This window comes from Lynx canadensis, chromosome A3 (assembly GCF_007474595.2).
Source record: "Lynx canadensis isolate LIC74 chromosome A3, mLynCan4.pri.v2, whole genome shotgun sequence".
NCBI classification, from domain to species: domain Eukaryota; kingdom Metazoa; phylum Chordata; class Mammalia; order Carnivora; family Felidae; genus Lynx; species Lynx canadensis.
In genome coordinates, this window is record NC_044305.1 from 14715283 (window position 1) to 14851418 (window position 136136).

Sequence of the window (136136 nt, forward strand, 5' to 3'; positions counted from 1 at the left end):
CTTGAGCTAGTTATGTAACCTGTCTGGGTCTCAGTTTCCTCATCTGTAAAATGGGATGATGATACCTGTCTTACAGGATGTTATGAATTTTCAAGTGAGTTGATATTTGTTTAAAAGAATTTTTTTAATGTTTTATTTATTATTGAGAGAGAGAGAGTATGAGCTGGGGAGGGGCAGAGAGAGGGAGACACAGAATCCGAAGCAGGCTCCAGGCTCTGAGCTGTCAGCACAGCCCAACGCGGGGCTCGAACTCATGAACTGCGAGATCATGACCTGAGCCGAAGTCGGACGCTTACCCTACTGAGCCACCCGGGTGCCTCAGTGAGTTAATATTTTGTAAAGCACTTCTCGTTTGTTAAACAACTAGCTAATGCTAATGACCAGAGACATTTATTGAACCTTTAGCATGCCAAGTACTAGGCTCATCACTTTATATACTTTATTACTTTAAAATCTCACTGCCACCCAGAGAGGTGGGCAGGCACTAGATTGTCTCCATTTGACAGATGTGGAAACTGAGGCTCTTAAAGAGATTTACTTTTTCATTTACTCTTGAACGGGGTTGGCCAACTGTGGCCCACGGGCCACATCCAGGGAGCCTTGTTTATAGCTGCCTCCAGGCTGCAGTGGCAGAGTTTGAACAGCTGTGACAGAGACCACAGGGCCAGCAGAGCCTGAAATATGTACTACCTGACCTTTCACAGGAACACCTCTCTGACCTCTGCTCTAGAAAATGACAGACGCAAGGTTCGAACCAAGTCTGTCTGATTCCAAAGCTCTTAACTGCTTGGCCCCTCTCGTGTTTTACAATATCACTGTCCCGGGTGCGTAGCAGGGGCTAGAAAAGCATTGCTTTCCTGTCCCTTCAAGTGCTGGGAAGTCCCTCCTTCCCTCTTCAAAGCCGGGAGTGAAAGTGCAAAGGGATTTGGGTATTCTGATCTCTTCATCCCTCAAGCCAAGTGTTGAGGAGCTTGGCAAAGTCCCTCCTGGGCTTCACATCTGCCAGTATCACTGAAATGTGAGGGTTGGGGGCACAAGCTTTGGGAGAAAGGGGAAACCAGTGTGAGGGAGAGGGCTGGGCTGACCGGGCAAGTCCCTGGAATCAAGGCCATTGGGTACATCTTTTCATCCCCCAGCCCAGGGCTGTATTTAGGGTCAGCTGGGCTGAGACAGTGAGGTGCAGAAGTTGCGGAAGAATCCAGAGTGGTATAGGTATCACCTGCTCCCCGGGCACATTTGAGGGCTCCGAACCTGTCCAGTCACTCAGCAAATGGGCACTGCCTACACTTAGTGCCAGGCACCGTTCTAGGTACTGGGAATGAGTGGTGGGCCCGAGCCCAGCTCTCATGGAGACAGGCCATGTCTCCGACAACTTGGTAAACCATTAAATAGTCACAAGATCAATGAAAGCAAACAAACCAGGCTGATGTGATTGAGAGTAACTGCTGCGTAGGCAGGAAAGTCCTCTCTGAGCAAGTGCCATCGAAGCTGAGACCAAAATGACAAGGAGCTAGCTGTGGGAAGATCAGGTGGAAAGGCATTTTGAGCAGAGGGAACAGCAAGTGCCAAGGTCAGTGTGGCCAGAGCAGGACGTGAGTTCGACTCAGATGGTGAACTCACGGTTCGTGGGTTTGAGCCCAGCTTCGGATCCTCTGTCCCCCTCTCTCTCTGCCCTGCTCTCCTCTCTCTCTGGCTCTTTCTCTCTCTCTCTCTTAGAATAAAGACATAAACATTAAAAAAGAAATGCCAGGTGCTTATCAAGACCTTTAAATGCATTAACTCTTTTAATCCTCAAGAGAGCAATCCAGATGAGGAAACACAGGCTCAGAAGGTTAAACCACTGGCCCAAGATCACGTAGCTATGTCTAAAGCTCACTGGGGCTGCTGTTATCTCCCAGGAGATAACAGTGATACAAAGACGAAGCTTGCATTTCAGTGAGGAAAATGAGAGGAAAGAAAACTAACATCCACCAGGTTTTCTGCTTGAGCCAGGCTCTGGGAAGAGCGGGGTTACTAGAGTTCAAAGGCATTAAGGCACTTCCTCCTCTGGATATCCTTAGCACTCTCTTTGTTCCTGTCCTACATGCTTTCTGTCTCGTGTGCTTGTGGTTTGTGCCCCCAGTCTTAACAGCCAGCCTTTATTTGGCACCAAATGGTGTACCATGTACCATGTCTAAAACATGCACTATGCCCACTTTTAAATTTTTTAAGTCTATTTATTTTGAGAGAGAGAGAGAGCACGAGGGAAGGTCAAAAAGAGAATCCCAAGTAGGCTGTGCACTGTCACTGCAGAACCTGATGGGGGGCTTGAACCCACGAACCATGAAATCATGACTTGAGCCGAATTCAAGAGTCGGACGCTTAACCACCTGAGCCACCCAGGCGCCCCCATTTAATTTATTCTTGCAATAACTTTATTGTTTCTGTTCTAGGAAGAGGAAACTAAGGCTCGGAGCTGCCTCAGCAAGGGGTCCAACATTTGGACCTGAGAACTGACAGCCTAGGATTTGAATCCTGGCTGTGCGATAACTACTAGGCTGTAAACACCACGTCCCACCCTTTCACAAACAGTTCATGGCTTCTCTGATAGTAACGGCATGATGGTCTGTTTTCCTGCTAAAGCCGGTCCATATTAGCACCAGCCTCATAGGTTAAGAAGATTAAATAAGTTAATCTAGATCTAGTATGACTAACCATCCTGGTTTGCCTGGGGACCCTGGAACCATCCTGGAAGGGAGACATTCAGTTTCAAAGCCGGGAAAGTCCTAGGCAAATCAGGACACGTTGGTATTCCTACCTGGATGAGTGCTTGGTGCTAAATACACGTTCAATGGACACTAATCTTTATTGCTTCTCCTTTCCTCTTTCATCCATTTGATAACAAAAAGGTAGCAAGCACTTACTGTGTGCCTGTCCCAAGAGCTGGGAACACCGTAGGCAGCATATGGAGATACTGTGCAGAGAACCTAGCTTCAGAGGTTCACCAAAAAACCCCACAGAAAACAAACAAGGTTCACAATCCCTGAGAAACACCAAACCTCCCTCTGGGGTGATTCCAGCAGCCTGTGCACTGTCCTCCTGAGTGGGCAGCACTTGCTTGGATCCCAGTGGGAGACGTCTCTGGGCCTCTTAGGACCCTAGTCAGTGACCCAGAGACATTTAAGGGGGTCCCATAGTGAAGCCTGGCAAGGAGAGGTCTTCAGATGATTGTGGGTGGAAGGGAAGGAAAAAAAAATGTGCCTCCGGCATTGATTTTGTGGGTGGTTCCAATTACCATGCACATTTTGCTGGATGAGGAAACTGAGGCTCAGTGACCCAAGTGAAGTGACTTGTCCAGGATCATGCAGAAAGACATGGGCGTTTGGCATCTGAACCAAGGTCCCAGAGAAGCAAGGACTGTTGGGACTGGGCGGGTCAACTCCTGCACTTCCCTCCCTCCTTCCCGGCTTGGGTCCCCCACTTGTCTTGACAGCGGCCGGGCCTGTCACGGGGCTCCGTACAGCCCTCTCCACCCTCCCGGCTGCCAGCGTTCCGCCCCATCCCCTCCCAACCCCCGAGGGAGGAGGGGAGAGCGGGAGAGAGGAGGGGGGTCGGAGAGGCCCGGCATTATAAAGGCTGCTGGAACAGCACAGCCCGCCAGACCCCGCCGCCCGGATCCCCTGCGCAGCCCGCCGCACCACGTGACCCCGCCGACCACCCAGCTCCGCCGCAGTGAGTCGGGGCGCGTCCCCATCCACCCCCAGACCCTCGCCGAGCCGCCTGGTCTACTGAGCCCGGGGAGGGGAAGAGATCCCATGAAGGAGGGTGCTGATATGGGGGGTACCAGGCCGAATCTCGATGGCAGGAATTTAGGACCCAGCAGAGCCGGGAGACCCGGGAGCCCGAGTTTGGGCAGGCAGCCCCCTTTTCTCCCCCGGCGCGGGGCCTGGGAGACCGCAAGCCACCCCCCAGGAATGCGCGTGCAACCGTTCCCATGGTAACATGCAAGCCGCGCCCGCCCTCTGCTAAAGGAAAGGGGAGGTGGGGGGGGGGGCGCTGGTCACTGGGAGGTCCAAACTCGTCACGCGGCGGGTGCACGGGGGGACTGAGGATGTCCCCTCCCCTTCCCCCCCGTGCCCCAAATCCTCTGGGAGCCAGAGCGCGAGTCGCATCGCCCTTCTGAGCCTCAGTTTCTGCATCTGCCAAATGGAGGCAATATAATTGGTTCCGAGTTCCCCGAAGAGCTATTTCGAGGGTAACCACCTCGCCAGCCCCTCTTCTGGCTGGACAACCGGGGAGTGGGTTTTAGCGGCCCTGATGACTCCAGCGACCCCACCCCACCCCAGGCCCGCTCGCCATGGCCCTCTTCGGGGCCCTCTTCCTAGCGCTTCTGGCAGGCGCTCAGGCCGAGCTCCCCGGCTGCAAGATCCGCATCACCTCCAAGGCGTTGGAGCTGGGTAAGGCGCGGGGCCGGATGAGGGCGGGTGAGGGAGGGGTCGCTCCAGCAGTGGGCGCAAGACCTAAGGGCCTCGCTGCTACTTCAGTGAAGCAGGAGGGCCTGCGCTTTTTGGAACAAGAGCTGGAGACCATCACCATTCCGGACCTGCGGGGCAAGGAGGGCTACTTCTACTACAACATCTCGGAGTAAGTAGGAGACCCGGAGGGCGGGGTCTCGGACTCCGGGGTGGAGCCTCTGCGTTGGGGGCGGGACCTAGGGGCGGGGAAATTGGCTGGGTCTGTGGGGCGGGTGGGGGCGTGGCCAAACCGGGGAGGCGGGGCTCAAGAAACTGGACGGGGCATTGAAAATAAAGGTCAAGCCCTCCGACGTAGGCCGGACTAAGCACCGCGAAGCAGAAGGCTTGGGATTGAGGTGTAGCCAAAGAGCACCGAAGAGGCGGAGTCACGAAACTTGCCCAGGGATGAGAGTGGGGTCTAGGGTACCCGGGAGAGGTGGGACAGGTCAGGGGAACAAGAGATAAGAGCCTTGCTTGGGATGGTGGGGATAGGAGAATTGGGATATGGAGCGGAGCTCAGCCGATGGAGACAAAATCAAAGGACTCTGTTAAAAGACCAGGTCTAGCGACCATGGGGTGTGAGAGGGAAGGGAATGGAAGCAATAGGCTTCTAAGAGAAGGGGGGAAGCTCCTCTCTGAGCTGTCCAAGTCCAGGCTGGGCACTCGAGGGGCAACGGAAGAATTCGTTCCACCCGCCCCGGTTTCCCCAGGCCTGGACTGGAAGAGAAGGGAAGGAATTTCCTGTAGTTGGGCGGGGCCCCCTCTTCGCGGTCCTGAATATGACCCCGAGGCCTCTTGCAGGGTGAAGGTCACAGAGCTGCAGCTGACATCCTCTGAGCTCCATTTTCAGCCAGAGCAGGAGCTGATGCTACAAATCAGCAACGCCTCCTTGGGGCTGCGCTTCCGGAGACAGCTTCTCTACTGGTTCTTGTGAGGATCTGGCACCCCTAGGGGAGTGGAGGGGGGATCTGGAGGGCTGAGATGCTGTGGGGCTGTGGGCAGCCCTTTTGCCTGAGTCACAGTTTCTTCATCTGTACAATAGGGAAAAGCATACCCACTACATAAGGGTTGATAGGGCTTGGTAAAATGGTAAACTGCCGAAGTGAAGCCTTATTAAGAGGTATCATGATATATATGGGGTGGGTAGCGGGGTAGAGAAGCCGCGGTTAAGCTCCAAACTGGACATTAAATGCCCCGCACCCCCTTGGCAGCTATGATGGCGGCTACATCAATGCCTCTGCCGAAGGCGTGTCCATCCGCACAGCTCTGCAGCTCTCCAGGGACCCCACTGGCCGTATCAAAGTGTCCAACGTCTCCTGCCAGGCCTTGGTCTCCAGAATGCACGCGGCCTTTGGGGGAACCTTCAAGTAAGCCCTGTCTCCAACCCCAGTTGCACCCAGGGCGCCCCCTTTGAGCCTTACTGGCCATCTGCCTAGTGCAATGCAAAGTGCACAGGCTTGGGAATCAAGCCAACTGGGTCCAAATCTCAGTACTCTCATTTCCTGGCTGTGTGACCTTGGGTAAGTCATCGAAGCTCTGTGCCTCAGTTTCCCCGTTGGTAAGATGGGGATGATAATAGAAGCTATTTTATATGATGTTAGGAGGACTCTTTGTTAATATATGTAAAAATATTTCGAACGGCACCTGGCATATTAGTGGCTAGCTTCCTAGATAGAAGTCATTGTGAGGATCAGTAGGCAGTTGGGCGTGAACTTGGTTCTCAATAATTGGTAGCTCTTGGGGCGCCTGGGTGGCTCAGTCAGTTAAGCGTCCCAGTTCAGCTCAGGTTTGAGTCCTGTGTCAGGCTCTGTGCTGACAGCTCAGAGCCTGGAGCCTGCTTTGGATTCTGTGTCTCTCTCCCTCTCTGTCCCTCCCCTGCTCACTCTCTGTTTCTCTCAAATGTAAAATAAAACAACAACAAACATAACTGACAGTTCTTACTACTACTTAACAAAAAAAAAAAATAGCACACTTCCAGGTTGGGGGCTGAGAAATGGACTTTGTGATAGTTCTCAAAGAGAGTGGGAGAGAAAATATGGTGGATTTATCATCTGGTGTTGGTACAGTGCAAATTTGTTGTTGTTGTTGTTGTTGTTGTTTTTTGGAGAGAGAGGGTGCGCACAAGTGGGGGAGGGGCAGAAAGAGAGAGAGAATCCCTAGCAGGCTTCACACTGTCAGTGCAGAGCCCGATGCAGGGTTCAAACTCATGAACTGTGAGATTATGACCTGAGCCGAAATCAAGGGTCAGATGCTAAACCGACTGAGCCACCCAGGTCCCCCTCAAGTTTTTATTTATTTAACAAATAAAGTGTATGCCAGTCCCTGAGGATGCATAAAGGAGCTCAGAGCCTAGTTGAAGGGACAAAACATTTGCCATCAGGGCTTTAAGGGAGGAACGAAGAGAGTACCCCAGGGGTTCAGAAGAGGGTAGTCTGGGAAGACTGCCTGGAAGAGGAAGCATCTGGGCCCGGACTGGGGGAAAATATAGGACAGGAACATTGAGGGTGGAAGGGAGGGCATGAGTAAGCCTCTGGAGGTGGGGATGCTCGCAGCGGGGCTGAGGAACTGGGGGTAAATTCAGTTTGGCTGGTGGGAGCAGGGGTCAGGAGAGGTCTTTCGAATCAGGCTGGAGAGGGGATTTGGAAAACCTTCATTAAAGAGCTGGTGCTTCGGGTCAAAGTTGAGCCACCTCCTCCCCATGTCTCTGGCCACTGATTTCTCCTGGACCTGGGTTGGGGTAGGGCAGTGTCTGGGCTCACACGGTCTCTCCCCTCCTTGCAGGAAGGTGTATGAGTTCCTCTCCACATTCATCACCTCGGGGATGCGCTTCCTCCTCAACCAGCAGGTCCGCGGTGGTGGTGGCGGTGGTGGCGGGTGGGGTGCCCTCCATTTTGAAGGCCCTGACTCTGGACCCCGCCCTGCAGATCTGCCCCGTGCTCTACCATGCAGGGATGGTGCTGCTCAATTCCCTCCTGGACACCGTGCCCGGTGAGTTGGCGCTGGCTGGGTGGGGAGCTCTGGGCCACGCCTGGGGCTGGACCGGGGGGTAGGGAGGAGGCTGGGTATACAGCTGCCAGGCCATGGCTCAGAGCAGGCAAGGCCCCTGCCACACCCTGGGTTCCCATATGGCCTCTGCTGCGGACTTGCCCTGTGTGACCCCAGGTCAGTACTCACTTCTCTCTGGGCCTTGCCATCTTCGCCTGGCTGGGGTGCCTCCCCGTGGGGTTGCTGTGAGCATTAGCTGCGTGACGATTGTCAAGGTCCTCTGTCTTTATGTGCTCGCTGATCATTGGGACCCCGTGTGTGTTCATCCCCTGCACTTAATAGGTGCTCAACTAACATGGGTTCCCTTTTCCTAAGCTTTGACCTCTGTCTGCTGTGGGGTAGAGATCACCGTGCCCCCTACACGGGGCACAGGGAGGGAGGGAGGAGGCAGGGAAAACTCATGAGGGCAGGGAATCCCTTGCCATGTTGTTTCGTGATCTGATAATAGCCCTGTAGTAGCGGTGGTGGTAGGAGGAGTAGTAATAGCAGCTTCTTCCCACATAAAGCTAATTTGATCCCTGCAACAACCCTATGAGGGAAGATTGATGACCATCATTTATGGGTGAGAAACAGGCCCCAAAGGGTGAACACCTCGCCCAGCGTGACACAGCGTGAGTGACTGAGCTCCTTCCCACAGTACGCAGCAATGTGGATGAGCTTGTTGGCATCGACTACTCCCTCCTGAAGGATCCTGCAGCTTCTGCCAGCAATCTGGACATGGACTTCCGGGTGAGCTGCCTGGCTGGTGTGGCATCTCTGACCTGTCCCCTGCGTCGCCGCCTTTGTCTTCCTGAACCACAGCTCTGATGAGGCCGCTCCGTTGCTGAGCCTGCCATGGCTCCCCATTGCCTACAGAATCAGGGTCAACTCCTGGGGCCGGCCCCACCTTTCTAACTTCACCCTGTTTCTCTGCAGTCATTCTTTCCCAAATATGCACCCTCGTTTCCTACCTCAGGGCCTTTGCTCATGCACTGCCCTTCCCCATCTTCCCTGAAGGAGCTGGACATACGGCTCTATGCACATAATCTCATTTCACTCTCACGACTGTGTGAGTCAGGCACTTCTGTTTTATTTATTTTGGGGATGTGGACATTGCTCGAAGAGGTGATGTCACTTGCCCAAGGCCACACAGCTACTACGTGGCCATTTCCTTTGCTCCCCACAGTGGATGGAGTGTAGCAGTTTCAGAGCAAGGATTAGAGCTGGCATGTCTGAAGTTCAGGTCCTGGCTCTGCCACCTCACGTCGGGCTCTGTGCTCCCCTCACATGGGGGAGGGGCAGAGAGAGAGGGAGACGCAGAATCCGAAGCAGGTTCCAGGCTCCGAGCTGTCAGCACAGAGCCCGATGTGGGGCTCGAACTCACAAACTGTGCGATTGTGACCTGAGCTGAAGTTGGACACTTAACCGACTGAGCTACCCAAGCACGCCCCCCCCAAATTTTTTTTTTTTCAACGTTTATTTATTTTTGGGACAGAGAGAGACAGAGCATGAACGGGGGAGGGGCAGAGAGAGGGAGACACAGAATCGGAAACAGGCTCCAGGCTCTGAGCCATCAGCCCAGAGCCTGACGCGGGGCTCGAACTCACGGACCGCGAGATCGTGACCTGGCTGAAGTCGGACGCTTAACCGACTGCGCCACCCAGGCGCCCCATCCCCCAAAATTTTTTTAAGCAAGTGGCTTAACCCTTCTGTGCCTATTTCCTACTAATATGTAAATGGCTATAATACAGTAAGAAAACATCTCTCACGGAGGATTATGTGGATTAAAGGAGTTGGTGTATGTCAAGGGCATGGAAGAATTACTACGTAAGATGTAAGCAGCAGCTATCATTGCTGCCATATATCGTTCAAGGCCCACTGAAATGCCACCTCCTCCTGAACCCTTTCCTGAGCTTCCGATCTCCAGGCTGACGGGAGTGCTCCCTTGAAGCTGCGCTCCTCCGCATGCCTTTTTAAGAATTGTGCTAATGAGGGTGCCTGGCTGGCCCAGGTGGGAGGAACATGCGACTCTTGATCTTGGGGTCGTGAGCCCAAGCCCCACGTTGGGTGTGGAGATTAAATCAATAAAACTTAAAAATTGTGCTGAGGAGTCCCCTAAGGACAGCAGCTGGGTCTGACCCCCACCATCCCTCACAGTGCCTGCCACAGGGTGTGGGAACATCTGGGTGCTGGGCCAGTCTGCCTTGGCCTTGACCCTGATCCCCCAACTGCAGGGGGCCTTCTTTCCCCTGGCGGAGGGCAACTGGAGCTTGCCCAACCGGGCGGTTGAGCCCCAGCTGTGGGAGGAGGAGCGGATGGTGTACGTGGCCTTCTCCGAGTTCTTCTTTGACTCCGCCATGGAAAGCTACTTCCGAGCGGGTGCCCTGAAGCTGTCACTGGTGGGGGACAAGGTATGCCAGGGCCTGTTTGTGGGATGGGCAAGAGGGGCCCTGTCACGGAGCTCCTGATGACCCTGCTTCACCCCCAATTTCCCTACCCAGGTGCCCCACGATCTGGACATGCTGCTGAGGGCCACCTACTTTGGGAGCATTGTCCTGCTGGTGAGTGCGGGCAGGAGGTAGGCACCTGGCCAGGGTGGGAGGGCATAGCACCTGCATACCAGTGAGGGAACGGTGGAGGTGTGCGGGTGGAGTCCCCCCGAGGCCACTGTGGAATAGACAGAAGGCCTGGCCTTCTGCCTGTGACCCGGTCCTCTTATTTGTCAAACTCATTTCCAAGTCCTTGAAGGGCCCTTGCTACTTCCTGCTCTTCACGAAGCTATGAGGACAGGCTGAGACCCAAGCTCTGTAAGTGTAGGGGCGCTTTAACAATGACTGATGTAGTCTTTTTTCTTTTTAAGTTAGTTAATTAGATTGTTAAATAATCTCTATGCCCTTTGTGGGGCTTCAACGCACGACCCCAAGATTAAGAGTCGTGCGTTCTACCGACTGAGCTAGCCAGGTGCCCCTGATGTGGTTTTCTTTTTTGCCTTATTTTCCCTTGTTTAATGGAGGAGTTCCCACCTACTCTTTCAAAATGTAAAAAGCATCTTAGTGACCATTAAAGGACTTGCCCTTAATTTCCTTTATACTATACAACCTCACAGAACTGTCACGAGTATTAGCTGAATCAATTCATGCAAAGGGACTGGAACAGCACCGGGTGCAGAGTAAGTGCTCAGGAAACACTCACTGGCTGCTGTCTCCATCAACCTGATGGCCAAGCGTCAGTAAGAGTGTGGACTCTCTTGCCAGACTGCCTGGGTCTGAATCCCAGGTTCTGCAACTGGAGGACCACATAACTTTGGACAAGTACTTAACCTCTCTGTGCCTCAATTTTCCCATCTCAAAAATGAGTAGAATACCTGCCTCACATGGTCATTGAGAGGTTTCAATGAGCTAACACAAGTGAAGTAGGAGTGCCTATAGGACAAAGGACACGGCAGGTTAGAGAGAGGAAATATGGCAGAGACAGGGGATATTTGATGCAAACACAGTCTCAGGAGTCTGGTTGAAGATGGATCCCCACGACCAAGAGCTCAGGAAGGCAGGAAAAGAGGAGACATTTCTAGAATGAGACATTCCCTTGTGTGAGCAAAGGCACAGTGGCTGGACACAATTTTGAAGGGTCTGGGAAGCCACACCAGCCTTCATATTTGTGTGCCTGGGCTCCCAGCGGGCAGAACCTGAGCCAGCCCTCCTCCCCTCCTGGCGCCCATCAGGGAACAGATCTGGGTTTTGATCGACCCTCGCTCCTCTGTCCCCAGAGCCCGGCGGTGATTGACTCCCCGCTGAAGTTGGAGCTAAGGGTCCTGGCCCCACCTCGCTGCACCATCAAGCCCTCGGGTACCACCGTCTCTGTCACCGCGAGTGTCACCATCGCCCTGGTCCCGTCCGACCAGCCTGAGGTCCAACTGTCCAGCATGATTATGGTGCGGGCACCAGATTAGGAGCTACTGAGGGTCAGGGAGATGCGGGCTGTTGATCCTTTGGGTCAGTAACACCCCCCTCCCAACTCCTTGCCTGCAGGACACCCGTCTCAGCGCCAAGGTGGCACTCCGGGGAAAGGCGCTGCGCGTCCAGCTGGACCTGCGCCGGTAAGCAGATGGCCAAGATCTCGGGCAAGCCCTTAACCTCCCTGAGCCTCCGTGTCTTCAGGTTAATTGCACCTGCCCAACAAGTGGGGAGCTGAAATTCACTCAGATCTACAGCCACTGGAGAGCTAAGGTCTTTGTTAATGCATAACAAATGCATCTTATTCAAGGGTAACTTCTCTGCCTTGTCTTACACCCGAGAGAGAGAGGCAGAACAGATATCATGAGATGTCCAAATTGGCCCAGCAAGGTTAAAGGACGTGCCCTCAGTCACACAGCAAAGAGCCAAACAACATGGGTTGGGGCAGAAACCTCAGCACAAATTTTGTGATCTTGAGAAGAGTCACTTTATCTTTCTAAGCTTCATTTTCTTCATGGGCTAAATGTAGGGAAAAGTAGCATCCATTTTGTAAGGTTGTGCTGTTTGTGATGCTAGCCACAGGTGCTAGGGGTTAAATGAGATACTGCAGGGCAGTAGTTAAGAGCCTAGATTCTAGAGGCAGATTCTGCCATTTACCAGCTGTTGAGACCTCAGACAAATTACTTAACCTCTCTAGGCTTGATCTGCCCCATCTAAAAAGCACGAGTTGTTTAACAGTGCCTACTTCTTAGGGTTGTTATGAGGATTAAGTCAGTTGGCATTTTAAAATATCTTAATGATAGTTAACTTTTTGTAACACGCTTAGTATCTGGTAGGGAGGAAGCTCTGTACGTTCTGTTAAATAAACACAAACAACACAGGCAAAGCTGCCAGCACGAGTCTGGCGTAGAGGAAGCGCTCAACAAATTAAAAGTAGTAGCCTTGGAAAAAAGGAACCCAAAGAGGGAGAAATGACTCACCCAGGGATGCACACCTGGAAAGCGGCAGAACCCCTGGACAGGTGTGTAGGTGGGAGCATTGCAGGCTGAAAGTCAGGGGCTTCTGGCGGGTAGGCCTGGGTGGCCTGAGGAAGGGGAACTTCCAGGGTTCGTGCCCACCAGACACTTGTCTCCCATAGGTTCCGAATCTACTCGAACCAGTCTGCACTGGAGTCGCTGGCAGTGAGTTGGGAGTGGCGAGGGGGCCAGGGCTGGGTTGGGGCCGGGCAGCTAAGGCAAGTCCGCTTCCTGCTGGCTGCCCTGACTTCCTGCCTCCTCCCTCCCAGCTGATCCCACTGCAGACCCCTCTGAAGACCATGCTGCAGATTGGGGTGATGCCCATGCTCAATGGTAGGGCTGGGGACGGGAGGGAGGAGAGGGAAAGGAGAGGGGAGCTGGGTGGACCCAGGTTGAGCCCGCTGCTCCCACCCACAGAGCGGATGTGGCGGGGGGTGCAGATCCCACTACCCGAGGGCATCAACTTCGTGCGCGAGGTGGTGACCAACCATGCGGTGAGTGGGGGTGGGGAGTGAGTGATGGAGAAAGAGGGCAGAGCCTTCCCCCCACTTCACGACCCTGACCTCCCTCTGCTGTCAGATCCCAGCCCCTCCCTTATCAAGTGTCGCTCCCATTTTAATCTTCCATCAGACCTCAGCCCTCTGCACAGGCTGTGCCCTTACCTTGCAACACTCTTCCTGGATCCCACTTTAACACCTGAGCTAAGAGGCCATCTCAGAAGCCCTCCTTGACCCCCACAGGCCATGTTCCTGCAGCGTCTTTCACACCATTCACAGGAGTTAGAACTTCTTTGAGGCTCCTCTCCCACTAGATTGAGAGCCCTTCAAGGCCAAGGGCCTGTCTCGATCTTTAGATTTTGGTCTCTGTAATGGAATGAAGAGGCTCCCCTCTCTGCCCCACTGCACAGGGCTTCCTCACCATCGGGGCCGACCTCCACTTTGCTAAAGGGCTGCGAGAGGTGATTGAGAAGAACCGGCCTGCCAGCACCAGTGACACCTCGGCATCCAGTGCCCCACCACCTGCCACGACGGCTGCCTGAGCCCTCAACCCCACGCTGGCAGGGGCATCCAGGACTTCGACCCTCTCGGCCCCTCCCAGCCTATAGCATCCTGTGTAACCCCCAGTGCCACAGAGAAGACAGGGTTTTAAGCTGTACCCAATTTAATTCCATAATCACACTCAATCCATCAATTAGTCCGTCCACCCTCCCCGTGGGCTGTCCTGAGCTCTGCTGTGTTCCAGTGCATTAAGGGAGGGGGCCAGGCCGCACCCCAGTCAGGAATAAAGTGCTAACTCCCCCAGGCTGTCTACGTGAGGCACTGGGGCCCGGTCTGGGAGGCAGAGGGCTGTGGGGGAGGCAGGGGCGGGGGAGCAGTTCTGGAGGCAGGGACCTGCCCCACAGGGGCATTTTGCATAAAGGTGGACCTCCCTTCTAGCAGGAGGGGCCAGGAAGAGGGGCTGGATCAGGCAGAAGGGGACCAGTCTCCGTGGTCATCAGTATGGCTGCTTATTCAGGAAGCGAGAGAACATGGTGAGGGCAGCCTGGGGCTTGTCGGTGGGGACCATGTGTCCAGCGCCCTAGGAGCAAAGCTCTGTGAGATTCCCCTTCTTGTGTAACCCCTGCCCCTGGGCGCCCCTCCATCCTACTGGATCCCCTCAGCCATCGACCTTCCTCTTCTCCCAAGCCCTGCATTCTCCCCACCCTGCCCAGAACGCTTGCCCTTACGGGGCCAGATGGTAAATGGGTGTAAAAGGGAGTCGGAAGGAGAGGACGGGTGGGTTCTGCCTCATCCCCTCCAGCCAGGTAGCCCTTGCCAGGCCCAAGCCCTACCTTGATGGTGAGAAAGGCGATGTGGGAGAACTCCTTCACGAAGCCTGCGATCTGCTCCCCGCTGTCCCCGTAGTCCACTAACCAGGGCCGGCGCTGGACCTCCATCTGCCCCACCAGGGAAGCCTTAGCAGCCTGTGGCTGTCCTCAAATCTCTCTCACATCTGCCAGCAGGACCTCAGGGGCCTGAACTCCCCCCAGGTTTGTCCTCTCTGTCTGCCAGAGCCAAGCTGCCAGGCACAGCTGCCCTATCCCTGCACCCAGCCTCACCCCAGAGCCGGGATCCTTGCCTTACCTTCTGGTTCAGGGAATCCACAAACCACTCGTCCCCCATGAAATTGCAGGCCATGTCCACATCTCCGTTGTAGAGCAGGATCCGGTATTTCTGGAGCAGAGCAGGGGGGGAAGTGGGAGGGTCTGGAATGAGCCCAGGCCCCAGCCCTTCCCGGGTTCAAGCCTTACCCCCTCAGGGAATTCGAGGGGCCTTGCTAAATAGCACAAGGCAGGAAACACTCAGGTTTTCTGACTGTTTCCTACATGACTGGTGTTTTACTAAATGCTTTACCTACGCAAGTAGATACCATTAACCCCATTTTATAGGTGGAGAAACCAAGTCTCAAGATGGGAAAAACTTGCCCAGGGGCGCATGGCTAATGAAGGGACGTACACACAGACGATCTGACCCCTAGAGGTTATGCTCTAACCACTGGTCCTAGCCTGGCTCTGTCAGGATTTCCTAGATGACCTTGGACAAGGCCCTCTCCCACCCTGAACCTCCCCATTTGCTCGTTTGTAACACATTCTCGCCAGCTCTTCTCAACCCAAAAGCTCCTTGGCTGATGCAGCCTCCTACGACAGAGCAGCATGGGGTGGGGACAAAGCAAGGTTCAAATCATGACCCTGCCAGTCACTGGACTTCATTTCTTGGAGTTTCAGCTCCCCGTGTCCGGAGTGGCACGCTAAAGGGGGCCCCACCTTGTCATGCCGCTCCAGGGTCCTGAGGCTGCTGGTGGACCCAGCTGTGCCCCTCCCACTCACCTGTGTGGTGAGCAGCTTAAGGTACTGGGACTGCATGCTTTGGTAGAGACGGCGGTACTGTATATTCACCAGGAAGCTGCGGGGAGCACGTGGGCGGGTCCCAGGAAGACCAGGTAGAGGGAGAAAAAGAGATCAGATCTCCTCTCCCGTCCCCTCCTACCTCCAAGCTCCAGCCTGGGAGGCAGAGTTGGGATTCAGTCCCCTCCTCAGGCATATCTCTCTAGGACTTACGTGGATGGGGGGCTGGGATTCAGCCCACCCCCGTGCAGAAACGCTTATGGGAACATTTAGTGATTGGTTTGCAACTGGCATTTAGTGTGCAGGAGCCCACCGGTGGGAGAACCACAGCCTGTAACAGCAGTAGGGCAGGGGCACTGGCCAATCAGCACGGACCCGAGTGGCCCCTGCTCTGCCAGGCGGCATCCTTTTACTCATACAGGTCATAGGAGATCTCTGCAGCTGGGGACTATATTGGGGTGGGGGTGGGGGACAGTGTCTATTTACTAAATGCCAGGGGAGTAAATCGCTATTTTACCAGCCCAGGTGGCCATTTAAGAACGAACTGGCTAAATATCAGTCAATTTAGGGGCTAAACACCTGCACGGGACCCTGTGTCACACCCTGGGTGCCTGAAGCGCCCCCACAAGAAACCCTAGCCAAGGGATCCTGGGAAACCTTTCTGATACCCAGGAGCCCCAAGTGCCTGCCACCCCTGGGGCCACGGCTGGCCGCAAAGCCTCACTTGCACATGTCCCAGTGGGGCAGCTGCTCGGGGATGTGGAGGGCCTTCCGCACATAGGGGTTGTTGAGGTATGTGGAGGCGGCTGTGGTGTTGGTGCAGGGGGGGTCCATGCGCAGCCTATCCCCAGAACGTAGCAGTGCCTGGGGGCACAGACGGCAGGTCAGGGTGTTCGTTTCCTTGCCTCCCCCACCCCCCCCCCCCCCCCCCCCGCCACCAGGAGAAAGTCCATGCTCTTCCTGCACACCTGATGCCATGTCCGCTTCAGCGGCAGGCGAGTGAAGATGTTGCCCAAGTCATGGAGCACAATGGCGTCCTTCTCGTACCTACAAGTGAAGTGGGGGACGTGTGCCTCAGCCTCCAGATGGGGGCTGGGACTGGCCCCCAGGGCACACGGCAGGGCCTACCTTAAACGGCCAGGCACACCCCCAGCACATGGGGCATAGAGGTTGTAAATGTTGAGGCCGGAGTTGCCCACGATGCGGGACACTTCCTGCAGCTGCAATGATACATGGGAGCCACCGTGCTTCACAGAACCCTGGCCTCCCCATGATCTCACCAACTCGTCCCAAGATTGACGGCTCTCCTACTCCACTTCTTGTCATTACCCTTCCCCCACTTTTTTCCCACAGGCAGGGAAACTGAGGCTCAGTGGAAGGAATCTGCCAGACCTGGGTCCAGAGCCTACTGCCGCTACATCCTAGCACTGTGACTTCAGGCGAGTGACTTTAATGTTCTTGGCCTCGGTTTCCTCTTCTGGAAAACGTGGATAATACGATCTCCCTTAAAGGAATCTTGAAGATTAAATAATCTATGTTGATATAGTTTGGCCCAGTGCCTGGCACAGAGTAGATGCTCGACAAGAGGGAGATCCTTTCCCTCACAGGGGTTATGGGATTTGCCTAGAAAGTCCCAGGAAGTACTGGTGGGAACACATCCCTAGGTAGTGGTGGGAACACATCCCTAGACGTGTCCCAGAGGACATCAAATTGCTGGAGGAGGCAGGATAGGAAAGCAATAGGGGATGGGGTCAGGGAGGCCCGAAGGAGGAGATGTCGTATTCTCAGGGCCGGGGGTGTCAGGGGTGACACAGGTTGGGTGGCAGAACCTCACATTGGTCACGCATTCTGGGTCTGTGTTGTCATAGAAGTTACACTTGTTCTGAGAGCAGCAGTGGGTCTGGAGAGAAGACCAGAGCCTGTAGGAGATGCATGAAAGTGTTCAGGCCCAGGGTGGGCCTCCCACCTTCCACATCCAACCTCCCGCCACCACCTGACCCCAGCCAATGAGGAAACAGATCACAGGGGATGGTATGCAAGTTCCAAACCTAGCTGCTCTGGGGCCACACAGCCAGCCCTCCTGAGTCCATTTAAGTTCTGGTCTCCATTCTTTGGCCTTTCAGCACCAAACATGTCTAGCAATCCCAGCCCCCACCCCCTGCTCAGAAACTAGGGTAGGGCCTGGGGTATCATGTGCCTGGAGGGCAGACCTGAGACCTCAAGACCTGCCCCACCCTAGAGATTGCCCAACTGCCCCCTCCCATACCTGTTCCCAAGGAGGCCGTGGTAGTAGGCGAAATAGACCAGGGAGTTGTCATTCTGCTCGTAGGAGGAGAGTCCGTTGCCCACAGCCAGCCCCTGTGAAACACCCAGGGCATTCAGGTCATCTGGAGGGAGAGGGGGAGCCTCCCCTGACTACACCCAGACCTTCAGCAATCTGGAAGCTGAAATCCAAGGTGGTTTGTGGGGAGGCCACTTGAAGTTAAGAACAGAGCTGGCTGGCTGACAGGTGAGCTTCCTGTTGTGGGAGGCACGTGAGCAGAGACAGGCCACCCAGTGGCAAGCATGTTATAAAGGGGACTAGGTTGGACAGAGAAAATGGCCTCTTTCACGCTGCTAACCACAAGGCCAGGACAAGTTGCCTCTCTTCCCTCCTGCAGCGGCCCTGTACCTGAAGGTTCATGCTGGGATCCTGCATGACCAACACTGCCAGGGTGGGGATGTAAATGCCGGCATAGCTCTCTCCTGTCAGGAAGAGCTCGTTGTCCTTGTACTCCGGGAAGAGGCGGAAAAAATCCTTAAGGGCCTCAAAATTACTCTGGGCGACCTAGGGAAAAGAGGAGGAGAGGATCAAAACGCTTTGGTATTTGAGCTGGAAAGAATCTGAGATAACGACAGCCACCCGCTCTGAGCAAGAGGAAGTGGCTTGGCCAAGACCACACATAGCATGTGACAGAGCCAAAATCCAGACTCCAAGGCCACGTTCTTTCCCTCCTGGGTCTCGCTGCCTTTAGAGAACCAGGGAGGCTGGGGCACAAGGGCAGGCACTGGACTCACCTCCGTGTCATTGGTTACATAAGACTTGTCATCAGAGTAGGAGAAGCCCACCCCAGCTGGGGACTCAAGATACAATACGTTGGCAATCTGGAGGGGAGGAGGAAATGCACTGAAGAGGAACCCCCAACCCATCCAAGTGCTCAGACACCCCCACAGGACCCCCCGGCTCCGGCTATACCAGGTTCCAGGAATAGGGGTTGTACTCCAGGGTGGCACCATCTGGCTGCACCTGAAGAGGAAAGAGATGGCTAAGTCCCAAGGACTAACTGGATGGAAGGAAAGGGCTACCGTGCTGGGCAGTTCACATTTGGGCAAAACCCTTGAAAGGTACAGACAGTGAAACGAACGGTACAGACGAGGAAACCCAGGCTCAGGAGAAGGGCGCGCTTGGGAAAAACCTCCGAGTCCTGTTCTCCCTCCTCCCGGGCCCTTTCCTTCAGGAATGCTTCCCTTGCTGGTCAGGGGGCAGATGGTGGCTTTCGACTCACCAGGAAGGGGCCGTGCTCCGTGAGGAAGCCGTCTAAGGAGCTGCAGCCCGGCCCTCCGTTGAGCCAAAGCACCACAGGGCTGCTCTTGGGATCCTTCTGGGACTCCACAAACCTGGGAGGGGAGGCAGAGCAGGGTGGGTGCAGGCGGAGGGGCCCCTTCCAGCGCTCCCTGCTCTCAGGCTCCCTCAGGGGTCTTCAGACCCTCCCCCACCCCGCGCCCCGTCACCTCCCCGCCCGGGACGGGCGCAGGTGGCGCAGACCAGTAGTGGAGGTGCTTGGAGCCGGAGCCGCGGAGGTAGCCTGAGTACTGGCGGAAAGCTGGCTGCTTGGCCAGCCCGGGCAGGCACTGGATCTCATCCAGGTCCGGCGCTGCCCGGCCCGGGGGCGCCCAGGCCAGGAGCAGCAGCAGCAGCAGTAGCAACCACCGCGGCGACAGCGCGGCTCCGACCATCTGCGGGAGGAAGTGGGGCCGACTGTTTCCGCGCTCCCTTGCTCCTCCAACGCTTCGGTGCGATCGCCCCGCGGAGGAGCTGACGGCGCGGCGGCTATAGGAACCCCCCGGCCCGGCCCGGCCCCAGCGTCCGCCCGCCCGCCGCGCCGCCCAGGACCGCGGGTCCCCTCCAGCCTCCAGAGCGACCTCACCTCGGCTCCCCAGCGTCGTTGCTCTCCCGGAGGGGCTCGGCCACGGGAAGTCATGTGGAGTCCGAGTCACGTGGGCGCCGGCGCCACGTGACAGTCTTCCTCCGGCGCCTCTCAGGTCTCTGGGGACCCGGGGGACGCAGGCGGCGGCGGCCGGCGCTGGGTCAGAGTCCGCGGGCTTCTCAGGTTATCTCGCGGGCGCCAGCCATCGGATGACCCAGATGTGGGCGGCCAGGATCCCCCGGCCTCCCGGGGGCCCCGGTCCAGGCAGGATGGCTGAGCGAGCGGCGCTAGGACCCCCGGGCAGAGCCTCGGGGAAGGGGGTGGGGGGGTGGAGTGGGAGGGATACCTTACATGGTGCCCCCGCGGTCACCCTCAGAGCACGCCGCCCAAAATAGCCCCCGGCGCCCGCTGGCCTATCTCACGGCTGGGAGATGGCTGCTGTCTCCGAGCCCGTGGACTTGGGTGCGCCTTGGAGAGCCGCGCGCCCCGAGCCCCCTCCCACCCGCTTCCACAGGGTGCATGGTGCCAACATCCGCGTGGACCCCTCCGGGACGCGGGCCACACGCGTGGAGAGTTTCGCTCACGGCCTGTGCTTCAGTCGCGAGCCGCTGGCCCCGGGCCAGGTATTCTTGGTCGAGATCGAGGAGAAAGAGCTGGGCTGGTGCGGGCACCTGCGCCTCGGCCTGACTGCGCTAGACCCTGCCACTCTGGCCGCGGTGCCCGAGTTTTCGCTGCCCGACCTGGTCAGCCTCGGCCACACCTGGGTCTTTGCCATCACGCGCCATCACAACCGCGTGCCCCGGGAGGACGGCCCGGAGGCAGAGGCAGCGGTCCCCAGCCGCCCCCCAGCCCTCCTGGTGGAACCCTATCTGTGCATTGAGCAGTTTCGCATTCCCCGAGACCGCCTGGTGGGCCGCAGCCGGCCCGGGCTCTACAGCCACCTCCTGGATCAGCTGTATGAGCTGAACGTGCTGCCTCCGACCGCGCGCCGCAGCCGCCTGGGCGTTCTTTTCTGCCCGCGCCCTGACGGCACGGCGGACATGCACATCGTCATCAACGGCGAGGACATGGGTCCCAGCGCCCGGGGGCTGCCAGCCGCCCAGCCCCTCTACGCAGTGGTGGACGTCTTTGCCTCCACCAAGAGTGTGCGCCTTGTCCAGCTCGAGTATGGCTGTAGGTATTCCACCCCCTGGGCAGCGACCCCTCCTGGCCCAGTGTGGGACAGGAACTTGCGAGGCCTCCCAAGCCAGCTAGCAAGGCCTTGGTCTGTCCAGCATTTGTTTAGAAGTTGGGGAATCGAATTTCCAATTATGCCTCTGCTTGTGATCTTGGACAAGTGGCTCTCTGGCTCTGGGTCTCAGTTTAGCCATCTCAGCTGTGATGGATTAGGATGCTGGCTTTGCCAGTATTTTCTGTATTAACCTAGAATCCCTAGGGCAGGGATTCTAGACTGATTTTACATCCAGGCTGCTTTGAAAATCGTGTGCCCTTTTATTCGACAAATGCTCCTAGATTTAGGCACACCAGTTCAAAGGCACTGTAGGCCCCGGATTGAGAGCGTCTTATTCCTGAGGTCTGGTTCTTTATAGCTCTGCTAAGCTCTTTATTTATTCCTGTGATCATTTTATGGATTCACTGAACTAGAACCCACTCTGTCAGGCCTGTGCCGGAAGCTGGGTGAGCATAGGTGAATCAAGCACTACCTATATCCCCGGAAGCTGCTAAGGAGGGGTTAAAATAGAAATAGGGCTGCAGCAATGTCAAAGTTTGGAAAAGAGGTGCTTATCTTGACCACATGAACAGCCCCATGACTCAGGCTGGGCCTGGAGAGCAGAAGGAACTTGCCCAAGTTAATGACAAAGGGAGAACCGAGACCTAGATCTTTTGGGTCTCAGCCTCAAGTTCAGTTTGCCTTTGACAGCCTTCTTTCCACAGTGCCGTCCCTGCAGACTCTGTGCCGCCTAGTCATCCAGAGGAGTGTGGTGCACCGGTTGGCCATCGATGGGCTCCACCTGCCGAAAGGACTTAAGGATTTCTGCAAGTATGAGTAAGGGCTTGCGGCCACCCTGGAACAGGACCACAGGAGCGCGTCCTGGCCCTGGAGCTGTGGCTGGTCCGAAGCTGGCCATACTGGTGCCGGCCAGGCCTGGAAATAAACACAGCGATGCTGACACTGATCACTGGAGGGTCTCCTTGCCCTGGAAGCCTGTGAGGGGCACTTTTTAGAATTGTTGTGGGTCAGCAGATCAGAGCAAGAGACAGCATTTTATTTTTTTAAGTTTATTTATTTTTGAGAGAGACAGAGAGAGAGAATGAGTGGGGAAGGGGCAGAGAGAGAGGGAGAGAATCCCGAGCAGGCTCCACACTGTCAGCACGGAGCCCGATGCTGGGCTTGAACTCACGAACCATGAGATCATGACCTGAGCTGAAACCAAGAGTCGGGAGCTTAACAGACTGAGCCACCCAGGCACCCCAAGAGAGAACATTTTAGACATTACCTAGACCAGTGGTACCCAGCCTGTCTACTCATTAGGGTTATCTGGGATACCTAGAAAGCTGATGCCCAAACCCCATCTCCAGAGATTCTCATTCCATTTGTCAAAGGATTAGGCCTAGACATCGTTGCTTTGTAAAAACAGCCTGGAGGTTCTAACATAGAGTCAGGATTGAGAAGCGCTCCTTTAGAATAGAGGTCTTGACTTTGGCATATATTATAACCACTTAAAGACCTTTGAAAAATACTGACAACTGGGTCTGACCCTGGGATTCTGATTTAATTGGTCTGGGATGAGACTAGACCTCAGTATTTCTAAAAGCTCCTAAGAGAACTTAATGTGCACCCCAGTGTGCGACCCAGTGTCCCAGACCAACGATTTCATTTTGCAGTCGGGAAACTGAAGCCTAGAGATGGGAACGTATTCCAGAGGCACACAGCAAACTCCCTCTCTCATACTGCAGAGCACAAAGCACTCGCCTCCTTTATTTCTATCTCTGATCATTTGCTTCCATACAAATAATCGCATTTAATCCTCACAACGCTGGTGAGGTGGTGGGAGGCCATTACTCCCACTTTAGAGAAGACTGTCCAGGAACAAAACTGTCAAAGTGACTCGCCCAAGGTAGAGGTAAGAACCTAGAATGTCCGGCCCCTTTTAACCCCATCCCATTGTCATATGCGGGTTTTAGAATGAACAGGTCAGTGCTGTGAGGTGGGTTCCAGGTGTACAAGGGAGGGACTATGAAGTGACGTTCTAGAATGGTGGAAAGGGTAGGAGAGGAGGCAGGTGACTGTTCCCTCACAAACGGGGGCTTTGGGGCAGACATGTCCTATTTCATGTCTCCACAAGCTCATCAAGGTCTTCTGCCTTCCAGCCAAGGTGAGAGAGGGTCTTCTGGAACTGGAGGGGGCACCACAACTTCCCCTGAGAACTTGTTTCCTGCCTCCTGGGAGGTGGAGGTTCTGCGGGGGATTTGGGGGCTGGCCCTGGAGTCAATTCTCTGAAGAACGCCATTCCAAAAGTCCTTGCCGGTAGCTACCTGCCTGCTCACTCATTCATTCAACAAACACTTCTCCGTTACTTATTCGATGTTGGGGCCTGGGGATGTGGGTATGAGTAAAACACCTAGTTCCTGACCACTAGACAGCCCTGCTGGGGCTCCTGTTTCCAGTGCTCTGCTCCTATGCCCTGCCCCTCAGGGCCTCCTCAAAGAGACCAAGAATAACATTCCATCTCCTTCCTGTCTCTACAGGTGGGGCTGCTTCTCCGGGCTCATCCCTTGGCCTCTATAGTGCTGTAGAGCCAGTAGTGGTGGCCCCTGGTGGACTAGGCCCACTGAGCCAGAAACCTGAGCAGGTGGCGCCTGCTGCCCAGGCCCGGGGCCCGGCCCTGGCAGTGCCAGAAGCCAGGGGCTGCCCTGGGGGGGCTAGCTGGGAGACCCTGCGGCGGAAGGAGTACAGCCGATACCACCACAAGTCCCCCCACGCGAGGCAGCCGGAGAGCTTGGGCTGGGAGGACGGCTGCTCCAGAAACAGAGCTCCCCACCTGGGTGGCCCCAGCAGGCCTGGGCCCCTGCTGCTGTGTGGGCTGTCACCAGGGATTTTACCCATGCCCTCTGAGGCAGGGGGGAAGGAGGCCGGCTCCCAGCCTGACATCTGCATCCTTACCCTGGCCATGATGATCGCTGGCATCCCCACCGTGCCTGTCCCCGGCCTGCGGGAAGAGGACCTGATCCGGGCAGCTCAAGCTTTCATGATGGCCCATCCGGAGCCAGAGGGGGCTGTGGAGGGGGCGCGGTGGGAGCAGGCACGCGCCCACGCAGCCTCTGGGCAAATGCCCCTAACGAGATCCAGGAGAGGCCAGCCTCCTGGCTCCTGCTTGTAGCTGGATGAAATAGCACCAGACACACAGGGTGGCTTCTCCGTATGGTTTTTGGGCAGACAGGATTGGGGGTGCCTGTGGCAAGGATGGGGACAGGGCAGTCGTTGGAGCTGCTCTGACGAACGCAAGTCTTTCATCAGGGTCCAGACCCCAGGAAGTTTCTCCAGATAGCACTAAGTCAGGAAATAGATCTTATCAGAGTAGTTATGATGAAAATTACCTGGGGTAGGGGGCCCGGCTTGGAGTGGAGGTCGCTTTTGTATTGTTTTGGGATCCGATCAAGATTTCTTGGACAACGTCCTAGGCAATGTGAATTTTCCTCTTGCCTTACATTTCCCGGCCAGCTGAGGGCAGGTGATGGGAGCAGAGGCAAGGAAGGAAAATGAACAGTTATTTGAGCACCCACTGGGCACTGGGCCCATTACATGCAGGCTCTCCTTTAGTCTTGCCAATGCTGTGCGATCTCCATTTTTACAGATGAACAGATTGAACCTTTTTAAGGGTGGCTTGCCTGAAGTCTCAGAGCTAGTAACAGGCACAACTAGGCCTCAGAAATCAGGCAAGGAACCAGGATTTGCGTGTAGTGTCAGACTCCAAAATCTTTCTGCGATATTTGCTCTGCTGCCTTCTAGAAGACAAAAAACTAGACAAGTGCTGGAATAGGCAACATTTGACTTTAATGACCTCTGGGTGGGGGATAGGGGACAAAGGCTGGGATCCACCTTCTCTGTGGGTCAGGTGAATCATCTAATGACTGGGGAAGCTGTTACCAGGCCCCTGCCCTTGATCTCCACTCAGTGTCTTATCCTAGAGCAGGGGGTCACCTGTCTTTGCAAGGCCCTTGAGCTAAGAATGGTTTTTAACCTTCTGAAAAGGCTGTCAACGCAAAACCAAGCCAAGAATATACAACAGAGACTGTGCCCAGCAAAGTCTAGAGTATTTACTGCTAGGCCCTTTACAGAAAAAGTTTGCTGACTCCTGTCTTAGGGAACTAGACACATTTTAGGTAGCAGTCTGCAGTAGAATAGAAGAGCCTTGTCCTTTCCTGGAGGGAGGGCCCATGGAAGTGCAACAGTGTGAGTGCATGTTGGTGTGTGTGTGTCGGGGTGGATGTGAGTGTGTATGTGTGTGTGAGCATCTCTGGGCACAGGGTAATCAGAGCTGGACCTGCTCATAAGGGCCGATCCAGCTGTCGGCCAGTTCCCGCAAGGTGCTGTACCTCCGTTCAAACTCCTCCTGGCTGCAGTGCTGCAAGAGCTGACTCACCTCCTCAGTGAGGAGCGCCACGGCCAAGTGCTTGTCCAGTGTCTCACTCCACTTGCTGCCCAGGATGTTGTCTAGACTGGCAGCACAGCCTGCTGTCCACTGGGCTGGCAGCATGTCGGGCTGGAGCACCTGGTGGCGGGCACTGAGCAGGGCTAGGATGTGGCGGCAGGGCAGGTGGAAGGCCTGGTTAAAGTAGCAGCTGCAGCTGGCAGGGGGCTGAGGCTGCACCCTATGGGTGTCCTCCAGGATCTGTATGTTCACCTTTTCTGAGCCGGAGCCAATGAGGTGCACCGATTTCTGGACCACAGCAAGCTCACCCAGGCAGAGCTGGGCCGCTGGCCCCGTGCAGATGGCATTGAGGGAGTGCTGGATGCGGGCTTCTACTAACTGCTCCACTCTGGGGCTTTCGGGGCTGACGTCTAAGGGGGCGTGATTGTTCTGGGGACTCAGGCCCAGGCTGGAGCTTGCCTTGTCTCCAGAGTTCTGCTGCATGTATCGGAGCAGCAAGGTCACGCCTTGTTCCACACACGGGGTGGTGCCAAAGAACTGGCTGAGGACGCGGGTGGTGACCTCCAGGCCCTGGAAGTAGCGGCTGCTCTCGGCCCGGCTTCTCCAGCGGTGGGCCAGCCAGATGCGGTCATTGAGCAGCCAGTGTGAGTGGAGCTCGGGCAGCTGGGCCGGAGGGATGCAGCTGCTCAGGAGCATATACAACTTCCTCAGGTTGCCAGCTGTGGCCGAGCACATCGTGCTCTGCAGGGAAGTGAGGAGCACCCTCTCCACAGGCTGTTCAAGGGACAGCTGATAGAACTTGCCCTGGAGGAACTTACAGATGTGGAAGGCTGAGAGCAGGACCTCGGCTGCGGGGAACTCCATAGTGAGGGTGGGCAGGGGGAGGAAGTGGGGATCCACCAGGATGGTACAGACTCTCTCCCATGCTGGGTTAAACTTCTTAAACACCTGGAACATCTGGGCCAGGCCTTCAGCATCCTCCTTGGCGGGAATGGCGAAGTAGACCGCCCGGGCAAGATGACCCTCCAGCTGCACCCGAGGTCCATCTACCAGGAAGGTATACAGCACCTTGCCCACTGGGTTATAGGTCCGGTGGATAAATAAGATCTCAGGGAAATGGGCAAAGACACCTTGCATAAAGCAGCTCTGGTAGTTGAGGGTATCTAACTCAGCAGTCTTGCTAATCTGATACAGCAGCATAGGTGGGTTTGGGTCCTCAATCAGGAGCTCATTCAGCATTGTCAGGGCCATGGGGAGACGGGAGATGTCTGGATGCCAAGGTCAAAGTACTTTCTCTGCAAGGCTGCCGTCCAGGAGACTCTCAGGATCTCAAGCTCCAACTAAGTTGAAGCCTGAGGCTGGACTGTAGTTCCCAGATCTTGTTCCGAAGATGGGCCTAGGGAGAGGAACACAAGTTTAAGGCAATAGTAGGGGCTCAGCTCTTCAATTGTGTATCCAGACAATATTGCTTACTATGTAAGTATTGCTTATTACTGTGACAGTATTGCTTACTGTTCTGGGGGAGATATACAATAAACGTGTAAACAGATAAAGATATAACAAATAAGGAAGGTTACAAAGACCACAAAACTGGGTAAGAGGTAGAGAGTAAGGTGGGGGAGGAAGGGATACTTTAGCTAAGGTGGCCAGGGAAGCTCTCTCTGGGTGGGGAGAGAGGATGACATTGGAGCTGAGACCAATTGGTAAGGTGGCCATAGGAAAATTCAGTTCCAAGAGATTGAAATGGGCGTGAAGGCTGGAGGTGCATGTGGCCTTTTTTTTTTTTTTTCTTAAATAGCATTTTAAATATCTGTTTAGTGCTTTATATTTGCAAATTACTGCTGGCATCCATTCTTCCATTTGGTCCTGGTATATACAAGCGAACTGATTGCCCCCAAAATTGTATGATTCTGGGCAAGTCAGTGACACTCCCTCTGAGCCTCAACCCCTTGAACCACGAACAGGGGCTATCAAATGTGCTTGACTTCTCCTGCCTCTCCATTAATCCCTCTATTAACTGCAATACTCTGTTCAAATGTTTCCTCTATTTGGCCCCAAATCGGGTTACTGTCCCCATTCTACAGATAAGAAACTGAGGTTCAAAGAGGTTAAGTGACTTGCCCACCATTACTCTGTAGGTAGCCGGAAGCTGAGTCTTTGACTTCGGATCCTGACTGCTTTCCACACAGTACCTGAGGTCCAAACACCAGAGAGGGGCCGCAGCCTCTGACCTCTCACCTCTAACCCGGGTGGGAGGATGTAGATGTCAGACGTTCCCATTCGGAGTCCGGCCGGAGCCGGAAGAGAAGTCAACCTCCCACCCCTTTGGGGGCTGTGTCACGGCTGACCGCGGTCATCAACTGCCTCACACCTCCACGCCTTCAGAAATCACTCACCCACTGCCTGGCTCCGTCGCCATGTCTCCCTATTTGACCCTGCCTGACTCTGACTGACCTCTAGGCTCACCAACCGCGGCGCCAGCTTCGCCGTGACTCAGACCAATGGCCTGAAGAGTTCGCGGTCGATCTTTGGGGCATAGACCAATCGTAGCCTGGCGATTTGTGGGCGGGTGCTGTTCCTAGGGTTACGAGGGGCTCGGCTGGCGGTGACCAATGAAAGCCCGAAGATACTAGCATCCTGGCAAGCCTAAGCTCTGAGGCTGGAACTCCGGAGCCCCGCGTCTGGGGAGAAGACTCTGGAAGAGCCTGTTACTATGGAAACTCCTCAGAGGCCGAAAATGAAAAGGAAAATAAATTGCAGTGCTTTATGGATTTTTTTTTTTCTTTTCTGGCCAAATTCCAAAGCCCCGGGGGATAGGAAAAGGTGCCTATGCAGTTGTACTGTATCTTCTGCCTAACGGGGAGATGGAGGCCCAGGTCTCAAATTCTGCCCTCTCCACCAGGGGTCAGGGGCCCAACCCTTAGAGTAGAGGAAATCCAGATCTCCTTGAGAGAGCTGAACCTTGGTGTTGCGCAGCCCCACCCCTTCCAGTGGTTTACAGAAGAAAGAGATCCAGAAAGGCGCTGTGACTTAAGATCCCGGTGCAAGCAAGAGGCAAGACCGACTGCTAACTTTGACCTCGGTTCCCCTGAAGGTGGTATCTTGGACAGCTGGGTAGCTCCCCAGCTTTAGGTGGTTAAGATTACCAACCAGCAACAACAACAAAAGTCCATGCTGGTGCTTAAAACTGAAACGGGGGCGTCCGGGTGGCTCAGTCAGTTAAGCCTCTGACTTTTTTTTTAATTTAAAAAAAAAAAAATTTTTTTTTTTCAACGTTTATTTATTTTTGGGACAGAGAGAGACAGAGCATGAACGGGGGAGGGGCAGAGAGAGAGGGAGACACAGAATCGGAAGCAGGCTCCAGGCTCTGAGCCATCAGCCCAGAGCCCGATGCGGGGCTCGAACTCACGGACCGCGAGATCGTGACCTGGCTGAAGTCAGACGCTTAACCGACTGCGCCACCCAGGCGCCCCAAGCCTCTGACTTTTGATTTCGGCTGCGGTCATAATCTCACGGTTTGTAAAATCAAGCCCTGCCTGGGACTCTGCGCTGACAGCGGGAAGACTGCTTAGGATTCTCTCTCTCCCCCCTCTCTCTGCCCATCCCCTGCTCTCTCTCAAAATAAGTAACTACACTTAAAAAAAAAAAAAAATGGAAGGAAATGTTCTGTTTGTATACATCTAGAGGGTAAATTGGGATTCGAACAGGGCAACATTTATTTTTACAGGTGAGAAACCTGGGGTCAAAGAAATTAGAAACTTGCCCACAGTCTGCCAGCAAGTTCAGCCCCCACCCCCCTCGTCTATTTGGCCTCCTCCTGCTAGAATTCTAGGCAGCCTGAAATCAGTGTTGATGGCTTGGTTGGTAGCAAGAGGATGAAGTCAGTGGTGGACTCCTAAGTCTTTGAATTTAAGGCATCAGATTCTGTTTGGCTCCACAACCCCCATTAGGTTCCTTCCCTGTTCAAGCAGCACACATTTTCCCTGCTTATTTGATTTTATTAAAAAAAAAAAAAAACAACCAAAACTTTATTTAATATGAATAAAAATAAGTACAAATAACAGATTCTTTGTAAAGAGCAGCAACAGCTAAGGATCACCCTCCATCCCTTTGTCCCTGGAAACAGGTCCTTTTACCAGGTATATTTCGTCTCACCCTATCCCGGGGCAGGAATTCATCCCTCTGACAGGAGTAAGATCTCATCTCAGGAGTCAGGGCAGAAAGAGGGGTGGGTGACCTTTCAGCATGGAGATAACTTTGGCCTTGACAATGAACGAGGTTCCCGAGGAATGACAAAGGTAGGGCAGAAATGGGGTGGATTCAGAGGACTGTCACATAGTGGGGTTCCTCTTCTCCCTGTTGTAACAATCTTCCTAGCCCTACCTAGGAAGACATTGGTTAAAATGCTGACCCCTGGCATGGCCTGCCCACTTTGAGTTCTCAGACTTCCAAGGAGAGGGGCCTGTGGTCCAATGCGCCAGTGCAAGTGCCTTAATCATGAATCGTGGCTCCAGCAAGAGGGAGTCCCTCCCCTTCCTCTTGCTTTCCCCAGAGGAAAGGGAGGCGGCCCACATCCTTGAAGTCCTCCGGCTGCTGACTGGGCTCAGGCGGCTGGCAGGGGTCAGCCCAGATGTCCACAATCTTGCGCAGGGTGGAACAGCGCTCCTCTAGCTCTGGCCCCTCACTCTGCATTAGCAGGTTTGCCAGCTCCCTGCTGAGGTCCTGAATCACGTCACTCCGTCCTTGCTTCCCAGGCTGGCCTATGTTTGGGACCACAACAGGGTCCCGGAGCTCCCCATTGGGCCCGAGGAGGTGCTGGTACCTCTTCTGCCACCGGCGGCACACCATGGCTTCACCCACAGGCTTCTGGCTGGTGTGCAGCAGGGCCAAAATGTGCCGGCAGGGCAGGTGGTACCACTGTTGAAAGGAACAGCTGCAGCTACAGCCATCCTTGCTCACCTGGTGAGAATCCTCTAGCAGCTGAATGTCCACAGAGGAGCCAGCAACGTCCACCAGGTGGGTGGAGTTCTGCACCACCTCCCACTCATTGTGGCACAGCTTATAGGCCAGTTCAGAGCCACTCCCGTGCAGGGTGGCTAGCATGCCCTCCTGGGAGGGCTGCACCTGTGGCTGCTGCCGCAACGGCGCCCGCTGTGGCTCTGGCTTTGTCTTTTCCACAGGGAGCCTGGTGAGGCTCCCCCCACAGACTCCAAATGCCTTCTTGGACTTTGGTGGCATGCTGGCTGGTCGGGCTCTTTTTAACTTGGGAGGAGCTGTGGGCAAGTTTTTCAAGCCTTTGGTATTAAAGAAGTCTATATAATCCACAAAGCGGAGGATGCAGTCCAGCAGAGACTGCTGTTCCCGAAAGAGGCCGGACACCTTGCTGGTGACAACGTCTAGGCTGTCCATGTACGTGTTGCACGCGTGCAGGCCTTTCCTCACGTGCATGTACCACAGCAGCTCACAGGAGAACCAGTGGGCCTGCAGGAAGCTGAAGAGCTCCTCATCCAGTAGGGCTTGGGACATCTGACAGAGATTTTGCAGGCTGGCATCAGAAGTGACAAACACAGCCTCCCGCAGGGCTTCCTTCATGAGCCTTTTAAAGGATGGATTTGCCGAACTGCGATGCAACTTCTTCTCCAAGAGCCGGGTGGTGTGGTAGATGGACAGGAGGATGCGGGCGGCAGGGAAGATCTCCTGCAGGATGGCTCGATGGGGGAAGGACGGGTCCACAAAGACCACCTTGACCTTGGGCCAGTCTGTGTTGAACTCTGTGAAGATACTCAGCATCTTGGCCACGGAGGTAGCTGTCTCAGCCTTGAGCACGGCGAAGTGTACCACTCGGCCCTCTCGCTCCTTGTTCTCCACCAAGAAAGCGTAGAGGATGTGGCCCTGGGTGTTCTCCACGCGGTGCAGCAGGAGATTCTCTGGGAAGCGGATAAACAGATCGGTCATCTTGCTGCTCTGGAAGCTGAGCCGGTCCAGGTCTTGGCTGTTGCCCACGCTGAGAGAGGCCATGGAACCCTCATCCACCTTAAGAAAGTTTTTCATCACTTTTGCTATCTTGGCCAGGTCAGAAGGAGTGATGCCCTCCTGCTCTGGCTGGGAGGGTGCTTGGACCTTGTCTAAGCAAAATGATGGTTCAACGGGGGGCTTCTTGGCTAGGTCAAGGTCTTTCTTGGTTGCAGGCTGCTCAGGCTGGGGTTTCTGCAGGTACATGGTCTTTTGAGGTTTGCCAGTGGTGTCTCCTCTGGGTCCTGCAGTTTTGGAATCAACATGGACATGCTGGGTGTTGAGTTCACTAATAAATAGTCGATCCAGTTTCTCATTGTACCGCAGGAGCAAGTATGCTGGGCACACGTCTGCCTCTGATGTTCTCTTCCTGTTTGACTGGGTCCGAATACAGACAAATTTCACCTGCATGTATCTAGGGAAGGTAGATGTGACAGTGAGAAAGGTACTGCCCACCCCTCTCCCTTATAAGACAAGACCCTGGAGGGATTTACAGTGACTGATGGGTTTTCCAGAGACCGCGAGGCAGTGTAGGACGTAGGGAAGGAAGACTGACATTCATACTCCAATCCCAATTCGGTGTCTTTTGTCAGGACCCTGTCCAACTAACACTGCATCCATTCTCATGTATAGTAGTTTAAAGCCCCACTCCTTCCATTCACTCTCTGTGGCCCAGCTGAAGCTCCCAGGGATTCACTGTGAGACCAGACGGGAGAGAAAACAGACAAGAGGCAGCAGCAGCAGGCCAGCTGATTATGCACTGTTTAAAATGTTGCCTCTGGGGCCCCTGGGTGGCTCAGTCAGTTAAGCATCTGACTCTTGATTTTGGCTCAGGTCATGATCTTGTAGGTTCGTGAGTTTGAGCACAGCGTCGGGCTCTGTGTTGACAGTGAGGAGCCTGCTTGGGATTCTCTCTCTCTCTCCCTCTCTCTCTGCCCCTCCCCTGCTCTCACTCTCGCCCACCCCTCTCGCTCACTCTCTCAAAATAAATAAACTTAAAAAATATATATCCCCTTCACTCCTGCCTTTTGGGAACTATTACCTTTGCCTCCTACTCCTCCAGACAGCAAAGATACGAGTGGCCCTCTCTCAGAGGAAAGATCTCTATTCATCTTTCATCTAAAGAAAAATGTCCAAATCCTAGAAGAGTTTGAGAACCCCTGGGCTAGATGATCTTCAGGTCCCTACCAGCTTTGCCATTCTAGGCTGAGAGTGAGGATTCAAAGGAGAAGGGTAAATAAATCGAATCTCTGCTCTTTTCCTCTTCCTATCCCCATTCAACCCAAGCTTCAAGGCCAAATCAGCTCCCACCTTCTCCAGGAAGCCTTTGTGGATGTTTTCAACCCATAGTAACTGCTCCTTTCTCTGAATTCGTAGCATTTACTTAACATAAAAGGCTCAAAATCTTCTCTGGGGGGCAGTATACCTAGTGGTTACATAGTGGAGATGCTGGAGGCTGACTGCCTGGATAGTAATCAGGGCTCTAGCACTCAGAAGCTCCTTGACCTTGGGCAAATCACTTTAAAATGAGACTGTTTTATTAAGAAAATCACACATAAAATGAGACTTTTATTAAGATTGTTATGAAGGTTAAATAAGCCACAGACACAATATTTAGCCCAGAGCCTGGCTACTGTTATTATAGTTCCTATGCCTTGTGACACTCTATTGGGTGTTTATAAAGTACCTTTACAATTGGATAGGGCTAGGGGGTGCCTGGGTGGTTCAGTCGGTTAAGCGTCCAACTTTGGCTCAGGTCATGATCTCAAGATTCATGGGTTTGAGTCCCATGTCGGGCTCTGCACTGACAGCTCAGAGCCTGGAGCCTGCTTTGGATTCTTTGTCTCCCTCTCTCCCTGCCCCTCCCCCCTTGCGCGCTCTCTCTCTCTCACTCTCTCTCTCTTTCAAAAATAAACAAACTAAAAAAAGAAAACAAAAAACAATTGGATGGGGCTGTCACGAAGCGGCAGGACTGAGTTACTTCTCAGTGTATTCCAAGCACCTAACAATGTTATTCCTTCAGCAGATGCTTACCAAAGATGTACTAGATGAATGACGCATAGATCATGGGTGGGACAGGTTACAACCCTGCCTCTTCAGGGAGTGTCCCGGCCCAAAGACCAGGAGAGAGGGGGAAAAACTCTCAGCCCCTGGCATGCAATGACACAGCCTGGGCACCTCACTAACTCTTTTCCAAACACTCTAATCCGGCTGGTCCTGTCTGCCCACCCTGTGGGGTAAGCTTAGAAAAACAGGATACGCCAGGCCTGCAATAATAGGGCGGAGTGGGCTGAAAATGCCTGCACCTGTTGTGTGCACAGTGCTGGGGCTACAACACCATCCCCAGCTCAGGGCTGGGAAGGGGCTGGAGCAGTCCAATAGTATGGCAAGGCCAGTCAGCGGTGGCCGCAGTGTGGCTTCTGCCTACATTTCCAGTCTCCTTTTCCACCCCCTCACCATCTGATTTTTTTGTGCCCTAGAAAGACAAAGTGTCTACAGCTTCCTGCATTCGTTATGCTAGGTCTCACTTCTCTGCCTTTGCTCGTGTTTGTCTCTCTCTGGAACACCCTTCCCACCTGCCTTCACCTCAAAGCTTACTCACCCTTCAGGACTACGTGGAACGGTCATCTCTTCTAGAAAGCCTTCCCCAAGCCTGTAGATTGGGCCCTGCCCTTTCGCTGGCTCCATAGCTTAGCATGGCCCTAGTTCATCAAATTAGATGGACTTTGCATGCTCTTAGTGCATGTTAGGCTTGTCCAAAAAAAAAAAAAAAAAAAAAAAAAAAGAAAGATAGATACTGGAGAACGTTAGCCATAAAGCTTTTTCAAACCTTTCCTGGTTCCATTAATGACTGACTATGCCTCCAGGGGAGGAAACCTTGGCCTTGTTCTTAATTCCTCCTTCTCTGTGTCTATATCCAATATGTTAACAAGTGTTTTACATTTTTTCCTACCAGTACTACATGTACTAAGGTATTCTATGCCAGGCTATATTAAGCCCCTAACACGCATCACTTTATCCTAGGAAAAGGGTTCTATTATCCTCATTTTACAGATGGGGAAACAGGCTTTAAAATGTTCTCAAGGATGGGGATCTGGGATTTGAACTAAGCCTGCTTGGCTACAGTCTGTGTAGTTAACCCTTATGCTGCCTGTCCACTTTCAAAATATTTCTCCTTTTTCAGGATACTCGACCCTCAACACACTGTTCAGGTTCAATAACTTGCTTAAAGATCTGTAAACATAACGTCTTTGTTGGCATCGTATGTTTCAAACATAATGGGCACTAGGCTGAAGTCTGTTATTTTTCCCCCCACTTCGTTCAATCTTTTTTATTGAGATAGCACTTACATACAGTGAGATATACAAATCTTTTGTTAAGAATTCGTTGAGCACTGCGGTTATTTTCATCTGTACTTAGTTGTCTAAGTTAAAGCATTGACTCCCTTCAAGACAGGAACATGGTTTCACACCTTTCTGAATCCCCCTGACTGCTTATACCTAAGGGTGCCCAGCCAGGATCTGGAGGGAGGGAGTCAGCCAGCCTTGCTTCCCATCTGCTTTGCAGGTGTCTGTATTCCCTACTGGACAGCGCCACCAGTGTGCTCCCAGTGCCTGCTCCCGCACGTGGAGCGCACCCGGTGCTCTAAGCACGCGTACCGAATGAGAAATGATTGACTATGGCACGGAAGGTTCTCCTTATAAAACATGAAAAGTATACTAGGAAGACCACTGAGAGGGTTCTGTCCAACAACTTGGCTTCTAGTCCCAGCACAACTACTTTTACTAACTATGGACAAGTCCTTTGTTTAATTTCAAACATTTACCAAGTCCTGCTATGTACCGAACACTATACTAATTGCTACACAGACTAGTTAGCCAGTCTCTACTCTCTAAGTCTAGAGAGCAGAGAGAGAATTACATAGGTAGCCAGTAAAGTCAAAATTAAGTGAATGGTTAAAGAGAGGTACAAGCAGTATATTTATAACTGACTGCACAGTGATTCACTCTATAGGGATTGGTACAGATTAACTAAGCCTTTTAATTTTACATAAGATTTGTGTCCTTGTGTGTAGATCGCACCTTGAGCAATACTAGGATCTTTATAGGTGCGGTAAAGCCATTTTAGAAAATAGAACTTGAGTTAGGAACAAGACTCAGAGTCAGAAGATCTGAGTTTAAATTCTAGCTCTACCACTTATTAGCTGTGTGAACTTGGACAAGTCATTTCACTTCCTCTGAGTCTTCAACTCCTAATCTGTAAATTAGAAATAACAAGAAGTTAGAAATAGCAAGAGTACTGACTGGTCTGTAAAAGTCGGTACCTGATCCAAAACCAATCAGAACCACTACAAAGTGAATTCATTCAAAAGGTTGTGACTGGATCTGTGGGTTGCCCTTAGCCCCCTTCTTCCTTCCCAACAGAAAGCCAACTTAATTTGGGTTGCCATTACTCCCCCACAAAGCTAAGTACTTCAGGGCCAGTCTAAGCCAATTGAGCTCATCTCATTGGGAATGGGCATGGATACTGGCCCAATTCTGGAGAAAGAAACAGGATAGGAAATCTGCAGGAAACTGAGGAAGGCTTTTCCATTTGGATGTGACCCCTGCATCTGTACCAAGCTGAGACCTGAGGGTGGCCGAGCAGTACGAAACAAAAAGCCAGGGCCATGGAAACAATCACCTTCACAGACCCACCTCTAGGCTTCTAACAAATAAGCCATTTTGAGTCAGAGTTTTCAGTTAATTGCAGCCAAAACTATCCCTCAGAAACAACATACGATAGTAAATAGAGGGGGAAAAAGATTTGAGAAGAACTTTATCTTGAAATAGGAGCCTAAAATTATGAAGTTAATATTATATTTAACAAAACATAGGTTATAATGGCAGCTACATACCAATTCTTAAAATAATCCAAGAATGACTTACAGTGTCAACTGTTTTTTTTTTTTTTTTTTTTTTTTTTTTTTCCTGGTGCATTTCCCCTCAAACACTAAGATATTTCATTTCCTGTCTCACTTTTACAACACGGAAAGGTCAGTTTTACTGAAACATTCCTGGGCTTTATCAGGTTTCCCAAAGGCCTAATTTTATTCTTTGCTATGCAAATCCTTCGTTTGTCAAATTACTATCACATCATCATCTTTGCTCATTTTTCTTCTCCTCCTGTTCACTGGTGTCAGGCTGAGGGTGATGTAAGTAAGGAGTTCTCATTACTTTCAGAGATTTCACGAAGTCTTGCTCTTGGGAGAGGTGTAATTCTTGTTTGCAGCTAGTTTCATTTCCATTGTATTATCCTGATGTTTACCACACTTATTGATTAGCCAGAAACTGACTGCCAAAGATATTAATGGGACTGGTAGGGATAAGCAGGAAATTATTAAGTAGTGACTAATTTTATAAGTGGCTGGCTTATTAGCAAGACTTTTGTAGGACATTGCTTTCCTACTCGGCCTTGTGACTATGGATACATAGAAAATGAAAAATCGGGTAACAAGGGCCTAGTTCACAGGGTGTAATGAGGATTAAATAAAACAATGCCTGTAAAGTTCTTAGCACAATCTCTGGAATGCGGCCCCCAAAAATGTTCCAAAAAAGGTAGCTATTAAACCGAACAGCAATGGAGAGAGACATGAGAATACTTCCTGGACTGTTTGAAGAATTATCAATCCCCCCCCCCAAAGACATAACAAAAGCAAAAACACAACAGCCATATATAAAAATATGAGAGGGAAAACCGGGCATAAAAGCATAGAATCTCCCAGTGGAGTGGGACTTTTGGTGGTCTAGTGATAATTCCCGCAGCACATGTGATTCTCAAAGTACTGAGTCAAAGTACCGCTTTCTACCATGTACTGATTGCAACTGAGCACTGAGAAACTGAGCACTACGCTTCCGCTCCTACACGCGTTCGGTTATTTAATCTTTACCACATCCACTTCAGTTTAGAGGATTAAACCGTCACAGAAATTAAGTCTTGCCCAAACTCAAGCGTAAAGCCTGTCTTTCTGACTCCAGAGCTCTCTTTTAACTCCTTGATGGGGTTTAGGGCAGGCTGCCCCAGAATTTGCTACTTGGACGTGTGGATTATTTTGAGCTGAAAACAATCAAGGTCCAACAGACTCAAGATGAGCTCTTCACCTCTCCCTTAACTGCCTAGAATAATTTAGATAGAGACACTCTGCCCATACAGCTTTGGCTTGGCCCACGTGGACTGTGTTCGAATTGGACCCGATTTTCAATTTTTAAAAAGTGGAGAAACTGACCTAAAGCCTGGATTTCTGACTTCCCTTGCCCCAAAGCCTGGCCACAGGGGATCTTCATTTTCACACGGCGGCCATTAGCTAATGGCAGTTGATTAGATAGGGCCTGCTCTCCATTTTGCCCAAGTCCCACTTCTGTGGTCCCTGCTGCAGAGACCTGGTGTCTGTGGTTATTTCATCATTCTTTCTCTTATGGTGAAATTAAAAGTTAAACTTTCTTACCCGGGGCTGTTTCACCTGAACCCTGAAGACAACTGAGTTGTCAACCCTTTTGTTAGCCTCTCGGCCTGTTTTCTCCGCTGCCAGATGGGAAAAAATAGCTTTTGTCTATAATTCTCAATTCAGCCCTGCGGGGTAAATAAAGCACGCACACTACGGAGAAGGATGCCTGGGGCATGGGGAACGTTTGGAAAACGGCTGTGAATCTCAGAAGCTCAGGGACCATTTACAAAACGAATGAATGAATGAACAAACTAATCCACAACTGACCGCGTTAATTGCCTGGTAAAGAGAACACTGATGAAGGGAATCACCGCGAAGGCGGTTTTTTTTGTTTGTTTGTTTGTTTTTTTGTTTTTTTAATCCATTTGTGAAAACAGTGTACTTTGAACTAGGGATACCGCAGGTGCTCAAAAAATGGGACAAATTACAGTTATTCCGGGAAAGCTGTAATGGAGTGAATGAGTGGAGGGGAAGTGGGTGGTCAAAAAGCGATGCCTGTGAAGCTTTGGCTCTTTTCACCAGGCACAGGGCAGGTGCTCAGCGCCCTGTTGAATGCTAAGACACCAGGGCCCAACTGCACTCCCTCCACGTCCAGGCCTCCCACCAGGGGACAGTCCGGCCTCCTCCCCACCCCCCTGCCCCGCCCCCGCCCCGCCCCGCCCTTACAGGATGTCCTCGCGGATTGACGTGCCGTGGTTGAGGTTGTGGAAGCGGACGGAGACGCAGTCCCTGAGAATGAAGGAGCACCTGTTCTCCTTTTTGTAGGCGCTGAAGCACTCCTTGAAGTCCTCGTAGGTTTTGAAGCAGCTGCCCAGCTCCATGGCCGCCCCGCAGCCCGCACCAGGGGCTGGTCCCAAGACCAACACCAGGGGTCAGAGGTCACACTAGGAGGGCCTGTAGGCTGGCGTGTGTCCGGGACGCCTTAAGGGTGGGCCCCAGCGGAATGGCCTGTTATGGAGCTCAGGAGGATCCCTAGGACTGAGAGGGCTAACAGGGGCCGGGGGCGTCTTTGCTATCTGACAGAGGGGAAATGACACTCAGCCCTTATTATCCAGTCCCGGGTTCCGCCCCCTCACGGCCACGCCCAATCACACACGGGATTCCCGGACTGGCACTCCTTTTCTCCAGTCGCTAGAGGAAAAATCGACGCCCTCCCACGAAGACTGACAGGAACATTGGCCAATCATAACTTGGATCCCGCTTTCTCAGGGTCCGCAGGGGGCTTCCGGTTGCTGGAACAAGCTGCCGGAAGAAGCTGCTCGTTCAATGCGGATCTCCGCGTGTCTGCCCAGCGCTACGTCCTGGCCGGCAGCGAGTGAACCCCATGTCGTCCTCGCAGGCTCCAGAGGACCAGCAGGGCGGCGGCGATCCCCCCGGGGACCTCCGCAGCGTCCTGGTTACCAGCGTGCTCAACCTCGAGCCGCTAGACGAGGATCTGTTCAGGTAGCCGGCCGCATCTGGCCTGCACTCCCCCCCATTGGGACAGAGGCTTCTGATCTCGACTGCCGCCACCACGTTGCCCCCTCCTCATAGTCTCCCGGACGAGGATGGGCTCTGCGCGGGATGCAGGCTCTGCATCCTGCGGTTGGGAGAGAACTTATCCCTGAGAGATCTGGCTTCGCTGCCCTAGCTTCCTCCTTCTCCGCACCAGGTCTGCGCAGCCCCATCCCTAGGAGGTCCTAGCAATCTGGGCAAATAAAGTGGTGGCCCGAGATAGCCTTCTCAGCAGCCTCCCTTGAGGAGTCATGTCCCTGGGGGAACCAGCCCCCAAAGGGCGGGGACTTGTCCAAGTGCACGCAGCTGATCAGGTTTAAAACTTAGAAGCAGCTGCTTGCGTATTCGTTGTCCTTTTCCTCTTACACACCTTATCCCCTCCACCACTAGGTGGAGTCTAGTAGCTCATTACTCATTCTGAGGCCTGAGCCAGTTTCCTTCCCAATGCTATTTAAATTCTCTCTGTAGCTAGGGATTTAATAATTTTGGTCTTCAAGGCTTTTCAGAAGCCATCTTCGGGTGTTAGCTTCCCTTCCCGTTACTGAAGAATTGCAAAAAACTTCCTGGAGAGCTACTTAGAATGCGTGATAGTAAAAAAAGTCTAACCTTGGGCTGGGTGATGGGAAACTGGAATTTCACCTCTGGGGCCTCAGTTTCCTCCCCTGTGCATTGAAGGGCTTCGATTTGAAGTCTGAGGGCCGTTTGAGCTCTAAATCTAGTTCTTGGAAGAACTGGGCTGTCCCAAGTTGAGAGATGTAAGTGGCAGGTCTCAGTGCAGTTTGCCCCCAGCTCTTGGGGTTCATTTTCGCCCTCACACGACCTTGAGGGGGCTTCTGCCTTACCCTGGAATCAGCAGTGGAAGAAACACTGGACTTGGGGGGAAAAGACACAGATAGTGCACAGGAATGGTAATGTTTAAGTTGTGTGACCTTGCTCAAGTCACTTTCCCTCTCTGATCCCTGTTCTCTGTGTAAAATAAGGGCATTGGTTCCTTGTCCTTAACCGAAGCCCGGAAGGGTTGAGCAGTCTTGAAGACCCTGAAGTTGTACGCTGTGTGCAGAGTAAGGGAATTTGCTTGGGAGAAGGGTCCATGGCTCTCACTAGATTCTCAAAAGGATCCCAGACCCCAATAAGGCCGAGAGATCCTGCCCTATAGGCTCAGTGATGGTCACAGGATTTGGTCTGGTCCCCAAGTATTTCCTGCTTTCCCCTCTCCCCACAGAGGAAGGCATTACTGGGTACCCACAACCCAGCGGCTGTTTGGGGGTCAGATCGTGGGCCAGGCCTTGGTGGCTGCAGCCAAGTCTGTGAGTGAAGACGTCCACGTGCACTCTTTGCATTGCTACTTTGTACGGACAGGTAAACTACCCCCCCTCCTTATCCCCAAGCCAACCCTGATGGTCCATTAGCCACTTCTTCCTGGACTTGGGGGGCTGACCTAGGAGAAAGAGGGAAGGAGGGGGAGGGGGAGAGAGAGACTGTTAGTTGATTCCTCTCAGGGGAGCCTAGAGAGGAGCAAAGCAGGGGGCCAAGAAGAATGTTGGACCTCACATCTGCTGAGATCACGGTGTACCTGTTTTCTGGGGCAGAATGACTTTGTTGCTTAACTGCTCCCTACAGGTCTTTTGTTCTTCGCTCTTTACACACCTTCTGGTGCCAGGTACTGTCCTGGATCCCCAGAGGGGTGCTGTCACCTCTGCTAGTTCAGCAGTAGGCAGCTTGGCTTGGAGAAGAGAGCACCAGCCTGCAAATCAGGAGACCTTGGGTCTGGTTTCAGATTTGCCACTAACGTGCTCATCCATCTTGAGTGAGGTTACCACCGCCACCCTCACACCCCCACTCCCACCCCTCCTCTCTGCCAGGCTTGGTTCTTCCCACCTGAAAAATGGAGAAGGGGAGGGGCCTAGTATGAGATCCCTACAGCCGCTTACCGCTCTGGAATCAAAGGAAGGAGGGAGGGAGTAATCCTTTAAAACCCACGCTTTCTTTTGGGAAGCATAAACATCTCACCTTCCCTCCCTTTCCCTCACTCCTAAGGCAGATGCCTGAAATTTTGAGTCCCTGTCTTCTGCACAGTCTCATCAGCTGTGACGAATTTATGGAACTTCATAATATATGATTTATGTTAAAACAGTAGTGAGGTTTTCCCCATCATGTTACAGATATAGTTATAACTTTTTTCAAGTTTATTTATTTTTGAGAAAGAGAGTGCGCAAGTGGGGTAGGGGCAGAGAGAGAGAGGGGGGAGAGAGAGAATCCCAAGCAGGCTCCACGCGGTCAGCGCAGAGCCCCATATGGGGCTCGAACTCAAGAACTGTGAGATCATGACCTGAGTCAAAATCAAGAGTCGGACGCTTAACTGCCTGAGCCACCCAAGCACCCCTGCAGATATAGTTATAATAGTAAGTATCCCTTTTTGTCATACTGCGTTCCCCTGCTGCCGCTCACTCCTTATCCTTGTGCTGCCTGTCCCTCCCTGACAGTCATTGCTGTAGAGTATTTGAATACTTACTGTGGGGTCAGCCCTGTTCTCACCTTCATGCTAGCTGGGAGCAGATGTGCTCTTACTTCTTCAGTGTAATCGTAAGCTCCAGAAGTGCTACGCTTACGCTTTCGATATTGTAACCCTTCTAGCCCAGTGCGACAGTTTTATTTTGTTTTGTGGCAGTGGGAGCATTACCTGATCCCTCTGAATGGGCCTCTTTCTCTTGTTTCTAAAGAATTTTTGGTCTTTGTGAGTAAGTAAAGTATCCAGTGCAGGGCCTGGACTGTTGCTGGTTCTTTTTTGATGAGGAACTTATGGGAATAACTAAAATTTGCATGATACAGTGCATAGCTATGTCCATTACCTTGTTTAGTCCTTAAAAGTAAACACGAGGGGTGGGCATTCCTGCCACCATTCCACCTGTAAGGAAACGGGGACCAGAAGAGGTTATGTAACCAGCTCCCACAGTGCTCAGGGAGGCAGAGCTGGGATTTAAATCCAAGCTCCACACTCTTTCCTCCTCCTTTGCTTTTCTCTTTCACTCTTGGGAGATCATTCCAAACCATGAGAGAGCTACCAGGTTCTGGGGAAAGGATCCTTTTCCTTGGAAAGTCTCCATCCAGGGAAAGCATGAAATGAGACATGCCCATGCCACTGTTTTAAAATAATCATCAATTATTTGTGTCCCTACCTGCTTCTTGAGAGGCTGCAAAACAGCTTAAAATAATTGGTAGTGGGGTGCCTGGGTGGCTCAGTCACTTAAGTGACCATCAGTGCACAGCCTGCTTGGGATTCTCTTTCTCTCCCTCTCTCTCTGCTCCTACCCTGCTCTCTGTCTCTCTCTCTCTCTCTGTCTCTGTCTCTCTCAACTAAATAAATAAACATTTTAAAAGAAAAAAAATGGGGGCGCCTGGGTGGCTCAGTCGGTCAAGTGTCTGACTTCGGCGCAGGTCATGATCTCGCGGTCTGTGAGTTCGAGCCCCACTCGGGCTCTGTGCTGACAACTCGGAGCCAGGAGCCTGCTTCAGATTCTGTGTCTCCCTCTCTCTGCCTCTCCCCCACTCGCACTCTGTCTCTCTCTCAAAAAAAAATAAACATTAAAAAAAAATAAAAAAAAAAAAAGAAATAATCGGCAGCTATTACAGGACTATTGAAATAGAAGTCAAGGGACAGGAGGCTAGTAACAGGATTTGGAAGAAATGATTGTGTTAAAAAAAAAACTAAGCGGGGCGCCTGGGTGGCGCAGTCGGTTAAGCGTCCGACTTCAGCCAGGTCACGATCTCGCGGTCCGTGAGTTCGAGCCCCGCGTCAGGCTCTGGGCTGATGGCTCGGAGCCTGGAGCCTGTTTCCGATTCTGTGTCTCCCTCTCTCTCTGCCCCTCCCCCATTCATGCTCTGTCTCTCTCTGTCCCAAAAATAAATAAACGTTGAAAAAAAAAAATTTAAAAAAAAAACAAAACAAAACAAAACAAAAAACTAAGCTAAGGCATATTGTGGTTCGTTCTGAGCTTCCTGGCAGCAAGGAAAAATGGGAAGCTCTCTTACTAGTTTGTGATGTGACCTCTTACTGGTTCCAGTAATGATGGTTCCATATTTTTAACTTCTTTCTTTTTTTTTTTTTTTTTAAGTGAGCTTCACGCCCAGCACAGAGCTCAGTGGGGGGCTTGAACTCATGATCCTGAGATCAAGGACTGAGCTGAGATCAAGAGTCAGACACTTAAAACGACTGAGCCACCCAGGTGCCCCTCAATATTTTTAAATAAAAGATGCTGGGGTGGGGGTATTGTCCTTGGCTATTTATCATATCAATTCTTTGTCTGAAAAACCAGGAAAGGGGCACCTGGGTGGCTCTGTTAAGCGGCTGACTCAGGTCACGATCTCACGGCTTCAAGCCTCACATCGGGCTCTGTGCTTGACAACTCAGAACCTGGAGCCTGCCTCAGATTCTGTGTCGTCCCCCCCACCCCCTCCCTGCCCCTCCCCCTCTCGCTCGCTCTCTCAAAAGTAAACATTAAACATATTTTTTTAAAAACCCAGGAAAGAATGACAGTTTAATTTTTTGTTTGATTTGTTTGATTTATTTTTTTAAGGATGCTCTAGAGAGGTATAAGAATGTAGTGTAGGAGTCATCTGACTTGGTATAGGTTTAGAGCTTGGTGAATCTAGAGTCCTCACACATTAATCTGTAAAGGACCAGATAAAAAATATTTTAGGTTTTGGGGCCCCTGGCTGGCTCAGTCTGCAGAGCATAGAACTCTGGATCTCAGGGTCTGGAGTTCAACAACCCATGTTGGGCGTGGAGCCTACTTGAAAAAAACATTTTAGGTTTTGTGGGCAAAAGCAACAACAGACAATATGTAAACAAATGGGCTTGTCTGTATTCAAACAAATGTTAATGGCATCAGTTTCCTCATCTATTCAGTGGGGAAAGAACTTTGCATAGTTATTGTGAGACCCACCGGACAAACCCCGCCTTAATTACTAATGTCACCTGGCACCCCCCAGTCACTCCTGCAGCCAACAACCTGTTGACTCCCTTCCTTCAACACATTCCAGGGCCTACCTGCTCTGTTCCAGTAAAAATGTCCAAGAACTCATTGACACTGAAAGGTAAATCACTAGTAACTGAAAGTAGTACCTTTTAGCTGCAGCCTAAGGATAGGGTTAGGGTTTTTTTTTTTTTTTTTTCTTTTTTTAAGTTTGTTGGTAGGGAAAAGGGAAAGGAGGGTTCCTTTCCAGCACCTGAAATCAGACTGCACATGTAGCTGTTTCCAGGATCTGGACTCTTGGGAAGCCCTTCCTAAAGGCCTTTGACCTTGAGGAACCCCCACCCTTTGGCAATGCCCGACAGCATCCTGCTGAGCAGACCGGCCAGCTTCAGACGGTGATGTGTACTGCTGTTGGTTGAATGAGCCTGCGGTGCCCCGTTGGCTCCCCTATTTGGATGACGGTGGAGGAAGCGACACTTCCTGAGACCTGCTCCTTTCATCTGAAAATTGAAAATCATCCCCAGGACCTCTCACTGCCAAGGTGTCAGAGCTCTCCAACATCGGCCTGACTCAGGCACTGAAGAACTTCAGGGACACCAAGGAGATGCTCCTAAAAATCCTCCAGACTAGCTTGTGGAGGGCTAATAGGCCTCGGGGCAGGGCCAGTGGCTTCCGCCCTACACTGGGGATGCAGACATCCAGAAGAGAAGGGCCAAGGGACTGCTATTTCCATCTAAGATGAAGTGATTGGCCGACAGTAGGCTTCTGAGGGACGAATAGTCAAACAGACAATGGCCAGACCATCTATAAAAATAGGATTCTGATCCCCAGTTGGCAGCAAGCAGCACAGGAAGCCAACCTACTGTCTACACATCAGACCTGTAGGAAGTCAGACCACCATCTCTAGCAACCGGCACAGGAAGCCAGACCATAGCCCCTAGAATGATCAGCCCCAAACAGCCAAGACTTTATTAACAGAGACAACTTCCCTAATTTTTGTCCCCACTTCCAACTTAGGACCAACCAGAGAAAGCCAAATATGCCCTGTTTCTAGTTAGCTCCCTACGGACTTCCTGTGCCGACAGCTTCCGATCGTGGCTTATGGTGTATCTTTTTTCACTATAATGCTTTCCCATTTCTCTGCCTGCCTTTCAGTTTCTGCCACACACAAGTGATGGTGGCTGACTCCCTTGCTATACTAAACTCTGAATAAATAGCTTCAGCTTGTTCTTAGAAAACAAAAAAGGCAGCAGGCCAGAGTTACTGACCTCTGATCTAGAAGAATAGTATTGGACTCGTGACAAGATCCCAGTCACAGATGAAGCAAGACAAAAGCGGAGATGATTTAGTTTCTTTAACAAACACTTCTAGAGCACTTACTCTGTGCTGGATGTTCTAAACACTTTACAACTGTGGCTAATCTAATTATCATTAAAATACTGAGAGGGATAAGCACTGATGATCCCTATGTAGAGAAGGGTAAAATGCTCAGAGAGGTTGAATGATTTTCTCAAGGCCACACAGTGAGTGGCAGGGCCAGGATTTGAATGCAGGGAATCTGGCCATGCCCCTCTGTTCTGTGCTGTTGAGAGAGGGGAGCTCCACTTGTCCCAGAGCATCTGGATGACAGGGTCTGGTATTGTCCCTGTATCCCCAGTACCTAGGCCGTAGCGGACCTCAGTCAGTTGCTGCAGAACAGAAAAGGAATAAAGAACGAGTAGCAGAGGTGCCTGTCCAGCCATTGTGATGATGACTTGTCCCGTGGGGCTTACTTGGGCTCAACTGTATCCCTTGTGCCCACTGCAGGGGACCCAAAGGTGCCGGTACTGTACCAGGTGGAGCGAACTCGAACAGGGACGAGCTTCTCTGTGCGCTCTGTGAAGGCCGTGCAGCATGGCAAGCCCATCTTTATCTGCCAGGCCTCCTTCCAGCAGGCACAGCCCAGCCCCCTGCAGCACCAGTTCTCCATGCCCGTTGTGCCCCCACCGGAAGAACTGCTTGACCATGAGTTCCTCGTTGACCAGTATTTAAGGTGAGAGACCTGGAGGCTCCAGGGCAACTGCTGCTGTCGCCTGTTAGTGGGTCGTAGAGTCCATTTTAAAACTCTAGGGGAAAAAAACCCATATATGTGTATGTATGTGTGTATACGTATACATACATACATATATATATATATGTATGTATGTATACGTATATGTACAACGTGTGTATACATACATAGAGAGACGGAGGGAGAGAGAAGGACCAGGAAAGGAGATATTGGAGCATATCGCATAGGGAGGGTAAGAACCCTTTTGTGAAGCTTTAGTTTCAGTTGTGTGTGTTGTGGAGTGTGCGAGTAGGTGTGCATGGGCAAGTGTGTTGGGTCACGATGTAAACACAGAGCTTAGTGATTCAGCCAGTTCAGGTACTGTTGCAGCTTTACTGGTTGCGCAAATACTGAAATATTTCTGTAATTACTTGGTGCGTCCCTTCCCGGTCTCTGAGTGATCCCTCTCCTCCTCTGGGGTCACTCGTGATCCAGCAGCCCAGGAGTTCATGCCGGGCAGGGGTGACGGTCCCTGCTGCCTTTGCCTTCGTGGGTGCTAAATATTTTGAGTATCGCCTGGTAAAATATATTTCTTACTTGGATCGTAGCTAATAAAGTTGGAAAAGTGCTGGGGCAGGGGAGAGAGCTCTGGGTCCCGACACAGGACAGACACAACGGATTCTGGCCGGGTCTGTGCCTCTGATAGCGCTCGCCTGCTGTGCGACTTTGCCTGACTCCCCAGCCTCTCAGAGCCCTGCTTCTTCATGTGGAAAATGGGAATGGTCGTGTTTGTCCTGCCTACTTCACAGCTGTCTCATAAGGAGAGCTCCCGTGTCTTGTGCTGCACGCTGGGGACATAGCATGGTATTGATGGGATGGATGTGGGTTTTATCTTTTGGTAAAGGCCTGGGTTCAAATTTAGACTCTTTCTGCTAGCTCTGTGAGTTTGCGCAAGTTGCTTTCCCACGCTGAGCCGGTGCCCACAGTTAGGAAATGTGCTAATCATAATTCCTCCCTCATAAAGCTGCTGTGAGGATTAAGTGAGGTAAGAGACAATAAGGTACTCAGTGAATGCTCCATAAATTGTAGTCACACCACTACCGACAGAGAGGAATAAGCAGAGAGCCTGGTCTGCCGTCAGAGCTCAAAAATGTTTGCTGAAATAAAAGGAGGACATTGTTCTTAAGGGTCCATAAATCTAGAGCTGTGCAGTCCAACAAGGAAGCCACTAGCCACATGTGGCTGGCGGCTTCTGTGGTGGAGAGTGCAGGTACAGAACATGCCATCGTCACAGGAGATCTGTGGGAGGGTGCCCTCGAGGGTGGGGTGAAAGTGGAAATACTGGTGAAGAGCACCAGGGCTGGTTGTTACTGTCACTAGAAATGGGCTCCTCCCCTGTGGGGACACAGTGTTCCCACTTGCTTAGGGTAACTCAGTCCAAGTTGTACAGCCTGTTTCTGAAAGTTGAGAATAGTGAAGTAGTTAAGAGCATGCGCCACACTGCCTGGGTCCGGACCCTGCCTCCTCCACTTGCTGAGCAAGCTACTTGGACTGTCGGGGGCTTAATGCATTTATCGGATCGGGGTGATAATAGCATTGTCTCACAGGGTCGTTGTGAAAAGTGAGCGTACGCAAAATGCTCACAACAGTGCCTGTTATGGGGTACACCTTGGTACTCCGGTAGCTACTGTCATTATCTACATTTTGCAGATGGGAAGATAGGCCCAGAGAGGTTACTAACTTGCCAAGGTCACGTGGCTCATAAGTGGCAAAGAAAGGATTCACACACTCTCCTTTTCTGCCTGCCAGAGAGGAGGTGAGCTGTGGGGGAAAAGTCAGGAGTCCCTGTGGAGGACCGAGGGGGGTCACAGAGGCAGCTCAGAGAGGCTCTCCCCTCCCCCTTTACTTTCAGGGACCCCAACCTCCAAGAGATGTACCGGGTGGGACTGAACCGAATTGCTGCCAAGGAGGTGCCCATTGAGATCAAGCTGGTAAACCCACCGATCCTGAGCCAGCTGCAGAGCAAGGAGCCCAAACAGATGTTCTGGGTGCGAGCCCGGGGCCATATTGGTAAGAGGACCCCAAGGAGTGGAAGAAAACACTCTCCAGGGGTCTCGGCCTGTACCTCATATGCCCTGTGTGGTGCTGGGCATGTTACTTCCCCTCTCTGGACCTGTTTCCTTGTCTGCATGGTGGGGAGTTGGCTTAGCTTCTCACTGGGTCCCTCTCGGCCGCTTGTATGGGGAAAAAGGGGAGGGGACTATAATCATCCTGATGTCGGCCCTTTCTGGGGAAGGCAAGGTACCTTGCTGGTTCTTCTCCAGGACCTCTGCTAACCATACGGTGCCTCTGTGCAGGCTGGAAGAAGATACCCCTTAAAGGACCCAGTGAGGGAGACCTACGGAGTGAAGACTGGATTTCAGTCTTCACTCACCCCTGTCCTCTGCCCATCCCTGCTGCCTTTGTCACCTGCCACACACACACACACACCCTGTAGGCCAGGTGCCCTGATACAGTGAGTAGTCTACACATCTGTGTGTGGCAGCCCCTCTCTGCCCCCTGCCTCCCTGCAGGTCCTGAGCTGTAAAGCCCAGGAGCCCAGGGCTGATGGGGCTGGAACGTGTTGCAGGGGAGGGCGACGTGAAGATGCATTGCTGTGTGGCTGCCTACATCTCGGACTATGCCTTCCTGGGCACAGCACTGCTGCCCCACCACTGGCAGTGTAACGTGCACTTCATGGTCTCTTTGGACCACTCCATGTGGTTCCACAACCCCTTCCGAGCTGACCACTGGATGCTCTATGAATGCGAGAGCCCCTGGGCTGGTGAGTATGGGGCCACCAGGACAAGGGTGCTGACGTTGGGGGGCAGGAAGCCTGCTTTCTGGGGTGATGCTGCCCTCCGCCCCCAGCCTGTGGGGCACTGCACATGTCACTTCCTCTCCTGCCTCCTCTAGGCTCTGGCATTCTTCTCTTCAAAAGGACAGGGTGAGGCTTGAAACGGGACACCTGCTCAGCTTAATATCTGTAACAGGCAGAAGGTACTAGAGACCCGGTTCTAGTCCAGAACCACTTCAGATTCTCTGTGTGATCCTGGGCAAGTCCCAGCGCCTCTATGAGCCTCAGTTTCCCCATCTGAACAAATAGGGTCCCACAAGCAGTGGTATCTGAACCTGGTGGCCCATCAGACTGCCACTTGGGGGAGCTTTTTCAAAATAGGTTCTCAGATTTTACCCTCAAGATTCTGACTCAGCACGTCTTGGATAAAATCCAGGAAACTATTTTTGAGAGGCTCCCTGAGCAATAGTGCTGATTAGCCAACCTGGTTGGGGTCAGGGCCTTCGGTCGTCTCTGAGGGCTCCACAACTTGGACACTGTTAGTGCGCAGAGAAGCCCAGACTCGTTCATCAGTGCCTTGTCTCAGAGCCCTGGGCTCCTTTCTAGGGAACTACTTTTCAAAGGAAGAAAAGCCTCGCTTTGTAAAACAGGGACAAAACTTAAGGGATTCTATATTCAGGGAAGGGGGTACTCTCCAGTACCAACAGTATCACAATACAGGATCAACAGCCTTGCAGTTAGGACGCTTCGGTTCGGGTTTGGCCGGCTCCTTATGGCCGAGTTCCTGAGCCTCCTGGGACTTTGCTGTCTTCATCTGGAAAATGGGTGAGGCTTGTTTCACTTGGCTACTATGAGAACTCAGTGAGCTCTACTCTGTGTAGGGGAGACCAGCAGCTCCCTTCAGAACCTTCCAACTCAGGCCCAGGGTTAGCAGGGGAATCTCTAAGCAGGGAAGGAGGGCTGGCCAGCCCTGATGGCCCCAGGCCCTCCCAACACCCCCTTCTTCCTGCTAGTGGGGTGGGGGCAGTGTGGGAGTCTTTTTCATGAACCACCCTGGAGGACCGGTTTCATTTATTACAAAGGGAAGTGACAGGTTTGCTACCACAAGTGGCCAGGGTGGGTGGCTCGACCCGGCCAAGCTACTGACCAAGACTGTCCTCAGAACTCCTCCCCTGTGATCTTTTTGAGGAAGCCAGTGAATATGTGAAAGTGCTTCAAACTGTCAAGTGGGGTTCCCACAGGAGTTACCCCCAGGGACCATCCATAATAGGCTCATAAAGGGGCACCTAGAGATTGGAAGAGGCCACAACACTCAGTGTGCCCTTGTATGGGGCTGTCAGACCAGTTGCACCCTTTTCGAGCAGCACATTATGCTGGGCTGTGAAGGAGCGAGAAGGTCATTCTCACCCTTCTCCTCACCCGCAGGTGGCTCCCGGGGGCTGGTCCAAGGGCGGCTGTGGCGTCGGGACGGCATCCTGGCTGTGTCCTGTGCTCAAGAGGGCGTGATCCGAGTGCAGTCCCGGGTCTCAGAGAGCAAGCTGTAGCCAGAGGTACCAGCTTGGCCTGGGGCTTCTCCCCCAATTCCTGAGGCAGGAATTACAGTCAAGGTCTGGGCCTTCTGTCCCCAAACCCAATAAAGAGACTAATACCACTGGAGCTGCTGCCTTTAATTCCCCTGGGCCAGGCTGCAGCTCTGCTCCAGCCCTCAGCTCCAGGACTCCAGAGGCAGAGTCCCTGGCCCTCTGGCCAAGGAAGAGGTGACACTGACCTACCCTGGGGCATCGTCCCCAGACATTCATGAGCTGGAGAGGCTGCATCCGGCTTCCTCCCTGCACCATCCCAGGGCAAGCCCAGCCGAAGCTTGTCCTGAGCCCAGCTCAACAGAAAGAACGTATTTCCTTGGTTTGCTACCAATTCTTTGTAGGACTTACAGGGGTTCCCAGCACCCCCTACCACTTCCCAACTGCTGTGTCCTTACTGCCCATCCGCATCCCCCATCCCGGGGCAGTGCCTCTCCCCACAGCGGCAGTAAGTCTAGTCCAGTACCTCCTTGATGAGCAATTCTTTGAGACTGGGGGGTGGCGTGGGGGTCAGACCTGCTTCCTGCAGGGCCTGGAGGCGGGCCTCTGATTGGCGTTTGTCCAGGCCCAGGCGCCAGGAGAGCCGCACGTGGGCCTCCAGAAAGGGTGCCAGCAGAGGGTGGGGGTTCTTATCCCCCAGCAGTCGCAAGGCTCTCTCACAGCACGCCCGGGCCTCCCCAGGGTCCTCCAGCTCCTGGTGGCACACAGCCAGCCCGGCCAGGGTCAGCAGGGGGCGGTCTGGGCCCGAGGGGGTGCCTAGCTGGGTCTGCAGCTGCCAGGCATTGGCCCAGAGTGCCAGAGCCTCACGATAGAGGCCAGTGCAGGTGAGGCTCTGTGCCCGTCGCAGCTCAGGCAGCACGAAGAAGTCCTGCAGGTCCGGGGCATGGCGCAGCTCGGGCACTGCCTGCAGGTGGCTCAAAAACTGCTCGAAGGCCCGGCTGCGGCGGGCGATGGTCTCCGCGGTAAAATTCCGGCGCAGGCGCTTCCGGGGGAAGGAGATGGCGGCCATGGGGCCCCGGAACTGTCGCTGCAGGTTTCGGTGCAACCGCTCAAAGTCCGAGTAGCGGCGAGAGATCTGGGCTGGCTGGCGATCAGGTGGCCCTGGACCCATCACGGCGAGGGTGTAGAGCTGTGGGGAGGGTGGGGTCAGGGCAGGTGTGAATTGTCCATGTGCCCCTCCCCTCCCCACACCCGCACTTCAAGCTCTGTTCCCCCACCTGTCCCCTTAGTCCCTGAGACTGGGCCCAGGAGGGTGGGAGCTGCTGGGGCAGCAGCTAGGGAGCCCAGTCCCATCTTACCTGAGGCTCGTCTGAAATGACCCAGGCCCAAGGCAGCACGGGGAGAGAAAGACAGAGATGAGCTTCAGTGCCTAGAGCTGCCACCCCTTTTGTCCCTTCCAGGGAGCACTCCCTTCCCATAGGGTAGTTAGCTCTTCTGATAGCCTCTCTGGAAAACCAGCGGTGAGCCGAAACCCAGGCGACTTTCTTGGGCCTCTGAACCAGCCTTCAGGACCAGCCTGGGGCTTTGCTCCACTCTGGACACAGAGCCCCCACCTCCTTAGCTAGGTTATTCCAAACGGGCGGAGAGGTCTTCAGACAGCCCTGGTAGCGGTCATTGTGGAAAGGACATTGGGCATTGCACGAACTCCTGGGCAGCTACTCCCCTGGAGGCGTGTATCCTCAGGCAAGGCAGTGCTCCCCCTTGGGTCCGCCCTCCTCTCTAGTGAACGAAGCACTGGCCTAGGTCATGTCTACTCAAGTGGAATGTGTATAAATACATGTTGGTCCTGAGATTTTAGGTGCTATGTGCTGGAGTAAATAACACTGAATCAGAGACAAGAGGTGACTCCCCCTAATTTGAATCCTGACTACAGATTAAGAGGCTCTCAGTCTGATTTTTAAAATGCACTTCTCCAACACTTCTCATCTCCACCTTGAGAAAAGTGCTAGAAAGCAAATCTCCGGGCAGAGCCTTCGGGCAATAGCATTCACACAGGGTTTAATGACACGGTGTCATTTTTCACGGATTTTATTGTATTAATTTTTATGGTTCTCTTTATGGCAAACTAGGCTTTCCCCATACAGTAGAACTTTAAAATCATTTGAACTTGTTTAAGACTAAAAATGTTAAGCAAGGAGTGGTACAAGTAGCATTTAGCCAGGACAAGAATTGTGAAGGTGGTACTGGAAGGACCAGTGTCTGAGAAACACGGGGCAGGATGACCGTGAAGCTGAGAACCTGAACACGGATTAATCTAGCATAATGCTGAGCCACCAGACTTAAAAGGGGGGATTAGTGAGCATCAGGTGTTGAAGGCACACCAACACCAAACCCAGACTTTTCTCGAATTTGCTCTGCGAAACTGCCAACATTACAGCCACCTCTGGTCAATTAGGCTTGCTTATTCTATACTTCTCTGGAAGATTCAGTGTACGGTAATATTTTAAAGGATTAAGAAGTTTAACCTTGGGGTGCCTGGGTGGCTCAGTCCGTTGAGCATCTGACTTTGGCTCAGGTCATAATCTCACAGTTCGTGGGTTCGAGCCCCATGTCAGGCTCTGTGCTGGCAGCTCAGAGCCTGGAGCCTGCCTCGGATTCTGTGTCTCCTCTCTCTATCTGCCCCCCAACCCCCGCCCCGCTTGTGCTGTCTCTCACTCTAAAAAATAAATGAACATTACAAAATAAATTAAAAAAAAAAAAGAAGTTTAACCTTAAAGAAATTTATTTTATTCTTCAATTCTGCTTTCCCAAAACATTTCCCAAAACGACTGCAAATCTTTTTTTTTTTTTTTTTAATTTCTTTTCTTTTTTAAAGGAACGATTGTTAACATTCCCGGAAAACAATTTCCTGCAGAATACACTTCAAGAAGCATTGGTCTAAAATGACCCCTTATATTTATCTAGCTTTTACTTTTAGTTTTTTGGCAAAAAGAAAACATTTTAGATCCATTATCTCATCTGACTCATCAAACACGTCCCCCCAAGTCTCACAGCTGGCAAATGGCCCCACTGGGATTGAAACCCAGGCCAACCTAATTCCACAGCCTGTGCTCTTAACCCCCAGAAGTTAAGTCAGGATGTAGGGTCCCCACTGGACAGAGAAGGGGATTTGTCTCCCCAGACACGGGTCAGGACCTATCTGGCCATCCTGCTCTGTCTTATCATTCTCTTCCCAGAGTCCCACCCCCACCATGCTGCCCAGCTGCTCCTCGGGGTCCCTCTCCTGTGCATGACGCCTGGCTGGGACTTTTGCCACTTAAGACTAGATCGTCAGAGGCATCCCTGCTCAAATTGGAGCAGGCACCCCATGGGCGTGGCCCCTGTTTACTAACAGCAGCGGAGAGGAATGGAGAGAGGCCCAGATGTGGGACAGTGCTACAGGCCCCTTTCCTGCTGAGTCAGAAATGGAGGAGGGTGGCGAAGATGAGGGATGTCTGAGGCAGGGAGCTGCCACTGCCCAGACTGGCCAGGTCGGGCTGGGGCTCAGGACCTGGCAACGTCATTCTCCATGTCAGTTTCTCCTTTCCACAGCAAGGAAAACAGACTCCAAGGCCTTCCCCCACACTGCTTTTCATCCTAACCCCACCAACCCCCTAAATCCAGCCCTCAGAACAACATCATGGGGTACAGTGTGGGTGCCTGGGAACTGGGTTGTAAGGGTGCCACAACAGGCCCTACCTGGATGCCAGACATTTTCAAGCCAAGGTTAAGTCATAACAATAGAGGTGCCATTTTATCAAGCACTTCATAATGCCAGGCACAATGCTAAGGGCTTTCTTTCTGTGCACTGTCTCATTTAACTTCTGCAACTGCTCAGATGAGAAAATAGCATTATCAAGGTTACACAACGCACCGAAGGTCAAACAGCTGGTAATAAGTGGGATCTGAATCAAGATCTGGATCCAAAAACCTTTTTTTTTTTTTTAACCACTAACCAATGCAACTTGGGTTTCAGGTCTGACCCAGATAATATTTTTTCCTATATATCTTGTATTTTGCTACAGTCTGCAAAACCTAGGGTTGGGGGGCACACACACCAGTTCCCTTTAGTCTCAAAACCAGGATGGGGGGCAGGTCCATAATCCCTCAGAGAAGCTAAATCATTTGCCTGAGGACTTGCTCAAGTTATATCTCCTTTCTGGCCTCAGTTTCCCCATCCCTAAAAAATGAAGTGATCCTTTAGAACTACACAGCCAGACTGCCCCCCTCAGGAAGTTGGAGTCTCCCCTACTTAGCCAGAGTTCTAAACTCACAGCCCAGGGGTTCCTGGACCCTCACTCACCACGTACTTGGAGGGCGGGTCCTTGACCACGTTGGCGCTGGTCACCTCGAAGAGCAAACGCTGGGGAACCAGGGTGTTCCGGGACTTCTTCCAGAAATCCTGCAACTGCCTTGTGAGGGGCTGACTGCCCCGCTGCCCATCAGGTGGGGGGCTTCGTTCTGCATGAGCACATGACCAGTTACATCAATGGGCCTGGGGCTAAGGTCGACATAAACCACATGCAGTGACCTCACTCATCCTCCCAACAGGTGAGACAGGCTTTATCTCCATTTGACATAAATGTAAACCGAAAGCCAGGGAGAGGTCTGGGGCCAAACACCGCGCCTAGCAGAGCAGACGGCCGACTCTAAATAAATATTTCCACCCCCCCAAACATCGCGAGCACATTGTTCGGTTTGTACATCCCGGATCCTGTACATTTAATGCCCGCAGCAACCTCGAGATGGGAGTGATTTCGCCCATTTGACAAGAGGGAAAACTTGGCTCAGAGAGGTGTTGTGATTCTCTCAAGGTCACACAGCCAAGAGGTGGCTGGGGTGGAGGCCTAATGGAGCCCCAGGTCCCGCCTCTGTCCTCGGGAACTCGCCTGCATCTTCCCCCGACGCCCCGTCCCCGGCGGGCAGCGGGTCGGGGCCAATCTCTCCGTCGTCCTCGTCGTCCTCCTCCTCTTCGTCCTCGGCGCTGGTGAAGCTGAGGGTGCCGCTGAGGCGGGAGGACAGGCCCTCGGCGTCGTCGTCCTCTAGCTCCGAGCTCTCCGGGAACTGCTCGGCCTCCGGGCCGGCCGCCGCCTCCCCCGGGCTGTCGCCGGCCAGGGCGTGCCGCAGCCGGTGCAGGAGCCGTGAGGCCATGGCACCCTGGGGGGAGCGCGCGACGCTGGGGCTGGGGCCTGGGAGGGAGGGAGACCGCCCCCCCCAACGGCGCGAGAAGGGGCGGGCCCAGTCAGGGGAGGGAGGGAGGGGCGCCGCGGAGGCCCCGCCCCTGCCCGTTGGGGGTCCTGCGAGCCCCGGGCGTCGCCTGGCGTCGTTTCCCTCCCACCCGCGCAGCCTAGGGCCGAGCTCTGCACGGGAGCGGCTGGGACCCTCCCCTTGTCTCTTTCGCCCCTTGGCGCGTCTCTCCCTCCGGCGCCCGCGGTGCACTCAGCGGCGCGCGGTCCCCCGGGGTCCGAGTGCAGTCCCGGCAGCTTACCGAGGCCGGCCGGGCTTCCCCGGGCTCAGGCCGCTCCGAGCGCCGCTCCGGCCGCTTCCTGCCGCCGCCCCGCCCCCGGCCCCGCCCGCTCCCCGGAGCCTCCCGGGAATCCCGGGCCTTTCGCTCCGGGAGGGACTTGGGAATCCTGGGTAGGCCTGGGCGAACCCGAGCCTCCTGCGGGATCCTACCCAATCTAAGGGGGCTCACGCCCTCAGTGAAACCTCCCGCTCGTCCCGAAGATCCTGTCAGTCCCGGTTGGCCCCAATCTGTCCCACAATCTCCACCCAGCACTCTTAACTTTCCAAAGTCATTATGCCACCGTTGGAAGCCCATCTCTGGTGAAAAATTTGAGGCCAGGAGAAGACACGTGATCTGAGTTGGAATCTGGCCTCGATGAGCCTAGGTTTTCTCCTATGTAAAACAGGAATAATTAAAACTAGTACTAATTTTTCAGCCTTTGAAAGGGCACTGACTGGTTCAGTGCCTGGCACAGAGCAGAGGCTGACAGATTGATCAGTTACATAGTGATTATTGTTTCCATAGTGTTCTCAGGTTCTTACAACTTCATAATTTCATTTGAGCCTCACACATAGGAAGTAGCAAACGGGGAAGTGAGATCCAGAAAGGCAGAGTTCCTTGCCCAGAGTCACACAGCTTGCCAGAGGTCTCTGAGTGTGGGGCCTTGCAGCCTAGGTCTCCTGAGTTTCTAATTCTGGTTTTGTTTTGTTTTTTCCCCCCACACACGGGAGGCGTGGTAATCTCAGCATCTCTTCTAAAGGGCTGGCTGTGTTTCATCTTTTACCAGGAGGTCAGCAGGAGGAAGAATTTATTGTCACTTCTTGTCAAAAGCCCAAACTATCAGTCCCTAGCAGGGCAGATATTGTTGGTTATACAATTAAACAAATAAAATCTCTCTGACAATCGTTCCTACCCTTTTTGAATGGCACAAGAGAGAGGTGGAGGGAAATCGCTTTGAATGGAAAACATACTCCCTGCCCCCCTATGTGCAGAAAAGGCAGGGCTTTCATTTGAGGCTCCACTGTGTCCTACATCCTGTTCTAGGCACTTTATATGGGGTCACATGTTACACTCAACCTCTTGGGGGAGGGGCTGTTATTGGACAATAATGGTCCATTTTCAGGATGAAGAGGCAAATTGACTTCCCCCAAATCCAGAGCTAGGAAATAGGGGAGCTGGGATTTAGGGCCAAGTCTGTGTAATTTCAAGGCTCTAACTACTCTTCATTCAGCTTAGCAGTAGGGTGTTGGGGCAAAAAAGGCCCCCTTCATTCATTGATTGATTCAACACTCACTTATTCACCAAACACCAAACAAGAATATTAAGTTGTATTTTGGCATGTTTCACAAGTCTGGGTACAAGGCAGGTGTTCAAAAAAACCATGGGTTGTCAGAAATCTGGTTTGGCACTTCTATTTTACAGATGGGAGGTCTGAAGTTCAGTGAGGGGAAGGGACCTACCTTGGGTCATACAAACAGGACCAGAACTAGATCTCCTGATGTCTTGTATCCTCCACTATCCTTGGATTCTGTGTAATATCTCCCTATAGCCTCCCTGAGAGATGGTCATTGAATTCCTGATTGCATACATTCAGTAACAGGAAGCTCATTATCTCCTGAGGCTTCCCGTTCCTGTTATTATTCAACCACGACAGTTAGGAAGTTCCTTCTCATAACCAGATGTCACCCAGTTCAGTTAGTCTTATAAAGAACAAGATATTTATTGAGCACTTGCTAAGTGCCACGTGCTGAGGTGCTGGGGAATGCAGTGATGAACAGGTAAGTGTCTCTGGTCCACGGAACTCAGAACAGGTCATGTCATGTGGCATGCTCAGGGATATGATTGAAGAAACTACCAGGAAACCACCCTGGACTGCTTTGGCCCGGGTAGGGGAGGAGGGATCCTGAAGGAAGTGATGTTATTTTTGATTTGTATTTTTTTTGCAACTAATCTCTACACCGAACATGGGGCTCGAACTCAAGATCCCAAGATCAAGAGTCGCATGCTCCACCGATTGAGCCAGCCAAACACCACAAGGAAATGATGTTAAAGCTGAGAAAGACGGGGATGTCTGGGTGGCTCAGTTGGTTAAGTGTCCGACTTCGGCTTAGGTCATGGTCTCATGGTTTGTGAGCTCGAGCCCCGCATCAGGTTCTCTGTCAGCACAGATCCTCTATCCGCCCCCACCCCCCGCCCCTCCTCTGCTTGTTCTCTCTCTCTCTGTCTCTCAAAATAAATAAATAAACTTAAAAAAATTTGAGAAAGATGACAGGGAAGTAGGCAGGTGTAGAGAAAGAAGACAGAATTACTGGCAAGAAAAAAACCCAGCATGTACAAAGACCTGAAGGCTACAAAAGGTGGTGTTTGGAGCCGCATTTTAGTCTGACCAGAGCAGCAGGCAGGATGTGGAGGAAAGGGGATTGGGATTGGAAGGGTCAAGGGGAATAGATAAATTCGGACCTTCTGTATTTCCCTGAATAAATGAAAGAACAAATCAGGGAACAAATGATTGCTGAGGGTTCCACACGCTATTCCAAAGGAATCCTGCAGTTCCAGGGCTCATATCCAAATTGGAATCCCCTGGTGTCGCTGCCCCTTGGCCCTCTGCCTGGACAGGGGAGGCCTTCTGTAGCCTGGCCTAGCTCCACTGAGCTTTTCTTGGGAATGTCTATAAATAGAGGAAGATGGGCTGGGCTGCCACTGTCCGTCTGCCTTCCTTGGAATCCAGCCTCCTTTCACTGGCCCCAGGCTCTGTGCTTAGTTGTCTTAGTGCTCTTTCTGTTAACTTAGCCACTGTCCACAGCATCACCTACCCCTCCAACATCCACCCTAGGCTCTGTGGATTCTCGGGGTGGACCCCCTCTGGACTGGACTCGCTCTGCACATCCCTTCGCTCTCCGGACGGTCAGCTGAGCTGCTCCAGACTTCCTCACCGAGCTCTAGGAACGGGCCAGCTGCCCCTTTACCCACGTAGAGAACCTGCCCCTGGTCCTCTAGTCTCCCTCTCCCTCAAAAAAGTGAATCCCAAACATCCTTTCCCTGGAGAAGGTGTATTTGAGAGATGGATCTGCTTTATTTCTTTTCTTTTCTTTTTTCTCTTTTTAAAATTTTTAGGTTTATTTATTTTGAGAGAGAGAAACAGAGCACGTGAGTGAGGGAGGGGCAGAGAGAGAGGCAGAGAGAGAGAATCTCAGGCAGGCTCCTTGCTATCAGCACAGAGCCCGATGTGGGGCTCGAACTCACAAACTCTGAGATCATGACCTGAGCTGAAGTCAAGAGCCCCATACTTAACCAGCTGAGTCATCTAGGAGCCCCTTGGGAACTGCTTTCAAAGTTTATTTCTCCTCCAACTGCATACCCATTTCCCGGACCCCTCCATAGATTTCTTATTTGGATAGGACTTCCCTTGAGGATTAATAAGAATCACCCAACATGACTATAGACCTTTACGATTTACAAAGGTCCCCCGGGAAAAGGGAATAATAATAGCTTCTACCTCAGAGGATGAGCACCAGATGAGATCACGTGGTTAAAATGCTTAGCACAGAGTGTGGCACGTTGTAGAGGTTCACAAACCGTGGCTGTCACTTCCTCCTCGCCCCCTCCCCTGCCTTCTACCATGGTTCAAAGACAGGACATTCCACTTGCCAAGCATCAACCCTCTGGAGCTGGCACAAGCTAGGTGACTTGTACCTGGGCCCCCGTTTACCGTGGTCTCTCTGTGAGGGAAGTTATGACCGTCCCCGTCTCCGTCTCGCAGAGAAGGAAACTGAAGCTCAGAGTGGCATCGTCACCTGCCTAAGAGTGCATAGCTTGCAGAGACAGGATTTGGATCTTGGGTTTTAGACTTCAAGTTTTGTTATCTTCCCAGTCTACCTTGCTGCCTCACTTGTCTGTCTTCTGATTGTCCTTACCCATCTTGGAGCAAACATGATTCTTGAGCAGGAGCTTGCTAAGGGGGTGAGCGGGGCGGGTTCTCCTCCCAAGAATCTAGGACATCAAGGCCTGCCACCTGCTCAGAGGCTTAAATTTCTCTGCAAGGGCCCTTGGCTAAATTAGGTAATGGGCTAGGACTCTGGGATGGGGCGGGGGTTGGGGGGGAGGCACTCACTGACCCCAGGATCTGATTGGCTGGGGCAGCCAGTCCTGGGGAGCAGGGAGGTGGGAGGGGAGGGAGCCCCTACAAATCCTAGGGGCTGGAGCAGGCCAGGGCAACTTTGGGTGGTGGAGTGTCTGAGGCGGTGACCTACAGCAGAGGAGGCCCTGTGACTAGCAACCATGGTAAGGACAAGAAAGGACTTCAGCCCTTTGCTTGCTGGAGCACCTCTGGACCTCTTCCAGGCCAGATCTGGGTGCTCTGTAGTCCAGTAATTGGATGTTTGAAGATGGACCGTGAAGGTTCCTGGAGCCTGGGTGTCTAGAAGGAAGCTTGGGGAAGAAGCCCTTGGACTTCTCTAGAAAGGGGAGGGCTGGGATGTTCCGGGTATTGCCAACTCCCTGCAGACCTGAGGCTTTGGCAGTGTTGGTCATGGAAGTGTGAGGGGGTCCTAGCTTGTCTCTCTCATGGTAGAGGTGGGGACTCCGAGGGCCAGAGTGAGTCACCCAATGAGCCAGTGGCAGGGGTGGGCTAGAAGCCTTGCCAAACCTTCCTACTGGCAGTGAGAGAAGACTCTTCTGGAAGAGGGGAGGTTTGCAGGGTCTCAAGTCCAAGAGCTTCAAGGGTGAGGAGAAGGGGCAGAAGAGGACAGACCCCAGCCTCTCAGAGAGCGGTTCTAATCTGGGCCTGTTATGTCTGCTGAGGTCCCCCACCCCACTTCACTTCAAGGGGTAACTAGACCCTGGAGGACAGCTGCTGTGGCCCACGCCAGACTAAAAATAGCCGACTCTCCTGCATGGACAAGGAGGAGGGAGGAGGGGAGGGGGGGGCAAGGAGGAAGGCATCAGCCAGCCCGCCAAAGAACACCTTGGCCACCTCAGCCCCTCCTCCTCACCAGCCTCAGTACAAAGCCCCATAGCCAGTTGGCTTGGCTTGCATGTGGCCAGATCCCCTCTCTCGAAATCTTACTTTCACCTCCACAAGGCCCCCATTATATTCGGCCCAGCATGAGTGGTATTTACTCCGATGACTGAATGATAAGAAGGAAGCTTAAAATCTCCGTCTCCGCAAGTTCTTGGAGGGGAGGGATGCTGTGTCTGAATCTTCTTGGTTTCAGTGCCTAGTCTTTGGCCTGATGGGCACTTAGTAGGTGCTCAGCGACTTTGCGTTGCATTATTGTTTATTTGAGAACATACGTTTATTGAGCACCTATTACAGTGCCAGGCTCTGGCAGGAGCTAGGGAAAAGTGGGAAATCATGCTGGAATAGTGCTGGCACTTTACAAAACCCTTTCACACCCCCAATGCTATCTCATCTCTGAGAAGCTGCTGAGAAGATATAAAGTTACAATAAGTGACTTGCCCAAGGTTAGTGGGTTAGGGATTCCTGACTTGGCATCTGACTGGCAAGTTTGGAGACCTTGGGCGTAATCCATTTTCTCCCTAGTCCTTCATAACTGGGGCCAGGTGCTGTGAGAACATGCAGAAGGTGTTGCTAGTTTGGCATTGTTCTTCTGGAAGACCAAAGGGCATTGACAGAAGGGGGTTAAAGAGAATGGGGTTGAGACAAGAATGAGCTCGGGGGTCTGCCCCTTCTTCTCTCTGACTCTGCGTCTTCTGCAGACGGACCAGCAGGCAGAGGCCCGGTCCTACCTCAGCGAGGAGATGATCGCTGGTGAGTGCAGGTGGGCGGGCGGGCTGTTGGGGGGATGTGTGCTGGGCAACGGTGTTTGAACAGGGTGGGAGGCAAGGTGTGAGGCTGACAGTCCAGGCAGCCCCACTTTGGTCTTCTGCCTCCTTCCTCCGACAGAGTTCAAGGCCGCCTTCGACATGTTTGACGCTGACGGTGGCGGGGACATCAGCGTCAAGGAGTTGGGCACGGTGATGAGGATGCTGGGCCAGACACCCACCAAAGAGGAGCTGGATGCCATCATCGAGGAGGTGGACGAGGACGGTGAGCTGGTGGCCCTCCAAGGCAGGGCTGGGACGGTGGCGGGAGAGGTGGGCATCCAGGGCTCAGGCTCACTCACCACCTGCTCCCCACAGGCAGCGGCACCATCGACTTCGAGGAGTTCTTGGTCATGATGGTGCGCCAGATGAAAGAGGATGCGAAGGGGAAGAGCGAGGAGGAGCTGGCCGAGTGTTTCCGCATCTTCGACAGGTGCACTGGGGGCCTGGGAGCCGAGAAGGCGCTGGGCTGGGCGAGTCTGGCCGGCAGGGCACTTACATTCTCGGAGTGGGGGTGGCGGTGAGGGAGGGGAGGCGTCGACGTGGCCAGGGCAGCTCGCCCCTGCCTGCCCTGAGCCCTACGCGGTCCCTTCGCTTCAAAGGAACGCAGACGGCTACATCGATGCGGAAGAGCTGGCTGAGATTTTCAGGGCCTCCGGGGAGCACGTGACGGACGACGAGATCGAATCCCTGATGAAAGACGGTGACAAGAACAACGACGGCCGCATTGACTTCGACGGTGAGGGCCGCGACAGCTTGGTGGCGGTGGGCCGGGGGCGGGGGGCGCGCCACGCGGGAACGTCCGGGGCGTGGCACCCACATGAACGTCCTTGGCTTTGTGGGCAGGGTGGGGAGCTCTCGGCGGTTTTGTGCAAGATTTCCTCCCCCTCTCCTTCCCCGCAGAGTTCCTGAAGATGATGGAAGGCGTGCAGTAAGAAGTGGGCTTCTCCTCTGCCCCGACCGCGCGTCCCTCGGGCCAGGGCGGTGCCACCCCGCCCCGTCCCACTCTCCGCCCCGGGAGGGAGGCGCGGCCCCTGCTGGCTCTGTGTCCAGAAAGAATAAAAACAGACGCTGAGAAGCACGTAGCCTGAGTGAGGGGAGGAGCAGGGGAGTGGGTGTCATGACCCGCCGGGCTGGGCCGTGGTCCAGGGCGCCACCCGAGCGCACTTGGGATCCGAGGAGGGGCGACCCGAGTTGCCTGACGCGCCGACGCGCTGGTCAGGTTCCCGGCCGGCTCCTGGTAGCTGGCGCTGGGCGTGGGCAGCTCGGCCGACGGGCTGCGGTGGCGCCTGGCGCTGGAGGAGGGTGGCCGGGGCCTTGGGGCTGTCGGGGTGAGTGAGGGTGCCTGGGATGGGGGTAGGGTGAGGTCGCCGCAGGCGACCGAGGCCCCTTTCCTTCCCTACCGTCCCTCCTTTCTGGAGCCTTTTTGGGTCTTCGGTGCAGACTGCCGGGCTGGGGAGGGAAAGGGGAGTATCCGTCCGTTCCAGGCAGCATTCGTTCCTGCTTGACTTTTTCTACTTCGTCTGTTCTGACGTCTTCGTCTCTACCCTGGACCCCTGCCTCCAGCCCCGGCCAACGCGCTCAACACACGGCCGTCAGCACGATGGAGCCAAAAGAAATCTGACCTTGCTCCTCCCCCGTTGAAAGACCTTCAAGGCTCCCCATTGCTTCTAGAATCCAATCCAAATTCCTTTCCCCTCCTTCCCTCCCCTCTGGGCTCCAGTCACGCTGGGCGATTTGTCAGTCCTGCCCTGGACAGTGGGGGTGCGCTTTCAAGCCTTCTGGCTTCTGCTCCTGCCTTCTCCCTCCTTGGAATGCCCTTCCTCCTCTAAAAAGCCTGGCAAGTTTCTCAGCCCAGCTCAGATACCACGTCAAAGATACCAGGACCCAGCTCAGACACCACCTTCTCCCTTGATCCCTTCTCCCACTGGCTGTGCTCTGGCTTCTGTAACTCTCTGTGCACGACTCAATCACAGCAGGCAGCAGGGCAAAGCTAATGCCGTGCAGTGGTGCCTTAGCTTTAGAGGCAGGGTGCCTCTGAATGAGTTCGAACCCTCACTGCCATGACAGACCACTCTGTAATTCAGTTTCCTACTCTGTAAAATGGGGATAATGAGAATTCTCACAACCTTGCAGGGTTGTGAGAACAAGTTAGTTTGTTAGTGCAGAGCGCTTAGAACAGAGTGTGACGCGTACTAATGCTATTATTATTTTTAAATGTTTATTTTAACAAATAAGTACATTCGAGCCAACGTGGGGCTCGAACTCTCGAACGGTGAGATCCTGACCTGAGCCGGAGTCAGATGCTTAACCCGACCGAGCCACCCAGGAGCCCCACTAATGCCGTTATTATCACTACTACCACGTTGAAACCCTGACTTGTGCGGTTATTCATCGCTACAGTCCTCCCTTTCCAGTTCCTTCGTGTTCTTGGCTCCCCTTTCTGAGGCATTCATGTTTCCCAGTTTCTATTTCCAGCCGGGGTCAGCACTCATCACCAGGACCGCTTGCTGTGTGCCGTGCCTTGCGGGCCTGTCTGATTGATGCACACAACCCTAGAGGCAGGCAGAGGCTGCTCTCTCCGTTTTACAGCGGAGGAAGGCGGTGACGTACCCGGGCACACACATGTGGAAACAGGAGCAAGGCTCTTAAGTGTGGCACCACCTACCTGTGGACAGTTCTCCCTAGCTGCCCTTAGAACTTCACACCCGTCCTGCTCTAATCTCATAAATTCCCCATCTCAGAGATGGCACCCTGGAGTTCTGGAGCCGCCTTCCCACCCGCAGTTTGCTCTGGCCTGCTGCTTTCCTTCTGTCTCCTTACTCTTTTATCCGTCCTCTCCGAGCCCGCTCAGTGTTGTGACTCAGAACAGTAGTTAACCTCCTGGCCGTTCCCTCCCCTCAAGGCTGCCAGAAGCAGCTTTCTGACACCAAATCCTACTCAAGGCTTTATTAGATGCCTCAAGGTAAAGCCCCTGTATTTTATTATTTTTACTTTTTTAAAGTTTATTTATTTTGAGAGAGAGAGAGTGAGAGGACTGAGAGCAGGAGGGGCAGAGAGAGAATCCCAAGCAGGCTCCATGCTATCAGCAGAGTCTGGCGTGGGGCTCGAACTCATAAACCATAAGATAATGACCTGAGCTGAAACCAAGAGTCAGTCGCTTAACTGACTGAGCCGCCCGGGTGCCCCAGAACCTTCTCGGTAAAGGCCTTTAATTTAAAGGCCTTACAAGCCCTTTGCGACCTGACGTCCGTGCTACTATGCCACTATTCCATACTGCTGAACTTCTTGCTATCCAAGGAGTGTGCTCCCTTCCTTATCCCTCCCTCATGGCCCAGTCCATTCTCCAGAAAGCCCTCCTTGACTCTCCTGGTCTTTGTTAGGTGCCCCACCTCTGAGCTTTCATAGTACCCAACATCTAAGGAGGGCTTACCACATGCCAGGCACTACTCTAAGGTCTGTCTATCCTATGAGGTAGCTACTAATATTTCCATTTTACAGAGTGGTTTAGTCTAAATGTATGCAAGTAACAGGGAGGGGTGTGGGGATTCTAACAATTGTTCTGCCTGTGAGGTCTGAGCTCTTAACCACCACTCTTATGGCACTTATTCAACCCCCACTGACCTGCCTGTCTGCCCCCTGAACTTCAGCCTCTGAGGACAGGACTGTGTTTTTTCCCCTGCTTGATCCCCAGCCCCATGCATAGGGCTTGTACTGCAGGCACTCAGTAATGGTATGGGGCGAATGGGAACAATACCTTCTCCGTCTTGTTGCAAGTGCCAGAAACCGAAATCAAATGGACTTAAACTAAAAAGGGATTTGCTGGCTCACGAAACTGGGATGCTAAGATGTCAGCTGGAGGCCAGTCTCAATGTCACCTCCATCTCCCAGCTACTGGTCTCTGCTTGGCTTTCTCCCATCTGCCCAGACTCCCTCCTCTTTTAAGCAACCCTGTTAGTAAAATCATTCTACTTTCTCCCAGGGATTAATTCTAAGGAACACTCTGATTGGCTCTGAGCTATAGTCCACCCCTGTGACTGACACAAGGCAGGCCATGTGGCCATCTGGGTGGCCCAACAATTGGATCAAGGACCACGTGGAGAAGCCTCCTAATGCAGACAAAAAAATATACCCGCCTTGGCCAGCCTTTAGTAAGAACCATCTTAGTGCTACTTTCTGAGCTGTCTTCTTAGACATCCTCTAGTCACGTATTTTCAAAGTTGAGAGAGCCTCAGAATCCCGGAGAGCTCGTTGGGGCCAAGAATTTGCATTTCTAACAAGTTCCAGGTGGAAGGGCCACGCCTTGAGAACACCGCTCATCTTCAACTTCGGGAGGAATGCAGATCCTCAGGCCCCACACAGACCCACCGAATCAGCATTTGCATTGGAGGTAGAGCCCAGGCAGACTCCTCTGCACATCCGATTGGGCAGCACTGCCGGGAGAGCTAGCCACACAGTATCATCCAAATCCCATCCCAGATCCACAGGCCACTTGTCACCTGCCTGCTCCATGGGGGCACAGAGCAGGGAAGGAGCCTGGGCTGGCAGGAATAAGAGAAAAGTGAGAACCTTCCTGATGCCTCCCCCCCCCCCCCCCCCCCCCCGCCCCAAGGCCTGCACAGTCAGCTGCTGGCAGAGCTGGGTGAGGCCAAGACCCAGGCGGTGTTGGAGGGCATCTTGCTGCTGTGTTGGTCCACGTTGGAGATTTTCCTGCAGTACCTGGGCTGGGGCCATCACCTTACTCCACCCTTCCCCCTGCCCAGACCCCAACTGGTCAGCACAGGAGTTTCCTCTCAGGGTCCCAAAAGCTGGGGCCTGTGGCCGGCCAGTGGAGAAGGCCTAGGGGCTGGGGGCCTGGGCCAGTGGGTGCAGGAGCGGGAGGAATCGCTGGTGAGGAGTGGGTGAATGTGAGTGGGGGCATGGGGGGCCTGGGGTAAGGGGGGAGTTGGGAGCTGTCCTGAGGTCTCTGCCCGGGAAGAGGCATTCCCGGGCTGTCTCCCAGACCCCAAGCCTGCTTAGGGTGAGCTGAGTGCTTTCCTTTTCCTTTTTCAGGACCAGAACATCCCGCCATAAAGTAGGTGGCTGGTCCTCACCTCCCAACCCCCTCCTGTGTGCACATGTGTGCACGTACACGCTTTCTTTTTTAATTTTTTTTTTTTTAACATTTATTTTTGAGACAGAGCGAGACAGAGCATGAACGGGGGAGGGTCAGAGAGAGGGAGACACAGAATCTGAAACAGGCTCTAGGCTTTGAGCTGTCAGCACAGAGCCCGACGCGGGGCTCAAACTCACGGACCGCGAGATCGTGACCTGAGCTGAAGTCGGCCGCTCAACCGACTGAGCCACCCAGGCGCCCCCCTACATGCTTTCTGATTCAGCCTCATCTGTAACTCAGCTGGGCAGCTCCAGTATCCACTGACATCCCTGGTTCATGTCACAACTCTACAGAGGCATCTTGTGAGACCCATCTTACAGGGGAGGAATCAGATGCAGTCATGAAATGACTAAGCTCAGAGAGGAACGAGTCCTCGTCACCCCTGCGCAGCCACACAGCCTCTCAGCTGCTTCTAGTCCCTGGAGAGGAGCAGCGCAAGGGCCTGGACCCTACTCCACCCATGCTGAACACTCCCAACCCTGGGGAAATTACAAGGCGACTTGTAAAAAAAAAACCAACCAATGTATTTATTTAATATATTCATCACAAGGGCCCAACCAGACACTTAATTTAAAAAACAAACAAAACAAAAATAACACCACAGTTTAAGATACAGAGTCCTAGGCAGAAATGAAGGAAAGGACAGACCATCTAAGGAGAAAATAAAAAGACAACACAAGGAAAGAGGCTAGACAGTCAGGGTTCTTGGCTGGAGACCTGCTTTGAGTAGGTTTCTTGCAGATACTTCTTGAATGCTGGAAGAGAACAGGCAGGTATCAGGGAGTGGTGGGGACGGGGATTAAGATGCACATGAGGGCAAGCAAGGATACAAAATCTGGGGAGCTGGAGAGGATTTCTTAGTACAACAGAGTCCCTTTTGCTGCCCACCCAGTCAGGTCTTGGGGAGGGGTTCTGCTTCCAGTGAGGCTGGGGAGGTGACTGGGGGGCCTCAGTGAGCAAATCGTTTGCACAAAGCTTTGCCTTCTACTTAAAAAGCCCCTCAACCTACATTAACGTGGAAAGAGTTTCCTGATTTTTATAGCAAACAGGCAAATCAGAAAACACCAAGGCAGAGGCAGAAGTGGATTCCCTAGGTTGACATCCACTCCCAACCCAGTCCTCAGGACACAATCCCAAGTCACCAAGATCCTTCTGTGTGAGGGAGCCTTTGAAGGCTGGGGAGGGATCACCCGGTGCCGGGAAAGGATGGAGGACCCACCTGTGGGGTTTTTCCAGAGCTCAGCAGCATGTGTGTTCAAAGGGCTATCGATGTTAGGTTCTGTGGACGGACAGAAAGAGAATGATCAGTAGGGGGAGAAGAGGCTGGCCTGGGGGAATCCCGGGAGGCCTGACAGGTTCCCGGGTTCAGGGGACGGGCTGGTCTCAGAAGTCACCTCCTAGCAGGCTCTGGATGGACAGCAGGATGGTCCTGACATCATACAAGGCAGACCACTTGTCCTTCAGGATGTCCAAGCAGATGTTACCCTGGGTGTCCACGTTGGGGTGATAGCAGGGCGTGAGGAACTTGACCGTGGGCGCATTGTAAGGGTAGCCACTGGGGAACTCCAGGGAGAGTTTATACCTCAGGTCCTCGTATACCTGGCATCAGAGAAACAGGTGGGGAGTACACCTCCCACCCTGAGCCTCACAGCCCGACCCAAGCCCCAGAAAGGGGCTTGCTAGGACCTTTGAGTTTATCTGGGACTTGACAAAAGACAAAGTGTTGCAATGGCTCTGGTTCTTTCTCGCATATCTGGCAGGGACATCAGTGATCCTTGTCCTACAGATAAGGGGCGTAAACTGGCATCCTGAGGGCTACCACAGCTGTGCTTTAGTCAGTTATAACATTAGATACTAACACGTAAAAACCAGGATGTTTTAGACATATATCCAGATTTTTTTATTTTTTAAAAGATTTTATTTTTACGTAATCGCTATACCCAACGTGGGTGTAGACACAACCCCAAGATCGAGAGTCACACGTTACACTGACTGAGCCAGCCAGGCACTCGTGGATTCTGACTAATCGTAAACCAGACGTGGAGCAGGGCGCCTGGGTGGCTCAGTCAGTTAAGCGTCTGACTTTGGCTCAGGTCATGAACTTGCGGTTTGTGAGTTTGAGCCCTGCACTGGGCTCTGTGCTGACAGCTCAGGGCCTGGAGCCTGCTTCGGATTCAGCGTCTCCCCCTCTCTCTGCCCCTAACCCATTCGCATTCTGTCTCTGTCTCTCTCAAAAGTAAATAAACATTAAAAAACATTAAAAATAAAATACCCCAAAACCCACCAACCAAAACCCAGACGTGCAGCAATGGCAAGCTGCCATCTTGGGACTTACTTGAGCCCTTTCACAGGCCAAAGTCCTCGTGTACCCTCCATTTTCCTTTTTGTCTGGCCCCCTGTAGGCACTTAAGATGGAAAGCCCTGCTTTAAACCCAACCTCTTACTGTACAGAGGGAGAGACAAGGCCATAGGCTCAGAGCGCAAGAACACAACAGGGGAACGTCCTGCCAGGCTGAAGACTTGAAGCTGACCTGCACTTGGATTTCTCCTCCTACCTCTCCCCAGACCCAGCCACGTCACACTCACCGACCTCAACCCTGCACTTACTGTGCCAGCTGCTCCATGGATGGTCCCCACCCATTTGAAAAGGTTGTCGGATTCAGGGAAGGCAGAAATTCCTTTGTCACCAGACATCTGGGGGAAGAAACAACACCTGCTGGGCTGCAGACTACACTTTTAGGGGTCAGTGGGTGAACTTCCTCTGAAGCGCATCACATTTTGATCCAAAATAAAGCAACCAGACCAAATTGACAGGCTTTTCTGGGGAAGTGATTCAGTTCTTGGGGGCTGAACCTTCCCCTTTGGGGAGGGGTACTGGGTATGTCAAGGAGAGAGGGGTTATGCAGAGAAGCAGAAGGGAGCTCTGTACCTCCAATCTTGTTGGATGCTGGGAATTCAACTGAGCATGCGAGTGAGTGCTGGTTACACACAAAGCCTCCAGATCATTCACAGACTAGGTAGATCTACATAGGGGCACTGAAGGATTTGAGTTGATATTCAGGGTTAATGCAGACAAGGTCATTTGGGAAGAAGCATTTCAAAGTATGACAGGATTAAGAATATTAAGGGTGGAGAGCAGGGTATGGGTAAATCTCCAGGCAAGGAAGTAGGACCAGGCAGGATAGAGGGAAAGCCTTGTATGGTTTCAGGGAACTGTATTTTAGAGAGAACTTCATGGTGGGGGTGGGATGTGGAGTAGACACTGCTGGAAGGAAAGGTGTAGGTGGGGTATATTAACTTCTTCCCAGAAGGGCGCAAACTGGACTCATGTTTTAATCCCCTGCACTATGTCTAGCAAAGAACCTGATGTAGGAAAGTCGCTGATTAGCGGAGGTGAGTGGGAGGTGGAGGGTGGAAGAACTGGTTGGGGGTCTGGGCAGGTAGTCACTCACCATAAGGGTCATCAGCTCCTGCTGTAGCCTGCAAAATGAGTGCTGGGAGTCATCTGGGAGTCTGGAGGAGCCAGGGCTCCAGGCGGTGCTTCTCCCCCCACCCCAATCTCTCTGGAGGAGCTGTCATGGACGGTTCCCCTACCCCGAGGTCAGACTTCAGCGGGGGCACACACTCATTTCCACTTCCATAGGAGGGTCCCAGTGAGTCCTCACCCTTCCTAATTCCAGGCTCCCGCAGGGCGGTCTGGCTTGTTCTTCACTCCCTCAGCTTCTCTGACGTCTCTCCCCGTGCCGGGTCCCAATTTCTACCCACTTCCGTCCCCACTCTCCCCCCGCCCCCCGCCAAGTCCCCGAAGGTCCCAGTCACACTTTCATCTTGGCTTACCCGCGGAGGATCCTGGCAGCCTGCCTCCCCCTTCCGTCCTCCTTCGGGAGGCCCTCCCAGGGCGGCCCGAGCTCCCGGCGTGCCCTCCTGTCCCCGTATCTGCCCGCTCAAGGAGGAGGTGGGGGCCCGGAAGTCCGAGGTCTCGACCCCAAGGCCCAGGGCGTGCTGGGCACGGCCAGTGTTACCTCCACACCGCTCACCTCTTGCCCACGGGGCCCCGGGCAGCGCCCCCGCTGGGCTCGGCTCCTTTGCGGGCGGCGGCGACGCTGGCGGCGGCTGGGTCGCGGTTCTGGGAAGCCATCCGGGCGGCGCGGGCAGATAGACAGGAACTCGGAGAGCACAACTGCAACTGCAGGGCTGGGGGCCCGCCCGCCCGCGTTTGAATTGTAACCCTCCGGCGGCACCAGCCAATCAGCGGCTCGCTTGGGTTTGATCCAGCCAATGAGGAGCGCCAGAGCACTCTGTAACTGCGCAACTGCTAGACCCACCCTCCAGCGTACCACTATTGGGCGGCAGGAACAGACTTCTGATCGACGATTGGTAGAAGAGACCGCCATTAATTAACGGATCTGCAGCGGATTGGTGGCCTTTGGAAAACGCCGACCATTAAAGGGCCAAGAAAAAGTCCACGTGGGATGATGAACCCTTCCAGGACAAACGCCGGGATGCGGGGGAACGTCCGGCGCGCTCAGCCAGGATCCCTACGCCCAGGGGAAGGGAGCGTCCGGGTCTCGTCGACATTGGTACTTCTTCCCTCAACCCGGAAACCCCTGCTCCTCCATCCGTTATAATGTCCCGGGCACCTCTGTAGGGACCTCTGAAAACTCATGCGAGGGGAATGATGGCCAGGAGACTCTTAGAAACGTGCTCATAACGCTGCTCTCCAACCGTCCTCTGGGACCTCGGACACAACATTTCGTATCTTAACCTGTAAAACGAGGGGGTAATGAAAGCCTCTCCTCATTTTCTGGTCTGTCATCAACCCCTATGGTGCCAGCCATCACATTCTGGCACTTCGTCTATACCTTAGGGGATGAAGAAATGAGAGACAGGGAAGGTTAACAAAGCACATGATGTCCCCAGCCTCGTCTCATAAAGCAGATAATGCTTGGGGCAGACTTCACTGGGTCTGACCTGGAATGGGGGAGGGTAGCTGGTCATCTTTTCCTGTGCCCCCTTCTTCTAGAGCCCTTGGTAATCCGTCCATCTCTACAATGCAGACCACACAGCAAGCTCACTATGTTTATTACAAACTGTTTAATTGCTTCTTAACCCGGTAACTTTACAAATATAGAACCACGTGCCATTCTGGGGGTGCTCTGTAATGAGTCACTACAGACTAGCCCAGGCACAGTTTAATGCCGCTGAGATCCATCCAGGAGCAGTCCCGGCAGTGGCCTCAGCCATGTGGGGGAGGGCCTTGGGAGGAGGGCTGCCAAGTGTGGCCAGGGGACCTGGCTTCAGGTCTGAGGAGGTGCTTCAACAGCACGATGCTCATTCTCTGTCCGTAGTGTCTCCATGTACTTTCGCATCTTCTCAACCATCCAGGAGGGTAGCACAAAGGATTTCAGCTCCTCCAATTTTAGGTCCAGGCATCCTCTGGAACAGACATTGAGGAGAGTTGAAGCAAGGGAGGGTATGGGCCCAGGCTCACCCCAAGGGGCTACTGTGATGGGAGGGGAGAGGCAGGGGACAGATGACTGGTTTTACCTGTAGTCATCACTGGCAGCGAGGTCCCGGATGTCCTCCTCAATGAGGAGGTAGGCCTGAGGCAGGAGCAAAGGAGAGTGGTCACTGCCTTTGATTCAATTCAACTCAACAACACTTGATTAAACATGTGCTTAATGTCAGGGCTGGAAGGGAGAGGGGCATGATTTACAATTTAGGAGGAGAGCGTGAGTAGGGAGAGACTGGGGAACAGAACCCTGAGACCACCTTTCACACATACAGAAACTTTATGGGTTAGGGAGTGGGACTGGTGACTTATTTATGGCCCTTTCCTCTTAAAAAAGGCCTCTGAGGTAGCTTAAAATGAAATGGCAAGAGAGCTAGCAAAACACATATGGAAACAGGAAATCAGGAGGAGGAAGCCATATGTTAACTCTAAGAACGAAGATAATCTGGTTTTGAACTTCATGGCAAAAGGGAAAACATGAGAAGCTGCACACACTGCTGTGGTCCTGGGGCCTACGGAACAGCTTTGGCACAATGCCACGGTCTGCAGTGGGAGAGCCCTCTCATGAGCTTACCATACAGGGGATGTCATCCATCACATGAGAAAGTCTTCTGTGAGAGACAGTTCTTTCTGCTCTTATGGTCAGGATTGTGTGTCCCCTGAGGAATCTGTTTTCACCTTATGAGCACTGTGAACTATCTAACAGATGAGGTGTCCTTGAGAAGGTTCTAGAGCTAAATTTGTGATGACCCATGGAAGTGTGCTGGTTTATCAAGTCAGCAATTAAAAAAAATTAAAAAAAGTCAGCTGCTAGTCTTGCAGCGCCTGGGTGGCTCAGTTGGTTGAACATCCGACTCCGGCTCAGGTCATGATCTCATGGTTCGTGAGCTCGAGCTCAGCATCAGGCTTACTTCTCAGTGCAGAGCCTGCTTTGGATCCTCTGTCCCCCTCTCTCTGCCCCTCTCCTGCTCATGCTTTCTCTCTCAAAAATAAAAATTAAAAAAGAAATAAAGCTCGTCTTGCTTATAGCTTAACTTTAGATCCTGTCTTTCCTTTTTCCCATCTATTTCTTATTTATGTTATGTTGCGTTTTATGTATCAGTGCTAAGCTCCCTGACATCTTCTTTTTAAAAAAAAAAATTTTTTTTTAAACATTTATTTATTTTTGAGACAGAGAGAGACAGAGCATGAACGGGGGAGGGTCAGAGAGAGAGGGAGACACAGAATCTGAAACAGGCTCCAGGCTCTGAGCAGTCAGCACAGAGCCCGACGCGGGGCTCAAACTCACATACCGCGAGATCGTGACCTGAGCCGAAGTCGGACGCTTAACCGACTGAGCCACCCAGGCGCCCCATCCCTGACATCTTCTTCAACAGGGGGTAGGAATAAGAAGAGTACTAAAAAGAAGATGGTTTTTCCTTGCCAGAAAGGAGATGGCATACTGGTTTGCAAGGCCACTGAGTTCTAACAGGTGCAGTCACAGTGGTGCGACTGAGGCCTCAGGTGGGGGACACTGCATGTGATGAACAAAACCCTGCTACTTTTAGAACACACACAGCGATGATTTTCCCCAAGATTGTTGCTTGATATAAGCTAAGTACTCTTTAAGCAGAGGTGATTCTGGAAAGGGCTGCTAGGTGTGGCAAACAAGTTTTACTGCATGTGCTAACTCCTACTGACAAGACGTGCTGCCTGGATCACTGTGTTGGGAAGATTCTATAGCTGTGTCTGGTAGAAGAGTGTTGTGATCCACGAGTGCAATCTGTCAATGGGCACATGAGGGGAAAGTAGCGTTAAGTGTGTCTGGTGCTTGACATTTTTAGGCACAGCTAATACAATCCAAATACAAGGGATGATGTGGGAGACTGAGGGAGTGGTGTGTGGGAAGGGAATCCAGGGATTAAGTCCGACCTTCAGCATGAAGGAACGGGCCCTCTCCACCCTGACAAGTCTCCCTTTCCACATTCGTCAGGCTTTGAGTCTCACTCGGAGGTCGGCCGGAACCTTGGTCCCCGGGCTGGGTGGGTCTCTGACATGGCACGTGTGAACAGTGCTTACCATCTTCCCTCCTGTTGCCCGCATGTGATGCTGCTCGGCCAGCCAGTGCTTGTCCTGGGGGTCAGCTGCGTACTGTGAGGGATGAAATCACAGACGTTAGCCTAGTGAGAGGAACTTTTCTCATTTGGTCCCAGAGCCATCTCTCGGTCCCTGAGTAGTTTTTACTAAGAAGACCTCGTCTCAGCCTGGTGGATGTCAGAGGGCTCGCCAACTTCTTCACAGCAAGTAGAGCTGAGCCCAGGAGGCCAGGGGTCGGGACCCCCATACTAGATCTTTAGCACTTCTAATCCCTACCCCTTCCTTTCTCAGAACACAGAACTCTGGCAACTGGTCAGACTGATGACTACTATTCTAGAGCTTAATTCCTCTTTAAAAAATGACCTGAGGTAGTTTATAACACATGTGAATGGTTATGGTGACCATTATTTTCTAAGACAAAAATCAGGACAGGTCAAGCTCTGGGGGAGGCAGAATAGTACTGCGGTGAAGAACCTGGTTTTGGAATTAGGTTTAAATTCTGGTTCCTGCCCGCCCCTTAGTAGATGGTGTCAGCCTGGGCAGTAATTTCCTTGAGACTCGGTTTCTTCATCCATGAAATGGTGTTCATACTAACCTCATCAGGTGCTCGGTAAGGATAAATGATATAGTGCATAAAAAGTAGGAAAGATAGTACCTGACACAGTAAGTGCTCAATAAAGGTAGGTTTTATAAGACAGGCACAACATTTGAGATAGAGACAAAGCAGAGAAATCTGCATCGTTACCACTCTTTGAGTTTAAATGCTTATTTCATTTCCCAAGTAACATAAATATTAATCAGAAAATTTAAAAGTATGCACTTTCTGACCCAGCAATCTCACTTCCAGGGATGTATCCTGCAGAATCACTCACACATGTACACAGGCATATTTGGGAAAGCATTGTGTGTAATAGCAGAACTACTGGTTAAAAATGTAAATATCCATTAATAGCAGAGTAATGAAGTCAGTTATGGAATATCTAGTCTATATAAATTCTACACAGCTGTTAGAAATAAAATGAAGGAGACTTAATTTAATAACATGGACAAATCTCTCAGATATTATCCATAGATTCATAGTGGTCAGCATACTTTTTCTTTCTTTCTTTTTTTTTTTTAAAGGGCCAGCTAGTAAGTATTTTAAACTTTGCTGGCCACATACATTTGTGTCACGTATCCTTCATTTTTATTTTTTTAAATTACTCTTTAAAAATATAAAAAACCAGAGTTGGACAAAAATAGGCTACAGGTTGGATTTGGCCCCCAAGCCATGGCTGCTGGTCCTGAATGTTAGCTCTGTGGGACACCTGGGTGGCTCAGTCAGTTCAGCATCTGACTCTTCATCTTGGCTCAGGTCATGATCTCACGGTTCGTGGGTTCGAGCTCCAGGTTGGGTTCTGTGCTCACAGCACAGAATTCCTGCTTGGAATTCTCTCTCTCCCTCTCTCCTTGCACCTCTCCTGCACATGTGCTTGTGCACATGCGCACTCTCTCTCTCCCTCAAGAATTAAAAAAGAAAGAAAGAAAAGAATGTTAGCTCTGTGAAGGCAGGGAGTTTTTTGTGTCTGTTTTGTTCACTGCTATGTATCTAGCACCTTGAGAGTGTTTAGCACTCAATAAATATTTGTTCAATGAATGAATTTTGGGGTAAAAAAAATACAATCAGAGAACACTATGTACTTATTTTTTTTTTTAATTTTTTTTTTAACCTTTATTTTTGAGACAGAGAGAGAGCATGAATGGGGGAGGGTCAGAGAGAGAGGGAGACAACACTATGTACTTATATACATATTATGGCTACTGACATATGTATTGTCAAATCACTAAAGGACACACACACACACACACACACACACTCCCATGTGTGTGCACAGGGCGGGAACTGAAGGATGCTACCATGTTGTTGGTGGTGGCCTCTAGGGGAGGAGACTCTAGATCAAGGGTGAAGGGAAACTTTGTGTTTTGTTCCCTAGTAGCTTCTGTATATTGAGTCTTTTTACAATAAGAATGGGGTGATATATTTATAATAAAAAAAGTTAAAAAGGAAAAAAATTTGAATAATGCGTCAGAAGGACAGAAGAATGGGCAAAAAATTCAATAAGCAGTTTACAGAAGAAATACAAAGGGATGCATCGAAATGATGCTCGTTGTCACTAACAGAATATAAAGTAAAACAACAAAAATATTTTCCCTCCACTTCTTAGATTGGAAAGATTACAGTGAGACATCACACCCACCAGTAATGAGTGCGGATCGGCAGTTTAAGAATGGCGAATCTAAGAATCGGGAATGTCTGCTGGTTACAACGAACATTTGCTGAGCCCTTGCTATGTGCCAGGCATTGCTCCGGGAGTTCACTGCACTCTCTCTTAATTCTGCTCATCCTAAAAGGTTGGTTTGTATCATTTTCTTTTGGTAGATGACAAAACAGACTGGGAAATGTGAAGCCACTTGCTCAAGGTCACCTGGCTACTAAGCGGTGGAACCTGGACTGAAACTCTACTCTTTTTTTTTTTTTTAATTTTTTTTTTTTTTCAACGTTTATTTATTTTTGGGACAGAGAGAGACACAGCATGAACGGGGGAGGGGCAGAGAGAGAGGGAGACACAGAATCGGAAACAGGCTCCAGGCTCTGAGCCATCAGCCCAGAGCCCGATGCGGGGCTCGAACTCACGGACCGCGAGATCGTGACCTGGCTGAAGTCGGACGCCTAACCGACTGCGCCACCCAGGCGCCCCTGAAACTCTACTCTTAACCACTGTGCTACTGGAGTTCCAAGTAGGTCCCGGAGCACAGACATGGGAGATAATGCTAGAGGGGTTTTAGAAGAGGTGGAGGTTACAGAAGAGTCAGGCAGAGATAAGCCTGGGGGAGGAAGGTCATCAAGCGCAACAGCAGGAGTGAAGGCACTGAAAGACTAGAAGCAAGTCTGCCCATCAGAGAACTTGAACTTGCACAGAATGTAGCACACAGAGCCGTAATTCTGGGACCCCGAAGGAGCCGTGTGGTTCTGGCAAGGGGCACCAAGCCTTATGCACAGGTGCAAAATCACCTGTCTTCAACACACACGCACTACTATCTTTGTAATATATTTGGATGCTTTTGTGACTGAAAAAACATAAATTCATTTAAGGGGGTGAGGGAATTTGTGCCCCTCCCCCATTATTTTCTTAAATAGTAGAGACCAAAGTACCTTTGTTTGAAAAGGATTAGAACTGCTGCCCTGCTTCAATCTCTTTATTTTACAGACAACTGAATAAGGTAGTGGTAAAGAGCTCAAACTTTACCAAAGACAGGCCCGGCCTGGAATCCTGACTCACCACTTATTGGCTGAGTAACTTTGGGCAAGTCACTTAGCCATTCTTTACCTCTGGGTTGTTTTTTTGTTTTTTTGTTTGTTTTCCCTTTGTAAAACAATATGCAATCCCTATCTTAAAGGATAGTTCCATGAGATAATGTAAGTGCAGCACAAGAAACTGGTACACAATAAGCACACAAAGAAAGTTGCTGTCACTATTGAGATACAGAGTTGTTGAGTAAATTAAAAGGTAAAGGTTAAGGGCAGAGGGGTGACTAGAACCCAGAAGTCCTGACTCCCAGATCAGTATTTGTTCCAAACTTCTCTGTGCCATCCAGAGCTCCCAACAACCATCTACACACACTGCAAAGGCCTGCCTAACTCCTAGCACTCACCTACCTTAAAGAGGTGCGGGTGCTTGATGTAGATTCTCCCTCTGGTGCCCCCCATCCCCAGGGCCCTGAAAAGGAACAGACGAGTGGTAAGGATTCCAGCAGCTGCAGTCCTAGGAGCAGGCCCCAGAGTTGCCCCCCTCCCTCCGCGCCAAAGCCCTTAAACTTACTTGTTGGCTCGAGATCCCAACACAAAGGTGGTAGATTCATTCAGCCGGGCTGGGTCCCACTATGCAAAAGACAGAGGCGGGTGAGGGTGAGGTGTACCTCCTGGACAGGATGGAAATACTCTTCCTACCATTATCCTTGTCCACTATTCCAAACAGCTGATTCAAGTAACCAAGTACTTGAAGATATGCTAGACTAAGTAACCAAGTACCTGACGATATGCTAGACTAAATATTGGGGATAAAGAGACGAGTAAGATACAGTCTGCTCTCCGGGGACCACAGACGTATGTGTAGTAATTATACCACCACGAGACAGGCAGGGGTACAGATGAGGGCCGGGCATGAGGGATGCCAAGGGGGAGAGCAACAGGAAGGCTCCCTTGCAGAGGTAATTCCCAAGTTAATTCTGAAAGGGCGGAGGAGAGGAAGAAAGGGACCAGGATGAATGCAGAAGGGGACAGTGGGCTTGGCATGCTAGAGAAACCATGAGCAATTCTGTTACACCTAAAGGAGAGGGAGCACAGATTAGCAAGTGGCAACTGATGAGACTGGAGAGAGAGGCAGAGAGGGCTTGAGACCCTGGCATGCTTCTTTTTGTGGGTCTGTACTTTATTCTGTAGGCCACGGGGAGTTACTGAGGCCTCTAAATAGGGACAGCCAGATTTGCTTTAAAGACAGCTCACTTGCCCACAATGTGGCTAATGGATTGGAAGTGGCAAGACTGTAGGCAGGGAGCAGTTTAGAGGGTGCTGTCCTAACGTACTTCTGAAAGATGAGGGTCTGAGCTCAGGTGGCAGTATGGATGACGAAAAGGGAAGAGGAATGGTGATATATTTGGGAGGTACACTTGTCCAGGACTTGAGGGGATGTAGATGGGAAGGAGGGGGAGAGGGAAAGATGACTCAAGTAGAAAATGTCAAAGAAGGTCTGTGAAGAAAGATTCCGACTGCAATGTGGGATATTTGAAATGCTATGGAAATTCTAGGCAGGGCGTTCTAGCAGGCAGGGTATATAAATTTTACACCAGAAAGAGAGGTGTGGGACAAACAAGGGGGTATGGCAACTTCAGGACACACTGAGCCCTGAGTACATCATTCACAGAAACTTTGGGTGCAGGAGTGGGCCAGGGAGAGAATTCTGAGGAACGCCCATGTATATGGGTCATTGCTGAAGAAGAACTCACGAGAGACAGAAGGGATGTCTGGGGAGGAACAGAAAGATCAGGCAAATGCAGGAGCATTTCAATCAAGGGAGCAGAGTTTAAGACAAAAGGCATGGTCACCAGTGTGAGAGCAGAGAAGTCCAGTAATACAGGAGGTGGAAACTTTCTTTTCTTTTCTCTTTCCTCTTTCTTTCTTTTTAATGTTTATTTATTTTTGAGAGACAGAGCACGAGAGGGGCAGAGAGAGAGGGAGACACAGAATCCAAAGCAGGCTCCAGCTGTCAGCTTAGAGCCTGACATGGAGCTCGAACCCATAAACTGCGAGATCATGACCTGAGCCGAAGTCGGATGCTAAACTGACTGGGCCACCCAGGCGCCCCGGAGGTGAAACATTTCTCCACTTGATCTTAGCCAAAAGGCCGAGAAGCAATGGGAGGTGAAACATTTCTACTGGACACAGCCTCAACCAGGACAGAGGAGTCTTCAGGTACCTTACTGGGCTTCCACACATGATTTTATTTGAAGAAAGGATTCTATTGCTAAAAGAGCTTGCAAACAACCGTTCTGGAGGCAACAGAGGCTAATGGTTAAGAGCATAGCCTCTGGTGGCAATGAACCTTGGCTTTGAGACTTGGGTTGACCACTCAGCAGGTATGTGACTCTGAGCATGTCTCTAAGCCTTCACATACATTCAAGGGTATTAAGTATATAAGCTAACTAGATAAAATAGTTCCTTCCCACAAGGTCGTTCACAGGAAAGGAAGCTCAACTACAGAAGCATAACAGAATCTATCTCATAAGATTGTTATAAAGATTAAATGATACTCCTGAAACCAGTATTACACTGTATGTTAACTAACTAGAATTTAAATAAAAACTTGAAAAAAAAAAAAGATTAAGTGCAACCACATAATCCGTACAAAAGATTTAGTACAGTGCCTGTCACATGTTAAGTATCCCTAGCTCCAATCCCTATTTAAGACCCTTCTGGGAGGCCAGCGGGGGCGTGGGTGCAGGGCAGGGGTCGGGGAATAGGGGGATGGCTCTGGAATGGCATTCACAAATACCTCACACACTCGCCCCTTCCCTCATGGTGGGCCCAGAGCCTTGACCGAGTCTCCCTGGCATCGTGGTCACTGCCATGCTCACATAATCATACCTTGGGGCCTTCTCGGCGAATTGGTTCACAGGATTTTGGTTTCCATCTGATTGGAAGGAAAGAAGAAAGGTGACTTCTCCGAGGTGAGGCCCAGGACTGGAGCAGAGCCTGCTGGCGGTGGTGGGAGTTCCTCACATACTCTCACTTTGGCCCTGGCTGTCTTTCCTCCTGGTAACGCACAGGAGGAGGTACGAAGGCAAAAAGCCATTCTAGGACTGGCTCTGATATTACCTAGCCACGCGGACAAGTCCGGGAACCTCTCTGAGCTGCAGTTTTCGCATCTGCGAAAAGGAGAGAACAGCAGCAACTACCCTCCCTCTCCTGTTTGTGAGCAGTGGGGCTGCTTCGGGAGACCACGCTACGGTACGATGACTTTACTGCTCCGTCTCCTAGACCAGTGGTTTCAAGCTGTCCCCGTTGTTCCCAACCCCACCCGTGCGGCTCTATCAGGCTTCCACGTAAAGTTTTGTTTGAAAGAAAGATTCTGCTGCTTCAAAAACCGTAGCGCGATTTTGTTCATTATTAGCTGTAGGACCTTGGACAAAAATTCTCTGAGTCTGTCTCCTTACTTGCAAAAGTAACTATACCTTCACTACAGGGTGGCTGTAAGGATGAAAAGGTCAAGTACATAAGGTGTTTAGACCAGTTGTGGCACCTTATGAGCATTTAATATATACTAACAATAAAAACAGCTCTGGTATTTAATCAAGCTGGACTGAACAGTTCTGGGGCAAAAGCAGGATAAAACAGTGTCCCCCCTTTGCTGCCTTCTGTCCCCAGCCCTCAAACCAGACTAACCCTCCTCCCTGGTGACTCAAATGCTGGATCTGATTTTGGCAGGCAGAACTGTGGCCTGTCCCCCTCCAGGCCCACTCCCTCCCCGTTCTCACCACACCGCTGGCCCCTACTCACACCATGCCGGCAGCCGCCCGGTCATTTGACAGCATGTGTCCAGGAGGCCGTCCCTTCCTCTGCCGTAAAGAACAGCTGTCAGAGGCCTGACCCTGTGGGAAGCCCTACCCCGTGCCACTGGCAGGTCCAGGGTCACTTGCTGGAGATGGTTTTCCAAAGAGACCAAATGAGAGTGGACAGGGAGAGTAACAGTCTGCAGGGGTCCTGCCTCTTATGCTAGATAGGCTCCACGGTGCACGGAGGAGGCCCTCTACCTTCTTCTGGACTTGTAGGGCCTTTTCCCAGACAGAAAATGGGGAGATGGTTTACCTTTTTGGGAATGGGGCTTCCTCGATGGGCACATTCTTCTTCTGTCTGTCGGCCACGCTGGAGGAAAATGGAAGGGAGGAGTCAGTGAAAGGCCAGAGCCTGGGAGCTGCAGGTCCCGTGGGGCTACACCCTCCAGCCCCTCCCTGGACCAGGCTTCAGAAGCTCTCCCAATGATGCTATTTGGACCTGGTCCTACAAACAGGTAACACGTGGAACCTCCCTGGGCCCACAGAGTTCACCTGCCTCCCAGCCTCATCGGTCTCCCCATGCAACACCCCAGACACAGTGAGTCTGACCTTTATCCCTGGAAGTTCATGGGTCAATCTGGGTATTACTTTTTCTCCATCTGAAAACAGTAGTTTAGCCTGAAGGGAAAAGACCAAGGTGTTAACAGTTATTATTTTGGTGGATAACAGCTAGGTTAAAACTCCAAACTGGGTTGAAAATTTTTCATGATCAGTACAAAGGCACTCCAAGATATACATATAAACAGAGACCTATTTTTTAAAATACTTAAGTACGGTCGACCCTTTGAATTGTGTAGGTCTACTTACACACAGATTTTTCCCAATAAAAACAGTACAGTACTGTAAATGTATTTTCCTTATGATTTTCTCAATAACATTTCCTTTTCTTTAGGTTATTTTATTGTTAAGAATACAGTATATGAAACATACAACATACAAAATGTGTTCATCAACTGCTGATGTTATTGGTAAGGTTTCAGTCAACATAAAGGTGTTAGTAGTTAAGTTTTTGGAGTCAAAGTTTATAATATGTGGGGGCGTCTGACTGGCTCAGTTGGTAGAGTGTGGGACTCTTGATCTCAGGGTAGTGAGTTCGAGCTCATGTTGGGTGCAGAGATTACTTAAAAAATTTTTAAAAAAATGTTTTATCTATTTTTGCAAAGAAAGAGAGAGAGGGACAGAGAATAGGAGTGGGGGAGGGGCAGAGAGAGGGGAACACAGAAGATCTGGAGCTGGATCCACGTTGACAGCAGAGAGCCCATGTGGGGCTCGAACTCACAAGCTGTGAGATCATGACCTGAGCCGAAGTCGGATGTTTAACCGACTGAGCCACTCAGGTGCCCTGAGATTACTTCTAAAAACAAGTTTATACGTGCATTTTCTACCACAGGAAATTGGCGCCTCTCATTCCTGCCTGTTCAAGGGTCAACTGTAATTAATGATCATTGATGAAAAATTAGAAAACTATGTAAAAAAAAAAAATCAAACTTGAAATTTCCCATATGCACAGGCTACCGTTAATATTTCAATGTAAATTCCTCATTACTCTTTTCCTTGTAAATATATACTATATATTTTTCCTAACTAAATGCATTAATACAATACATATTACTTCATAAGCCACTGCTTTTCATTTAATAAATATTTGGCACCAAGTATAGACGTGCTGGGGACATAGTAGTAAATAGCACCTGCAAAGTCCCTGCTCTTGTGGAGCTCACACTCTGTGGGCAATCTGGAAATAAGGAAATCAACAAACATACAAACAAGGTAATTTCAGATCATGATAAATGCTCTGGAGAAAAAAAGTCCAGGCAGATATGACAGACAATTAGCAGAGGGGAGGCTGTTCGGAGAAGGCAGCCTTCTGGGCTGGGCAGGAGGAGGAGGAGGAGGAGGAGGAGGAGGAGGAGGAGGAGGAGGAGGAGGGAGAGGGGGAGGAGGAAGAGGAAGCAGCAGTTAGAAGAAAAGCTGAGGGGAAGCATGTCAGCAGCAGGGAGGAGTGCAAGAGCACCAAGGTGGGAACAGACTTGGCCTGTGTGAAGAAAAAGATGGCCTGGCAAATAACGGGCAGAGGAGAGAGGGGTGAGTGAGGAGCCCTATAGTCATGTGAACACCTGTGTCATGTGAGTGGCATTTGACAGGCCTGGGCACTCCCCACTTCTGGAAACTCTTTCCTACAGGCTCCTGTGGCCACACTTCCCTGGTTTTCCTCCTACTTGTGTGGCCACTCTCTCTCAGCCTTTTCTGCTGGCTCACCTTCCGCAATCTGGTTCATTCTATCTTCTTCCATTTGGTATTCTATCTACTCTCATCACGTTCACAGCTCCACTTAACATCTATAAAGTGACGACACCATAATTAAAAAAAATTTTTTTTGAGTAGAGTTGACACACAATGTTGACTATGATTTTTTTTCTCTTCAGCTGTGGCTTCTCCTTTGAGCTACAGATTTATACAACAGTCTGTCTGATGTCTATGCGCTGAGGTCCCCAAATCTGCTAAGTCTGAACTCATGACCTTCTCCTCCAAACGCTGCAGTGTAGGGTGCATAAGTCTCCGTGTGAAATTATGTGCATATTTTGTGGTAATTTAATTCATACCTGTCTGCCCTAACCAGGCTGTCAGTTTTATGAGGGCAGGAACCCTGCCTGTTCATTTGCCATTTGTTCCTTTGTTTCCTCATTCATTCATTCATTCATTCACTCACTCGCTCACTCACGCAATCACTCAACACTTTGTGTACACATATTACGAGTCATAGTCTCAGGCTGGGAATACTGCAGCGGACAAGATCAGGCCTCAACTCTTGCAAAGCTCAAGCTTTTAGCAGAAGTGGGGGTGGAAAGGGAGACAGGAAGTAGGTGCACGAAGTATTAATAATTTCATATTGAAATAAATGGTAGAAATAAACAAGTAAGGTGACAGAGATTAACTGGAGGTGAGGAAAGGAGTGAGATGGGGTGCTACTTTAGATGGAGTGGCCAGGAAAGGCCTCTCTGATGAGGCAATATTTCAGCCAAAGCTGAAGAAAAGGAGGCACCTATATAAAGAGTTAAGGATAGAACATGCTGGGCAGTGAGAACAGCAGTCGCCACGGTGCCGAGCTTGGTGTACTGGAGAAGCAGAAAGGACTCCAGTACAGCTAGAAGACAGCCAGCGAGGGAGTGGTGGGATGAGATGAAGTTAATGGAGCTAGTGCAGGTAGGGAGGGCTCTGTGGATCATGTTAAGGCATCAGGGTTTTACTCTGCCTGCGGTGGGAAGTCACTGGGTTTTAAAGAGGAGAGCAACGCAATCTGGTTCATCTTTAAAGAGAAAAGTCTGGCTGCCGTGAGAGTGGACCGGAAGAAGGCACGGGGGGAGGCAGCTCCGGGCTCAGATACACATTTGAGAATCATCAGCAGTTAAACTGCTTCAAAGCCACAGGACTGGAGGGAATCACCTAGAATGAGAGTGAGCCGCAGAAGAGAAGGGGTCTGAGGACTGAACTCACGAACGCACCAATGGTTAAGAGGGCAGGTAGAGAAGGTGAGCTGGTCCAGGAAGCCGAGGAGGAGCGGATGCAAAGTCAAGGCACTGGAGAGGAGTGTTCGAAGAAACATGAAATGACCCCCTGGCACAAACGCTACCAAGAAGTAAACTGAGGACACTTTGGGTCCAGAGGATCTGACAACATGGAGGTTACTGGGGACCCTGATATGGGAGGGGTTTTGGTGAAGTGGTGAGGAATGGCACCGAAACAAAGTGAGTGAAAGAATGAACAGCAGGTGCAAAGTGGAGCCAGTGACAGCCTCCTTTCCCAAAGTCTAGCTGTAAGAGGGAACAGGGTGGCAGCCGAAGGAGACCGTGGGTTCAAGGGTGGTCTGTTTTTGTTCCTCACTGCATTCCCCGTGCCCCCATGAGCGAACACACATAGGTGAAAACATACATAGGGAGAAGAAGAAAATGCACCAAAATGTTAATATGACTTACTGCTGGTAGGGAGATCAGGAGGAATTTTAATTTTCTTCCTTATAATTTATTCTGTCTAATTTTAACATAAACCAGCGGCAGGTAACATTTACTGAGTCTTTGTTGCTGAATAAATGTTTTAAGAGTACCACCACATTTAAACCTCACAACAATCCTATGAGGTAGCACCTCTCTACTCACTTTGCAGATGAGAAAATGGAGATTCAGTGAGGTGAGGTAACTTGCCTGAAGTCACACAGTGAGTCCAGCCAGCACTCATATCTGGATGGTGTAAATCAAGAAAAAGCCTGCCTTCTTAACTACTATGCCAAATTGCTAATGGATGTATATTACTTGCATAAATAGAATAAACAAATAAAAACAACTGCTGTGCAAAATAAAATGAAGGACACAAAAAATGCAAGGCAACGGGCTATAGCTAAGATCAGCCATTTCTCCCTAAGAAATCGCCATAAAGGGATAGCTAAGGAGATTAGGGAACATGACTGAGATGGTAAATGTCGGTAACAGAAGTGCAAACAGGCAAATCAAGTCTTAACACAAACAAACTAATTGTATCATGTCCAATGTGAAGAATCTATGTATGTAATGAAGTTCTGCGTGCAGTTTAGACAAGGGGACCCCAAAGAACTTCCGAGTACCTGGCCACCAAAAACTAGGTTCTGTTGTAAGGCAGTTGTGTATTACATTTACTATTTTTTAAAAAATGTTTTTAATGTTTACTCAGTTTTTGAGACACAGAGAGAGAGCCATGAGCAGGGGAGGGGCAGAGAGAGAGGGAGACGGAATCTGAAGCAGGCTCCAGGCTCTGAGATGTCAGCACAGAGACCGAGGCGGGCTCAAACTCACAAACCGTGAGACATTGAGCTGAGCTGAAGTCGGATGCTTAACCGAGCCACCCAGGCGCCCCTTACATTTATTATTTTTATTTTTTTAAGATTTTATTATTATTATTTTTTTTTTTTAATTTTTTTTTTTCAACGTTTATTTATTTTTGGGACAGAGAGAGACAGAGCATGAACGGGGGAGGGTCAGAGAGAGAGGGAGACACAGAATCGGAAACAGGCTCCAGGCTCCGAGCCATCAGCCCAGAGCCCGACGCGGGGCTCGAACTCATGGACCGCGAGATCGTGACCTGGCTGAAGTCGGACGCTTAACCGACTGCGCCACCCAGGCGCCCCAAGATTTTATTATTTTTTAAAGTAATCTCTACACCCAACGTGGGGCTTGAACCCATAACCCCAAGATCAAGACTCGCACACTCTACTGACTGAGCCAGCCAGGGGTCCCTAAGGCAGGCGAGTGTTATAATTATGAATAGAACTCCCATGTATTTAATATCTAGTATGTTCTGCGTCAGTAGTGTATGTATATTTTCTCATTTAATCCTTACAGCAAACCTTGGGGGTAGGGGGGTGGGATTCTTACCCCTAATTTTAGGAATAAGGAAACTGAGGAACAGAAAGGTCAAAAGACTTGTTCAAAGTTTCTTGATTCGTCTCGTTTCAAGATGGACTTTGGGCTTTCTATCTTCCTGTGCTCTAATTCCTGTGCTCTGATCATATACCTTCTGTTCCACATGCTAGCTTCCCAGTCCCATCAATCCCAGCAAGGGGGGAGTCCACAAGGTGGACATGGGGATTCAGGAGACTGGAAAGGTGAAACCATTCGTGGAGTACAGACTATGCCCAGTTCACTTTAATCTCATCTTTCATGGGGACTCCGGCATAGTTTCACACATTTCCCTTCCAATCTCCTCATGGCAGCCAGAGTGGTCTTTCAAAATGCAAATCTCATTAGGCAGCTCTTTTGCTTAAAACACCATAGTACAATTCAGTTTGCAGTGCTCTGCTTGATTTGGCCTCTGCTTACCCTTCCGACCTCATCAAGTATTTTCTCCACCCTCTGAAAATCAGCAACCCTGCCCGCTTTCCGTCCCTTAGATGTACTCCGCTCCCTTACCTTGTAGTGTACTCTCTCATTGCCTCCCACACTCACAGCACTTAGAACAGTTTGTAATCCTAGGTCTATTGTATGATTACTGGAGTAACATCAGGGATCTGGGGGTAAGGACTATGTCCATCTGGCACAGTGCTGTCGGGGCATGGCACAGAAATGGCACACAGTGGGCTCTCGATACATATTACCTGAAGCGAGAAATAAACTCAAAAAAAAGCATTCTAGGGGGCACCTGGGTGGCTTACTTGGTTAAACGTCCGACTTTGGCTTAGGTCATGAACTCATGGTTTGAGAGTTCAAGCCCCACATCAGGCTCTGAGCCTGCTTGGGATTCTCCCTCTCTCTCTGCCCCTTCCCCCTTCCCCCCACCCCCCCGCCCCAAATAAATCAGCTTAAAAAGAAAAAAGCATTCTGGGATGCAACTGAGACTGAAAGTTTATTAATTTAATCTTGATTCAGTTCAAACTTATAGTAATGTTAGCAAACTGCCAGGTTCTATTACCAGCAGACATTACAACTGATTATAATATACTACAGACCCAGAGTGAATTAATGAATTGGCCTCCTGGGAGTTTGGCTAGCTTAATTGTGACAGACCATGAGAAGCAGATCAGCTTTCACTGCACTGGTGGATGGAATCTTGTCCTCTCGAGGCTGAGGCTCTGGCCCTGGTCTCGCTCTTTTCTGAGGCTGTGCCTGAGCAGCTGGCCAGCCAAGCACCCAGAAGACATCACTGTCTCATGTCTGAGAATCGTCCTCACACGACTAAGCTCAAACTAGCCTCTGTGCCTCTGAGTATGAAAAAATTTCCATCTCTGATACCTAGTGGTTTCACAGTCAAGCACAAAATCCGGGTGATGCTGACAATTCCTATTAGTAAGAACAGCTGACACATGCAAACAGGTTCACTTCTATCTTGGGAACACAGCCATATTTATAGACCTGATGTCATGCCTCCTGACCACACCCTGAGAGGCAGAAAGGGTGACAGTCTCCATGATGCCAAAAGGGGCTATAACTACTTGAAGAGTTAAGTCACCAAGTATTTGCAGAGGTGAGACAGTCCTTAGCTATTCTAACTCTTGCTTATTCTGAACCACCGTTTCTTCTTCTGTAAACTAGGGATTAAAATATGCCTTCTGGGATGTCAATGAACTAATACACGTGAAAGTGTCTATCACAGAGCCTGGCACGTGGGAGCCACTTCCCTCCTCTCTGCCAGCAGCAGCTCTAAGCCCTAGATGGATATTAGTGGCTCGTCAGGCACCACACCCCCCGCTCCCCCAAATACCATGAACGAAGTGATCACATTTCTTACTAGAGCCCCGAGGACTAACCCTGTGCCTACATCTCTTGCCCCCTTTGGTCTCACCTGCTCCAGGCAGCTCCGACAGGCCTCCTGGATCAGCTGCTCTGCGTCCACTTCTTCCCCCACATTGTCTCTCACATTCAGTGCTGCCTTCTGGAAGAACTAGGGGGAAGCAGAACAGAGGACAAGGTCAGAAGACCTGCTAATTTGCATCAACTTGAAGGAAATGGAATATAAAAGAGAAGCTTTTGTCTTACCCTCATACAGAAGGGAAAGGGATTATGAATGTGGCTTTGAGATCAGACAGATTTATTAAAAAAATTTTTTTTAAATGTTTATTTTTGAGACAGAGGGAGATAGAGCGCGAGTGGGGGAGGGGCAGACAGAGCGGGAGACACAGAATCCGAAACAGGTTCCAGGTTCTGAGCTGTCAGCACAGAGCCCGATGTGGGGTTCGAACTTACGAACCACGAGATCATGACCTGAGCCGAAGTTGGACGCTTAACCGACTGAGCCACCCAGGAGCCCCGAGATCAGACAGATTTAGAGTCAAATCCTAGGTTCCTCACTTTATTGTCTCTTAAGGAGGGAAATAATCATGGAGATGCCCAAAGGATGGTCATTACAGCATTAATGTATAAGCAGTACAAAACCAAAGAATAACTTAAATGTCCAATTATTGCTCAAATAAATCGTGGTATATCCATACCAGGAAGTAGTGTGCAAATATTAAAAACCACAGTAAGAAAAGGGGCGCCTGAGTGGCTCAGTCAGTTAAGCGTGTTGACTCTTGGTTTCAGCTCAGGTCATGATCTCATGCTGGTGAATTCGAGCCCCGCATCAGGCTCTGTACTGACAATGTGGAGCCTGCTTGGGATTCTCTCTCAGGGACCCTCTCTCTGCCTCTCCCCTGCTCACGCTGTCTCTTCTCTCTCAAAATAAATAAATAAACTCAGAAAAGAAAAAAAAGATTCTCTCTCTCCCCCCCTCTGTTCCCCTCTACTGCTCACTGTTTCTAAAATTAAAAAAACAATCCCTTTCCTTTCCTTTTGAGAAAGAGAGCAAACAGGGGAGGGGCAGAGAGAGAGAGGGAAACAGAATCGGAAGCAGGCCCCAGGCTCTGAGCTGTCAACACAGAGCCTGATGTGGGGCTCAAACTCACAAAACATAAGATCATGACCTGAGCCGAAGTGAGACGCTTAACCAACTGAGCCACCCAGGCGCCCCGAGAATATATTTTTGACATGACAAGGCATTCAAGACATATTGCTAAGTGAAGGAAGCAAGGCATCAAACAGTTTCGTACAGAGTGAGTCTATTTATGTAAAACAGCATAAAGCAAACACAGACAAAAGAACTGTAAAAATTTTATTAAAGTAACAGTGGTGATATTATGGATGACTGTTTTTTTTTTTTTTTTTTTTTTTTTTTTTTTGCTTATCTGTAGTCTCTCAATTTTTACAATGTACCTGTATTACTTTGTATAGGAAAAGAGGAACAGCCCAGGCCAGGAAAGATCCCGAGCATAGAAGGTCCTCACTGAATTTTTTGCCCTATCTGAAAGAAATGTGTGGGATGGACAGCATGAGACCTGGCCAGGGCCCCAGGACACCAGAAGTCCCAATCAGCTGGGGAAAGGGAAGGCAGAAGGTTCCTCTATGGGGGAAGAGGGAGAGCTGGAGTCTGAAAACACTGAGGGACAGGTGATGAGCGGCCTCAGATGGAGTCACTGAGAACACATTCATAGTAAGAGTCCAAGTTGTGTCCTAAAAGAGTGTTACAGAAAAATGCTGGCATCTATAAACACTGCTCCTACTGTGGGAACGTACTTTCTTTCTCTTCTTCTTTTTTTTTATTTTAAGTAGGCTTGGGGCACCTGGGTGGCTCAGTCAGTTGAGTGTCCGACTTCAGGTCACGATCTCGCAATTCATGAGTTCGAGCCCTGCGTTGGGCTCTTTGCTGACAGCTCAGAGCCTGGAGCCTGCTTCGGATTCTGTGATTCCCTCTCTCTGCCCCTCCCCCACTTGCACTCTGTCTCTGAAAAATGAATGTTAAAAAAAATTTTTTTTTAATTTTAAGTAGGCTCCGTGCCCCCCAACTTGGGGGCCTTGAGATTAAGAGTCATGTGCTCTACTGAGTCAGCCAGGCACCCTCAAGGAGATATACTTTCATTTTATTTTATTTAAAATAATTCTTTTTTTTTTTTTTTTAATTTTTTTTTCAACGTTTATTTTATTTTTGGGACAGAGAGAGACAGAACATGAACAGGGGAGGGGCAGAGAGAGAGAGGGAGACACAGAATCGGAAACAGGCTCCAGGCTCTGAGCCATCAGCCCAGAGCCTGACGCGGGGCTCGAACTCACGGACCGTGAGATCGTGACCTGGCTGAAGTCGGATGCTTAACCGACTGCGCCACCCAGGCGCCCCTAAAATAATTCTTGAAAAATGAATCTATCAGTATCTGTATTCAGCTCTTTTTTTTTTTTTTTAATGTTGGTTTATTTTTGAGAGACAGAAAATGAGCAGGGGAGGGGCAGAGAGAGAGGGAGACACAGAATTCGAAGAAGGCTCCAGCCTCGGAGCTGTCAACACAGAGCCCGATGCTGGGCTCGAACCCATGAACCATGAGATCATGACCTGAGCCAAAGTTGGGTGCTTAACCGACTGAATCACCCAGATGCTCCCCCCCACCCCCTGCTTTTTAAGTTTATTTTATTTATTTTGAGAGACAGAGAACAGGAGGGAGAGAAAATCCTAAGCAGTCTCCACACTGTCAGCATGGAGTCTATGTGGGGCTCAAAATCATCAATGGTGAGATCATGACCTGAGCTGAAATCAAGAGTCAGATGCTTAACCAACTGAGTCACCCAGGCACCCACATTTTATATTTGGCAAGGCCAAATGCCTGATATTATTAATGTCCAGCCAAGGAAAAGAGTGAGAAAGTGTGGATTAGAAATCTCACGAGATGAAGAGGAAAATTCTTCAGGCCAAATTAAATGAATGGTCACAGTTTCACTTTAGAACAAAACCCTAAGAACTAGAGATTAATGCTGGTATTCAGTGTTGAGTATTGGCTAAGTGAAAGCTAGTTAAAACAGTCTGGATTCTTTACAGCCAGCAGGGGAGATGGCAGTGTGATGAATATACAGGGGTGACTGTAAGTGATCTCTGGACCTGAGAATGAAATTTGGTCCTGAATAAGGTGTTCGCAAATGCTGCTGGGAGAAATACAAAATTGTACGACCTTCTGGAGAGAAATTTTCTCGGGGCAAAAAATGTTTTCCTTTCTAGCCACCAATTCCATCGCTAGAAATTTATCCTCTAGAAAAACTCTCACAAGCGAATAAAGATGTACACTCAAAGTGTTCAGTGTAGCACTGTTTGTAATAGATAAAAATTTGAAATAATCTGAATGTTCTTGAGACTATCTAGTTGTGGTACATCCATACAATATGCTATTCTGCAACTATTATGAAAGAATCAGGGTGGGGCACCTGGGTGGCTCAGTCGGGTCAGGCAGCCGCCGACTTGATTTCGGCTCAGGTCATGATCACATGGTTCGCGGGATTTCACCTCGCTGACAGTGAGGAGGCTGCCTGGGATTCTCTCTCTCCCTCTCAAAATAAATAAATAAACTTAAAAAAAAAAAAAGTATCAGGGCGACGGGGCGCCTGGCTGACTCAGGCAGTAGAGCACGTGACTCTTGACCTCAGGGTCTTGAGTTCAAGACCCAAGGTAGGCACTGGGATTACTTAGAAAAAAGAAAAAAGGAAAAGAATCAGGGTGAGCTATTATGTACTGACCTAAAAACAGGACCAAATTATATTGTTAAATGAAAATACTGAGTTGCAGAACAGTGTGTGTAAAATGATGCCACGTAGTTTTTGAACATGGGTGTGCGCACACACACACAAATAAGTATGGGAGACTACGTAGTCCCTGTTAACAGTTTGGTATCTCTGGGAGGTTTAAGTGACTTTAGGTTTTTACTTTTCAAAATATTTGTATTATTTTTTCCCCAATATTTTCTTATGAAAAACTTCAAACGTAAAATTGAAACAATTATTCAATCAGTGACTAGCTAACATCTACCACTTAACATTTTGTTACATTTGCTATAACATATTTATTCATCCCTTTGTCCATCCATCAATCTATTTTATGAACTATATTATTAGGATATTTCTTTAAAATTTTTTTTTTTTCAACGTTTATTTATTTTTGGGACAGAGAGAGACAGAGCATGAACGGGGAAGGGGCAGAGAGAGAGGGAGACACAGAATCGGAAACAGGCTCCAGGCTCTGAGCCATCAGCCCAGAGCCCGACGCGGGGCTCGAACTCACGGACCGCGAGATCGTGACCTGGCTGAAGTCGGACGCTTAACCGACTGCGCCACCCAGGCGCCCCTAGGATATTTCTTTTAAAAAGAGGGATGCATTTAGTCATCACACAAATCAATAACGATGAACAGATGAACAATGTCTCAGATAAGATCAGTCATGGCTAGAAGTTACTACCCTAAACATTTTTAAAACAATGGATAGACAGAAGAGGTCAATCAACAGTGTGAACTTATCTGAAGCAGTGATATAATCAAGTCTCTTATCTGAAAACAAGGGTGATAAGGAGATATACATTTTTTTTTTTAAATTTTTTTTCAACGTTTATTTATTTTTGGGACAGAGAGAGACAGAGCATGAACGGGGGAGGGGCAGAGAGAGAGGGAGACACAGAATCGGAAACAGGCTCCAGGCTCCGAGCCATCAGCCCGGAGCCCGACGCGGGGCTCGAACTCACGGACCGCGAGATCGTGACCTGGCTGAAGTCGGACGCTTAACCGACTGCGCCACCCAGGCGCCCCAGGAGATATACATTTTTTAAGTTTATTAATTTATTTTGTGAGACAGAGAGCACGAGGTGGGGGAGGAGCAGAGAGAGAGAGGGAGAGAGAGAATGGGGGTGGGCAGGGGGTAGAGCAGAAAGAGAGGAAGATAAAGAATTCCAAGCAGGTTCTGTGCTGTTAGCCCAGAGCTGGATGTGGGGCTCGATAACACAAACCATGAGATCATGACCCGAGCTGAAATCAAGAGTTGGACGCTTAACTGACTAAACCACCCAAGTGCCCCAATAAGGAGGTATCTCGACAGACTACATAAGAAGGGAGCACAGAGCCACTAATTGTGTTCATCCAGCATTTGTCCAGGAGAGAAAGTTCTTGAATCACGGTATCCACTATTGGGAAATGATAAGGAAAGGGCTTTGGAGACTGGCAATCCTAGACTGACTCCTGGCCTAGCCTTTTCCTAGTGGATTAACCTCTTTACTTCTGCATATGTAAACGTGTGCAGGCATGAGAATACATGGTGCATTCTGGAACATGCAATATTTAGGGGTGGTAATAACCGGGTATATGGGGAGGGGTGGCTGGGGTCTGATCACAGTGGGCCATATACGCCATGTTAAGGAATCTCGATTTCACCCAGAAGGCAATGGAAAGTCACCGAGGGATTTTAAATAGGGAAGTGACACCCTGAGATTTACACCTTAGATGTCACTGGCAGCTGTATGGAAGGTGAGTTGAAAGAGCGGCAGTTACAGCCAGAGCCTGGGTGAGAGAAGATGAAAGCCTGAACCAAGGCAGAGGCAAGGAAGAAGACAGGTGATGAAGGCATGTGTGACGGACGATGAAGTGGAAGGTACAGGACTCCGTGACTGGATGGGGAAGGTGAAGGAAAGGCAGAGTTCTTGGTTTCCAGTTTCTAACTGAATGGTAGTCCCATTCAAACTTCACACTGAGCTCCAAAACTGAGCTCCCGATTCCCTCACTCGTTCCTGCTTTCCTCATAGCAAGTCAGTGGCAATGCTATTTTTATAGCTGCCCAGGGCAGATAACTCAGAAATTGTTTACTTCTGCTCTTTTACCCCACACATCTGAATTGCCAGCAAATCTTGTTGGCACCTTTAAAATACACACTAGAATAGAATAGAATAGAATAGAACAGAATAAAAATAAAATAAAATAAAATAAAATAAAATAAAATAAAATAAAATAAAATAAAATAAAATACACACAGAATCTGGGGCGCCTGGGTGGCTCAGTCAGTTAAGCATCTGACTTGATTTCGGCTCAGGTCACAGTCTCGTGGTTTGTGGGATTAAGCCCCACATTGGGCTCTGTGCTGACACAGCTAAGCCTGCTTGGGATTCTCTCTCCCTCTCTGCCCCCACCTTCCTCACCCCCCACTCATGCACAATCATGTGCGTGCGCTCATGGGCTCTCTCTCAAAATAAAAACTTAAAAAAAAATGCACATGGAATCCGACTCCCAACACCTTTACTGTTAACACTCAAGCCACTATCATCTCAAGCCTCCTAACTGGTCCTCCTGCAGCTGCTTCTTTTCACATCAGAGTGACCCTTTAAAAATATTCAGATCAGGGGTACCTGGGTGGTTCAGTCGGTTAAGCATCTGACTTCAGCTCAGGTCATGATCTCATCGTTTGTGAGTTCGAGCCCTGCGTCGGGCTCTGTGCTGACAGCTCAGAGCCTGGAACTTGCTTCAGATTCTGTGTCTCCCTCTCTCTCTGCCCCTCCCTTGGCTCACACTCTGTGTCTCCCTGTTTCTCAATAATAAATAAACATTAAAAAAATTAAAAAAAAATTCAGATAAGTACTCTGCTCAAAACTCTCCAAGAGCTTCTATTTTACTCAGAGTAAACCCCAAAGTCCTTACTGTGGCCTCAAAGGTTCTGCATGAAAGGGGCCCCTATTTCCTCTCTGATTACCTCATTACCCTCCTACTGGCTCAGTTGGTTCTAGCCACACAGGCAACTTTGTTGCTCTTTTTTTTTTCAAAGTTTTATTTAAGTAATGTCTACACCCAACATGGAGCTTGAACTCATGACCCTGAGATCAAGGGTTGCCAGCCAGCCTTCTCTTCTGAGCCAGCCAGGGGTCCTGACTTTGTTGCTTTGAATGTGCCAAGCATACTCATGCCTGAGGGATTTTGCCCTTGTTCCCTCTACCTGGACTGCTTTTCCCTGATGTGTCCACATAGCTTGTATTTTCCTCACTTTATTCAAGTCTCTGCTCACGTGTGGCTTTCCTAGATACACTCTATGAACTAGAACTGCTCCCCACTGGTCACTCTCCCCCTTCTCTCTGGTGTTCCTAATGCAGTACATATCAGTTTAAAGAGAACAAGGACACTGTCATTTTGGTCATTGCTACATCCTCAGTGCCTTGAACATTCAGTGCCTGCTATTATGGTGGGTTCTCAGTAAATACTTCTTGAATGATTAAACAAATACAAGAAGAGGAAAAGGTTTAGGAAGAAAAACAGTTCAGTTCTGAATATGCTGAGTTTGAAATATCTACGGGACAATCAGGTAGAGTCATGTAGACGTTTATTTATAGGTCTAGCAAGGAATTTTTAAAATTTTAATTAATTTAGAGATGGAGGGAGGGGGGGAGGAGCAGAGAAACAGGGAGACAGAGAATCCCAAGCAGGCTCTGCACCATGGAGCCTGACGTGAGGCTTGAACTCATGAACCATGAGATCATGACCTAAGCCAAAACCAAGAGTTGCATGCTTAACCAAATGAACCACCCAGGTGCCCCAAAAGGAATTTTAAATAATAATAATGGTGATACTACTAAACAAATAAAAACACTTGTTCGAAGCACAGTGCTGAGCACATTACACTTAAATCATTTTATGCTCATAATGACTTGACAAAGAGGTATTCAAATTACCCCCCAAAGAGGGGAGAAAAGTTCTCAGGGATTCAGAATAGGAAACCTTTACACATCTGTGCACTAGAGAGAGCCAGGGGGATTGTGATGCAGGAAAGACCTGTCCGTGAATCTTTGTCCGTCTTAATTTTTTACTGCTGTGTCCCTCTCACCTTCATGTACTTGTTGAAGACAGTCTGGATCTCCTCATTGATGCTAGGCTGGAGAACAGCTCGAAGGAGGTCCATGGAGATAGCAGGATCTGTGAAACTGCATTCAGGAGGGAGACATAGTTAGGGATCATGTCCCAAACATATCTTTCCTGGTCTGCCCAGCCAATTATTGACATAAACCCCTTTATTTATTAAAAAAAAATTTTTTTAATGTTTATTTATTTCTGAGACAGACAAAAAAAATAAATTTATTTATTTATTTAATGCCCCAGGGAGGGGCAGAGAGAGAGGGAGACACAGAATCAGAAGCAGGCTCCAGGCTCTGAGCTGTCAGTGCAGAGCCTGACGTGGGGCTCGAACCCACGAACCATGAGATCACGACCTGTGCTGAAGTTGGACACTCAACCGACTGAGCCACCCAGGTGCCCCTATGTTTATTTATTCTTGAGACAGAGACAGAGCATGAACAGGGGAGGGGCAGAGAGAGAGGGAGACACAGAATCCGAAATAGGCTCCAGGCTCTGAGCTGTCAGCACAGAGCCTGACGTGGGGCTCAAACCCACAGACCATGAGATCACGACCTGAGCTGAAGTCGAACGCTCAACCAACTGAGCCACCCAGGCGCCCCTGACACAAACTCCTTTAATGAGAATAATAGATAGCTTCTACTGAAAACAAGCTATGTGCCCAGATGTAGTATACACTACACAGATGTATGGCTTTATTCCATTTTCATAATAACCTGTGAAATGAGCATTACTTTTCTAAAAAAATTATTTTTTTAATTTACACCCAAGTTAGTTAGCATATAGTGCAACAATGATTTCAACGTTTATTTATTTTTGGGACAGAGAGACACAGGGCACGAACGGGGGAGGGGCAGAGAGAGAGGGAGACACAGAATCGGAAACAGGCTCCAGGCTCTGAGCCATCAGCCCAGAGCCCGACGCGGGGCTCGAACTCCCGGACTGCGAGATCGTGACCTGGCTGAAGTCGGACGCTTAACCGACTGCGCCACCCAGGCGCCCCAGTGCAACAATGATTTCAGGAGTAGGTTCCTTAATGCCCCTTACCCATTTAGCCCATCCCCCTTCCCACAACCCCTCCAGCAACCCTGTTTGCTCTCTATATTTAAGAGTCTCTTATGTTTTGTCCCCCTTCCTGTTTTTATATTATTTTTGCTTCCCTTCCCTTATTTTCATCTGTTTTGTATCTTAAATTCCTCATGTGATATTTGTCTTTCTCTAATTTTACTTAGCATAATACCCTCTAGTTCCATCCACGTAGTTGCAAAAGATTTCATTCTTTTTTACTGCTGAGTAATACTCCATCGTGTGTGTGTATGTGTATGCATATATATATATATATATATACCGCATCTTCTTTATCCATTTATCCATCGATGGATATTTGAGCTCTTTCCATACTTTGGCTATTGTTGATAGTGCTGCTATAAACATTGGGGTGCATGTGCCCCTTCGAAACAGCACACCTGTATCCCTTGGATAAATACCTAGTAGTGCTATTGCTGGGTTGTAGGGTAGTTATATTTTTAATTTTTTGAGGAACCTCCATACTGTTTTCCAGAGTGGCTGCACCAGTTTGCATTCCCACCAGTAGTGCAAAAGAGATCCTCTTTCTCCGCATCCTCGCCAACATCTGTTGTTGTCTGAGTTGTTAATGTTAGCCATTCTGACAAGTGTGAGGCGGTATCTCATTGTGGTTTTGATTTGTATTTCCCTGATGATGAGTGATGTGGCGCATTTTTTCATGTGTCGATTGGCCATCTGGATGTCTTCTTTGGAGAAGACATTCATGTCTTTTGCCCATGAAATGAGCATTCTTTTTTTAAATGTTTTATTTATTTTTGACAGAGACAGAGCACGAGCGGGGGAGGGGCAGAGAGAGAGGGAGACACAGAATCCGAAGCAGGCTCCAGGCTCTGAGCTGTCAGCACAGAGCCTGACGCAGGGCTCGAACTCACAGACCGCAAGATCATGACCTGAGCCCAAGTCAGACGCTCAACCTACTGAGCCACCCAGGCGCCCCGAAATGAGCATTATTCTTAAAGTGTTTTATGAAATACAAAATCTATATGCTTTAACAAATAGTTTTAGTGAACATCCATTTAATCACTACCCGAGTCAAGAAATATAATCCACATCCTATAGGCCTATCTTGTACTCTCTCCCTTCACGGAGATAAATACTACTAGCCCCACTTTTTTCTGAACCTCCATGCTATTCTTTCTTTTTAGCAGTTTATTTATTAAATTTTTTAAATATTTATTTTTGAGAGAGAGAGAGAGAGAGAGAGAGAGTGAGTGAGTAGGGGACGGGCAGAGAGAGAGAGGCACAGAATCCAAAGCAAGCTCTACACTCCGAGCTGTCAGCACAGAGCCCAATAAGGGGCTGGAACCCATGAACTATGAGATCATGACCTGAGCCGAAGTTGGACGCTTAACCGACTGGGCCACCCAGGCGTCCCTCTGGATCTCTTTATAGCCCTCAACCACAGAGCCAGTGAGTGTTAGGGATCTTAGGCACGGTTGAATCCATGACTACCCCTCATTTGGTACATCAGTTCAGAGGAGACAATGATTCAACCAAGGTCACACAGAGTTACAGAATCTTAGTCTCCTCTTTCTTAGTCCAGTGCTCTTTCCAATGGCTCATTATCTCTTCTCAGCTCGGTGCAGTGGGGACCCCAAAGGTGCCATCCAAGCCAATGCCTGGGAGGTAAATACGCAAGACCAGCCTTACCTTGTCGTCATCTGTGAGCGGCGGCCCCTTCGCTGCACCTGCCGGTGCTTTATCATTATGTTCCAAGGGTTCTGTGGGGACCAAGGGAACGGGTGTCACTGAGGTCCATGACACTGGGGTGGAGGGTGGAGATGAACTTAAACGTAAACATCCCCGCTTCTCTGGGACGGGGTTGGCGGGAGGGCAGCGGTTGAAAGGCCCTGCCCGGGAGGAGGAACTGAAGAAAAGTTTCCTGCCTCGAAAGGTCCCAACCCCACCTTTTCTGGAACGGCAGGAGGAAGGTAACCAGTGTTTACCGAGGGGCTGGCTACTCTGGGGCCGGTGGTGTGCTGGGCGCTTTCCTCGTACTTACACCCCATCCCCACAACTTTATGAGGCAGGCACTAATCATCTCCATTTTACAGAAGAGGAAACTGGAGCTCAGGGGTTGGCAGGACTTGCTCACGTCACCTAGCTAGGAAGGCGGCATCAGAATTTGAATCCAGGTCGTTGGACTGCGAAAACGCCAACTCCCTGGGCAGCAGCACCAGCCGCCGCGTTCTCTCACCCGCGGGCCAGGGTCCTGGGAGCCCGAGGCCCAGCCGGCCCGAGCCCAGGCCCAGCCCCGGCCTCCCCGGGGGCGCCCTCACCGTGAGAACCAGCTGCCCCGCTGCGCCCGCGTCGCCCAGGTCGGGGCCGCCCCGCTCTGCCCCGCTGGGTCCCCGCGGCTGCTCGGCGTCGCCAGTGGCCCCCATGGCTCCCCCGGCCCCCACAACTTCAGACCGACTCTACCACCGGCCGGAAAGTGGCCTCGTGACGTCATTGCAGCGCGCCTTTCGCCGGCCCGGAAGCGCGCCGCGGGGAGCTGCGGCGTTTCCATGGGAACCAAACGGCTGCGTCTCGCCAGGGTCTGAGACGCCTGCAGGCGCTGAGTGCGCGGTCGCCGGGCTGCGTCCGGGACGGGGCCGCGCCTCCGGTGTAGGCTGTGGGTGTTTGGTCCCGGAACGCTCCCCGTTGGGTCAAGGCCGGTGGAGAAGTGTGGGGCAGGAGGAGGGCAGCAGGCTCCCTGGGCTGGGGTTGGGGAGCGGGGGGGGGGGGGGGGGGGGGGGGGGGGGGAGCACAGCGGCGCCTACAGTCCAGTCTTTGAAAGCCGTAGATTTTAATATGCCTCGTACTCATCCCCCGGAATGGAGGGAGTGGGCCTACTACGGGTACCCGATAACCCAACAAGAGGGGGTCTGGCCCATGCCGTCCCAAACGCTTACCCACCGGGGCCCTCCAGGCCTAGACGCCAGGGGCTGCCTCTAGCATCTGAAGACATCATAATGAAGGTTGGGTCTTGGCCCGTGGACACTCCAAGCCCCAGGGAGCTAGGCTTCTATCCCCAGAGGGGTGATTCTGGGATGGGCAGGGGATGCAAGGGGTTAACAGCTATGGAGCTCCTCTTAGCTCTGGCTTAGAGGTAAGAGGTCCGTGAAGAGAACTGGATCGATTTATGGGTGGTAGAGAAAGTTCCTTTTACCAGGTCACAATATGGGGGAGTAAAAAGTACACGAGTTTTACATGTAGAAAGAGTTCCAATTCAATATGATATGGTGATTAACAACATTGACTATGCAATTGGGCTGCCTACCTTTGGTCTACTACTAACTGACCCACGTTTCTTTCTGTGCCTCAGTTTTTCCATCTGTAGAGTGGGGATAATAGTACCTAACCTATAAGATTGCAGTGAGGGTTAACTACATGCAGTTAATTCATGTAGAGCACTTAGAACTGTGGCGCAAGTAAACCCTCAGGCAATGTCATCTATTGTTACTATTAGTAAATTCTGGTAGCCACTACTTACTAGCTTAATGACCTTGGGCATTCTTTCTCAACCCCTCTGAATCACCTTTCTTACCTCTGCAAGATTATTGTGAGGATTAAAATAAATAATACAAATAAAGCAGATGTTAGGTCATCAACAAATGTTAATTATCTCCATGCTCCCACATCAGCCTTAAAACGATGAGGCAACTATATGGCACCAAACTCTGGCTCTATTAAGGAGATTTTTACTTTGGGCCTTGAATTTCCTCTGCCCTTTAACCTTACTGGGCTAAGTAGCGTCAGTGGATACCATTAAATATCTTACCTGCCTAAAGTCGCAAATAGTACAGACAGATAAAAAGAAGCAGAGGAAGAGGAGATAAAGGAGGGTATATATTGTCTAGACTACTTGAGTCATAGCAACTTCTTTTGGATTCTGTCAGCTTGCTTTCACACAATCCAAAAATGGCCTGTAGGGCTAGAGGGACCAAGATGTAGGTTTTTGGTGCATTTGTATTAGTTGTGAACAAACTCAAACATGGCTTTACTGTAGGTTTTTTGTTTTGTGTGTGTGTTTTTTTTTGTTGTTTTTTTTTTGTTTTGTTTGTTTGTTTGGTTTTTTTTTTTGCTGGTTTCTAAGTAGTCTGTTCCATTCTCTGTTTTCTGGGTTGCTAGGATGGACAGGAGCCACAGTACATTTTATTAGCTTTGGTTATTATTAAGTCGTGTCTCTGGTCCTTCCCTCTGTCACTTTGGCTGCGGCTGGGTCCTTCCAGAGCTCCTTTATCTAGTGGCCCTCCCTACATTTCCCCAGCTACTGAACAGGTTCCTCATCATCGTCCAGGGATGTTGTGTGTATTGCATTACAGAGTCTGATCACCATCATCACATGTGCCTTTTGGGAGTGCCAGGAATTTTCCCACACACCAGCGACCAGTCACTTTTCTTTTTGTCAGGAGAAGACATCCTGGGGGATATTGCACAAGGGGAGACTTTGGGGCTGGGTTTGGGCCAGTCTCCTAGTCCTGCCCTTCCTTTGGTTGATGCTCTGGGCAAGGTGTATACCTCCGGCCTGGACTAAGTGCTCATCTCACTTCTCAGCACCATCGTCATGTTGAGCTGCCTTTTCCTCCTGAAGGCATTTCTTGCTCTTGGGTCCCTGATATCCTGGGTGGCTTCTGGAGAGCATGGTGAGCTATTACTTGGATTCCTTGGCTGACAGTAATAGAAAGTGACTAAGGAGGAATTATCCCCTGCCTCTTTCTGAAGTGAGAGTCCTTATTTGTGGAAATGGTGATCCCTGTAGGACAGGACTGGATGTGTAGATTCTCAGGACAGCCAGGGTAGGTCTTCCTGGCTTGGAGGTAGGACTTCCAGTCTGGCTTACTAGAGGTTCTAGGTTTTCCCTAGGGCTCCTTAAATGGGAACAAGATCACCCCAACCTTTCCCTCTCTTTATCCACAAAGTGGCTGGTTGTTTAGTCGTGGTGGGCGCGTGTCACTGGTTGTGTGGGGGGAGGAGAAAGTGGTTGCAGAGATATTGGACAGGAATGTTTGCAGAGCCTGAAAAATCCTTGAAGTGCACTTGGCTTTCATTCCCTGTTTCTTGAGGCCCAGCCAGTTACCCCAATCTCGCATGCTATCTTTTGCAGTGAAAGAAGGAGAATGCCCTCCTAATAAGAACCTGTGCAAAGAGCTGTGCTGGGGGGACGAATCATGTCCAGCTGGGCAGAAGTGCTGCAGCAACGGCTGTGGTCGGGTCTGCCGAGGAGGCATTCCGAAGGGTATGTTGGCTGGACGGGCAAAATCCAGGTGTGCTTTCTGACCTTGCCTCTGGGCTAGAAAGACCTGGAGAGCTTCCTACCTCCTAGATTGCTCTCTCTCTCTCTTTTTTAATGTTTATTTTTGAGAGAGAGAGTGTACGTGTGTGCAAGCTGGGGAGGGGCAAAGAGAGAGGGAGACAGTCTGAAGCAGGCAGAGCAAAGCCAGATACGGGGCTTGAACCCACGAACTGCGAGATCATGACCTGAGCAAAAGTCAGACGTTCAGCCAACTGAGCCACTCAGGTGCTCCTGGATTGGTTCTTGAGATCTAGCTTGCTTGCAGACCCTCCTCCCCCTTTTGGGGTCTCTAATCACTCGGTTCCCAGTTCTTTGTCTTTTATCAGGAAAGAACACATAACAGATGATCTCTGTCTTTTATTGTTATTTTATTTATTTATTTTTACTTTTTTAATGTTTATTTATTTTTGAGAAAGAGAGATGCAGAGCATGAGCAGGGGAGGGGCAGAGAGAGAGACACAGAAACTGAAGCAGGCTCCAGACTCTGAGCTGTCAGCACAGAGCCCAATATGGGGTTTGAACCCACGAACCGTGAGATCATGCCCTGAGCCAAAGTCAGGCACTTAACTGACTGAGCCACCCAGGCACCCCTATTGTTATTATTTTAATGTTTATTTATTTATTGAGAGAGCGAGAGAGAGAATGAGTGCGGGAAGGGCAGAGAGAGAATCCTAAGCAGGCTCTGTGCGGTCAGTGCAGAGCCCAACGCGGGGCTCGAACCCACAAACTGTGAGATCATAACCTGAGCCAAAATCAAGAGTCAGATGCTTAGCTGACTGAGCCACCCAGGTGCCCCTCTGTCTTTTATTTGAACTTGGGGTTCCTGTGAAGACTGGAGGGCAAAGCTGTGCAGGGAAGACTGTTAAAGGTAGATGATCAAAAGGGGCACCTGGGTAGCTCAGTTGGTTGAGTGTCTGACTTCGGCTCAGGCCATGATCTCACGGTCCATGGGTTCGAGCCCCATGTTAGGCTCTGTGCTGACAGCTCGGAGCCTGGAGCCTGCTTCGGATTCCGTGTCTCCCTCTCTCTCTCTCTGCACCTCCCCTGCTCACATTCTGTCTCCCTCTCTCTCTCTTAAAAAATAAAATGAACATTAAAAGAAAAAAAAGGTAGTGATCAAAAGAGTAGACCCCCGAGCCAAGCAGGCTTTCCATGCCTCAGGTAAGCTTTACACTTGATCTTAGCCAAAAGGCCGAGAAGTGATTGCCTTAGGTAAGCTTTAAACAGCTCTTTGTAAGTGTTAAGCTTTTAAGCCTCAATTTTCTCGTGTGTAAAATGGGGATAATTGTTGTGAGAATCAAATGAGAGGTTCCTGGCACAGGTAAACTCTGTAAACCTTATAGTAAATGTGAGCTGTTATCACTGTCTCTGCTCTAGCACCAGAGCTGAGAGTCCTAAAGAAGCTCAGGGCTTCCTTGCTTTGATTTTCCCTTTTGCTACACCCGTGGGTGCCACCGGGCACCATTATCTGTCTCTCTCTCTTTTTTGAGTGTGTGGCTGTCTCCCTTTTTTGCTACAGGGAGGAAAGGAGATTGTCCCAGGGCTGTTCGGAAACAGTCCTGTTTCCAAAGGTGCGTCACTGATGAGACTTGTCCAGGTAGAAAGAAATGCTGCGCGTTTGGCTGCAACAAGAGCTGTGTGGTCCCAGTCTCTCAACCAAAGCTGGGTAAGAAGCGCTACCTCGGGCCCCATGGGCTCTTTGGGGGCCTGCTTGTTTCTTTCTCAAATAAGCCCATACCATCTTATTGCTGGTTTTACTTTACTTTGAAAAACAATAATTAAGTGCCTGCCATGTTCTGAGAACTTTTCTAAAAAAAGATAGACGAAGGGTTACCAGCCATGGTGATCTGTGGTATGTGGTCCAGGCAGGCAGAGGAGGCTGCCAGGATGGAAATCTTGGCGTGTCTTTATTGGCAGGCAGATTTGAAGGCTGTTGGCGAATTCTCAATTCCCCTTGTCAGCTGCAGTCTTCTCTATTAATTCTTAGCTCGAGAATCTGCAGGGAGACAGCAAGATAGAATCTCGGTACCTATGCGAGGCAGCAAGCGTTTCCCTGCTCACTTGCTTCTGAGGCCTTATGTCCCCTCTGTCCGCACCTAGGATGGCCATCTCCTACTGGAAATGTGCCCTGTTTTATTCTGGTTCTGGTAGAGAGGTGTTTGAAAGAGATTTCTCCTGCCTTTTGCAGGATTCTCATGCCCCAAATTCTCCGTTTACACATTATGTCTTCACCAATTATTTGTTGAATGTTTATTGTTTCCTAGATCTAGCATGGGCTCCGGGTATATTGTGGTTAACAAAGGGGCTCCCATCCCGGCCTTCTTGGAGCTCGTGGTCTGGTGTGGGAGAAAGAGGTTTCCCAGATGAGCAGGTGAACATACACTTTCCAACTGTGAGAAGGATATGGAGGAAAACTAATGGGTGCTGAGAGATAGAAAGAGGGGGTGCTGGCTTTGGACTGGGTGGTCAAGGAAGGCCTGTCTGGGGCAGTGACATTTCACCTGGAGTTGAGGTTAGCCAGGCGAAGGGTGTGATGAGCATCCCAGGAGCTTTGCCACATTAGAGAAATCGAAAGAAAGCTGGTACGGTTGGAGTAGAGACAGGGAGGGACCGGATGCTTCTTGCTGAGGATGGAGTCCAGTCAGACCAGGGGGTTGGCAGTGGAGGCGCAGGAAAGGTGACACAGTGGAGAGAATTTGGAGGTCAGGAGGTGGAAGTGACAGAACTTTCTGCTCGATTGCTTGCCTCCTCCTTCGTTCCCTGAGAGGCCCTCCCCCGCCCTCTGCCCCCGCCAAAGGTATTAGGAATTGACAATGTGTCTGTCTCCTGTGTCTAGCCCCTTCTCATTTCGCTCTTGTTTCCAGATTTTTATGGTTAATTTTGCTTCCAAATATATTTTATTATCATACTGTCTATCACTCTCCCCCCCCCCCCCCAATACAGAGGCTATTTTTATTGGAGAAGTGTTAGATGTATACATTAATTTAGGGACAGCTGATATTTTTATGTTGAATCTTTGTCTTCCCACTGTCCAAGTGTATTTGGTGTGTTTCAGGGTATTTTATAGTTTTAAAATACTGTTTGATAGGGTTTATTATCTTCTTTGTTGTCTTAAATGGGGTCTTACATCATTCCTCCCATTATGTTTTCTGAAGAAACTGGAACCATTCTCTCCTCTGAGTGCATGTGGCAGAATATTACAGTAGAAAAGAGTAGGTTTTGGTTGTCAGAGAGCCGGGTTCAAACCTGAAGGCTCACCAGTTACTGGCCAGCGTGTCCCTGGTCAAGTGTCTTCTGCTTCCCCGAGCCTCAGTTTCCTTCTCTATAAAATGGAAAGAATAAGCCTCGGAGGTTGTTGCAATGATTCAAAGTATGTAAGGTGTTTAGTAATACATTACACACTTAGCTTCCTTCCTCTCGCCTACTGAGGCGGGCTTCATCAGGAGTACAGTTTCTAACCAACTCCTTTTGTTGCGAATCAGGATTGCTTTCTCCTCCCCTGATCACTCCCTCTCTGAGACCCTGAAACTCCACAACATGTGACAATCTCTTTCCTTCTGGCCAAACCTCCCCAGGCGGTGGGCCCCTTCCCTGTAACCCAGTGGGGCTGTGTCTGGCTTAGGCAGGTCTTTTGGGCGCCCTGCCCATAAAAGAGAATAGAGGGTTGTACTCCTTGCCAGGACTCTTGAGGCCCAGCTCTGGAAACAGAGCCTGGGAATCTGTGTTAGGCGGGTCACTCCCTGCCAGCCGGTAGGGCCCAGCACAATCTTCCCAGTGTGTGAAGCTGATGGCTGAATTACGGGGGCCGAGGGTGAGGCTGGCACCCAGGCAAGGCACTTTGTGAGCTGGTCTGGGGCCTGGCCAGCCCTGATGGGGATTCCTCTTCCCTTCGAGCCAGGCAGGCTGCAGTAGTGATCCCCCTGAAGCTCTCCCAGAGTGCACTGGCTGAGTGGGGTTCCTAGACTGGCCGGCAGCGATCCTGGTTGCTGTGTCCATAGTTAATGACTTTTCTATAGCTTCAGTCCTGCACTGGCCCACTCACCCAATGGGACTGGTTGCCATACTCAAGGTCACAGGAAGCCGTCTGTCTTGGGCTCTGGGTGGTTCCTGCTTTCCCTCAGTTCTGACATTGCCAGAGGTTATGACATTACCATTGTCAGTGCTGGTCTGTTTGGTACAGTGGAGGGACAGTCAAGCCTCCAGAGGGCTCAGGGCAGACTCTGGGACCTGCTCCCCTCAGGCAGTTCTCGTCTGCACCTGCATCTGAGTCTTGGCTTCTCTGCTTTCTGTGTGGCCTCAGGAAAGTCCTTTCATCTCTCTGAACCTCACCTTTGTCATCTGTAAAAGTGGAGATGAGGAAATTTACCTCAAAGTGTGGTAATGTAGTGTCTTAGTCCTTTGGGCTGCGCTAACAGAGTGTCACGGGCTAAGTAGCTTATAAATAACAGCAATTAATTTCTTATGATTCTGGGGGCTGAGAAGTCCAAGATTAAGGTGCCAGCGTAGTCAGTGTCTGGTGTGGGCCAGCTTCCCAGTTCACACACTGCTGTGTTTTCACCGTGACCTCACATGGCGGAAGGGCAATACGGGCATCATCCCATTCATGGGGGCTCCCCTCTCCTGGCCTCATCACCTCCCGAAGGCCCCATCTCCTAAAACCATCACATTGGGGGTTAGATTTCAAGATACGAATTTTAGGGGAACACGAACATTCAGTCCGTGTCATACAGTTTGGAAGAAATGTATTTAAAAAGCCGGAACAAAACCTACCAAATAATGCTTAACAGCTTAGACTGTGATGCCAGTGCCTCCCTGTTCAGCTTTCCACCTGTCTGAAGTCTGGCCTGTCTGTTTGCTCACTCACTTATTTGCTCATTGGAAGTACAGAAGTGTGGAAGGAGAGTCCTGGTCCAGTTTTCATTTAAAAAAATTATTTTATTTTATTTTTTAGACAAAGCATGCACATGGGCAGGGGAGGGGCGGGGGGGGGTGGAGAGAGAGAGAGAGAGAGAGAGAGAGAGAGAGAGAGAGAAAATCCTAAGCAGGTTCCATGCTCAGAGCACAGCCTGATGGGGAACTCCATCCTACAACCCTGGGATCATGACCTGAGCTAAAATTGAGTCGGATGCTCAACCAACTGAGCCACTCAGATGTCCCCGGTTTTCATTTTAAAATCACCACCCTGCTGGTGTGTGAAGAATGGATGGATGGGGCAAATGTAGCAGATGGCAGGCCAGTTAAGAGGCCGTTGTGGCAGGCTGGGGGAGAGGTGAGCACGGTTTAGACCAGGGTGGTGACGGGGTGGACGTGGGAAACTGGCAGGCTTGGAGTACTTTTCAAGGTCGTGTTGACAGGTGAAGAAATAAGTGGATGTGGGTGCTGAGGGAGAGGAAGTGTCAAGAACAGTGCTTAGGTATGTGGCTTGAATAAGTTGAGTGATGGGAGCACTTGGGGAGGAAGAGGTATTGGAGCAAAGATTCAGATTATGGTCTTAGAGTTGTCTCCTTTGGATCCCTCATGATCCCCTCTCTCACACCATGAAACGTGATCACTCTCCATCACCTGTGACCACTGTTTTGCTTATTACAACATGTGTATTATATCCTTTGGACAGATGGGTGGCATGGGCTCCCTGTGTGCTTGGATGACCTTTTCCTGAAACCTCACTGCTGGTTGTTGAGAAAAGAGTTAATGTAGCAGGCCTGAGATTGATGTTCTTAGAAAGGCCTGGCTGTAACATTGGCCCTGGCTGGCTTCTGGGAAGTTAGATTTTTGAGAGTGTTCCTACCACCGTAACTGGTAAGAGTTGTATCTGCTAGGCAGAGAGTGCCCTGTAAAAACCCTGAGTCTCTCGTGAGCATTCCTGGTAGACAACACTTCACATGTGTTTTCATGTGTCATGTGATTCCACCGGAAGAAGACTCTTGGTGCCTGGTTTCTTCTGGGCTTTGCCTCATGCACCTTTTCCCTTAGATGATTTTTCTTTGTATCCTTCTGCTGTAATAAATCATGGCCATGAGTCCAACTGTACTCTGAGTCTTGTGAATCCTAGCAAATCACCCAGCCTAGGAGTTGTCTTTGAGACTCCCAACACACTGGTTTATTGATACATTTTCCTAATCCCTAAAACTGTCTACCACTAGGTCTTCTCTTTTGTCAGAATTGAGCTAAGCAAGTCCTAGCTCTTATTGATTCATTTTTGGGTAATCCTCGTGGAATGTAGGGAGTCATAATGATGTGGTTTAAAGGGCACCGGATCTAGTGTCAGGGCTGGGAATTTGGGACCCAATTCTGCCACCATTGACCTCAGGCCAATCCTGCCCCCTCTTCCTGGATGTCTGTCTGTCTGTTTGCAAGAGAAGTAGGTTTGATAGCTCTGAGGGCCTGTCTTGGCTTAAGAAGTTTTGAGGTTTTACTTTTCTGCCAGCACCTGGAGTCCTTCCCTCAGATATAGTGGAAGGTTGGAGCTGGGGCAGCAGTAAAGCCTATGTCTGAGTATTTCCTGGGCTTCATTTTTTTATTCCACTTTTTTTTGGTGATAGCTTGGGGTCTTGGGATAGAGATATATTTGCAGGGTGGGGATGACCATTCCCATCCTGACTCTCTTCCCTATTTCTCATCCTGGTTCCTGGTAAGATAACTGTGAGGTGCCTAGAAACCATGCGGTATGAGGAACTGAGCTTACCTAGTCTGGGAAAGCTGAGATGGTGAAGGGCAGAGGATCCTATCTAAGGGGGATGGCACAAGCCATGTTTTCCTCAGGTCTCTGGGGATAGGACAAGGGCCAATGGATAGAACTTTTAGAAAGCCAGATTTCAGTTGAGTATAAAGTACAAGGATGGGATAGTCCGGCTTGGAGGTCGTGACACCCCTTTCCAGTGTTTGAGCTGAGAGTAGGGAATTATTGGTAGGGATTTAGGCATCAGACATGGGGGCCCATGCTGGGCCCTGGTCAAAGGGCATATGTTCTGACCTTCAGGGCTTTAGCCTGTTCCCCAAGAGTCCATTCAATGCTTCTGGTATTTGACAAAACCCCAGGGACCTCAAGGAAGCCTGTCGTGGAAGAGAGTAGAGGTTTGGTCTCAATGCCTGGTCCCGGGGATGAGGGCAGAAAGTGCAGAGTGCTCCTGGCATTGGTCACTTTGGGGCCAAGCTCAGCAAAGTGGTGAAATCTGGGAAGGGTGCTGCTCAGTATAATTCCGTGAGGAGTTATGTTGCTAGGTTTTCTCACCAGGAAGATTGTTTTTATGCCCAGCCTTCTTAACTGTGGATGAAAGGCTTTGTTCTTTGTTAAATAGATTTTTAGTGTTTGTCAAACAGGAGGGGAGGTGTGGAGGGGTACATCGGCAGTTACAGTGGCCATATTTTCTGGATAAAAAATCAGGTTTGAAGGGCGCCTGGATGGCTCAGTTGGTTAAGTGTCTGACTTCGGCTCAGGTCATGATCTCACAGTTTGTGGGTTCGAGTCCCCACATCAGGCTCTGTGCTGACAGCTCGGAAACTGGAGCCTGCTTTGGAGTCTGTGTCTCCCTCTCTCTCTGTCCCCTCCCCACTTGTGCTCTCTCTCTCTCTCTCTCTCAAAAATGAATAAAATTTTTTAAAAATCAGGTTTGATGTGATGTGCCATTGGCCTAGAATCTTTGAAAGGGGGGCTGTTCAGGAAAATCCTGGGATGCAGGGTTATTAGACCTTGATTGTTCAGCTGAACGTGTTCTTGGAGTCCAGCACTTGCTTTTTCCATCACGGCAGACTTCCCGGCAGCCATATGCATTTGTACTCACATGTTCTTACTCAAAGGTCCTGGGCCGGTCCTGCTTTGGTTTTCTACAATGCTTTTAATTGCCTGCCACTTCTTTTCTCCATTTCAAAAACTTGAAACAAACACTGGGATGAATGAATCATGGTGAATCAGTTTGTTTTGGGTGTGACTTCTTAGGGAGTGCCTGCTCCAGAGGACCTGGCCTGGTGCCTGCGTGTTTTAAGGATGGTGTAGTAGAAAGAGTGCTTCCTTGCAAACCAAGAGGCTGAGTTGTGTCCTGCTTTGCCGCTGACTCACTCTGTAGTTCTGGGCAAACCCCTTCACTTCTCTGAGCGTCATTATCTTCATAGGGGTGGTGAAGGGGCGCATCAGGGATGTTTGGCTGTGTGCAACAGAAAATTAACGGAGTCGGTATAACATTTTTCTCATATAGCGAAAGGTCCTGAAGTAGGTACCAGGGCTGGTGTGGTGGCTCCATGATGCTAACAAGGGTGAAGTTATTTTTTTCTTTCTCCTTTGCATTCCTTGACTTTGTCCTCATAGTAGTTGCCTCATGGTTGAGAAGAGACGGCTCTACCTCCCTGTGTTATGTCTGTCTTTGCACTGGAAGAAAGAGAAGCCAGGGGGCAGTTTGAAAGGAGCATTACCTGGGTCGGGAATGCAGAATTTTCCCAGCTTATGTCTTCATTTCTGGTCCCTCTAGTTACAAGGTAATATGGGGAAGCAACTCACTGTAGCTGGCTGGGCTCATTGACTCTGCACGAACCTGTGGCTTTATTAGCAAGTGTTTCTGTTGTCCATGGCTGCATAACAAACACTTCCTGAACTTAGTGGCTTAAAATCCCAGCAATTGACTCTTTCTCACAGCTGTGTGGGTTGGCTGAGCTTAGTTCTCATAACCTACATGGTGCAGCCATGTCACTCATGAAGCTGCCTGCAGCTGGGAGCTCAGCGGGGAACTTGACGGTGGCTGGAATGTTCAGGATGCCTCTCTTCATGCGTCTCTTCGGGGCATCTCATCATTCTGCAGTGGAGCCCAAGCTGCTTCACAGCATAGCGGCTGGTTTCCAAGGAGGCGGTGGTGGTGGGGGGATTGTTTTAAGAGGATGAGCCCCAGTATGCAAGTGCTTACCACGCCTCTGCTTGCATCACACTTGCTGGTGTCCTGTTGGTCAAAGCAAGTCCCTTACAGCCCAGCCCAGAGACAGTATGGGAGGTGTGGCTCACTGGGGGCCACCACCTACCACAGGAAGGAGGGACGGAGAGTGACTGTGGGGCTGGCAATAGGTACGTATGCCACAGTGGGTTAGACCTCACCAGTGTTTCCCAGACTGCAAATCTTGAGATCAGTTTAGTAGTTGACGGCCAGCATTAAAAAAAAGAAGAAATAGACTATAGAGTATATACATGTGTGTACGTAAATATATACGTTTGAGGCATGCATACGGATTAACATACACAATGAAAGATGTATTTTGCACTCAAGAGTCACAGTGAAAATAACCAGAAACACTGGGCTTGAACACCTCTGGTCCCCAATGCTATGATTCTATGGCAGAGCCTGGAGGTGAATGTCCGGCTGACCCCCTTCCGTGTAAGGAGTTGTGTGATGGGGACGTGTCCTGCCCCCAGGGGCTTAAATGCTGTAGCACCGGCTGTGGCCACTCCTGCCGTGGAGACATTAAGGGAGGTATGTTGGCTCCTTGGGGAAGAAGTCCTGAGTTCCAGGGTGGGATGGGGAGGGAGCCATCTCTGGCCTTCCTGTCTTTCCCTTTCTGGAGGGGGGGGGTGGTGGTGAGAGTTCTCATGCTTCCTGTCCTCCTAGCCCCCCAGTCCAAAGCAACCCCTCTTTCTAGGGCCCAGGGGCCCATGTTGGCATTGAAAGAACTAGGGGAAGGCAGTGTGGGTTAGTTAGTAGGAAGGGTCCTGAGGCTGGAAGATGGGCAGTGTGGCTTCTGGGCTTCATTCTGCTGCCGACTGGCTCTGTGACCTCAGGGAAGCAAACTCCTCTCATTGAGCCAGCTTCTTCGTTTGTAAAGTGAGGGAGTTGCCCAAGATCAGGATTTTCTGACTGATTTCTTAGCAACACGTATGCAACAGATAAAAGCATTGCTGCTCTGATTTCTTTGTTTCTTCAATATATTTTAAAAAACAAAGACATCTTTTTGAATGCTCCTTTTCTACCAGACTGTAGAACTCCATTAAAAAATTTTTCCTTAAGTTTATTTATTTTGAGAGAGAGAGAGAGAGAGAGAGAGAGAGCACGTGCACGAGTGCACAAGTTGGGGAAGAGCAGAGAGAGAGGGAGAGAGAGAGAATTCCAAGCAGGCTCTGCCCCGACAGTGCAGAGCCTGAAGTGAGCTTGATCTCACGACCACGAGATCATGACCTGAGCTGACATCAAGAGTCAGATGTTTAACTGACTGAAGCACCCACGTGGCCCTGTAGAACTCCATTTCAGAATCACTGGCTCAGATGTTGTTTTTAGACAACACGTGGATTCCCAGGCAGGGTTCAAGGTTCTGAAGACAGATTCTCTTCCTTACGTAGCTTAGAGTTTATCAGGGAAGGTAGACGGATCAGGCATCGTGATAAATTCTGATGAAAGGCACACAAAGCAGGGCACCAAACCTTGTCTGGCAGACAAGGCCTCCCTGAAGAAGTAACACTATAAGGCCCAGGTGTGGGGGAGAGAGTGGTGGTCTTGACAGACTCCGAGCAGCCCCGCCCACAGAGCCGTCAAGCCCCGAGGGACCACCATAGGGAAACCTGAGATGCCATTTGAAAACTATTGGTCCAGATGCTCTCTTGGGGACCTGCCTATTCTCAGAGGCTGTAGCTTCCTGGTTTCTCAGCCGGATGTTTGGTTAAGATCTAGTTACAGTCAGGGATGGATTCATCTGGAGCCTCTGAGTCTCAGTGCCAGTCGGAACGTGGAGTCCATGGAGTCGACTGTCCTGTCTCTTTACCTGTGCCTGTTTATCTCGCAGGGCGGAGTGGTGATTGTCCAAATATTTTGGTGGGCTTGTGCATCGTCAGTTGCATGACGGATGAGAACTGCCAGGCCGGGGAAAAGTGCTGCAAGTCAGGCTGCGGCCGCTTCTGTGTCCCACCAATTCTGCGAGCCGAAATGGCCACAAACCCCAGCTGGACCCTCAGGTCTGATTCTGAATTAGGTGAGTACAGCCTGTCATCGCTGAAAACAGCCAGCTTAACTGCTAGGTGCCGAGCACTGGCTTAGGTGCTGGGCAGGGGGCTTCAGAAGGTCGAGACAAAGTTCTTGCCCTGCAGAGGCTAGTTGGGAGAAAAAGGTCACGTGTCACAGATGAGAATCCTTGAATAGACGAGCTGGGGCTTCTAGGCTCTCTGTGTGGGAGTGGCTCCTTAGGAAGGTCTTTCTGCCAGAAGTGGGATCTGATCTGGGTCCTAAAGGCTAGGTGGGCAGTGACAGAGGGAGAATAGCACAGAGTACACACTGGACAGCGAGTCTGGTGGTTAGCAGGCACAGAGGGTGGAATGTGTGTGACATGTTTGGGGAACTGGGTGGGGGTGGGGCAAGTGTGGGTGAAGGAAGAGCTGGGCTGCTTTCATGCCAGGAGATATGAGGTTGGTATCTGAAGGAGTAGAGCCTTCACCACCAGTTTGGACTGGATTATCTGGGAAGCAGGGCACCATTCGAGGCTTTGGGGAGCAACGTATGCCATGCTTCTCTAGGGTGTAGAAGGGAAACCTCTCTAGGGTAGAGGGGAGCTGGAGCCAGGAGGGCACAGTTGTGACCTGATGTTTCTTCTTTTTGCAGAGACCCGGGTGTCCTAGCTGTCCTGAGCTGCTACAGGGGGCTTGTTCTGGCTGCCAGGAGAGGGAGATATCCTGGGGCTGTGACCCTCCGGGGGGCTCTCACTGCCCTCCCTGCTCTGCTTCTGTTCCTGCTGCTGCCCTGAGCGTGGGAATATAGCCGTGGATTTGGGCAATGGTGTTCGGTGCTGCTTGTCCCCAGTAAAGGCTCATGCTGACCTTCTTGTCTGTGCTGTTTGAGGGCTAGGATGAGGAGAGAGAGCTAGGGGGTCTGAGCATGGCTGCAGGATTATGGCACCTTAGGCAATCCATCCTTTCTGAGAACACTGAAATGTTGCTGCTCAGGTGGGGAGGGCAGAGGAGGGTGGGAGCTCAACAGACTTGCCCCAGAAGTCTCTCTCAAGCCTCAGGAGTGGGACCCTCAGGCCTCTTCTTGGGCCTGCTGACCTTTCTTTTATCAGAATGTGAGTTGGGCTTGGAACTGGTTTACTGCAGTCGTTTGGATGTTCCTACCTTGGACCTCCTTCCTTAGGGGCTGGCCCGTGGCTCCAAGACAGGCAGTAAGTCCCCTCCAGGTCACTTTGCTGTAGGGAGGAATTATCTTTAGGTTCTTGGAATCAAGATCAGTTTTTAAAAATTATATTTGTTAGAGGGCATCTGGGTGTCTCAGTCGGTTAAGCTTTGGACTTTGGCTCAGGTCATGATCTCGCTATTCCTGAGTTTGAGCCCTGTGTCGGGCTCTGTGTTGGGCTCAGAGCCTGGAGCTTGCTATGGATTCTCTCTCTCTCAAAAATAAACATTAAAAAAATTAAAAAAAATATATTTGTTAGGTATACAAAATGGATCACGTTCTGTATCTTTGAGAAATTTATGTCCTCACATACACTCTTGTAATGGGACTCCATGAAAATAGCTAATTTAGCTAGTCAGCTCTTGTTGGACCTTAATCTGTGTACGTTTAATGTTGGCCTACTTTTGCAGGTAAATCTGGGGACAATTCTCAATAGTAGAATTCTAGGTTCTCAAATAGAGTCTGACAAAAAAGACACACACACACACACAAAGCCCCTCAATCAATGTTCATTGAATGAATAGAAGAATTTTTTGAGCTGCAAGTAATAGAAAACCCAACTAACAGTGGCTTAGCCAATAAAGACATTTAATTTTCTCACATCAGAGTCTGGAGAGAGGCAGTGAGGCTGGTTCGGCAGCTTACCCTCAACACCAATGCGCAGACTCATTCCTTCCTTCCCCACCAACCTCAACATGCTGGCTTTTGTCCTCGAGAGGGTCACCTCACAGGTGTGGGATGGCTGCTGTAGCTCTAGACATCACAGCAGGAAGATGTAGTGGTGAAAAGACCTTCACCTCAGATGGTGCTCTCCTTTTTTTTTTTTTTTTTTTTTTTTTTTTTTTTTTTTCAACGTTTATTTATTTTCGGGACAGAGAGAGACAGAGCATGAACCGGGGAGGGGCAGAGAGAGAGGGAGACACAGAATCGGAAACAGGCTCCAGGCTCTGAGCCATCAGCCCAGAGCCCGACGCGGGGCTCGAACTCACGGACCGCGAGATCGTGACCTGGCTGAAGTCGGACGCTTAACCGACTGCGCCACCCAGGCGCCCCGGTGCTCTCCTTTTAATGATGGAGACCATCTTCCCCAGAAGCCATCCCCTCCCTGGATTTCCCTTGTCCTCTCATCGGTCAGAACTGTTGCCACAAGGGAGGCCAGAAAAGCAAACGGGAATGGGAAAATGTGACTGTCTTTGATTAAACATGCTTCATCCTTGAGGCTGAGGGATGGCCCCATCTGTATATAAAAGCTGAGATTCTATTAGCAAGGAAGAAGGAGAGAATGACTTTGGGGTTAGGTGGGTAATGAACCACACATGTCATATTGGGTCAAAGGACACATGCATTCAAAATTTAGAAATTGCTAACGTAGGCAGGGCTTTTATAACAAGAAAAAAAGAGTATTAGTGCTCACCTTGAATATTGCAAAGATGTTTTTGTAATTCCCAAGTCTAGTGGAAAAAGGCAAGTTACAACTTAAGAAGAAAATTCCCATCACTGCTGTCTTTTTTGTGCCTCCCTTCCCTCTGTTTTCACACTGGCCTATGAAATTCCGGTTTCTGCTATGATCCAAGCACTCTTCTCTCTGAGCAGACGTGTCCGTTGTTGCCTGATCTGAACAAGAATAGATGGTGTGAGCCTGTCCATGGCCATCCCAGGGCTCCGGGCTCACAGCACAGGGAGCTAGGAGGACCCCCAGGTGTCAGTGTGACAGGCTGCTGGACATTTTGGCAGGTTCCTCTTCCATTGTTTTGCTTGTCGTGTTATTGTTTATTAAAAAAATCAAAATAACACATGCACACTTAAAAAAAATCAATGTGGAGAAACTTTCAATGAAAAATAGCAGTCCTAGAACCTTAAAATACTGTAAAGTAGGGTGATTTTTCTGCCGGGATGGGGATGGGACTGGAAAGGAAGGTGTGAGCCCCAGCACAGCACAGGCTGAGCACCAGGAGAGAGGTCCCTTCCAGGTGTTCCCTCCTCATCTGGGGCTACCCACCTTGTCCACTTGGGAGCAATGACATGGGGTTGGGGGGAAGGGGAGGGGAGAGAATGAGGTGGGATGGGCGGAGAGGGAGAGAGAAAGAGAAAGTATGAACTGAAGGGCTGAATTTTTTTTTTAATTAAACATTTTAAAAAATTTAAATATAATTTATTGTCAAATTCGTTTCCATACAACACCCTGTGCTCATCCCAACAGGTCTGAAGGGCATTTGACCTCGGAGTTGTGTTGGAGTTGGAGGTCAAAAGCCAGATTCTACGCCTCCCCCGCCCCCCTAGGCCTTTCTAGGTCTCTTTTCCTACTGTTGTACCCTAAACCAAAGCCATCAGAACCTTTCCTTCCTCAGAGTTTAAGGCCATTTCCACCTCAGGCCTGGGGGAGCAGGTCTCAGTGGACCCTGCTCCTATGGATGCCCCAAACTTGCACCCTGAAATTAGCTTCTGACCAGATGGAAAGGCCACACACACGCCCCTCCCCATCCTCAGCTTCCAGGTGGTTCACCTTGGGAGGGGTGAAGTCTGAAACCGGCCCCCAGACACAGAGGGCAGGGTAAGACAGAGGAAAGAGAAAAGAGGCCACTCTGATCTCCGCAGGTGGCAGGTGTAACAAGCAAGGGAATTTACACACTGGCAGGTGTAACAAGCAAGGGAATTTACACACGATGCTGGTCTTGGGCTCTGGAAGACAGAGGATCTCAGCGCCTGCCCACCAGAACCTTAACAGTTTACGGAGGGGCCTTAACCAGGCTCGGTCACAGGTACCGGCCAGAGGGTCTCAGCAACACTTTGCTCCCTCAAGGCTACATCCGTGAAAATGGCTCCATCCGTGAAAATGGCTCCCGCTGTGGGAATGGTGGGCGGAGCCTATGCTCCAAGGACGGGGGAGGGGAAGGAAACTCCAACTGCCCAGGGTCAGCTTGCAGGTCAACTGGCGGCCACCATGTCCTCTCTGTGACCTCCTCCAACACTTCCTTGCAGTGGGCGGGGATTTCTGGGGCTCTGATACTTGCCAGTCCTCAAGTGTGAGTCGTCTGAGACCTGTTCTCTGACCACTCCGTGGGTCTTGCAGCTCCCAGCTTCTCCATCCCTTTCCTTGACCATCAGGTGGGGGAAACCCCTGGCTGCACACCCATGTGCCACCTCAGTGACACCACGGGCCCTGTGTCCTCTCCCTGCTGCTCTCCTGGATCTTACTCTCTGGGAGGCATAATGTCATTGGTAAGTGGGATATGTGGGGTGAGAGGGGCAGGCGGCTGAACCTGTGCCCCCTGTGAGGGGGTGCTCTTGAGGGCTACCTTCCTTTTCCTACCCAAGTGAAGGCCTCTTGTCAAGGGGATTGGTGCCCAGAAGGCCAGCCTTACCGAGCACTGACTATATCCCAGGTGCTGGGCTTGACGTGCACACTCGTATTTAATCCTCACAGTAGGCCTGGGAAGTCCTGAGAAAACTGGGAAAGTTTAAATAACTTGCCCAAGGCCTCAGAGTGAGTGGCAGGGCTAGTTTGAACCTTGGTCTGTAGGAGTGCAATAATTTTGGTATTCTACCTTCTCTCACTATAAAATGGTGGTAGGCAAGTGGTTTGGGATCAACTGTGATGGTTTGGGAAGTAAGGAAAAGAGAGACAGGTAGGGGTAACTCTGAGTTCCAATCCAGACTGGCTGCATGAGCTGGGGCAGGGTGCTTCTCCCTCTAGGTCAGAGAGGGAGAGAGATGCAGGGAGGGAGAGACAGGGAGAAATGGGGAGGGAGGGAGGGAAAGAGTGAGAGTGAGAGAGAGAGAGAGGACAGGGAGGGAGAGAGGGAGAGACAGGGGGAGAGAGGGAGAGGGAGGCAGGGAGAGAAAGAGAAAGAGAAGGGGACAGAGAGAGACATCGGGTTCCATGAGATTTACAGTCCCTTCCAGGCCTGAGATTCTGTCCAGCTGAGCAGGTCCCAGGTGGGAAGAGCTTGGCCCTGGTATCTGTGACCTATTCATACTCTCCCTTTCATGCTTTCTCATTCATATTCTAGTCACTCTGCCATCCTGGTCTTTCATACTGATAGCAACTCTTGAGTTGTTGTCTTCCAACAACAATCTGGGTCCCAGCACCAGCCTGAATCAGGACACCAGTGCACCCAGGGGAGGGAAATGAAATGCAGTTTGTGAGGGCTGGGGCAGAGCCCAGACCCTGAAGATGGGGTGTGTGTGTTCAGAGAGGGCTCAAGGCCTGTGTGGAGTCGGGGGGGAGCTCAGATGCTCCTCTCCTCAGACCCGGGCTCCGCTGCTTTGCGGGCCTGTGAGAACAACAACGGTTGGGCAGTTTTGAGTGGAAAGAATTCTTGGCTGGGTGCCTTTATTCTCAGAGACACCAGAGGGCAGCAGAGGTCTAAGTCATAGGCCATTCCCAGGCAAGAGAAAGATGCTCCGAAATTCTAGAAGCCTAGTGAAGGGAAAAAGTTCAGTATTGTCTGAGTTCCCCCCAACTGTTTCCTGTCGCTTTGAGAAAAACGTTACATAGCAGGGTCTATAATCCAGATCCGTACTGAATTGCACTTCATCAATTAAGACATAACTTTAAGCCCTCCCTTTTCATACCAAGTGGAATGATCCTGCAGTTTGGGTACCACTTATCTTGGGGACATGATCACGTTGTATCAGTGTTTCTTGGACAGAGTCACAGAGCAAGTTCTTTGTGGAGCTCAAGGTCAGGAGAAAGTTTCCCTCTGGCCATGAGCCATTCTGAGAATGGGCAGGGAAGTAACTTTACTGGCATCACCTCTGTTACTGGCCCCTGTGAAAGGTGCTTTCTAGAGCCGATGTTTCATTTTTGCCTCGGCTACCAGGAAGCCACGAGCTTGGGTTTTGCAATGAGGCCTGGGTTCAAATCTGGACTCCGCTGCTGCTCATGGGCTCTGTGCAAAATGAACGAGGACAATCATGTTATCACATTACCCACTTCACAGGATTGCCGAGTGAATATATAAAGAAAGCACTTGGCACAGAACCGACACAAAAAGGGCACATTCAACAAATGTCAGCGATGGTTATTCAGTTTCTCTGAAAAAAGATGAATCTCTTCGTGATACCCTCTTTTATTATTCTCTTTGCTTTCTTTTACTCTTGGTATGATTTTCAGCTTCCCGTAATCTATGCCTGTTTGGAAGATGGTGTGGTATGTATAGTGAGTGTGTGAATGATGGCCTTTGCTTCTCCATATCTGTGGAATGCAGAGTGGTCCTGTATATATGCGTTAAGTAGAATTAAAGTTCATCTAATACACACACACCCACACCCACACACAACAATAAAGAGGTTTTCTGGACACTGCTTACATTAATCCAATTTTCACAATCCCCCTCCTCTTTCACTATATATAGTATAGTATATATATAGTATATATATATATAGTATATATATGTATAGTATATATATGTATAGTATATATATATACTATATATGTATATATATAGTATATATATATACTATACATATATATACTATATAGTATACATATTATATATATATAGTATATATAATCTGTATATATCAGAATATTACTCAGCAATCAAGAACGAAATCTTGCCATGTGCAACAACGTGGATGGAACTTAGAGTGTATTATGCGAAGCAAAATAAATCAGAAAGACAAATATGTGATTTCACTCATATGTGGGGTTTAAGAAACAAAACAGATGAACACAGGGGAAGGGAAGGAAAAATAAGATAAAAACAGAGAGGGAGGCAAACCGTAAGAGACTCTTAAATACAGAGAATAAACTGAGGGTTTCTGGAAGGGAGCTAGGTGGGGAGATGGGCTAAATGGGTAAAGGGCATTAAGGAGGGTGCTTGTTGGGATGAGCACTGGGTGTTAGATGTAAGTGATGAATCACTAAATTCTACTCCTGAAACCAATACTACATTATATGTTAGCAAACTAGGATTTGAATAAAAAAATCAAAGCTATGAAACCTATCTGATAATTTGGCACTTCTGTCCTGGCTGGATTCTTGGAATATCACCTGCATATAAGAGACTGGGGAGACAATCAGGGATTTGAGAGGAGGTTGTATAACAATGTTGGAGATTCCCTCTTGTGGTTGTCTCCTCTTTGGATTTCCTCCCTTGATACATAGTTGCTTTGGGAGTCCATCCTGAGTACTGTCTTCTGGCTTCTCAGGACATAAGACTATGGCTTTCTGCTTGAACTTTATCTGCCTCGCTCAGGCTGGATTGGGGGTCTTCCTCTGAGAAAAGCCATGTGTGGATCTCTTCCACCGTGGCTCTTTTCTTTCAAGGATTAAATCCTATCCAGCTTCTGCTTAATTTTGGTCACTCTTCAGTGACTTAAATAAAACCGTTGTTTTTTACATTTTGTCAAGATAATATAATCGTCATCTGTAGAATAGTTTGATATAAGCTATTCTGCCGTGATCAGAACCAGAATTCCCCGACTGGTCTCTTAGAAACATTGTTCTTCTTTTTGAAACCCTCCATTAAAGAAAAATTATGTATTTAATTTGGGGGCAGAGTGGGAAGAGCAGAGAGAGAGGGAGAGAGAGAATCCCAAGAAGGCTGTGCACTGTCAGTGCTGAGCCCGATGTGGGGCTCAAACTCACAGACTGTGAGATCATGACCTGCGTGGAAATCTAGAGTCAGATGCTCAACTGATTGAGCCACCCAGGTGCCCCTGAAAATCTCCATTTTTATTCATCACAGTTGAAATAAATCTAAACTTCTTTTCCTGACATATAAAGTCATACAGATGACCTGGGCCTGCTAACCTCCATATCCTCATTGTGCCCCCAGCTCTATGGGAGCACATTCAATTCTTAGAATATGTTATGCTTTATCCTGCCTCAAGGTATTCACGTTATCATTCTCTCTGGTGGGAATGCCTGTCCCCCTTGTGCCTTGTTATGCTTCAGATGTCAGCTTAAATATCATTTATTCTGGAAAGGATTTGCTGAATCTATTGATAGGTTAAGTTCCTCTACTGCACCTGCTAATAACACCCTATGCCTTTCTTGTAGATCATGTATTAACATTTATCATCAGGTACCTGGGTGATTATTGGATAAATGTCTGTCTCCTCTTTAGATTGTCAATTCCATGAGAACAGGGTATGGCCCTCTCTGCTCACTACTTTATCCCATGCCTCATATGGTATCTGGCTTACAGTAGGTGCTCAATGAACATGCTGAATGAATGAAGAAGGAGAGAATGCATTGTGCATGGAAGAAAGTTCCCAACTGAGAGTCGAGGTATAAAACATAAATGAAACTATGAGATAACAGGGGCATTTGTCAAGTCACCTCACATTTCAGACCTTTCGTTCCAGTAAGTACAATAGGTCAGAATTGGATTAGGTCACTCTCCTCTCTCAAAGTCCATGCTACTCATAAAAAGACTCGTGAAGTTGAGACAAAAGTATAGGAAACAGTAATAATATGGGGCAGACATGGGAGACCTGGATATTTGGTTAAAATCTTAACCACAGGCAGTGTGTGTCTTGAATCAAGGGCCTGAGAAACAGAAATGGTGCTTGAGGATAATTATTCTGGCAACAGCAGATAGAACTAATGAGGTTTTGAAGTGGCCAGATCAAGGACGGATCTGATAAAGAGAGCTTGGCAGGATGGAACTGGTGTCAGGCTGCTGGATATGGAATTTCATGTGGGGAGAATGATCTACCAGACCCAGTGAAGGCTAGCCTGAGGAAGGGTTGGAGCTTTTCTCCTACCCTATTTATTCCCCTACAGGGGATGGAATGGGATGGTTAGATGGGGGAAGAGATCAGTGTCTTCATGATGATCATTAGATCTCCCTTCTTTCCATCTTCTCCCAGGTTCTGCTCTGCACCCAGATGTGAGGGTGGAAGGCACTGAGTATCTCTCGAATGACAGGCAGACTTGTGCCACATTCCAAGGTCTGCTGCACAAATTCCTTCTTTCTGGGGCCTCTTGGAATCAGAAACCAAACCTTCGAGTTTCTCTAGTGATCAGATATGACCTTGGGAAGAGACCAGACTCAGGACTGTAATCTTTTCGTTCTGTCCTTGGTGTACCCCAAGACCTTGCTTTATGTTGTCATCTGTGGCCCCCTTTTATCAGTGATCACCCCCTCAAAATATCTCACTTGAATTTAATGTGAAATTCATTTGGGTTTCTCATTAATTGATGTCCTGTATTACTCCTTGGGTATGTAGTTCTGTAGGAAGGCCTGCAAATGTTGTATGGCTTTGTGCCTTTTTACGGATCTTTGTTGGCACTTGTGAATATCATCCTTCAGCATCACAGACAGCACACACACAAACCATCCTACAGGCAAATTTAGGATTGAGTGAGAAGGAAACTTGGACAATCACTTGAGCGCCCAGGAGAAATCTGAAAACCTGAGGCTAAAATGGACTTTGGATACTAATTGTCTTCAGAGAGTACTTTACTTATAGTAATTCTTTGGAATACTAGACTACAGTTCTGAAAGAGTTTTCAAGGAAATTACACTCGTTTATACTTGTTTATGTGACACTGTGTTTCACAACAGTCAGAGGGTGGGAAGTCTTCAGAATCCATGAATGTGCACCAGATAGGTCATACCCGTGATGCCAGGCCTAGGAAGAAGTTTTCTATGGATTCAGAATGGTCTGGGTTACTAGACTTTGGTTCAATACCCAGAAACTACCTTTTTCATTTGTCCCTTTTTACACAGGAACAGTTCCTGGGTGAAGGGCCAGGGTGACTGACGTCTTTAACCTATGCTTCCTGCCAATTCCTGAGATGTCTCCAAGGCTGTGCCCAAAGTCCAGAGGCAGGGGTTGCCATTGTTGGGATTGACTTAGCATGCCCATATATGGACTTACCCTGGGCTACAGTGCCCCCCAGTGTTTATGGTCCTTAGAATGCTCGTATCACTGGACTCCTTTGTGAAGCTGGGTCCTTGATGAGAATGTGAATAGGGAAGTCAGGGCAAAGGGGAATGACTCTCCATACTCTGATTATAGAAGTTCAGCTTCATTCAAGATTTGCAGCTTCCAGGTGTAAAGTCATAATTTCTATATTCCTGGTCCCTGGGGCACTGGAGATATTTCCCTAGAATATGAGCATTGTTGAGGGTTGAATGCTCATTGATTTGGGCAGATGAAACAACTTAATGAGGATTATTTTAGTGCCACTTATATGGAAATCCACTGGGGTCAGTGACAAAATACAGGAGCAAACTCAGTTTTGGCGGGTCATGCCAAGGAGGTGCCAACAATGATTGCCTTTATGCAGATGAATTCATTACATGGGTAGGTTGGTATCTTCAGAGAGGTCATCAGTGGTTTACATTGGAAGAATCTAGGATGGGAGAGATGAATGAATTTAGACCGGGGCTGACATGCAGGAAGTTTTCAGTTAAATTTTTATACATATAATCAGCACGAAAGGCAAATCTGAGCAAGGAAATTAGCAAGAATTCTGAATTCAAAATCTTCCAGTAATAGTCCCATTTATATTCAGAATTATTTTGGCATACTTTTGCATAAGGAATATTCCTTTTTCTTCATTTCTTCCTTATGTTGTGTTGGGTTTCCTTCCACTGCCTCTGTCTCTGTTAAATAAATGTAGCAATTGTTAGCACCTTTGGTAGAATCCATGGGTCTCTGCTCTTGAGTCTAAGGCTATTGTGTCGCCATTCACTATAGATACTGAACTACTCTGCCCATTCTCACTACTTTGCTTTTTAACTGTGCAAAAATAGGGGTTGAATAGGATCTGAAAGACCTGAGGTGATCATGGTAGTGGTGAGTTGTTGGGTGGAGAGCTTGGGCGTCTGGACCCACGTCCTTCTTCTGAATGAGCCTCTCGTTGTTAGCCTCTCTGGGCTCTGATTTTCACAATTTCAAAAAAGTATTGTTGGACTAAATGGCCTGAGACCTTGAAATTTGTGCCTGTGATTGATCGTCCCCAACCCAGGTACAATCTTGTCCCATTGCTCAATTTCCCCTGGCCTCTTTCTTGCTTTTTACTGAAAAACCAGGGTTTCTAGTATTTGGTGTCATTGGGGGTTGGGTGAGGAGCTGAGAGACTTACTTTTCAGGAATACAAAATTTTTCACAGAGAAATTTATGTTTAAAGTTGTTTCTGTTGCCTCCACAGCCAGAGAAGACGAAGGGCTCACACAAAAATGTCAACGTGTTGTAGTAGAATCTCGTGTAAACTGACTTACAGGTGCCAAATACCGGAGGATAGTTGCAGATTTCTGGGCATGAGAATCCCAGAGTCAGGTTTTCTTTTCTTTTCTTTTTTAAAAAAATTTTTAATGTTTATTTATCTTAGAGAGAGAGAGAGCACAAGAGCAAGTGGGGGGAGGGGCAGAGAGAGAGGGAGACACAGAATCCAAAGCAGCCTCCAGCTCCAAGCTGTCAGCACAGAGCCCTACACGGGGCTCAAACTTGTGACCCACGAGATCATGACCTGAGCTGAAGTCCATCGCTTAACCGACTGAGTAATCCAGGCACCCCAGGTTTTCTTTTCTACTGCCAAGCGGACATTCTTTTCCTCATGGACTCAGATGACTGATGGTCATCAGCCCATGTGAATCTACCTGTTACTTTTTCATTGGGAGAGTTCCTTCAGCAAAAATATCGCTGTATATGTGATATGGGGCAATGATTCTAGACTACGGCCTGGGTCAGTGACTCAGATAGTTGGAGAAGGACGGTAAGGTAGAGTGGAAAGCAAGAAAGACCTGACGCTTCTGCGCTCTATCACAGAATTTCATATTAAATATATCCCATTTCATGATTCTCCACGGGCTTTCCCATGGCACTGGAAGTAAACATGTCATCTGCTTCCCCAAGGCCATAGGTCAGAGCCCTTACTTTACTTTTACAGAGTCTCTGCAAACACAAGCTAAAAAGGCCTTTGTCTGTCTACATCTACTCCTGAAGGATAGGCTCAAAATGCTTAATTTGCAAAAGATCTTCCTTCCTTCCACCAGTGTCTGTGTCCTCTCCCATCTAGCTACGCCCCTCCCCTTTTACCTACCATGCAGACTCACCTGGCCTCACTGAGACCATGGAGGTGGGTGGTCAGAGCAGGAACAATGACGGCCATGTTGGAGACAAAGAATGAGTTAATGTCAGTCTTCCTGAAGTCCAACTCCAGCCCTCACCCACAACTGGGACTTTGCCACATTTACTCATGGATACATGAGTATTCCACATGTGTCCATCATGATAAGTAGATGTGAGTGCCCCAAGTGTGTGAATGATGGCCTTTGCTTCTCCATATCTGTGGAATGCAGAGTGGTCCTGTATATATGCGTTAAGTAGAATTAAAGTTCATCTAATACACACACACCCACACCCACACACAACAATAAAGAGGTTTTCTGGACACTGCTTACATTAATCCAATTTTCACAATCCCCCTCCTCTTCCACTGAAGTCCCTTGGAAAAAACTTGATTCTATTTTCTGTCTTCCTCCTTCTCCAATCCATAGACAGAAATGAATGAAACTTCTGGAATTAGATGCTCTAGGGCTGTGTGGTGTAAGATAAAAGCAGGACTTCATTACTGCCTATCACCCAGGCTGCCTAGATCGCCTTCACCTTCACAGTGTTCTCCTGGGCTGCCTTTCCTATTTTGCCTTACCTCCAAGATGTCCACTTTCACACAATTGTTTTCTGAGAGGTAAAGGAAACAGGACGCCTGAAAGTGTCTGGAGGGGCATAGACAAGATGAGGAGACATAGAGAAAAGAGGATCCATTCAGTCTTCATGGTGTTGTAGGCAGGAGATAGGAGAGTCTAGGACTGGGCTGACATTTTATATTTGGGATGGAGCTCCTTCTCTTGGGAGGAGTTGAACCCATCTTTTTGATTTCATCTCCCCAGGGCCCAAGCCTGGGCAGGGTTCTGGTGCATACAAAATCAGCCTAGTGAGCAGAACACTAAGTGCTTGGGTACCCAACCATGTAGCATCCAAGGTCATGGTTTGTCACAGCTAGACTGGTGAGCCTCAGTGCCCCCACTCTCTTCTTCATATCTAAGGCTCAGGGCATCAGCATTTCTATAATGAACATTTAACATATAAATGTAAAAATTTGAAAGTAAGTTAAGGTAGGCTTGAACCTAAGAAAGTGGAACAAAAACAGCAAAATAAATGTAAAGAAAGTAGACAGGATATTGATGAAGATATTGATGCAGATACTGATGAAGATAGTTGAAATTGGTGAGTAGTAGAAAAAAGAAAATACAATTATCAAATAATATTAAAAATTTGTACTTTATTTTTTATTCTTATTTTTAAAATTATTTAATTATTTTTTATTTTTTAAATTTACATCCAAGTTAATTAGCATATAGCGCAACAATGATTTCAGAAGTAGATTCCTTAATGCCCCTTGCCCATTTAGCCCATCCCCCCTCCCACAACCCCTCCAGTAACCCTCTGTTTGTTATCCATATTTAAGAGTCCGTTATGTTTGTCCCCCTCACTGTTTTTATATTATTTTTGCTTCCCTTCCCTTGTGTTCATCTGTTCTGTGTCTTAACGTCCTCATATGAGTGAAGTCATATGATACTTGTCTTTCTCTGACTAATTTCACTTAGCATAATACCCTCTAGTCCCATCCATGTAGTTGCAAATGGCAAGATTTCATTCTTTTTGATTGGCGAGTAATACTCCATCGTATACATATACCACATCTTCTTTATCCATTCATCAATTGATGGACATTTTGGATCTTTCCATACTTTGGCTATTGTTGATAGCACTGCTATAAACATTGGGGTGCATGTGCCCCTTCGAAACAGCACACCTGTATCCCTTGGATAAATACCTAGTAGTGCTATTGCTGGGTTGTAGGGTAGTTATATTTTTAATTTTTTGAGGAACCTCCGTACTATTTTCCAGAGTGGCTGCACCAGCTTGCATTCCCACCAACAATGCAAAAGAGATCCTCTTTCTCTGCATCCTCGCCAACATCTGTTGTTGCCTGGGTTGTTAATGTTAGCCATCCTGGCAGGTGTGAGGTGGTATCTCATTGTGGTTTTGATTTGTATTTCTCTCATGATGAGTGATGTTGAGCATTTTTTCATGTGTCAGTTGGCCATCTGGATGTCTTCTTTGGAGAAGTGTCTATTCATGTCTTTTGCCCATTTCTTCACTGGATTATTTGTTTTTGGGGTGTTGAGTTTGAGAAGTTCTTTAAAGATTTTGGATACTAACCCTTTATCTGATATGTCGTTTGCAAATATTTTTTCCCATTCTGTCAGTTGCCTTCTAGTTTTGCTCCTTGTTTCCTTTGCTGTGCAGAAGTTTTTTATTTTGATGAGGTCTCAGTAGTTCATTTTTGCTTTTGTTTCCCTTGCCTCTCGAGAAATGTTGAGTAAGAAGTTGCTGCGGCCAAGATCAAAGAGGTTTTTGCCTGCTTTCTCCTCGAGGATTTTGATGGATTCCTGTCTTACATTTAGGTCTTTCATCCATTTTGAGTTTTTTTTTGTGTATGGTGCACGAAAGTGGTCCAGGTTCATTTTTCTGCATGTTGCCGCCCAGTTTTCCCAGCACCACTTGCTGAAGAGACCGTCTTTATTCCATTGGATATTCTTTCCTTCTTTGTCGAAGATTAGTTGGCCATACGTTTGTGGGTCCATTTCTGGGTTCTCTATTCTGTTCCATTGATCTGAGTGTCTGTTTTTGTGCCAGTATCATATTGTCTTGATGATTACAGCTTTGTGATACAGCTTAAAGTGCAGGATTGTGATGCTTCCTGCTTTGGTTTTCTTTTTCAAGATTGCTTTGGCTATTTGGAGTCTTTTCTGGTTCCATACAGATTTTAGGATTGTTTGTTCCAGCTCTGTGAAGAATGCTGGTGTCATTTTGAAAGGTATTGCATTGAATATGTAGATTACTTTGGGTAGTATTGACATTTTAACAATATTTGTTCTTCCTATCCAGGAGCATGAAATATTTTCCCATATTTTTGTGTCTTCTTCAATTTCTTTCATAAGCTTTCTAAAGTTTTCAGTGTATAGATTTTTCACCTCATTGGTTAGATTTATTCCTAGGTATTTTATGGTTTTTGGTGCAACTGTAAATGGGATCGATTCCTTGATTTCTCTGTTGCTTCATTGTTGGTGTATAGGAATGCAACCGATTTCTGTGCATTGATGTTGTATCCTGACACTTTGCTGAATTCGTGGATCAGTTCTAGCAGTTTTTTGGTGGAATCTTTTGGGTTTTCCATATAGAGTATCCTGTCATCTGCAAAGAGTGTGAGTTTGACCTCCTCCTGGATGATTTGGATGCCTTTTATTTCTTTGTGTTGTCTGATTGCAGAGGCTAAGACTTCCAATAGTATGTTGAATAATAGTGGCGAGATTGGACATCCTGTCTTGTTCCTGACCTTAGGGGGAAAGCTCTCAGTTTTTCCCCATTGAGGATGATATTAGCATTGGGTCTCTTATATATGGCTTTTATGATATCGAGGTATGATCTTTCTATCCCTGCTTTCTTGAGGGTTTTTATCAAAAAAGGATACTGCATTTTGTCAAATGGTTTCTCTGCATCTATTGAGAGGATCATATGGTTCTTGTCCTTTCTTTTATTGATGTGATGAATCACATTGATTGTTTTGTAGATATTGAACCAGCCCTGCATCCCAGGTATAAATCCCACTTGGTCATGGTGAATAATTTTTTTAATGTACTGTTGGATCTAGTTGGCTAATATCTTATTGAGGATTTTTGCTTGCATGTTCATCAGGGAAATTGGTCTATAGGTCTCTTTTTTAGCGGGGTCTTTGTCTGGTTTTGGAATCAAGGTAATGCTGGCTTCATAGAAAGAGTTTGGAAAATTTCCCTCCATTCCTATTTTTTTTGGAACAGCTTCAAGAGAATAGGTGTTAATTCTTCCTTAAATGTTTGGTAGAATTCCCCTGGAAAGCCATCTGTCCCTGGACTTTTGTTTTTTGGGAGATTTTTGATTAGTAATTTGATTTCTTTACTGGTTATGGGTTTGTTCAAATTTCCTATTTCTTCCCGTTTCAGTTTTGGTAGTGTATATGTTTCTAGGAATTTGTCCATTTCTTCCAGATTACCCATTTTATTGGCATACAATTGCAAATAATATTATCTTATTATTGTTTTTATTTCTGCTGTGTTGGTTGTGATCTCTCCTCTTTCATTCTTGATTTTATTTATTTGGATCCTTTCCTTTTTCTTTTTGATTAAACTGGCTAGGGGTTTATCAATTTTGTTAATTCTCTCAAAGAACCAGCTGCTGGTTTCATTGATCTGTTCTACTGTTTTTTGGGTTTCGATAGCATTAATTTCTGCTCTAATCTTTATTATTTCCTGCCTTCGGCTGGTTTTGGGTTTATTTGTTGTTCTTTTCCCAGATCTTTAAGGTGTAAGCTTAGGTTGTGTATCTGAGACCTTTCCTACTTCTTTAGGAAGTCCTGGATTGCTATACACTTTCCTCTTATGACCACCTTTCCTGCATCCCAGAGGTTTTGGGTTGTGGTATTATCATTTTCATTGGCTTCCATGTACTTTTTAATTTCCTCTTTGAATTCTTGGAGGATGAAGAATTCTTTAGTAGGATGTTCTTTAGTCTCCAAGTATTTGTTCCCTTTCCAATTTTTTTTTCTTGTGGTTGTTTTTGAGTTCCACAGTGTTGTGGTCTGAAAATACGCACGGTATGATCTCAATCTTTTTGTACTTACTTAGGGCTGATTTGTGTCCCAGTATGTGGTCTATTCTGGAGAATGTTCCATGTGCACTGCAGAAGAATGTGAATTTTGCTGCTTTAGGATGAAATGTTCTGAATGTATCTATTAAGTCCATCTGATCCAGTGTGTCATTCAAAGCCATTGTTTCCTTGTTGGTTTTCTGATTAGAGGATCTGTCCATTGTTGTAAGTGGGGTGTTGAAGTCCCCTACTATTATGGTATTATTATCAATGAATTTCTTTATGTTTGTGGTTAATTGATTTATATGTATGGGTGCTGTCACATTTGAAGCATCAATGTTTACAATTGTTAGGTCTTCTTGGTGGATAGACCCCTTAATTATGATACAATGCCCTTCTTCATCTCTTGTTACAGTCTTTATTTTAAAGCCTAGATTGTCTGATAGAAGTATGGCTACTCTGGCTTTCTTTTGTTGACCATTAGCATGATAGATGGTTCTCCATCCCCTCATTTTGAATATGAAGGTGGTTTAGGTCTAAAATGGGTCTCTTGTAAACAGCATATAGATGGATCTTTTTTTCTTATCCATTCTGTTACCCTATGTCTTTTGATTGCAGCATTTAGTCCATTGACATTTAGAGTGAGTACTGAAAGATATGTATTTATTACCATTATGTTGCTTGTAGAGTTGGAGTTTCTGGTGGGGTTCTCTGGTCCTTTCTAGTCTTTGTTGCTTTTGGTCTTTATTTGTTTGTTTGTTTGTTTGTTTTAGTCTTTTCTCCCCTCAGAGAGTCCCCCTTAAAATTTCTTGCAGGACTGGTTTAGTGGTCATGAAGTCTCTTAATTTTTGTTTGTCTGGGAAACTTTTAATCTCTCCTTCTATTTTGAATGACAGCCTTGCTGGATAAAGAATTCTTGGCTGCATATTTTTCTTATGCAGCACATTGAATATATCCTGCCACTCCTTTCTGGCCTGCCAAGTTTCTGTGGATAGGTCTGCTGCAAACCTGATCTGTCTTTCCTTGTAAGCTAAGGAGTTTTTTCCTTTGCCGTTTTCATGATTCTTTCCTTGCCTGAGTATTTTGTGAATTTGACTATGATATGCCTTATTGATAGTCAGTTTTTGTTGAATCTAATGGGAGTCCTCTGCTTCCTGGATTTTGATGTCTGTGTCTTTCCCCAGGTTAGGAAAGTTTTCTGCTATGATTTGCTCACATAACCCTTCTACCCCTATTTCTTTCTCTTCCTCTTCTGGGACCCCTGTGATTCTGATGTTGTTCCTTTTTTAATGAGTCACTGATTTCTCTAATTCTTAAATTGTGCTCTTTTGCCCTAATATCCCTCTTTTTTTCTGCTTTAGTCTTCTTCTTTTTTTGTGCTTCATTATTCTCCATAAGTTTGTCACTGATTCTCTGCTCTGCCTCATCCATCCTTGCCGCTGTGGCATCCATTAGAGATTGCCTCAGTTACAACATTTTTTATTTCATCCTGACTAGCTTTTACTTCTTTTATCTCCGCAGAGAAGGATTCTAATCTATTTTTGACTGCAGCTAGTATTCTTATTATCGTGATTCTAAATTCTGGTTCAGACATCTTGCTTGTATTTGTGTTGGTTAAGTCTCTGGCTGTTGTTTCTTCCTGTTCTTTCTTTTGGGGTGAATTCCTTCATTTCATCATTTTGAAGGGAGACAAGGAATTAATGAGGTAAAAAATTAAAATAATTAAATTAAAAAAGGAAGATTGAAATAAAAATTAAAAACAACACACACACACACACAAATCAAATAAATGATGTCAGATCCTAGGTGTGTTTTTAAAAAAAATCTTTTTTTTATATATATATGAAATTTATTGACAAATTGGTTTCCATACAACACCCAGTGCTCATCCCAAAAGGTGCCCTCCTCAATATAAAAAAATTTTTTTAACATTTATTCATTTTTGAGAGTGATAGAGGCAGAGCATGAGCAGGGGAGGGGCAGAGAGAGAAGGAGACACAGAATCAGAACCAGGCTCAAGGCTCTGAACTGTCAGCACAGGGCCTGATGCGGGGCTCGAACTCATGGACTGCGAGATCATGACCTGAGCTGAAGTCGGACGCTCAATCCACTGAGCCACCCAGGTGCCCCAGATCCTAAGTGTGTTTTTGTCTGGTTGTTGGAAGGGTCTTGATAGAGAAATGGAGAAAAAAAAAAAAAAAAGGAAATCATTTGAAAATTTGAAAAAACGAACACACTGAAATAGAATAAAATGAAATTATGTAAGTAAAATAGAAGTTGAAAAAATTTACACAAAAGTAAAAAAATAATAGAAAAAAATTAAAAATATTTTTAATAGAAATTGAAAATAAAAATAAATTTTTTCTCTTTCTGCATTTAAGAAAAAGAAAGGAAATGCAAAAGAGAAAATAATTGACTAGTTGGACCAGTGAACAGACTGAGATACGATTGAAATTACTTCATTTTCACCTAGAAGTCAAACTTTGAAGCACTTTATCGTCCGTAAACTAAGCAGCTGGAGAGATTTGTGTTCCTGAAGAGGAAGGTTGGCCCAGTTGGACGGGGCTTAGTGTAATGGCTCTGCTCTCCACTAGATGGCACTGCTTAGCTACTGGGGTGGGTTGGTGTGGCGCTTGTAGGTGGGTATGCGCATGCGCGGTAGCAGTGAAAATGGCGTCGCCCAGCTACTCAGTCTCTAGTATCGGGACTCAGTTCTCCTCGATCAGCAATTGTGTACCTGTTCTTTGTCTCTGGCTTTTGTCCACTCCATGCTTTTACACTGTCAGTGACCAAGCCCCAGGCAACACCTCCCTCTTTAGTTTTCTCTCAGATGCGGCCGTGTTTCCCAACCCCTTACTTCTGAAGGGCTGCGGCTTTGACCCATTCTGCCCCTCTGCAGGAGAGTCTCACTGAGCAGTGGCCGGGTGCCAGCGGCACCCAGGAACGTTGGCGGGACCGTGCTGCTGCCGAAGCCCAGAGACCCGGCCGGGTGCCAGCCTGCCCCAGAAAGAGTTCACGTGATCGTGTAGCAGCAGTGCTTCAGGGATTACGGAAGATCACAACACGCATTTGGCACCAGGCTTCACCCCCAGCGACCTTGTTCCAGCACCAGCGAATGTGGTTGTTCACCCGGGTCCACTGGGGCACACAGCCTCTACCAGATGTCCTCCAGAGAGGGAAATCGCCTCTCCCCTGTGGCCCGAAGACCCCCGGACTTCGCTCTGCTCCTGGGGATTCACCCTTCTCACCAGAGCACCGCCAGGTATCGAGCTGCAGAGTTTCAGACTCTGCATTCCCCGTTTATAGTCTTAATGGAATTTAAACCCTCTCCTTTCTCCCTTTTTGGTTCAGTCTCTGCAGCTGTTTCCACTTTTCCACTTTCTCTCCAGCTGCTTTTGGGGGGATGCTTTCCCATATTCTCCCCCAATCTCCATCCTCTCTCCACAAGCAAAAACAGCTCCCTGCCCCCAGCAGCTTCTCTCTCCCCCAGTTCACCTCTCTGAGCCGTGTACCTGATGAGTTCTGTGGTTCAGGTTGTGCAGATTGTTGTGTTAATTAATCCTCAAATCAGTTTTCTAGGTGTGCAGGATGGTTTAGTGTTGATCTGGCTGTATTTCTTGGACAAGAGATGCAAAAAAAGCTTCCATGCTGTTCTGCCATCTTGGTCCCCCACCCCCCTTTTTTTAAATTTTAAAGAGAAAGAGAGAGCACTAGCTGGGGAGAGGGGCAGAGGGAGAGAGAGAGAGAGAAGGAGAGAGAGAGAGAGAGGATCTTAAGCAGGCTCCACATGTGGAGCCCGATGCAGTGCTTGATCCCATGACTCTGGGATCATGACCTGAGCCAACATCAAGAGTCAGACGCTCAACTGACTGAGCCAGCCAGGCGCCCCATGCAACTGTGTGCTTAACATTTTGAAGAACTGCCAAGCTGCTCTGCAAAACAGCCTCTCCATTTCCCACTCATACCAGCAATGCATGAAGGCTCCAATTTCTTTATATTCTTGCCAACACTTTTTACTAAGTTAAAAAAATTATTATTATTTTAATTCTAGTGTAGTTAACATACAATGTTATATTAGTTTCAGGGGTACAATATAGTAACTGAGTCCTCATAATGGTAAGTGTACTATTTTTTTTTTAAGTTTACTTGTTTTGAGAGAGTGTGAGAAAGAGTGCAAGTGGAGGAAAGGCACAGGGAGAGGGAGAGAGAGAACCTTAATAGGTTCTGTGCTGACAGCGTGGGGCTCAATCTCACAAACTGTGAGATCATGACCTGAACTGAAACCAAGAGTTGGACAATAAGTGTGCTCTTAATCCCCATCATCTATTTTACTCATCCTTCCACCTACCTCCCCTCTGTAACCCTCTGTTCTCTATGGTTAAGAGGTTAACCTTCTGTTTTTTGGTTTGTCTCTTTTTCCCCCCTCTTTTGTTAATTTTGCTTCTTAAATTCCACATATGAGTGAATTCATATGGCACTCGTCTTTCTCTGACTTATTTTGCTTAGCATAATACACTCTAGCTTGTGAATGTATATGTTCCCAACCACAGAGGTCTAAGGTATGTAACAGGGAGTAACTTAGCACGTCTGACTCCATATTGCTTTTATTTCTCTTGCTGCTGTGAAACTGTATAGCTAGGAAACCTTTGCTTAGCTCTGCACATAAGCTTGTTACAGCTGAGTGGTAAAAACCGCTCTTTTTCCAAAACCTACCTCACCCAAGGAGATAAAGAAGGACATACAGAAATGACTATACTATGTTTATTTGCTAGAATGACAAGATCAGATTCCTGTATGCAGAGATCAACTGACCAAGGACAAATAATTTACATGATCTTCCTCTTGTGTTATAGATGTCTGTCACCTTTTGACTCCAAGCCCTTCCCACTTCCCCCTTCTGCTAACATAAAAGAAGCTCAAATTTCATGCTGAGGGGAGATGAGTCTTTAGGACAGTTGTCCACCATCTCCTTGGTTTGCTGGTTTTCTGAAT

At 49.6% G+C, this 136136-nt stretch overlaps 12 protein-coding genes across 18 annotated transcripts; 6 read left to right on the forward strand and 6 right to left on the reverse strand.

Annotated features, from left to right (window-relative positions):
* The first annotated feature begins 3168 nt into the window (after window positions 1-3168).
* LOC115510027 (phospholipid transfer protein) lies at window positions 3169-13880 on the forward strand. The gene is made up of 16 exons (XM_030309490.2): window positions 3169-3711; window positions 4326-4436; window positions 4524-4623; window positions 5295-5423; window positions 5705-5860; window positions 7275-7338; window positions 7418-7481; window positions 8176-8267; window positions 9752-9928; window positions 10019-10078; window positions 11284-11448; window positions 11546-11613; window positions 12609-12651; window positions 12756-12819; window positions 12904-12980; window positions 13394-13880. Exons 1-16 carry the CDS (start codon window positions 3342-3344, stop codon window positions 13523-13525), a joined length of 1872 nt encoding a protein of 623 aa, XP_030165350.1. The 5' UTR covers window positions 3169-3341; the 3' UTR covers window positions 13526-13880.
* CTSA (cathepsin A) lies at window positions 13630-19629 on the reverse strand. Its single transcript, XM_030309491.1, has 15 exons — window positions 19558-19629; window positions 19176-19366; window positions 18916-19027; window positions 18606-18656; window positions 18428-18514; window positions 18042-18197; window positions 17637-17728; window positions 17205-17289; window positions 16499-16590; window positions 16339-16417; window positions 16095-16234; window positions 15353-15428; window positions 14610-14699; window positions 14318-14422; window positions 13630-14064 (listed from the first exon to the last, which is right to left on the reverse strand). The coding sequence occupies exons 1-15, from the start codon at window positions 19609-19611 to the stop codon at window positions 13981-13983; spliced, it is 1494 nt and encodes a 497-aa protein (XP_030165351.1). The 5' UTR covers window positions 19612-19629; the 3' UTR covers window positions 13630-13980.
* An 84-nt stretch (window positions 19630-19713) lies between these two features.
* Window positions 19714-21734, forward strand: NEURL2 (neuralized E3 ubiquitin protein ligase 2). Its single transcript, XM_030309492.1, has 2 exons — window positions 19714-20730; window positions 21493-21734. The coding sequence occupies exons 1-2, from the start codon at window positions 19989-19991 to the stop codon at window positions 21606-21608; spliced, it is 858 nt and encodes a 285-aa protein (XP_030165352.1). The 5' UTR covers window positions 19714-19988; the 3' UTR covers window positions 21609-21734.
* A 238-nt stretch (window positions 21735-21972) lies between these two features.
* Window positions 21973-24053, forward strand: SPATA25 (spermatogenesis associated 25). The gene is made up of 2 exons (XM_030309500.1): window positions 21973-22934; window positions 23308-24053. Exons 1-2 carry the CDS (start codon window positions 22814-22816, stop codon window positions 23937-23939), a joined length of 753 nt encoding a protein of 250 aa, XP_030165360.1. The 5' UTR covers window positions 21973-22813; the 3' UTR covers window positions 23940-24053.
* A 538-nt stretch (window positions 24054-24591) lies between these two features.
* Window positions 24592-27626, reverse strand: ZSWIM1 (zinc finger SWIM-type containing 1). Of its 2 annotated transcripts, none has more exons than XM_030309495.1 (2): window positions 27404-27626; window positions 24592-26607 (listed from the first exon to the last, which is right to left on the reverse strand). In XM_030309495.1, the coding sequence occupies exon 2, from the start codon at window positions 26460-26462 to the stop codon at window positions 25092-25094; it is 1371 nt and encodes a 456-aa protein (XP_030165355.1). In that variant the 5' UTR covers window positions 26463-26607; window positions 27404-27626; the 3' UTR covers window positions 24592-25091. The 2 variants fall into 2 exon arrangements, with proteins under 2 accessions (XP_030165355.1, XP_030165354.1); XM_030309494.1 differs by having other exon boundaries at window positions 27337-27626.
* Window positions 27627-29195: 1569 nt separating this feature from the next.
* On the reverse strand, window positions 29196-38549 carry ZSWIM3 (zinc finger SWIM-type containing 3). The gene is made up of 2 exons (XM_030309493.1): window positions 38374-38549; window positions 29196-31638 (listed from the first exon to the last, which is right to left on the reverse strand). Exons 1-2 carry the CDS (start codon window positions 38526-38528, stop codon window positions 29703-29705), a joined length of 2091 nt encoding a protein of 696 aa, XP_030165353.1. The 5' UTR covers window positions 38529-38549; the 3' UTR covers window positions 29196-29702.
* Window positions 38550-38928: 379 nt separating this feature from the next.
* ACOT8 (acyl-CoA thioesterase 8) lies at window positions 38929-50695 on the forward strand. 5 transcript variants are annotated; one of them, XM_030309497.2, is made up of 6 exons: window positions 38929-39150; window positions 40424-40560; window positions 45981-46206; window positions 48116-48273; window positions 48833-49027; window positions 50465-50695. In XM_030309497.2, the coding sequence occupies exons 1-6, from the start codon at window positions 39032-39034 to the stop codon at window positions 50581-50583; spliced, it is 954 nt and encodes a 317-aa protein (XP_030165357.1). In that variant the 5' UTR covers window positions 38929-39031; the 3' UTR covers window positions 50584-50695. The 5 variants fall into 5 exon arrangements, 4 of the variants coding, with proteins under 4 accessions (XP_030165357.1, XP_030165358.1, XP_030165356.1 ...); XM_030309498.2 differs by having other exon boundaries at window positions 49159-50545; XR_003967577.2 differs by having other exon boundaries at window positions 38930-39150; window positions 48833-49864; window positions 50465-50551.
* SNX21 (sorting nexin family member 21) lies at window positions 50692-60022 on the reverse strand. Its single transcript, XM_030309098.1, has 4 exons — window positions 60019-60022; window positions 55488-56036; window positions 54902-55059; window positions 50692-51748 (listed from the first exon to the last, which is right to left on the reverse strand). The coding sequence occupies exons 1-4, from the start codon at window positions 60020-60022 to the stop codon at window positions 51074-51076; spliced, it is 1386 nt and encodes a 461-aa protein (XP_030164958.1). The 3' UTR covers window positions 50692-51073.
* Window positions 60023-60300: 278 nt separating this feature from the next.
* On the forward strand, window positions 60301-62922 carry TNNC2 (troponin C2, fast skeletal type). Its single transcript, XM_030309501.1, has 6 exons — window positions 60301-60385; window positions 61823-61874; window positions 62010-62153; window positions 62246-62360; window positions 62530-62666; window positions 62831-62922. Exons 1-6 carry the CDS (start codon window positions 60383-60385, stop codon window positions 62860-62862), a joined length of 483 nt encoding a protein of 160 aa, XP_030165361.1. The 5' UTR covers window positions 60301-60382; the 3' UTR covers window positions 62863-62922.
* A 4674-nt stretch (window positions 62923-67596) lies between these two features.
* Window positions 67597-71261, reverse strand: UBE2C (ubiquitin conjugating enzyme E2 C). Of its 2 annotated transcripts, none has more exons than XM_030309502.1 (6): window positions 71120-71261; window positions 70535-70562; window positions 69690-69776; window positions 68477-68681; window positions 68302-68361; window positions 67597-67837 (listed from the first exon to the last, which is right to left on the reverse strand). In XM_030309502.1, exons 1-6 carry the CDS (start codon window positions 71218-71220, stop codon window positions 67779-67781), a joined length of 540 nt encoding a protein of 179 aa, XP_030165362.1. In that variant the 5' UTR covers window positions 71221-71261; the 3' UTR covers window positions 67597-67778. The 2 variants fall into 2 exon arrangements, with proteins under 2 accessions (XP_030165362.1, XP_030165363.1); XM_030309503.1 differs by lacking the exon at window positions 71120-71261 and adding an exon at window positions 70748-70830.
* An 886-nt stretch (window positions 71262-72147) lies between these two features.
* On the reverse strand, window positions 72148-100483 carry DNTTIP1 (deoxynucleotidyltransferase terminal interacting protein 1). The gene is made up of 13 exons (XM_030309504.1): window positions 100364-100483; window positions 99735-99805; window positions 96973-97069; window positions 89125-89223; window positions 82369-82437; window positions 82073-82129; window positions 81764-81822; window positions 80852-80897; window positions 78531-78589; window positions 78368-78428; window positions 74653-74724; window positions 72630-72685; window positions 72148-72518 (listed from the first exon to the last, which is right to left on the reverse strand). Exons 1-13 carry the CDS (start codon window positions 100466-100468, stop codon window positions 72380-72382), a joined length of 990 nt encoding a protein of 329 aa, XP_030165364.1. The 5' UTR covers window positions 100469-100483; the 3' UTR covers window positions 72148-72379.
* A 383-nt stretch (window positions 100484-100866) lies between these two features.
* WFDC3 (WAP four-disulfide core domain 3) lies at window positions 100867-115580 on the forward strand. The gene is made up of 6 exons (XM_032592557.1): window positions 100867-102712; window positions 103174-103305; window positions 104882-105028; window positions 112680-112811; window positions 114112-114297; window positions 114921-115580. Exons 1-6 carry the CDS (start codon window positions 102634-102636, stop codon window positions 114935-114937), a joined length of 693 nt encoding a protein of 230 aa, XP_032448448.1. The 5' UTR covers window positions 100867-102633; the 3' UTR covers window positions 114938-115580.
* Window positions 115581-136136: the final 20556 nt, after the last annotated feature.

What these genes read in the sequence shown, in the direction of transcription:
- LOC115510027 (XM_030309490.2), top strand. Translation starts at nt 3,342, where the DNA reads ATGCAGAAAGACATGGGCGTTTGGCATCTGAACCAAGGTCCCAGAGAA. An exon ending in GCTTCCTCCTCAACCAGCAG is followed by an intron (nt 7,339 to 7,417) that starts GTCCGCGGTGGT and finishes CCCGCCCTGCAG; the next exon opens with ATCTGCCCCGTGCTCTACCA. An exon ending in AGGTGGTGACCAACCATGCG is followed by an intron (nt 12,981 to 13,393) that starts GTGAGTGGGGGT and finishes CCCACTGCACAG; the next exon opens with GGCTTCCTCACCATCGGGGC.
- CTSA (XM_030309491.1), bottom strand. Translation starts at nt 19,611, where the DNA reads ATGACTTCCCGTGGCCGAGCCCCTCCGGGAGAGCAACGACGCTGGGGA. An exon ending in ACCCAGAATGCGTGACCAAT is followed by an intron (nt 16,591 to 17,204) that starts GTGAGGTTCTGC and finishes GTATCATTGCAG; the next exon opens with CTGCAGGAAGTGTCCCGCAT. An exon ending in CCCCACTGGGACATGTGCAA is followed by an intron (nt 15,429 to 16,094) that starts GTGAGGCTTTGC and finishes TGCTCCCCGCAG; the next exon opens with CTTCCTGGTGAATATACAGT.
- NEURL2 (XM_030309492.1), top strand. Translation starts at nt 19,989, where the DNA reads ATGGCTGCTGTCTCCGAGCCCGTGGACTTGGGTGCGCCTTGGAGAGCC. An exon ending in TGTCCAGCTCGAGTATGGCT is followed by an intron (nt 20,731 to 21,492) that starts GTAGGTATTCCA and finishes TTCTTTCCACAG; the next exon opens with TGCCGTCCCTGCAGACTCTG.
- SPATA25 (XM_030309500.1), top strand. Translation starts at nt 22,814, where the DNA reads ATGGTGGAAAGGGTAGGAGAGGAGGCAGGTGACTGTTCCCTCACAAAC. An exon ending in TCTTCTGCCTTCCAGCCAAG is followed by an intron (nt 22,935 to 23,307) that starts GTGAGAGAGGGT and finishes CTGTCTCTACAG; the next exon opens with GTGGGGCTGCTTCTCCGGGC.
- ZSWIM1 (XM_030309495.1), bottom strand. Translation starts at nt 26,462, where the DNA reads ATGGCCCTGACAATGCTGAATGAGCTCCTGATTGAGGACCCAAACCCA.
- ZSWIM3 (XM_030309493.1), bottom strand. Translation starts at nt 38,528, where the DNA reads ATGGAGCTGGGCAGCTGCTTCAAAACCTACGAGGACTTCAAGGAGTGC. An exon ending in TCAATCCGCGAGGACATCCT is followed by an intron (nt 31,639 to 38,373) that starts GTAAGGGCGGGG and finishes TACCTTCCCTAG; the next exon opens with ATACATGCAGGTGAAATTTG.
- ACOT8 (XM_030309496.2), top strand. Translation starts at nt 39,032, where the DNA reads ATGTCGTCCTCGCAGGCTCCAGAGGACCAGCAGGGCGGCGGCGATCCC. An exon ending in TTGCTACTTTGTACGGACAG is followed by an intron (nt 40,561 to 45,980) that starts GTAAACTACCCC and finishes TGCCCACTGCAG; the next exon opens with GGGACCCAAAGGTGCCGGTA. An exon ending in CTCGTTGACCAGTATTTAAG is followed by an intron (nt 46,207 to 48,115) that starts GTGAGAGACCTG and finishes CTTTACTTTCAG; the next exon opens with GGACCCCAACCTCCAAGAGA.
- SNX21 (XM_030309098.1), bottom strand. An exon ending in GGCGTCGGGGGAAGATGCAG is followed by an intron (nt 55,060 to 55,487) that starts GCGAGTTCCCGA and finishes GTGCTCATGCAG; the next exon opens with AACGAAGCCCCCCACCTGAT. An exon ending in ACCCGCCCTCCAAGTACGTG is followed by an intron (nt 51,749 to 54,901) that starts GTGAGTGAGGGT and finishes CCCTCCCCACAG; the next exon opens with CTCTACACCCTCGCCGTGAT.
- TNNC2 (XM_030309501.1), top strand. An exon ending in CGAGGAGGTGGACGAGGACG is followed by an intron (nt 62,154 to 62,245) that starts GTGAGCTGGTGG and finishes TGCTCCCCACAG; the next exon opens with GCAGCGGCACCATCGACTTC. An exon ending in CGGCCGCATTGACTTCGACG is followed by an intron (nt 62,667 to 62,830) that starts GTGAGGGCCGCG and finishes CCTTCCCCGCAG; the next exon opens with AGTTCCTGAAGATGATGGAA.
- UBE2C (XM_030309502.1), bottom strand. Translation starts at nt 71,220, where the DNA reads ATGGCTTCCCAGAACCGCGACCCAGCCGCCGCCAGCGTCGCCGCCGCC. An exon ending in CATCCAGAGCCTGCTAGGAG is followed by an intron (nt 68,362 to 68,476) that starts GTGACTTCTGAG and finishes GTCCGTCCACAG; the next exon opens with AACCTAACATCGATAGCCCT. An exon ending in GCTCTGGAAAAACCCCACAG is followed by an intron (nt 67,838 to 68,301) that starts GTGGGTCCTCCA and finishes GTTCTCTTCCAG; the next exon opens with CATTCAAGAAGTATCTGCAA.
- DNTTIP1 (XM_030309504.1), bottom strand. Translation starts at nt 100,468, where the DNA reads ATGGGGGCCACTGGCGACGCCGAGCAGCCGCGGGGACCCAGCGGGGCA. An exon ending in CGGGGCAGCTGGTTCTCACG is followed by an intron (nt 99,806 to 100,363) that starts GTGAGGGCGCCC and finishes TGGTCCCCACAG; the next exon opens with AACCCTTGGAACATAATGAT. An exon ending in TTGGGATCTCGAGCCAACAA is followed by an intron (nt 78,429 to 78,530) that starts GTAAGTTTAAGG and finishes GTTCCTTTTCAG; the next exon opens with GGCCCTGGGGATGGGGGGCA.
- WFDC3 (XM_032592557.1), top strand. Translation starts at nt 102,634, where the DNA reads ATGTTGAGCTGCCTTTTCCTCCTGAAGGCATTTCTTGCTCTTGGGTCC. An exon ending in GGTGGCTTCTGGAGAGCATG is followed by an intron (nt 102,713 to 103,173) that starts GTGAGCTATTAC and finishes TATCTTTTGCAG; the next exon opens with TGAAAGAAGGAGAATGCCCT. An exon ending in CCGTGGAGACATTAAGGGAG is followed by an intron (nt 112,812 to 114,111) that starts GTATGTTGGCTC and finishes TTTATCTCGCAG; the next exon opens with GGCGGAGTGGTGATTGTCCA.